This window comes from Stenella coeruleoalba, assembly GCF_951394435.1.
Source record: "Stenella coeruleoalba genome assembly, chromosome: 3".
Classification (NCBI taxonomy): domain Eukaryota; kingdom Metazoa; phylum Chordata; class Mammalia; order Artiodactyla; family Delphinidae; genus Stenella; species Stenella coeruleoalba.
Window position 1 is genome coordinate 4,611,696 of NC_137148.1, and position 144,179 is coordinate 4,755,874.

At 44.7% G+C, this 144,179-nt stretch overlaps 1 protein-coding gene across 8 annotated transcripts; it reads left to right on the forward strand.

Moving 5' to 3' along the window:
* The first annotated feature begins 14,707 nt into the window (after nt 1-14,707).
* Nucleotides 14,708-73,605, forward strand: ICE1 (interactor of little elongation complex ELL subunit 1). Of its 8 annotated transcripts, XM_079916358.1 has the most exons (19): nt 14,708-15,127; nt 28,027-28,085; nt 28,722-28,796; nt 31,842-31,953; nt 33,496-33,572; nt 34,535-34,572; nt 36,777-36,859; nt 37,077-37,116; nt 37,200-37,256; nt 43,785-43,871; nt 45,582-45,991; nt 48,216-52,928; nt 53,593-53,625; nt 54,157-54,325; nt 56,915-57,075; nt 59,886-60,076; nt 61,942-62,048; nt 68,297-68,395; nt 72,465-73,605. In XM_079916358.1, exons 1-19 carry the CDS (start codon nt 15,044-15,046, stop codon nt 72,644-72,646), a joined length of 6,777 nt encoding a protein of 2,258 aa, XP_079772484.1. In that variant the 5' UTR covers nt 14,708-15,043; the 3' UTR covers nt 72,647-73,605. The 8 variants fall into 8 exon arrangements, 5 of the variants coding, with proteins under 5 accessions (XP_079772484.1, XP_079772481.1, XP_079772480.1 ...); XR_013827537.1 differs by lacking the exons at nt 14,708-15,127; nt 28,027-28,085; nt 28,722-28,796; nt 53,593-53,625; nt 72,465-73,605 and adding exons at nt 66,242-67,246; nt 68,149-68,215 and having other exon boundaries at nt 28,815-31,953; nt 68,297-68,327; XM_079916355.1 differs by lacking the exons at nt 14,708-15,127; nt 28,027-28,085; nt 28,722-28,796; nt 53,593-53,625 and adding an exon at nt 28,815-31,082.
* The last annotated feature ends 70,574 nt before the right edge of the window (nt 73,606-144,179 follow it).

The following is a 144,179-nucleotide window of genomic DNA, read 5'->3' on the forward strand; positions in this document are numbered from 1 at the left end:
AATTCCATCAAGACAGATAGATCATCTCACAGTCTCAGTCCTTGAGGGTCTGTTGCCTACAATTACTTTTGTTGCCAAATTCCATATGAGTTAAGAATGAAATTGCAAGAAATAAAAAACACTCCAACCACTTTAAGTATAAAGGGATTTAAAACAAAGTAACCATAGAATCCTTGGACACTGAGTTGGAAAAGTGACCCCAGGCTGTGCCTGCAGGAATGGCCCAGTGCTCTGCAGGCCAAAATGGATCAGGAATGTCTACCTGGGCCAAGTGGGGAAGGCCCATGGTCATGGAGTCAGTGTCAACCTGGTGTCTCCAGGGACCTCTTTTCCTAGCCGTGCAAAGCAGCTCCAGCCATCACTGCTGCAAAGGGCTCTCAACACCGAAGAAACTAGTGACGGCATCCTGGAATACTGCTGCAAAAAAAATCAAAAACAAACCTCACACAGTCACAGCAGCAGAAACATGACCTCCCCCTTGCTTAGTTCTTCCGAAATACTTGTGAGTGCATCTGATTGGCAGAAGCTAGCTCACATCCATCAGTCTAACTGCAAAGACATATGAGCACAGTCATGTTTTCTTTCTAGACCTTAAATCTGAAAAAGACACGCCAGAGAGACGGTAAAGGGATGTGGTTGCCAATCACCTCTCTCCACCACACGAAGTCATGTTTAAACAACGGCATCGTATCTACTTTAATTTTACACAATCCACTTCCTTGCTTTGAATTTGTTTACCGTATGTATACTTTTTCTTTCAAAGATAAAGGTTTGAAAATTCAGTACCACTGGAGAAGTTTGTTGTTTTCTTTTCTACAATCTATATTTTGTCTATAATTTGATTTAATTGCCATGATTTAAGTTTTGGTATCTTGGTTTATAGCTACTTAATCTCAACAACTAATCATTGTTAAGCAGTTTACTAAAGAAGTGCTGAGCAAGCATTTTTGCTCATCCTTTTAAGATAATTGATTGTATAGGGCCAAGCCCTTGATTTTTATATGATATTGATATAAAGCTCTTTATTTATTTATTTTTGTTTATTATTATTATTTGGTTTGGGTTTTTTTTTTTTTTCTTTTATTTGCTACACGGCTTGTAGGATCTAAGTTTCCAAACCAGGGATTAAACCTGGGCCACGGCAGTGAAAGCCTGGGATGCTAACCATTAGGCCATCAGGGAACTCCCATAAAGCTCTTTTTTTTTTTTTTTTTTTTGCGGTACGCGGGCCTCTCACTGTTGTGGCCTCTCCTGTTGCAGAGCACAGGCTCCGGATGCGCAGGCTCAGCGGTCATGGCTCACGGGCCTAGCCGCTCCATGGCATGTGGGATCTTCCCGGACCAGGGCACGAACCCATGTCCCCTGCAGCGGCAGGCGGACTCTCAACCACTGCGCCACCAGGGAAGCCCCCATAAAGCTCTTTAAATAAATATCCAGGTGTAACTCAATTTCCCAATGTTATTTGACCATTAAGTTCTTCCAGGGCTTCCTTCTTTTTCTTGCATGGTTTCAATGACAGGCACTCTTACCTCCTAACTCTCAGTTACTTGATCCAGAAGTGAGCTCCTGGGGGTGAGGTATTATGAGCTTGCATCTCCTCATCCCAGCACAGTGCACAGGGTCTGCCACGGAGGAGGGTGGTGGCCCATAAAATATGTCCAGTGAATGAACAAATGAAAAAAATCTGCTGTCATAATCACCGGCCCAAATCTGGTCTCCTCTTCCTGAGGTCATTGCTACTATTGGTCACCATAGGAATAAAGGGAGCCACTGGAAATGACAGCGGGCAGTGCAGTCACAGAGTCCCCTGGAATCGCCACTTGTGCTAGAGGAATGCCCAGCATCCAGTCTTCTACCTCGAGTAGAAGTGCCTGACTCCGTTTTGGTATCTGGCCCCGCCCGTATGTCATGGGGTGGGAGGCTGCCTGTGCTCTTGGCTGCCCAGCAGGACACGTGATCCAGACCTAAGCTTCTCCCAGCTCAGAGGCTGGTTTGGGTATGAGCAACTGATGTAAGTTAGCCAGAATTTTGTTTGTAGGAGCAGGAACTTCTCTCCTACTGGATGAGAACCCAGAGGACCCATCCTACCATGTGGCTGGGCAGGGAGGGCCTGTCTGATCCCTGAAACAGAGTTAAAAGGTCAGATTTGCTGACCCCTGGATGAGACTAGTTAACATGAATCAAAACACTCTTTTAAAACTCAAATGAGGTTAAATTTCCTATTTCTTACAACTGAATCATTTCTAAGTGATATGGCTACCCAGCTTTAGCAGAATGTTGAATCACTTTGTCTACTTGAAATTCCCATGATTGTTTATAGTTTTGCAAAGAAAAAGGTTATCCTTTCCCCTTTCCTCTTTCCTTCCACATAAACTGGATGTCCTAGTTCTCGAGAACCAAGATGGACTTCACAGCCTGCAACTCCTGCTTCCAGAGTTAAAAATGGGACGTGATCTGTTTTCACAACAGCACTTCTCAGATCCTACTTCTGAATTTTCAAGGAAATTTCAACCTATGTTTAAGCAGATATCTAATTTATTTTCCTCAGAAGCTGTAAGGTTCTTTACTTGATAGAAAAGTTATTTTTTAACAGGAATTCAATATATAATAGTGAATTCAATATGATATATCCAAGAGGCATTTGGGATTCATACTTTCCTATTTTTTTAATGAAGAACATTAAGCTAAGATATATATTTTTCACTTTAGAATATGTTGAATGATTGTCTCCACACCACATATCTGGAACGTATTGTTAAATTTTAGCAGCATTTTTCTTTATGTCAGGGCTGGAGAATGAGGCCAAAAGAAAATTTATGGCCAAAGATGTTTGGTATCATTTTATCTAAAATTCAAACAATCGCTAGACATTTATTCTAAGTGAAAGCCATTTTGTTTTTTTTCCTCCTTGGCAATCCTTTCCTGCCAGGATAATTTACAGAATGTGCTATATTCTCATGATTTTAGAATAAAACCATCCCAACTGGCAGTCTGGACCTCCAATTTCAGAAACAAAGAAGTTTTGAGAATCATGGCTTCTTAAGGCCAGTAAGAAACTCAAAACATTATTTTTCAAAACCTTTTTGTCATTCAGGGGCCCAGATAATTCTATTGTGTGATCTTTCCTTGTGAAATCCATAAACAACTCTTTTTAAGTTATGCGCATCTTTGGAGAAACACATCCTTGATTTCCTGCCCAAAGCTGATGTTTTTACCCAACTCAGGTAAGACATCTGGTCTCCTAGTCTATTTCCATATGACAGCCAGAATGAGAAGTTTTTAATGGAAATCAGATCACGCCATTCCATTTCTTAAAACATTTAATGACTGCCCATTGCACTTAAAATCGAAAGCATTTCTAGCCTGGCTTACAGGACCCTGTAGGATCTGGTCCGTGTCCCCCTCCTCACCTCAGTTAATTAACACCACTGGTCCCTTGCTCACTACACTCTCGAGTCCCTGAGCTGATTTATGATGCTTTAACATGCCAAATTTCCTCCTGACTTGGAGACTTTTTATTGTTATTCCCACTGCCTACAACTTTGTGTTCTTTTTTTAAATTAGAATTTAATTTTTAGAACAGTTTTAGGTTCTCAGCAAAATAGAGTGGTAAGTACATATATAGTCCCTGTCGTTCCCCCCCCCTCCCACAGCCAGCCCCCGTTATCAATAGCCCCTTCCACATGGTACATTTGTTACAACTGATGAAGCTACACTGACACATCATAATCACCCAAAGTCCATAGTTTACGGTAGTGGTCACTCTTGGTGTTGAACATTCTATGGGTTTGGACATCTATCCATCATTAGCATATCACACAGAGTAATATTTTCTTTTTCTTTTTTTAATTTTTATTTATTTATTTATTTATTTTGCGGTACATGGGCCTCTCACTATTGTGGCTTCTCCCATTGCGGAGCACAGGCTCCGGACGCGCAGGCTCAGCGGCCATGGCTCACGGGCCCAGCCGCTCCATCGCATGTGGGATCTTCCCGGACCAGGGCACAAAACCGTGTCCCCTGCATCGACAGGCAGACTCTCAACCACTGCAGCACCAGGGAAGCCCTCTTTTTTTTTTTTTTTTTTAATAATTAATTAATTAATTTGGCTGTGCCAGGTCTTAGTTGCTGCAGGCGGGCTCCTTAGTTGTGGTATGTGAACTCTTAGTTGCAGCATGCATGTGGGATCTAGTTCCCTGAACAGGGATTGAACTCAGGCCCCCTGCACTGGGAGCGTGGAGCCTTAACCACTGCGCCACCAGGGAAGTCCCCAGAGTAATGTTTTCACTGCTGCAAAAATCCTCTGTGCTTCACCTACTCACTTCTCCCTCCCCCCAATCTCTGGCAACCACAATCTTTTTACTGTCGTCACAGTTTTGCCTTTTCCAGAAAGTCATAGAGTTGGCATCATACAGGATGTAGCTTTTTACATTGGCTTCTTCCACTTAGTGATGTGCAGTTAAGGTTCCTCCATGTCTTTCATGGCTTGAGAGCTCATTTCTTTTTAGTGCTAAATAGTGTTCCATTGACTGGATGTACCAGTTTTTTTATCCATTCACTCGCTGAAGATCATCTGAATTGCTTTCAGGTTTTGGCAATTATGAACAAAGCTGTTATAAACATCTGTGTGCAGGTTTTTGTGGAGACGTATGTTTTCAGCTCATTTGGGTGAGTATCAAGGTGCACGACTGTGGAGCTCTTGATTGCTAACCTCACTAAACTATATTTTGTATCCAGATATTCATTTATTAATTCACTCATCGATTCTTTCCACAATGAGATCTGTTGAATAACTGTCACGTGTGAGGTTCGGTCTAGGTACTGGGGACACAGAATGATAAAAAGTGCTTCTCCTCCTTGAAGCACCCATTCTAGCGGAAGGAAGCCATCAACAAACAGACAGATGATGCTGGGTGCTGATGAGAGCTCAGAAGAAGAGGAAGGAGGATGGACAACAAGGCTGCTCTGGACAGACTTGTCAGGCAGGCCCTCTGGTCAGGTGGCCCTGGAGCAGAGACGTGAACGAGGCGGGGGAGGGAGGCCAACAGATGTTGGGGGCGAAGGAAGAGCCTTGCGAAGGCCTTGGGGTCAGAGGCGTCTGCCGCCATGATGCAGCCTGAAGGCCAGGAGCCGGGTCGGGGTGAGTAGGGGAGAGAGAGCGGGCTTGAGAACACAGAGGCAGCGGAACTTCCAAGGACAGCTGTGACTTTGCTCTTTCCTGGTCCAAGAAGAATCTGATAGGACTTCTGTGTGAAAGCATCATTAGGATGAGTGTTCTGGGGACAGACGTGGGGGAGGGTGGTAGGTGTTATGGGAGCCTGGGAGCTTCACATGATTTGACTGCAGTCTGCCCAGCTGCCTGCGAGTTGGACGCGGGCTGACAGAGGAGAGGAGGGAAGGGTCCTCCTCAGCTTTGCGCCTGCAAGCGGGGGCACACATGGCAGTTAACCCAGGTGGAGACAGTCAGGATGTGGGGAGAGAGCACACAGGCGGGTGACATGCTCTTCTAGAGCTCAGGCCAGAGGCCCAGGCTGGACGGAGTCAGACGGTACTTAAAGCCAGGTGGCTGAACGCCGCTGTACAGGTAGTGAACCTGGAGGGAGGAGAGGAGGAGGACAGTAGTGGGGCCATCAGCACTGACACCCTGCGAGGTGAGCCAGTGGGCCCAGTAAGAGAGACTTAGCAGGAGCACACTCAGAGAGAGGGTACCAGGACCCCGCTGAAAACCCAGATGAAGGAGGAAAGGGTGACGGACAACTGCGACAAATGATGCTGAAAGTTGTGCAAGATGAGGACTCCATGCTGAGATGTGCATCCCCCATCTTCAAAAAATCTCTCCCTCACCTCCCTATTTTCCCTTTCAGCCACCAAGAAAATTAAAGATGCAACTACCATGATGTAGAGCAGTGGTTCTCAAACACCATCCCCCCATCCCCTGGGACACTGAGCAAGGTCTAAAGAGAGTTTTGATTTTCACACTGGGGCTGGGGGGTGAGGGGTTACTAGCATCTGGTGTGCAGCCTGGAGGGGTGCTGTTTAATATCCTAATATGCGCAGGAAGGCTCCACAGTTATCCAAAATTATCCAGTCCCAGAGAGCAGCAGCATGAGGATGGGAAACACTGATGAGGAGTGAGAATTCGCAGTGTGGATGTGATGACCGGCACCCCTCAGAGACCCGCCTTCTGAGCAGCCACTACCTTCAACTCCTTCTAGCAGACTCCAGATGGGACTCTCACCTACAGCCAAGCTCACAGGTGCGTGAAAACATTTCCTGGGAGGGGGCTGAGGACACCGATGGGCAGTTTTGTGTCAAACCGTGAATGGGGTTCACCAGACCTCATATTTAATAACCATGAAAAGATGAGGGCGAAGTGCCGTTCAACACAAATGTCATTTTAGGGGGCTTCCCTGGTGGTGCAGTGGTTAAGAATCTGCCTGCCAATGCAGGGGGCACGGGTTCGAGCCCTTGTTCGGGAAGATCCCACAGGCCGCGGAGCAGCTAAGCTCATGCACCACAACTACTGAGCCTGTGCTCTAGAGCCCGCAAGCCACACCTACTGAAGCCCATGAGCCACAACTACTGAAGCCCGTGCGCCTAGAGCCCATGCTCCCCAACAAGAGAAGCCACCACAATGAGAAGCCTGCACACCGCAACAAAGAGTAACCTCCCTCACTGCAACTAGAGAAAGCCTGCGCGCAGCAACAAAGGTCCAACGCAGCCAAAAAAAAGAAAAAAGAAAAGTCAGTTTAGGAGACGTTCCTGTTAAATTAGCAAAGATAGTTCCCTTTAAATGATGACAAGAAGGGATGCTAAGAGCATGGGAATTACGGGTATCAGAGGCATCGTAGAAACAGATCATTTCCAGAGGTGGTCTTCTGAGAGCTCAAGGATACAGGATAAACCAGCAGAGACTGTGGGAACCAAACCTCAGCTCAGGGCACAGACTCTGAAGAGGGTGAGTGGGACGGGAGAGAAGGCAATGCCCAAGGGAAGGGACTAAAAGGAAGCAGAACAGTCACTGTCTCCAAAAAATAGTAGAAAAAAGAAGACTTGCATCCCAGAGAATATCATGGCTAGAGGTGGGCAGAGGGTTTTAAGTACCTGCTGGATCTACCGAGGTGGCAGCAGGACTCCCTGGGTGAGGACTGAGCTAGCAGTGCAGGTGTGCAAGGGCTGGCGAGGGGTTTGGGTGGGAGGACCCAGGCAGGGTGTCCAACAGGCAGGACAGCTTCCCCCCGCCCTCCTGATGCTCCGTCTCCTCAGCAGCTTTGATTCCCATGAAGTGGAAAAAGTAAGCCTGTCTCAAAAGGAGCACCGCCATCCTTGGACAACGCCTGTTAGAGACCCTTCCTTCCAATCTGCCTGAACGGATCTGGGATCAGAAGACATCCATGGGTGGCCTCTGGTGGCACCTCTCCACCCCCTCTCACCTGCGGAATCCAGCCTTGCTGTCACCCTGGGCTGGGACCCACTCTCGGCCTTGAGGCGGTAGCAGCGAAGATTATTCTGATTTGGAAATGCCCTGGTGGGTTTTCTAAGAGCACAGAGCCCTCGGCAGGCCTTCACCCAGACTCCGGCTGAGCTGTGGCTCTGAGAATGAAAGAGGTCCTCAAGCCTCTCCTGGGAGAGAAATCTTTGCTTTATGTGATAACTGGAGGCGGTCCAGTGGGGCTGGGGGAACAGAGCCACAGGCCAGCAGCTGCTGCCTGAGCTGCCAGTCCCTCGACAGGACTCCTCTGAACTGTCTTCTCACTGTGGGCCTGACTTCCGGGATTCTGGGTTCATCTATGCTTTGTGCAATTTTAGCTAGGGTCTTGCTAAGTCACTTGAACCAGAATCTTCCACCCTGGATATCGGATCTCCCAAGATTTCTAACACTGTTCCTCATCCTCCACCGACCCCACAGGAGGCCTGATCACCCGGCCTGCCCTCAGCAAGAATCCTGTTAGCATGGTTTAGCCAGAACTCCTGCCCTCCACCCTCTCATGCCTGATGTTTCCTTTTAGAAATGCTCCTTCCACTGCCCCCCCCCCCATCTTGCTCCATGGCTATAAATTCCCACTCTTCCTGGTGGTATTTGGAGTTGAGCCCAAACTGCTACCTCAAAATCCCATTGCAGTGGTCCCTACAGCTATCATGATGGTGTTATGTAAGGCTTCCTAACTGTTCTTTGTCAAGTGTTGTGAATAGTTTTTTTATTCAACAGTTAGAAAATATTTTGTCTTTAGGAATGCCTCAGAATTTTCCTGGGGTCACACTGCAGTTATCCTAGGGCTCCCTGGAGTCTTATGACAACAAACATAGCAGAGAGGAGTGATATACAGCAGCGGTCCCCAACCTTTTTGGCACCTGTGACTAGTTTCGAGGAAGAGAGTTTTTCCATGGATGGGGCTGGGGTGGGCGGGGGATGATTCAGGCGGTGCCACGAAAGATGAGGAGCAATGGGGAGCGAGCGGGAACTATGGGGAGTGAGGGTGATCGATGCGGAGCGAGGGGGAGCAAGAGGGAGCAAGGGGGAGTGAGGGGGAGAGAAGAGCGAGGGGGAGCGATGGGGAAAGATGGGGAGTGATGCGGAGCAATGGGGAACGAGGGGGAGCAATGGGGAGACATGAGGAGTGACGGGGAGTGATGGGGAGAGGCGGGGAGTGACCGGGAGAGATGGGGAGAGATGTGGAGCGATAGGGAGCGTTGGGAAGAGATGGGGACAGATGGGGAGCAAAGGGGAGTGATGGGGAGTGATGGGGAGCGAGGGGTACCTTGGAGGAGCTACGGGGAGCAACGGGGAGAGATGGGGAGAGATGGGGAGCGGTGGGGAGTGGTAGGGATCCAGTGGGTTGAAGGGGAGAGTTGGGGAGTGATGGGGAGCAAGGGGGAGCGATGGTGAGCAGTGGTGAGCGGTGAGGAGCGAGGGGGGTCGATGGAGAGCAATGGGGAGCGATGTGGAGCTAGGTGGAGTGATGGGGACCGTTGGGGAGCGAGGGGGAGCAATGGGTAGAGATGGGGAGTGATGGGAAGCAATGGGGAGTGATGGGGATTGATGTGGAGCGAGGAGGAGTGACGGGAAGCGACACGGAGTGATGGGGAGAGATGGGGAGAGATGGGGAGAGATGGGGAGTGACGGGGAGCGGTGAGGAGAGATGGGGAGTGATGCGGAGAGATGCAGAGAGATGGGGAGAGGTGGGGAGAGATAGGGAGAGATGGGGAGCGATGGGGAGTGATGGGGAGAGATGGGGAGAGAGGGAGAGCGATGGGGAGAGATGGGGAGAGTTGCAAAGAGATGGGGAGAGATGGGGAGCGATAGGGAGAGATGGGGAGCGATGGGGAGTGACGGGGAGAGATGGGGACAGAGGGAGAGCGAGGGAGAGCGAGGGGGAGCCATGGGATGAGATGGGGAGCAATGGGGAGCAATGGAGAGAGATGGGGAGAGAGGGGGAGAGATGGGGAGCGACAGCGAGCGATTGGGATAGATGGGAGGTGATGGGGAGCGATGGGGACTGAGGGGGAGTGATAGGGAGAGATGGCGAGCATTGGGGAGCGATGGGGAGTGACAGGGAGAGATGCGGAGCAATTGGGAGTGATGGGGAGTGCTTGAGAGCAGTGGGGAGTGAGGAGGACCAATGGGGAGCAATGTGGAGGGATGGGGAGAGATGGGGAGCGAAGGGGAGCTATGGGGGGCGATAGGGAGCGGTGGGGAGCAATGGGGAGAGATGGGGAGTGATGGGGAGAGATGGGGAGCGATGTGGAGAGACAGGGAGAGATGGGGAACGATGGGGAGTGATGGGGAGCGAGGGGAGCGATGGGGAGTGATGGTTAGAGATGAGGAGGTATTGGGAGCGATGGGGAGCAATGGGAAGAGATGGGGAGTGATGGGAGTGATGGGGAGCGATGGGGAGCCAGGGAGAGGGGGAGGGAGAGATGGGGAGAGATGGGGACCAATTGGGAGAGATGGGGAACGAGGGGAAGGGAGGGGTAGTGACGGGAAGCGAGAGGCACTGATTGGGAGAGATGAGGAGTGATGGGAAGCAATGGGGAGAGATGGGGAGTGAGGGGGAGTGAGAGGGAGCGACGGGGAGCGAGGGGGAGCGATGGGGAGACATGGGGAGCTATGTGGAGTGACGGGCAGTGATGGGGAGCGATGGAGAGCCATGAGGAGAAATGGGGATCGACAGGGAGTGATGGGGAGCGGTGGGGAGCGATGGGGAGTGATGGAGAGCGATGGGGAGCGAGGGGGAGGGATGGGGAGTGATGAGTAGTGATGGGGAGAGATGGGGAGTGGTGCGGAGTGATGGGTGGAGATGGGGATTGATCGGGAGCGATCGGAGCGAGGTGGAGAGAGGGGCATAGATGGGGAGTGATGGGGAGTGATAGGGAGGGAGGGGGAGCGACGGGGACCGAGGGGGAGCAAGGGGGAGAGATGGGGAACGATTGGGAGCAATGGGGCGCGATGGGGAGCGAGGGGGAGCGATGGGGAGCGATGGGGAGCGAGGTGGAGTGAGGGGGAGAAATGGAGAACGCTGAGGATCGATCGGGATCATTGAGGAGCGATGGGGTGCGACGGGGAGTGATGGAGAGTGATGGGGAGCGGCAGATGAAGCTTCGCTTGCTCGCCCACTGGTTGCCTCCTGCTGTGCGGCCCAGCTGTCCATGGCCCGGGGGTTGGGGACCCCTGATATACAGCACGGGAGGGTGAGGTCATGTGTAACCAGATTCATCAAGGGCCTAGACAGACAGACAGAGACAGGAGGGGAGACCCAGGATAAGAGTTTGGTGAAGTGAGAAGTCAATCAGTGATACCTTTGGGTTGGCCAGATGCTGGTGTTTCTGAGGACAGGGAGTGGGGCGTTAGATGCGACCATGTGGCAGGCTGAATCTGAAAGTAGTGATGACACAGCCCTGTACCTCTGGTTTGGGAGGGGGTGGTACCACGCAGGGTGAGCAGGGCTGGGAGCAGGTCTGGTTAGAAGGAAGGTGGCTGGCGGGGCCACTTCCTCAGTGTTCTACTTGTTTTGTCAAAGAGTGATCCACACTCCCAAGGGCTCCGTGCTTGTTTGGTGCTTCGCCGTTGCATCTTAAGATTCTCCAGAAGTTTTGAACAAGGGGTCTGGCATTTTCGTCTTACACTTGGCCTCACAAACTGTATAGATGATCCTGGGGCTGTAAGGCGCCAGTTACTGGGGCTGTAGTGTAGAAACTTTTAGGAAGCAAATCCCTGAGACCACAGGAACTGTCTCACGTGACAAGGAGCTACAGCTGCCAGATGTTCACAAAATACCCCACACTCCCCTGGAGAGGGCTCTAGCAACCAGGAAAGCCTTTTAAAATTGTGCTTCAGCGTTAACAATCGTATCAGTTTTGCATTCTATTCCAAATTATGCTTGTTTTCAAACAAAAATGGGTTCTTCTGGTTTCTGAGTGAACTCGATCTTCCAGGAAGAAGTAACATGCTTACCCCACCCCCACCCCCAAACTTAAGAGTTGGGCTGTAAGCAAAGCCACAGGGCCTGCTCCCGATCCCTGGGGGAGGATCAAAACCCCACCATTGCCTAGGGTAGTAAGAAACACCAAGGCAAAGGCACGCTAGAACCAAACACAGTGGACACGACTGGGCAGACGGCAAGGTGGCTCCTACAAAATACCTCCACACGGGATGCCCCAGGAGACGGCATTTCTACTCCCGTAAGAAGGGTCTATATCATACATAAATACGGCTGGAGATTCCATTTGGGCCTAAACCACAGACAGGGAAAGACAGACATCTTGTGGGCTTATGTTAGCATTGCATCACAGATGTGGAAACGAACATAACTCCATCAGATAACATCACTGAGTTGTAGAGTGCTAGAGTGGCAGCTGCTCCGTAAGACATCTCTCAGGGTTTTAAAAGAAAGAAGAAACATAGTTTATTTTTCTTATGCGTAAACGCAACAGATGAGAGTAGCTCTTCATAAAGCAAAATACAAGAACATTCAAACAACAAACAACTTTCCATTTTGAGTTCCTGTGACGAAAGCCTTGACTTCTAGACAATATCTACTAGACATTTCAGTGGAATCATATGTTAATAAATTAAATAATCAATTTAATTAACCTTTTAATTATGTTATACTCTAAAGCTTTAATTGTGAGAAGTTACCAAGTATCTGGGAGTATCTTGATGATGAGGGTGCAGGGCAAGAACTGAGACTTTTATAGTTATTTCTCCTCTAAGACTGGACTCTACAGGCAAGGGGTCCACCAAATCAGAGTCAGAATCTAGACATCCCTCCAGGTCTTAGAACAGTCCGACAGAAAAACACAGCTTTCCTTGGAATTTTGACCAAAAAAAAAGCTAAAACACCAAACAAAACCAATTTTTTTTTTTAATGAGTAGGCTGCGGATATTATTTCTCTATTTTCCAAAGTGGGTAACACCATCAATGAATTGCTAATACCTACCCTCTGTATAGAAGATCCTATGGACTTGGCCCTGTCCTTGTCATTTTACACTTAAATTATAGCTAATCCTCTGTAAGGAAATACCAGCTCAAATAGGTCCCTTGCTAGACTTTAAGGCTAGGCGTTTGGTTCCAAAGCCACTGCTCACCACTTTCTGCAGTGTAGACGTTTGCTTGCTTGTTTCCATCACAATGACAAAACAGGTGTGGCCCATCATGTGGGAAAGAGGAAAAATGTTTTCAGCATTCCTTAGCTAGTGGCCAACATCAGTTACCATCATGAACTACAATGACACTTGTTTCTGTACAGCCCGCCAGGTACACCTTTAGAAAGTTTTTCAAAAACAAAACAAATGACACAGATATGAAGTAGAGACCTGCATATTTATGGCCCCAAAAGCCTAAAATATTTTACCATGTGGCCCTTTATGGAAAGTTTGCCCACCCTACTTTACACAAACCAGACTTTTCTTTTTTTCTTTTCTTTAAATATCTTATGAGAAAGGCAGAAGTTGAAACAAATGCACTTCCACTTAATGCAAGCGCTTATTCTCTTTCACCTTCAGCTAGCTGCAGCAAATTTGACTCACTGACATCCATGGAGCACCTACAGTGTACAGCACTTCGCAGCGTTTGAAAGGAAAAAGCACCTCTAAGACATAAAAAGCACCACAGTACAAGTCAAAATGTGGTGTTATAAAAAAAAAAAAAATTGCTCAGTGCTAAGGGATAAAAAGGGACCTAGATATTACTTGCAGTTGTGGAGGTAAAACGTGGGGCCCGGAACAGGAGGACGACAGACTGTCAAGCTGGGGGAAAGACAAGGGCAGGGGCCCAAAGGCAGGAAGGTAGTAGTGAGGGTTCCCAGTTCCAGCAAGGGGAGGTGCGCTGTGTGCATGGGTGCAGTGCAGAGGGAGATAACGCCGGAGGGTAAGCTGGTGTCTCCTCCACGAAGAGACTCTGGAAGAAACACTCATTTGGGAAACCTTAAATAAAAAGGAAGTTACTCTTAAGACCAGTTGTCTGGGATAGGAAACCAGAAATGGAAAGTCACCAGGACCGCAAGGGCCTCCTTTCCCCTTTCTCTTCCAAGGTACACCTGCTTCCCCGCTGTCCATCTGCTTACTTCTCCTTTCACTTTTAACCCTACTCTTGCTTTCTTCGCATCCCACAGCACCTCTTGAGACAAGTACAGGTGCGTCTTAAGTGCCCACGACAGGTAATCTAGGGATCTGCTGGATACCTTGCCCCTCCACCTCACAGCAAGCGTCAGCCACAGAGCGTGTAAGCAACGGCAGGGGTGCGATATTTGGAGAGGAACCCAGAATGCTTTCTTGGAAGGGGTGTTTCCAGTTGCAATTTCCATCCTGTACATTTAGGAAGGAGCGGGTAAGGTCTGGACGTCTCCTTAACACATACAAAGCTTGTACTGAATGCTAAGAAATTGGACTTTCTAACCAGACGTCGGGAAGCCACGGGAGGCTTCCGAGCAAGGTACCGATGACAGAAAGCTGTGATTATCAAAGAGATTCTGGTGGCGGTGGGTATTGGCATACAGATGGGAAAAACTTCGGTTCAAACAAGAAGATGGGGACCTGAATGTATCCAGGAACTGCGGTCAGGTGAGGATTTCTTTTCTTTTTTCCCTTTCCAAGAGATTTAAAAAATAAGACTTGGTAGTAGCTAGCAATTGGTGGCAGAGTCGCCGAGGATTCGGCCAGGCGCTGTGCTTGGCACCTAGTGGGTGGCGGCGCCCACAGCCGGCTTCAGGGACGCGGCGGGGATGGGTCTGGAATGAGGCCGAGGAGCGCCGGGTCGGACGGCAAGTGGACACAGCAGGCGCTGTCGGGAAGAAAGACGTTCCCGGAGAAAGGACTGGTCAGCGGCGACGACAAACAAGGCGAGGCGCCAAAGCGCACCGGGCGCGGCCGGAGGAACCATTCGGTGTCCGCCCGCCGCGCGGGGCGTTGGGAGCTGTAGTCTTGCCGTCTCCTCCTGGACCCGGCCGGACTCGGACAGCGTCCATTCCTCCACTTAAGAATCGCGCACTGACCCGTCCGGGTGCGGGGTCCTTCAAGACCATGAGGCGCCTGGAATGACGTCATTCTCAGGTCACCTCCCCCTCGTTGAAGGTTTTAGGTGTCTATGTGAAGTGTGCCACACAGCAAGCCGGCAATGAAAGAGTAAACGCTACACTGTGGAAGAAGGGCCCCTCCGATGTCTCTTCTCTCCTCGACATTTCCTTCGCACCCGTCTTCTCAGCCGCATCGGCGCGGCTCCTCTCCCTATTTTGCTCAGGCAGCGCCTCAGGCAGCCCCGCGCCGCGGCGAGGGGCGGAGCGAGCCAGGGCGGGGCGGGGTCCTGGCCGGACTGCGTCGCGCTCGGGGGCCGCGCCGGGTATCGTTTCTTTCTAGTGCCCGAGGCAGCTCTGGTTCGGAGAGTGGTTTGTCAGCTCCACGGGGACCTCTGTGCACGGATGGACCCGCCCGGACCCGGCGGGAAGCGGCCTGGCAGGCGGCGGCCCCGGCGGCGTCAGCAGAGGCAGGACAGGGCCGAGGTCGCGGGTCCCTGAGGCGCGCGGGCTCACCGGGCCCGGCGGCGGCACCATGATGCCGGGCGAGACCCACTCGGCGGCGCCCGGGACGGCGGCGGACCTCTCACGCTGTCAGGGCTGCGCTTCCCTGCAACAGGTACGGCGTCTCCCCCGGGCCGAGGGTGCGGAGGGGCTGGGCCGGCCGTTCAGGGCTCCGGCTGGGTTCGGGCCGCGCGCGTTAAGCTTCTGCGCGCTGCTCCCACTCCCGGGCGGAAGCCCCCCTCCCCCCTGCCGCCCTTTCCTTTAGTTGCTTTGGAAACGGCTTCCTTTGCGTTATTTAGGTTTAGGATCCAGGATTCATTTACTGGGACGCAGTGGTTGGGGAGCGAGTTCTGGAGGGCCCCCTGCTGCCTTTATGCAGTCTCAGGGCTCCCCAGGGCTGACTTGTAGGTAGATGAGGGATGGTCAAAATGACAAGCGAAGCCACCTTTCCCAGGATAAGCTTTTTTTATTGTGTTGGTCCGTCCTTAAAATATTTCTTGCCTGGGGGCAGGTTCTTATGCGGCCTGCGTATTGGCCGAGAGGTCATTCATCGATTAAAGGCATGACGATACTGGAGGTTCCTAACTGTAGCGTGGTCTGTGCGCTACCGTGACAGAAGAGCTGCTAGTGTGTGGCCCCAGGTCTCACGGAGTCGTGGAAATAGTCCCAAGTAGTCGTTTCCACTAGCCTCTCCCAGCTATCTGATATCAGGAGTCTCTCTTCTGGCTATCAGTGTCTTTAATGGTAAAGCGGAACTGTCCACTACGGTATTGACATGAAACTAAATTATCACCTATTAGTATTTTAGGCACCACGGACATAGTGGTGAGCAAAGGAGGTAAGATCTGCTGTCATAAATAAGATACATGTGTGCAAATAGGACTTTAGAAGGTTTTAAGTGTTAGGAAAATAAAGGAGGAGTTGGAGTGGTGGTTTTGTCTCTTGGCTGGGGTGGCAGCAGGCAGGGTGATTTTGAAGTGGTGGCATTCGGACACCTGCATGATGAGAAGAAGCAGACTGGCAGAGGTGTGAGAGGAGTTTTCTAGGTAGAGGGCTTAACGGGCGAGCGATTATTGACGTGAAAAGGAGCAAGGTGTCTTTGAGGAGCAGAACGAAGTCTGGTTGGTGTGAGTGTAGCGCAGAGGGGAGAGCACTGATGAAACCAGAAAGGAATGTAGGCTAGATAAGCTTAGGGTTTTGTTTTGTTTTGTTTTTATTTTAAACTGCATCATCTATGAACTGATCCCAAACATTTAAGGGCTGAGAGCAGGGGAGGGAGAAAAGGAAGTCATGTGCTGGCACTCTGAAACAGAGGGGCAGCTACTAGTAAAATAATTGTCTGAGCTGAGCTGCCACACGTAGGCATTTAGAACGTGCTTTTGTTTTTTTCCCTCAAAACCCAGGAACGTGAGTGAAGTTCTCTTGACTCTTTCACGAGTTATATTTATTCTTTGGGCCGGTTTATTTACTCAACAAATATTTATTGATCACCTGTTGTGTTTTAGGCAGTGCAGTTACACAGTGGGGGGAAAAGCGAATATTCTCCATCTCTTGGAGCTTCCATTCTAGGAGGTGGGGGGAGGAGACAGATTAAACAAGTTATGTGAGAAGGTAATAAATGTGCTGGAGATAAAGTGAGCAGAGAAGGGGGGAGAACAAAAGGGTGAGGAAGGGGCCAGGGGCTAGTGGAATTTAAATAGGGCGTCCGCACAGAGGTTGTATTTGAGCAGAGGTGGTGAGAATAAGTTCTGTTGATGTCTTTGAAGAAAAGCATCCCAGACAATAGAAACGTCAGGTGTGGTGGCCTGACTGCAGGAGCTTGACTGGTGTGCCCGGGGAGAGCAGGGAGGCGCTGTGGGCATGGTGGAGTGCATGTTGGTGTCTTGTCTGCTTGGGGCTGCTCTAATGAAGTCCCATAACGTGCGTGGCTTGTCAGCGACAGGAATTTATTTCTTACAGTTATGGTGGCTGGGAAATCCAAGATCAAGGGACTGGCAGCTTTGGTATCTGGTGAGAGCAAGATGCCTGGTTCATGCCTTCTTGCTGTGTCCTCACATGGCAGAAGCGGGGAGAGAGCTCAGAGCTCTCTGGGGTCTCATTTATAAGTACACTAATTCCATCCATGGAGGCTTTGCCCTTACGACCTGTTCACCAAGCAAAGGACCAATCTCCAAATGGCTAGCATATTGGGGATTGTGTTTTAGCATATGAATTTTGTGGGGGACACAAACGACCTGTAGCAATCAGGGAGTTTAATGAAGTCAGAGAGAAGAGAGCTTGACTGTGGGAGCCCTTAGAGACCATTGTAAGGATTTGGGCTCTTACTCTGAAAGGATAGTGAGTCCTGAGAGGCTTTTGTGCAGCAGAACGACTGGTGTAAATTATCTTGTCCAGTTGTGGATCTGATTTTCCTTCAAAAACTTGGTCTACCCGTAGTAGTCCCCATCTTGGTTCAAAGTAGCAACTGTATCCTTCTGGTAGCTTAGGCCAGAAACTAGATGTCATCCTTGGTTCCTCACTTTTCTCTAATAACCTGCATCCAGTCCATCAACTGATTCTGTTGGCTTCTTTGTCAGCCACCCATTTCTCACCGTCCCCACTGTTTCCACTCTTGTGTGAACTGCTGTAATCTCTGGCCCCGGGGGTTTTTGCAGTAGCCTCCTGTCGCTGCCTTCCTTCCTCCCATGCCACATTCCTGCTACTGGTTCTCAAAACAGCAGTACTGAGTTGTCCTGTGAAGTCCCTAAGTCCTGGGGTCTGCAGGCCTTTCTGTAAGGGGCAGCATCGTAAATATTTAGGTGTTGTGGTCTCGTTCACAGATACTCAGCTCTGCCTGCATAGTGTAAAGATGACCACAGATAACACTGAAGGAATGGGTGTGATTATGTTCCATGGAACCCTGATTTGCAAAAACAGGCCAAGGACCTTATTTGCAGACCTCTCTCCTAGATGCAGTACTCCATTGCATTTGGGTTTTCTGTTGCCTGGAATGCATTTTTAGGGGAAGAGAATGGTTAGTTGTGAGTGGAGTCCATGGAACAAGTCTTTAATATTGCAAAGTAAGGCTGGAAAAGTAGGTTCCTGGCAGATTATGGAGGACCTTGAATGGTAACCACCTTAAAGTTTTGTGCTTAATTCCGTTTGCACCATGAAGAGTGAAGGGTTTTGTATGGTTACTACACAAGAGCAGTGTTTGTAGTAAAAATAACCGGTGGCGGTGTGCATGCTGGATTGAGGAGGTAAATGATTTCACTAATGCATGCTAGTGGTAATAAGAGGGTGGCTTAACTGAAGGGTCTTGGGATTGGGAATAGAGAAGAAGAAGGTTCTGAGTGTGAGAAACTGCAAAGAGTGGACAGATCTCGAGTCAGGAAAACAGAAGGTCCAGAGATTTAAATCCTGAGTGACTCTGAGAACTGTGGTAGAGGTAGGAAAAAGCAGACACCAAGATGGGAGAGACGTTGGAAATGTAGGAGCGAAGCTTTGGAATGACGTCAGCATAGTGGATTTTCAGCTGTTTTCACATTTGTTTGTAGTGTGAGGTGCTTCCAAGGTACTGTGATATACTTCCAGGGAAATAGTGAAGCAGCCATGTCAGATGGGCACTGAGTTCATTGTAAGAATTTTATTTGAAGAGGGAGAGAGAATGGAGAAGTGTGTTCTGTCTCTTAAAAGAAAACAGCGGGCTCATGACTAAGGTGAGCATGGAATGGTGAAGCAAGGAGAAACAGAGTTAAACAGGAAGCATACGGAAATCAGGATGAGAAAGATGGAGGGCTGAGAACAGGCGATGGCGTTTGCCAGGTAGAAGGTCCATGATCGGTCACCGGTAGAAAAGAAGTTTCTGCAGGGTTACATAGTGTCACAGCAAGTTCTGTATTTCAACTAAAATTGTACCAGGGAGAAACGGAAGAGGTTCTGTACATAGAGGAGGCATCCTGCTGTATAGCTCTAACACGCTGAGACTTGTGGATCTTGCGGAACATACATGAGCACATTACAAGCGTCTTGCCTGCAGGAGCCCTGGCATCAGTGCTGTGGCTTCATTCTGAACCTCATCAGTGGCTGTGGCTTCATTCTGAACCTCCGTGGGAGGCTGGCTGTCTCTGTCCCCAGTGGAACAGTGCTGGGGTGCGCTGCAAGTCTTCCTTCCTGTCTCACTCCTCCCTGCCCTCTTTCTCTTTTTTTTTTGGCCGTGCCCACAGCTTGCGGGATCTTAATTCCGTGACCAGGGATTGAACCCGAGCCCTCAGCAGTGACAGTGCAGAGTCTTAACCACCGGACTGCCAGGGAGTTCCTTGCCTTTTTTTTCTTTAGTGGGTGCGGAGATACCCACTAGTTTCTCTTTTTCTAGTCTCTCACGTCACCGTATCTGTTTGCTCATCCTTATTGGTTATAATGGTTTATCACTGATCTGTAACCCAGTGTGCATATGGGTTGCCGAGCTTTGGGAATCCTAAACCAAGGTAGATCCTTACTCTGGTGATATTATGTGCAATTAAACAAGTCTTGAGTGGTTTTAAGTCAAGCTGGCATAAGTCCCTTTAATTCTGGTGAAGGAGAGGCCCTTTTATTTTACTAGTTTCAGTCATTGCAGAGTGAAACAGTTTAACTCTCTTGGGAATCCAGGTGGGAGTTTGAAGCACATAGTTACACTGTTTAGCTCATGTAACTAGAATACAGTCAGAACAAATGGTGTTTGGTTGTCCTTGGAGCAGGTTTGAGCGAATTATTTATATAAACTTTTGTTGAACTCCTATTTGATAATCACCAGTGGTTTGAACTTCATCATTTGGAACTTGAAACATACTTGTCCCTAGACATAATGATTTGTAAGTGGTTATAAAGAATGCTTACAAAATTGTAATTCATTCATTTAGTGAACATTTTTTGAGCGTCACTGTGTCTGTGATGCCGTGGCATGTGTTGGAATACAACCATGAACAGAAGAGGCATGGAGCTTGTGTTGTGGCTAAAGTTACGGATGAGTGAAAAAGCAACCACCATATAACTGTAGTGTAATAAGTACGCATAGTTATTGAAAAATATTTGAGGAAAAGTGGACCTGCATAGGTCAGATACATGTTGGTCAGGGGTCAACTGTACTATTTTAGGGGATGTTCAGGGTAGGTACCCTGGGAGCATCAAGGACGGATGGGTGAAGGCTTTGCAGCAGAAGGGAGTCTAGGCCTGAAGGTGGTTCCTTACTAAATAAGAGGCAAGAGATGGAGGGAGAGTATGGACAGAGGGCGCATCATGTCAAAGACTAGGAGGGGAGAATGGAGTCTGTGATAGAGTAAGCACAAAGCAAAAGGCGAGGAGAGGAAAACGAGGCCAGCGAGGCTGGAGCCTGCCTTCCCGGGCGCCAGAGCCTCTCAGCTCGTCCTGGTGGGTGCGCGCAGGTGAAAAGGGGTGGGCTGTTACCACTGTGCCAGAGGGCATCACCGGGGTCCTGTCTAACCGTTCAGAGACACACTCAGCTCTGACGGAGCTCGACCTAGACTCTCAGTTTTAAGTAAGAGCAGTTAATAAGAAGTTAGCAAACAGGAGGAGGAAGTGTGGCTTATCAGAGAGGATTCAAGCTGACCATTTAGCAGATCGCCCACAGCAGAGCAATCAAGGAGATTAGTGTGGTTTTAAAAAAGAATTTATTTTGAAATAATTGAGAACTCATAGGAAAGTTGCCAGAATAGTGCGAAGAACTCTGGTATTCTCTTCACCCCACTCACAGGTTGTCAAGATGGTTGCATTCACTCCATCATGGTGTGCACACACGCACACTTTCCCTCCCCTGCGCACTCCACAGAGTGTTTCCTCGAGACCTGAGCACTTGTCAGCAGAATGAGCCACAGCTCTCCAGTCAGGATGTAAGCCTCGGTGCAGCACTTCCCTGCAGCCCATAGACCCGTCCGATTGTGCTTATGGTTAGGCCCAGGTGTAGCTTTTCCCTTTCTGGTTCAAGGTCCTATAAGGAAGATGTGTTGTATGTCATTGTCACGTCTCTTCAGCCTTTTTCCTTTAGTCTTTCTCTGTCTTTCACGTTCAGGGAAGTTTGAGTACAGCCTTGTATCCTCTGCGGAACATTTGGCCAGATCTGGAGACATTTTTGGTGGTTACACTGTATTAGCGGTCCCAAGACCACACCAGATTCAGCGATTCCCTAGGGGGACTGCTCCAGGGTGTGGTATATTGTAGTGAAAGGATACAAAGGGCAGGCGAGTGGGGTGACGTGCAGAGGAAACCAAGTGAGTGACTTGACTCATGAATTCCTCTAGCAGTGTGTTGTGACACGTGTGACGTATCGTCTACCAGGGACTCTCATTAGAGACTCAGAGCCCAAAGACTGCTAGGGGCTGGTCACGTGGGCACCCCCTGTCTAGCATGTACCAAAACTCCAGACTCCCAGAAGGAAAGCAGGTTTCAGCATCGGCCACACTGCACAGTTGAGGTACAGGGGGCCACTCCTGTCAGTTTGGGGAATGGTGGGAACCCTCCAGAAATCCAAGTTCCCAGACGCCAGCGAAGGGCCCACGTCTCGAGCAGGCCTTTCTAAGGACAGCAGTCTCAGGCCACCCTGTGAACTCTTGTCTGCACCACCCCTTGGGGATGAGGCAGTGCTCTGGACACATCGTGAGTAGAAGCTAGGGAAGCTGGCAGGCCTGTCCGTGCAAAGGGAAGCCCCACAGCTAAGAATCTCCCATCTCCAAATGTTAGTATAATTTGAGGTCGACTCAGGCAATTTAGTTATTCCATTATCATCTGTGTATTTCCTTGTTCGCTCTGTGTCTATGTATTGTACTTAGTGGTTTAGTAAAACCGCTTTCCTAACTATACTGCCGTCTCCTCTGTCCACTTCTCAGCCCCCAGGCCCACTGCGTGCTCCGTGCCAAGGCCCCCTCTCCTCACCCTGTGCGCTTAGCCACCATGTCGATCCCGCTTCCCCGAGAAGGGGGGGGGAGACGGGAAGCACAGAGTGCACTGCCTCTCTTTTCCTCAGTGCTCCGCGCTCACGGTGACGTTCAGGAGGCTGTGGTATGGCTGACATGCACAGTGTGCTACGGCGGGGGCGGGGGTATGGGGAGCGCGTCTGAGTGGCATGGGGGCGGGGCGAGGGCTGCTCTGGGGGCTGCGTTAGGGAACACGTGAGCGGGTGAGCTTGATAGAGCTTGAGGAGCTTGGCCTGAAGGCAGAGAAAAACAGAAGGTGGGAGTTAGGACAGCAGAAAAGATAAATAAAGCTTTCCAGTAGATGTTATAATAGAAGTTCCAGAGGAGAGGACAAGACTGCAGGGAGAGAAGCTGTAATCAAAGACGCCAGGCCACCTTCCCCTTGCCTGGAGAGGAAGAACAACACCCTGGACCCTGCGTCCTTCCCTAGAGGCTGGACAGCAGTAGGGAGGGCACACGGTGTGTGTACTCGTAAGTGACCGTGAGTCAGAAGGGCCCTACTGCCTTCCACCTAGACACAGCCCACTCAGCATTCACAGTTCTGAGATCCATTAGAGACCTTGATTGCAATCAGCCTAAGTGACCTTTGAATCAGATTGGAGAAAAACCAAAGAATGTTTTATTAGGACACTGCAGTAACAGACCAGATTCAGGCTGCCACTCAGCCAGGCCATAGGAAAACAGTTAGGGACTGGAGTGCTGTAGGAAACTAAGACGTTGTCCTCACTCAGTTTGTGTTTTATTTTCCTGTGTAATGCTATGTTTTTTAAGTCTTTAAAATGAGAATTATACATGAGCATAGTTTAGAGAGACAGCTAGATGTACAGAATTTGTTAGCCCCCAGCCAGCCTGTCCCCGTTCCCTAGAGATACCACTTTTGTTTGCACTCTGTGTTTCATCTGGTTAAATAATAGATGTATATTGCTGCTGCTTGTTTTTCAGTTTCAGGCATATTGTTTGATTTCTGACTTCGGAAGGTGAGGATTGAGCTGTCATTCTGCCCTGTACCCCAGCACCCCTGAGCATTCCCTCCTGCCCCCCGCCCCCCCCCCCCCAAAAAGTCCTCTCAGTGTAGCTGTGAATTTCCCTTAGGTCACTATTCGGAGTTGACATCATTATGACCATTTGTTTTTCAGAGCCAAACTATGGAGTAACTTAGGATGATTTTTCCTTACCTGTGTGTTTTCTTGTTTCCCCGATTAATGCCTATTTCCTTAATTCAGTGTTTTCATCTTGAAAATGCTAATGAGTGTTCACTATGTGTCAGAGACTGTTAAACACTATATATGGCTCGTTCTGCTTAACCCTGATAGCAAGCCAGTTAGGTAACCCCCTACCCCCGAAACACACACCCAAACCAGTTTCAGTCTCCTTATCTATAACATTGGAAATAGTACTGAGGCAGGGGTAAGTTAAGTCAGTTTGCCCAAGGCACCCTTCCAGGAAGTGGTGGAACAGGAATTTGAATCCAGCTGTGTCTTACCTCTAGAGCCTGAGGTTTCTGGAACGTCTCTGGCACAGTTCTTGACATTACAGAATGGCATCTGGAAGCAAGCCTGGGAAGATGAGATTGACTAGCAGAAGGAGGAGGTTATTTAAAAAAGAATCCATTTAGGGCTTCCCTGGTGGCGCAGTGGTTGAGAGTCCGCCTGCACGGACCGGGTTTGTGCCCCGGTCCTGGAAGATCCCACAGGCCGCGGAGCGGCTGGGCCCCGTGAGCCGTGGCCTCTGAGCCTGCGCGTCCGGAGCCTGTGCTCCGCAACGGGAGAGGCCACAACAGTGAGAGGCCCGCGTACCGCAAAAAAAAAAAAAAAAAAAATCCATTTAAATGCGTGATGACGCTACGTGGCGCTTGCAGTTCTCTGCCAGTGAGGTAGAAATATCATCTTAATGCCTTCATTCCACCAGATAATTCTGTCGTTTTGTTCTTAAGGGAAAAAAATCCCCTTCTGGGCCTTTAGAGCTGCTCCAGTCTGGTGTGCAGCTGCCTTTCTGGATTCTCTTTACCTCTGTTCTGCGTCCGCCTCGTCCTTTCTCAGTTTACTCCAGGATTTGGGTGGAGTGTGTCCACATCCTTTGGCACCTCCCTGAGCAAGGGTGTCTGGGAAGTGAGTTTGTGGAGACTCCAGGTTTGAGAATGTCTGTTTTGCCATCATGACTGGCTGATAGCTTGTGCAGAATTTTACCTTGGAATTCATTTTCTCTCAAAATTTTGAAAGCTTGCTTTGTAGGTTTCTAGATGATAGTTGAAGTCTAAAGCCATTCTGATTCCAGGTTCTTTGTACATGACTTGTTTCATTTTGATTTTTTTCTGTCATGATTCTCATAGGATCTTTGTTTTGTCTCTGATGCTCTGAAATTTTGTGCTTATGTTTCATGGTTTGTATCCAGTTTGTATTGATGTGCTGGGCCCTTTCAATTTAGAAACTTCTGGCTTCAGTTCTTGGTTTTTTTCTTCTTGAATATCAGTATTTCTTCAATGATCTCTCCATTTTTCCATTCTTCTCTTACTGGAACTCTTGTTGGGCATGTGAGACTTCTTGCACTGACAATCTGATTTTTATTTTTTCTTCATTCTTTCCTACATCTGTGTTTTGTTTGTTTGTGTTTAAATTTTGGAGGACATTTTTTCAGCTTTATCATCAAATCTTCTGAGTCTTTTATTTTGCTTCCCTGTTTTTAATTTAGTTATAACAGTTTTATTGAAGTGTAATTCACATACCATAAAGTTCATCCTTTTAATATGTATAGTTAGGTGGTTTTTAGCATATTCACAGTTACACAACCTGGTCGCCACTTGTAAAACATGTTTACCCTGCCCCGTGCCCCTGCCAAGAAACCTCTTAAGCATCAGCAGACATCCCCCTTCCCCAGCCTGCAAGTCCCTGGCTATCACTAGGCTACTTTCTGTCTCTCTGGATTTGCTTATTATGGACAATTCATATGAATGGAATCATACGGCGTATCGCCTTTTGTGACTGGCTTCTTTCACTGAGCAGGTTTTCAAGGTTCATCCACATTGTAGCATGTGCCATTCATTCCAGTTCATTGTCAGATATTCACATTGCATGGCTGTACCACATTTATTTATTCATTCATCAGGTGATGGTTCATCCATTTATCAGTTGCATTTCCACTTTTTGGCTAGTGTGAATAAATGCTCCTTTAAATAAGAGTGTACAAATGTGGCATGGGCATGTTTTCAGTTCTCCTGGGCATATACCTAGGAATGGAATTGCTAAATCATCTAATTAACTGTTTAGCATTTTGAGGAGTGTCAAATTATTTCCACAGCAGCTGCACATTTCCTGTTCCACCAGCAATGCTATGAGGGCTCCAGTTGCTCTGAATCCTCACCAGCACTTGTTATTGTCTGTCATTTTGATTTCAGCCATCCTAGTGGGTGTTTGTTTTTAATTTTTAAAAACTTTTTGAAAAACTTCTAAGAATTCTGAGTATTCCTTTTAAAAATAGCTGCTTGTTCTTGTTTTATGAAAATAACATCATTTATCTCAGGTCATGTTAATTAGTACCTTTAAAGGTTTCTCAGTTTTTGTCTACTGCAAGTTGCTTTGGTTCATTTTGTTTTGGTCTCTCTTTCATATTACAGGTTCCTGTCTGATGTTTGGAAATCTTTGATTGATTGTTCATATTAAGAGCGGTAGCTAATAGAGCGGTGGCTGGCAATGCTGAGTGTTGCGGGTTTTTGGACCCTGAGCTTCATTGCAGTAGGTCTGGGTGGGCCACTTCTTGACTGAAGAATATCTCATGTTGCTACTTTAGATCTTGTCTCCAGGCTGGTTAGATTTCCTCAGAGAAACGGCTTCTGGTCTCCTGCCTGGAGGGCAAAAGGATTGGCTGCCACTGTCTGGGAGCTTAATGGGGAGAAGCAGGCGGTCAGTATCAGCGCAGTGTGCTTAGATGTACCTGGTCCCTCTGTTTTTGGTGCATTCCACCTGCCCCAAGTGTTCACAGTGTTCTAGGCAGAGGCTTCTTCAAAAAGCAGACCTCCTCCTGCTGGCTGGGGGTGGGGCAGTTTCCTGGTAGCAGAACAGAGTGGGGATTTGAGGGTTCATGCTTACCAGGAAGCTTGCAACTAGTTATCTTCTTAGTGACCCCCGTCCAACCTTCCTGAGGACCCTAGCCCCTCCGTGCTTGTTGAAGTTTTGTAGTGTAAACTGAGAATTGAGTGGTTTGCCCCCCACCCTCGCCCTGCCCGCCTCTCCTGGGTCTGCTAAATCTGTATTCTCAAGTCAGCTTTCCTGTGTTCCTTTGTCTTTTATCCTCGTCTCATCCTTGTGGGTTTGGCCTTTTGGGAAAAGAAATCCCTTGACTTCAGTTTTAGCTGGTTTTAGGGAGGGAGTAAAAGCAGATGCATTATTTACCCCCTCTGCCTAGAAATCTGCCATGTAGAATTTACTTTTTACATAATGAAAGATTTTTTTTAAATGTGGAAAGCCAAATACACTAAAGTTATTGAATAGTCCATTCATTGCCCTTTGATTTATAATGTTCAGAGTCTCTACTGTACCCAAGAATCAATTCTAGAATAAAGATAGAAATAGGAAGAAAGGGCATAAAAGTACTAGAAAAACATGTGGAAGACTCCTTATGATTTAGCATCTTAGGTGGGGTAGAACCTTCTAAATATATTAGGAAACCAGAATTTAAGAAAAATGACAAATTTAACTAAGTGAATATTTGAAACTACTGTATTCATATATAGTTGTATTTTAATGATCAATTGAGAAACATACACATGTATATATTTGTAACTTTTGGACCAGATGTTACTGTTCCTCATATATTGCAGCTCATAAGAAAAGTGCAACCACACCAATGAGCAAATGGTATAAGGGGCCGTTTTTCTTACTAAAAGAAAAATGATGAGGAGATAAGGAAGATTTCTCAGTATCACGCATAAAGAAATATAAATGAAAAATATGTCTCTGAGATTATCAAAGCTCCCAGCTATCACTAATGCAGGGAACCTATTTGGACTTCATCCTAGGGGAAACTAGAAGTGTCTCCCAGAGAACTGGGCAAGGAAATACATTGCCTGTTGTTAGTAAAGACTGAAAAGGACCTAACTGGCTTTCAGTGGAGAATTGGTGAATTGAGTACATCCAGACGTATTTTAAATATATAGTGATAGTTCTGAAAGAATATATACAAAAAGTAACAGTGATTTTTGACAGGTGTTGTGATTATGAGATAACATATACATTTTACTTTATATATTTTAATGTGTAGATTTTTTTATTTTAGTAAATATGTTACATGTATGACGGCAAAGAAAATGCATGTATTAGCATGAAGGAAAATAGTTCTGTAATTCTGAAAATTAGATTACCTAGATAGAAAAAGATGTTTTGGGGATAATTAATGAAAAATAAGTTCTTATTTCTGAAGTTTATCAGTGAAAAAAGGAGACATTAAAGGAAAAAGTCACTTAAAGAAAAGAAAATCTGTTCAGTTTTAAATTTTAGGAACATTTTGAACAGTGTAACTAATGTTTTTTTTCTGTCAAGTTGATAGCAGTAATTTAGAGCCACATTTGCAGTTTGTCCCTAAAGTGTAACATAGATCCTTATAAAAAGAAGTTTCACTTAATCTTGACCCCATTTTAATATTCCTATGTGCTTTTCCCATGTTATTTTTATTTTTTTGCTGTTTTTAATAATTTACGTGTATTTTTGGATTAAGTCCTTTCGGAAATAATGTGAAGTGTAGACTGATGGTCAGTAGTAATCAGTGAACTAAAGTAATGAATATTTATTGAGTTCTCGCAGTGAAAAAGCACACATAGTCAGAGCATCAGTACAACTGCCTTGCTGTTAGAGTGACGTCATTCAGGTAAAGAAAGAGATTCAGAGAAATGCAGCATGGCTCAAGGTCACATAGAATCTCTGTGGGTTTATACTCAACATAAATAATAGATTTACATATTTCCATGTTTATATAATATAGTGAACAGTATGTTTATATTTTATAATGTTACAGAAAAAATAATAAAGTAGTTTATATTATAAAAGCAAATAGCTAACTGTAGCTTTTTTTCTTTCAGAATTTAAATGAATATGTTGAAGCATTAATTACCCTGAAGCAAAAAATTATTAATACAGAGTGAGTATGTTTTCCTCTGTTTGGCCGAACTTCGTGAACCTGACATACAAGCTGGAGCAGATGGTGGTGGTGTTAGACCCCCTCGGGCTGAGAGTGGAACTGGGGTTGCTCACCCGGTGCCTGTGTGGTGTGGGTTATAATGGAACTCCTCAGGGCCTGCCCCAGGCCCTCGGCAGCCAGAGCGCAGAGTCCTAACCACTGGCCCGCTGGGGAGTTACCAGTGCTCAGACCTTTACAGCAAGGCTCAGCGGTTAGAACATGATTTTTGCTAAACTGGAAATTTTTTTTAAAGCTGTTTTCTATCTTTAAAGCCTTCTTAGCTTTAGGACTGGACATCGGATTTCTTTGTAGTAAATTTCCTGGTGTGATTGTTTTTTTTAATCCTGTGAAAGTTACAAGAATTTGTAGGCAAAGATATTATTTAGATCACAGGAATTTTAACTTAAAAACTCATGTATCATTGCAGTGCTTTTAAGGAATTTAAGGTGATATGTATGTGCATATGTTTAATTAATTAAACATAAATTTGTTGCAGGAAACCTAGGAAGAAAGGTGCCTTGTACATTTGGAGACATGATTTTAACATAGTGTGTTTTCTAGATTGAAAAAGTAACATAACTCTTTTCTTTGTTACAGTAATTTGTTGACAGAATATCAGAAGAAATGTGATGATATCCTTTTACTGGCTTTTTCGTTGGAATTTTTAAGAATGTAAAGGAATGTGAGAAATTTCATAGTTACTCTTTGGAAAGCGGTGCTTACAGGCTCCAAGTAGGAAGTGCCCCTGACAAGCGCAGTTGAGCAGCTGTCTTCTACTCATAACACACATTTAATGGTCAAGGCTGCTGGCCTCCTTGTTATAGAATGTGTTTTGTTTTTGTCATTGATTTTCTTAAGGTTTCGTAAGCTTTTTAAAGAGTAGGTCTTTTTCATTTATACTGAGGACATGACCTGTGCTCTTTAGGTTTAGGAATAATGTGAAGCTGAATATGATGCTATGAGAATATTTTGGGATTTCTATAAGGAGTGCACTGTAGGAATATTCAGAATGCAGGAAAATTAACTTTTGTTAATTAGTTTTGTGACTTGTAGAGAATTAATGAATATATCCCAAATCATAGTGTAAGTTTGTATCCCCAGGACAGCCCTTGGTCTCTGTGTCACCGTTTTGTCCAGTAGCCGTTTAGAGCACCTGCAGGCCTCTGTATTTTCTTGGCAGGGCGGAAGTAGTGTGCACAATCATTCCTCCCACATCTTTTGGTGATACTTACCTGAATTAAGTGTCTCCTGTGACAGTAAACACACATACGTGTGACCCGCAGCCTTAACTTCAGTACTGGAGCAAATAACTGCTATTCAACTCTGGCAGTAACCTGAGGCCTGTTTCAATATTATTTCTGGCATTCCTAAACTTATATGTAATCACCAGTTATTTGTTTGTGTTGGTACCATTGTATCTAATTTGTGTGATTAGAGGAATAAAATCAAGGCACAGCATTTCGATTTATTTTTAGTATCTCAAGTTTTACATTCAAAAAAATAGGTCTTTGAAAATCTCCTCTTGTGCTTTATTGAAATTATCAGTCTGTTTAACTATAAATGTATGTTATTGCAAGAGTAATATCTTTGATTTTGAAAGCTGTACAGAAACAGTTACTATAAACACTTATAATTAGCTAAATAGGGAAATAGGCAGTTAATTCCAGTATTAGGAAAATATGTGTTCATTGTATCCTTTTTGGAGAAAATGGTATGAACTTTTTGAGGTAATTACAAATGTAAGCTAGCAGGGAAATTATTGATTTACTTTTCTAAAATTTATAAAATTTAAAAAATCAATTGTTAAAGTAATTTATTAAAAATTGATAAAACTTTTTGATTATTCTTGAATTTCCCTTCTGCAGTGTGCTAATCTGCTTCAGCCTCAACTATAGGTAAATACAGATTTTTTTTTTAAACACATCTGACTTTTGCTCACAATATGTATTCATTGTACCTCAAGTATGCAGTTGTTTGCTCTACAACCTGAGGTGCCAACGTTGTAGGTTTAATATGGCTTCTTGTGTGACTCTATTCTTTACTCTTTTGTGTAATTCTGACTGTTTTGTTGTTTATTAGTTCCTCTTTGTACAGGGCAGAGAGTATATTTTATTTCATCAGATATTTTTTGAATTTTTCTTTCTTGCAAAGACTGCAGTAATTTAGGGTGAAACTCCTTAATCTTCAGAAGTTTACATTCTAATAGAGGAGGGTACAGATGTGTTGTGACCAACAGACCTTTCTATATTGTGATATGAGAGTAGGATTTGACAGGTGGTGAAACTTAAAGGAATGACTTTTTGCTGTCTTAGAACATTTTACTGGCAGCATGATGGGAAATGAAGTTACCAAATTGCGCAGACTGAAAAAGTGAAAGGTTTTCCAGATTTTATGTTCTCCCTGTATTTCTTTTCTCATTGCTCGTTAAATACATATATATATATATATATATATATATATAATTCATTCAATATTTATATTCATTAAATATATATACACACACATATATACATGGTTTTAGTAAGTATGTAACTCTTATTTGCTGGAGTTGAGCTCTGGACTCTGAGAAAAGAAGGACAGGATGTTTGGGTATTCTGATACATACAGGATTCAAGGTAGTTTTCATTAGTTGCTTATTGCATTGTCTTTATTCTTGGAATTTAATATTAATCGTATAGTTAATCAAGAATCTTTTTTAATTTATAGAAGTACATATTTTGACTTATGGCACATGTTATGATTAATAGGAGTAACTCAGTAAAAAGCTTTATCATATGTTGTAGATGGAACTTTGTTGTTTTTTAAGAATTATGATTTTGCCTGTATGTATGCTGAACACAGATTATTGGAGTTTTAAGGTGAGTTTTATCTTCAGACAAGATGAAATTGTTTTATCATCAGTAGATAAAATTGTCACAGTTTTCTTTAACAAGTTTTACAGCTGCAGTTTGCAAGAAGGTAAGCTAGCTACCTGTTTTCCTAGTCTATTTGGGGTAGACACTTATCGGACTAGATTTTTACACAGATTCAACAAAGTGCCACATAGAATTGACCCATTATGTAGACTGTTTCTTTGATGCTTATAATAAAAGAAGATTCACATTTTCCTTATATTAAATTGTCCAAATGAATTTCTTACCGAGGTCTTAAATTACAGCCCAGTGTTTGATTTTTCAGTAAATTTTACTGATCTTGTGGCCACTGAGATGAAGTTTATTGCTATCAGTTATTGTTGTCTCTGTGAATTGGATAATTTAAAGTGGTTGTTTATCCTGTATATTTTGATCAATTTAAAGTAGTCTTACTTAGAATTTAGTAATGTTTTATACTCTGATTACATTTGTCAATTAGAAGAAGGCAAAATATGGTTATAAAATGACCACACAGTTGCCTATCATTGAATTGAAATCAGTGGTGATGAACTCAGGATTGAAGAGCCAGATCACCTGGCAGATCATCCAAGTGTTCTTGTATTCTCCAGCAGATTGAGAGCCTATTGCGCTTGCTTCTCATATGGTTTTGGCTGTACTTTTATTAGAAATAGACTCATGTCAGAAATAAAAAGTGATACATAAATCATTTTGGTACAAATAGAATGCATTTAAAAAGAGAGATTCTTTGTTTTTAGGTAGAAATAAAATTGAAACCAGTAGATACATTTAATAATTCACTGTAGATACTTTTGCATAATAACGTTAATGCATTGTCCATTTTTAGAGAGAATATTACTCTGCATAACCAAGTGGAACAGATGCTTCAAAAAATTTCTCCTCTGCAGAAGTGTCAGGAAGAACTGGGATCTTTAAAAGCAGAGCTAGAAGAGAAAAAGGTACCTAAAGTAATTTTCCTACAGAAGGTTGTCATCAGTAAATTAAGATCTACTTATTTACTATAATTGGGATAAGGGGACATTTTATGCCTTAACAAAGGACATAAATGATAGTCAAGACTCTTAAGTGTATTGCTATACTTAGAGAACATTGAATTAGTAGATTGATGGCTTGGTTCTTACAGTAATTATTAGTAATTAATGTAATGCTGTATTAGTTGCTTATGCTTTTTGAGAGGTTCAGTAGAGGAACCTTTTTAGCTATGAATTTTTATGACTTTATGTGCCCTGCATTGCTTGCCTTTTCCATTTTTCTTGCTGTAAGTGTAAAGTAACCTGCAAAAGTTCAAACTTAAATTACAGAAATTATGTTTTCCATTTCAAAACCCAGTTGCACTAAGTAAAACTATTTTAGATGCTATAAACTTACTTTTAATATAAATTTTTTTTTATTGGAGCCTTAGAAGAGAACTCATGGCTTTTACAAATTAAAATAAACTCTGAAGCCAGTGAAGTTAGGTGGTTAGCATTAGGCAAGTCGTAGCCAAGCCAGAATGATTGCTGGCTCCTCGGTCTGATAGTATTTGTGCCTCCCAGTCTTCAGATTGTTTCATTTTAGGATGCCATGCACCTCTCTGAGGTTTACATACTCAAACAGTGGTCGATTTTCCTATTTCTATAGGAATTATTATATATTTAACTATGCGGTGAAAATTAAACAGAAACAATCAAGATGTTGAATTTTGTCTACCTCTGACTACAAAGTAATGTCATCAGCTATACCTGAGAGGAAACATGAACATTGGAATCACAGCTGAATAATAAACCTAAATAGTCACTCTTTCACTGTGACGTTCAAAGAATTACTCAGTGTCTGGATCCTCAGACCCCTCATCTGTAAAAAGGGGTCATAAAGCCCGTCTCTCAGAGCTTTGGCGACCGAAGAGCTATACACATTATATTGTACTGTGTTATCAGGCTCAGTATGTTTCTTTCCCATTCCATAGTGTCCATAGGGTATACATATTGATTGGTGTTAACATATTTTCCCCAATTATCATTAAGTATAATGTTTTATTTTATATTTTTGCATAGTAGTAATAATAGCTTATATTTATTACCTCTAAAATTTCTTTAGGTTTTGTTGAATTTTAATTGGCTGCAACAAAAATATTAGCTATTCGATATTATGAAGATTTGGGGTTATTTTAAAATTAGTATATTTTAAGTTTTATAGCTCTGTTTGATTAGACTGTTTTATCATATTACCTCTGTTTAGGATCTGGTTATATCTGTTAAAATGTTCAATGAATTGTACTTTGGTTTCCTGCCTAATCATATGTATTCATTTGGTTAATTTCATACTATTAAGTGATAATAATTTAGCTTCTCAGGGTCAAAATCCTTGTCACTGGTGGTCAGTGACTTTCAAATTGTTGAGATATACATATATGTATATATATATATACACACATATATATATATATACACACACACACACACACACACAGACACACACACACACATTTATTTCCTTTTTAGAGTTCTCTGAAGTTGTATCAGGATACTCATCAGGAATATGCTCGTGTGAAAGAAGAATGCTTGAAAACTGATGCTCAGTAAGTATTTCTGAAATTAACTGTGGAAATAGTGTTTTCAACTTTGAAAATGTTTAATGCTTAAATCAGTAGTGTTTCTCTTTTCTCTGTCTTTGGGTATGTTGACCATAATTAACTGGGTGATCTTGAACTAGTCTCACAACCTTGGTTTCCATATCTGTAAAATGGAAATTATACCTATGTGGAAGGATTAATAGGAGTAAATAAGCCATCTTATGTTAAAGGCCTGCACAAAGAACTCCATAAAAGTTTTTATGTCTATATGCATACATGCTTGTATGTCTGTATTTTGTTTTCATAGAGAAAACATGATTATCGTCTCACTTCTTTGTACCATTCCTTTAATAGATATCATCTGGAATGGGTGTCTGTGTTCCATTAATGAAAGGGGCTCTTCCAAAGAAGTCAGTTGATTGTTTTGAAGTTTAATACTATATTCACATTGTTTACAAAACTCGTGAGCTACACATACAGTAGTTTAATGTAGATGCGATGTCACAGTAATTCAGAGACTTTCTCAGAGGGTTTCCTACCTTCTCTGCCTCAGAAGTCTATCCTAAAACAAGTGCAGTTTTCTGGCCACTGCCTCCTGTAAGATGGTGGTACGGCCCTTGCCTGCCTGTGCTCCTGAAAGCAACCGCACCTAGTCAGGTGCTGGACTGAGGCCAGGATGCCACCTGGACGCATCAGCTTGGCTCAGAGATGAGCCACACAGGCACGATATGCCGCAAAAATGCAGAGTTTTAAAAATCCATCTTACATATATTACACACTAAATAGCATACTGTTCTTTCTGAAGTTTACCTTCAAAACAGTTGCTGGTATTTTTAATGATTGATGTGTTATATTTGTTGTGACTAACATTTTCTTTATTATGTAAATCTCAATAATTTAAAAAATCATGTATATCACAAATTGTGAAGTTAATTTTTTTTAACCATTTTAATTTATACAATTATCAGGAAGAAGAAACTAGAAGCCAAGGTGAAGAAGCTGGAAGGTAATTAGCACTCTTGTCCAGCTAATGGAAGTCATTGTCTTTGTATGAATGATTGGTAACTGTACAAGGCTGTAGTACTTGGTCAAGTAGTTGAGTCCTGTTTTTGATGGTGCATCCCTGGATGAGTGTATTAAGGGTACCGTTAGGAAGAAGGTTGAATACTGTACTTCTCTCAGTTACTGGATAGACATGGAAATGGAATGTGGCATATCCTTGAAGTGTTCACTCAAAATAATAACAGCCCATACTTTTACTGTAAAAAGCAGCGATCAAGAAACGGACTTAAATTTTGAAAGTTGAATCTCATGGGGCCCTCTCATTTTTTACTAACGAAATAAATGGTTAGTAGAAAAGGATACTACTTTTAGTACTGAGAAACTTGATGTATTTGGATGGTTGTGACACACTCATGATGGAGAGATTTCTGTGAGATTCCCTACACTGGGAATTTCCACTGTGTCCCTGCCCACCACCCCCCTGCCCCCGGCACCCCACGTTTGCTCAGGGCCTTCTGTCTACACTGAGCAGGCAGAGGGCCACACGAGAGTCTGCTCAGCCCTCCTGTGGCAGCTAAGAGCCCTTTTAGGAATTGAATCCGAGATTTTTTCTTCTGTTTTCTCCTCCTTATTGGGTGGTTGTGACGTGGAAATAACATCAAGTAGAGACAAGTGTGACCTGCCAGCCCATCCCTGATCCCCTTCTCCTTTCTCTCCAGTGTGGGCTGGGGCTGCCCTCGTAGCTGTGGGGCTCACGGACCTGCTCTTTGCCCTGTCATCACTCCCGTAGTCCTCTGCTTCAGAGAATGGGTTTTTTTTTTTTTTAATTGAAGTATAGTTGATTTACAATGTTGAGTTAATTTCTGCTGTACAGAGTGATTCAGTTATACATATATAAACATTCTTTTTTTTAATATTCTTTTCCATTATGGTTTACTACAGGATATTGAATGGTTTCCCTGTGCTAGACAGTAGCACTTTGTTGGTATCCAGTCTGTATATGATAGTTTGCATCTGTTAACCCCAAACTCCCACTCCATCCCTCCCCCAGCCCCCATTGGCAACCGCAAGTCTGTCGAAGAACAGTTTATTTTCATTTCGAGTGTGAAGTGAGAATTTGAATAGAAGTTGCTGAATATATTTCCAGTCATTAACTTGCCTTAATTGAGCCCAATTTTTCAGACTTAGGTTCTAAATGTTTTGCTAACAAGTTTTCCTCTGATTTGGTTGTTGCACAAACATTGAGTGTGGCAGTAAGTACAACATCACTGTGTTCTTTCTCAGTATTACCTTCTATTGCTACTGTGTGGAGATAATGTCTATTTAAGGAAAAATTTTAAAGGGATCTAAAATGCCTGTGAGACTATATGAAGCTTTTACAGCAAACTTCCTTTGAAGCGAAAGTGTATTTCCCATGTGACAAAAATATTTTTCTAGTAAGTGACAGGGCTAATAATCAGGTAAAGAAATACTCAAGTTTGTTAGAGGAATCAGGAGAGGATTGTTACTGTGGTGTTTATAGGATTTTACTTTTCATAGTAATTGTATATGAACATATTCAGATAAAGTCAATACTGCTCAGGTTCTTAATAGTATATTTGAACCATTCAGAACCAAAAACTCGAGTTAAGAATTTGCTCTAGATCCACAGGAGAGCTATAAAAATACCTTAAAAGTAGATCTATGTAAAGATATAGGGACTTAGAATGAGTTGGCTTGATGCAAGAGAACTCCAGGCAGGAAGGAGTAAAAATATAGTAAACATTGAGAAGATTGTCCCTTCCCCCAAATGAAGAAAATGGTCTTAACTATTGCTTGATAAAATCACAGTTCTAAATCTCTAAAACTTGAATGTTCCTGATTGTTGAAGAACAAGGGGACCACAGCCTCTCCCTCTAAAGATCTTGTACGTTGGCTTGTTGCCTGACTAAAGGGTCGGGGTTGGCTTGTTTCAGGATTGGAAAGGAGTCTTAGAGCCTATATGCCAATTCTTCAGTTTTGTAGATAATAGTTTAAACAAAAGTGTTCCTGCATTTATCCGTGATTCTGATAGACTACTGAAAGAACAGTAACTTTTTACAGAATTTGTTTCAAATTTTAAGAAATGAGGAAAGCTCTCAGTAGTTTATTTTGAGAACTTCATTAATGGTAATTATAAATGTGGTAAATTACTTTTCTCTCTTACTTCACTGCACTCTTTAAATAAAGAGGCTGCTGTCAAGCAAACTCAGGACTTCAAGCAACTAAGGAATGAAAAGAAAATACTTGAAAAGGAATTTAGGAAGACACAGGTAATAGATAACAGCAGTGCCCACACATGTTCAGATCTTCCCTCCGGGACTCCTTGGGTCCTCTGTAAGCCCCGTGGGTCCTCGTCATGAGGAGTCACACGTGAGGCCCCCAGCTGAGGGCAGTCAGCAGTGCCCCTGGGTCGCCCCCTCTTACATCCCGTCTAGAACTAGCACTCCTTTATCCACTGCAAACACTGCTCGTGTTTTGTTTTTACAGGAAAAGCTTGATGAATTTTCTAAACAGAAAAATGAAAAGGGTGAGTATTCAGTTAATGCTTACTTAAGAATTCTATTTTGACACACAGTATTCTTTTCTAACTGTTTTTTCCCCACATTTTAGAGTTGAGACATATTGGAACACAAATTTCAAGTGATTCTTATGGAAGCATCGATAAAAGTAAGTATACTGCAAATTTAGTTTCAATCTCTTTGCATTTCTTTTAGTGGTTTGGGAGGTTGCTTGTTACTCTTACCTATAATTGTGGGAATTCCTGGGCTTGTACATGTTTTTTGTTAGAAGAAGCCATCTCCTATTTCCTGTCTTCATTAGATCTGTGTATGTTACCACCTTGCTGTCTGATAAAATAATATAGTGAATGAAAGAGTCGAAAAGCAGTATTCCTTGGGAAAGAAAACTGGGAGAGCTATACTTTCCACACTTTTCAATAAATGAGTATGTTTTCCTCATTAGATTATAATTTATCAAGTTAATGTATTAGATTTCATAGGTGCCAAATATATAAAAATGGTTAAAGTCAGGCAGGGAAACTGTGGAGTCAAAGCCCTGCGGTGTATTGTTGGAAGACAGAAGGGTTTACGGAAGGCCGGAAGTTACACAGAGGAGTGCAGTGGTGCTCACAGGACAGGGACGTCCCCAGCGTCCCCGGCACGTTGCAGCACTGAGCCTGCTACCTCATGGATGAGGAGGTGTAACATGAGAAGTGGGGATGCTGGAGTTTCATGTCAGTTTTTCTACTTACTGTTTGACCCTTGACCATTGACTTCCCTTCTTTGTGTTTTCATTCCTAGTTGTAAAAAAGAGATTATGAATTTCTTCTCTGCCTATCTTCTACTGTTTTGGTAGAGATACATTTAAAAAGGCAAATAAGTAAATAATGGTATTTTCATGTCACTCATGTTTTCTCCAAATGGAAATTATTAAAACCACTTACACTGTTTTGTGCAAGTATGCAGTGTCTCTTCAGAAGTCTCCTTTACCTTTTTTCCTTCCTTTAATTTTTTTTTTTTAAATCCATAGATCAAGGCTTAAGACTAACAGTTGATACTTTGCAGTTGCCCGGGCCCTGAGTCTGTTTATCACTATCACTGATGCATAATTCCATGTGCTTTTGACCTTTCTTCCTACTCTTCTGAGGTGTGGAAAGTGGGACTTTGAGTAATAGGTGCTGCTGAGAGAAGCCGGACTCGGCAGCACTGGGCTTTCCCAGCTAACAGTCAGCTGTGGACTTTAACCTTCTTTCTTTTAGGATTCTGCTGTTCTCAGGCCTCACTATTTAAAACACATCCCTCACCCCCTTCCATAGTTGTTCTCTAGCCATACATTCTCTAACTTCAAAGAACTAGTTACTTTCTCAAATAATTTTTTTTTTAATCTATCCTCACTGTAAGGGAAGGGATACTGTTTATTTTTTCCAAACAAGTAAATAAATGAAGTCTTTAGGAATCTGCTGATTATTTAGCTGTGGACCTTAATGGGTTTAATACCTAATTCTTAAGTAAATCTTTAACACTTTTCTTTGTTCATACCTGACTTCTGAAAAACCTTACAAATTAGGCAGAAAGAGCACTGGATCGGCTTCACTTTTGAGAAGACTGCCTGGGGGTTTTGTTGGTCTGCCTTCCTTTCAGATTCCAATGAAAATGGCAGAAGATTAAGAAAAAAAGAAAAGGATAGTTAAAACGTGCTAGAAATTAATGAGGAAGGTGTAAAGCAGATGGTGTCAGTTGGTGATGAAACCCCAAATTACAGAGAAAAGCAGCAGCCCTCAAAAAGCAGGTTTTCACCACAGAAGTGTGTGCTTCCCTACATCAGAGGAGCGGGCACGGGAGAAGGGGCAGTGCATTGGCAGTCGCCAGGTGGCCAGCGAAGGGGCGAGAAGCCTGTGGCCTTCTGGCTTTGAGACTGTTCCTGGCAATGGTCCACAGGCTGTGGCCCAAAGTTCAGTTCTCTGAAGTGTTTGTTAGGACATGGGAAGACCCAGAGTGGGTGTGGATGTCAGAAAATTGGGTTACTTATGGCTGCTTTGAAGGACAGCCCCTCCTGTTCCCAGAAAATGAGATATTTGTATATATGCCATGTAAGTCCTCACAACCGTATTCACTCTGCTTCCTCCTTCTGAAGACAGGGTCCTGTGGGTTCATGAGATGAGGACCTGCATTGATTGCCAGAGGAATAGGACTAAAAATGGATGCCGTAGAAATGTACTCTGGCTGTGAGAGACGTCACTGAGAAAAAGCAGTGACAGGGAAGAAAGGCACCGAGCTCAAGAGAAACTAGTCCCTGAAGAAACGGTGTTAAATCATGAACAAGAGGAAAATGATAACAATTGAAATAGAGTCCTTAGAGAACATCTAAGAACCTGTCCGTAGGCTGCTGATGTGAAATCTGAGTTGGGGTTCTCAAATATTAAAAATACGTTGTAGAAATAAACCCACTCGAAAGACTGGATTGTTGAGTGGACAAATAGAAGATTGCTATAATGAACCAAGAGATTTAATTGTGGACATCTGTGAGAATGTGGTGTAAAAAGATAAGGAAATAAAAGGTATTAGGGAAAACCTGACTCTGGAGCATAGAGCCAGGTGTTGTAGTAGTCATCTAGGACTTCTCAGAGGGGAGAACAGAGCTGTAAGGAGAAAATGTGATCAAGAAATTCTATAGAAAGAAACTTCCCAGAGCAGGACACTGATACAATATTTATATTAGAAAAGCCTCCCAGCTGTAGAGCATGATTTTCATGTATGATCTCCATCTCTGATTTGTTCAAAGGAAATACATTTAAAATCAAATGAAGCAGAAAGATTGAATATAGGAGGATGGATAAAGAAATGCTAAGCAGATGCTAACTTGAAAGCAGTAATACAAGACAAAGAAATAATTCACACCTAGAAATGAATTTACATGGATTAAAAGGAAATATTTAGATTGATTAAAGGTACAATTCATCAAGAAGATACTGCTCTTATGACCTTCGAGCATAAAACTATGTCAAGTAAAATGCTTGGATATTCTAGGGGGAATAACCAAATCTGTTTTCATGGGAGGCTTCAGTGTGTTTCTCACAAATACAGAGTAAAAGCAAGAATTTAAATAGGAGATAAATTGGAATCATAATTGCAGGATGGATGATTTACATATAACTCTTAAACCACAAACGTTGAATTCTTTAAAATACTTTTTCAAACATATATAAAAGCTGACTATTTACTAGACAACGAAAAGCTACGATCTAATAGGAGATATGAAGATATTGATATTTCATAGGATATTAATAAAAATCTCTCCTACCTCCGCCCTGAAAAACTGATAACTGAACACACATAATAAATACAAACCCCTCTTGGATAACAGAAAAAATAAAAACTGAAATACTAATCTGTTTTGGAAATAAACAAAAGCAGGGCAGTATTTATTAAAACCTTTGAGATATAGTCAATATAGCATTCAGTGAGTGGTTTGTGGTCTTAAGCGATTGTTAGAAAGCAAGAATTACAGAAAATGAAGCAAGGATTACAGAAAATGAATGACTAAGAAGGTAGGAAAATACAGCAGAAACCTAAGGAAAATAGAAGGAAGGAATTGATGAAGAGGGAAACATAAATTAATGAAATAGGAAACAAGGCATTTGATTTGGGACCATTAAAACTAATAACTGGATCTTTTCAATGCTCATGAAAGTGACAGCTCTTTGGCATATCTGATCAAGAAAGGAAGAAACAAAACCCGACTCGCACCAGGACTGAGAAAGCTTTAAAAATACATTTGGAGAATTATTTTTAATTTACAAATTTATATTCAGATTTTATCATGTTCATAAAATGGACCATTTTGTAGGAAAACATACTCAAATTGACATGGACTAGTTGTTGCAATCCTGAACAGAAAAATAACCCAGAAGAAAATTTTAAAAATAGTTAAATATCCAACACCATGGAAGATCTAGGTGGCTTGCAGGTGAGCAAGCCTGAAGTGAAAAACTGATGTCTTTATTATTGTTTGGTTTTAGAACTTAAAAAATGTAGAATGCTTCCCGTTTCATTCTCTTAGACTAGCATAACCCTGTACCAAGATCAATTAAGAATAACATGCATACATATCTTCAAGACTCAGAAATCTGTTACTTAGGAATAAAGCTACAAAAGTACTAAATAAAATCTTAAGAACTCAAATCTATTAGTAATTTAGAATATGGACAAGTTACGACTTAAGGATTTATCTCAGGAATACCACAACAACTGGTTAAGAGGAAAATGATAGGATCATCTCAATTCAGTACCCATTCCTCATTTAAAAAAGAAAATTGGTGAGGTAATAATAGAAAAAAAACATTTTGAACTTGAGAAAGGTGAAACCCTAAGAGCATAATCATTACTGCCAGAAACAAGGCAAGCCTGCTTTTCGTTCCATCCCTTCTGTGTGTGCTGGAGACCCTAAGCCGTGCAGCCAGGCAGACACGAAGAGTAGGAGCTGTGAGTGCTAATAAGGAAGAGTCAGATTGTCCGCATTTTAAATGATGTGACTATCTATGTGGAAAAAGGAAGACAGAAGTGTAGGAGCTGGGGAAGGTGCAGGTATATACAGTGGACACGCACAATGGGCCATCATTAGCCTATCAAAACGGGTGGAATAAGAACGACCAGATCTCAGGTGGCAGCCGACCTGAGATGTCCAGGGAAAGACCTGAAAGCAGCATGCCTGCCTCGGTGAAGGAAAACTAAACCATCTGAACACATGTGTAAATGCTATGTTCCTGGATTGAAAGACTTAAGGCATAAAGATGTGCATTTTCCCCATGTGTATTTATAAATATACACTCTAAAACCAGATGGTGAAGGTTTATCGGAAAGAATAGCTGTTCGGAATAATAATTTAATTTTTGAAAAGGAAAATTCTGAGCCACATTCATGCCTGTACAGATATTAAAACATACTTATAAAACTGTCGTGTTTAAAGAAGCGTGCTATTCACGTGGAAACTGACAAATCAGTGGAGTAGGAAAGTCCAGAAATACTGTACTCAGAGTTGCCTGGATTTTAATAAAGGAGGCATTTTAAAGGATAAGGGGAAGGTGTGCAGTTCAGCTGAAAGAGGTTTTCACAACTAATGATGCCACAATGAAAATTATTTTCTGCTTTACTGGGAATGGATAGCTCTTTTATGTCAGACTGGAAGTAATGAATGAGTGCTCAGTTGAAATAGGCCTAACTCTGGTTAATAGCCTCCATAAGCATAGAAAAGTAACTTTTTTTCTTTTTTTTAAGGTTCCTTGTTTGCTGCTTTGGGTATACGTAATAAGCAGGGATCCTGGTCAGGTCATTTAAGCAAAGGGGATTACAGTATTTGGAAGCAGGCTTTTGGGTAGGTTAAATCATAATGTAGATAAACTACTTGATCATAGAATTTTGAAACTCAAAAATGGATGTACCTCATACAGTGACAGTGGCTGATTTGTCTCAGGAGAGGTTGGAAATGTCCAACTTTTCAGACTTCTCTGTTGTTGTGCCCCATTTGTCCTGGTCCTCTTACTATGGACTTCATTTTTTAGAGCGATGTAGTTTGCCAACTTAAATAGGGCTGACCTCTTCCAAAATTTGTGACTCCTTGTAGAAATTTTGGTTTAAAAGGTTGGTCTTTTTAGCCTCTCTAGAACTGGATTAGAGATTTCAGTGTTTTCAATAAATGATTCAGTTTAAGAACTTCCAATGAACTATAACAGAACTTAGGGGTGGACTGAAATTACCTAATACTTAATGCTATTTTCAGTTAAATTTTAACTAGTGTGGGTTGTCTTTTTATGCATATTTGACACGAACTGTTCATGTTTATATTTTTATGAATATGTTTTGCTTTGGAACATTTTTGGGAATTTGTGTTCTTAACGTTAAGTTGACTTTAAAACCATAGTATAATATTCTTAATGTTATATGACTTTCATTAGGCCTGTCTTTGTTGTAGTTGCCCTTTGCCTTTCAACTTGGACCAGTGATTCTTAACCATTTTAGGAAATCAAACCCGTTTGAAAAATATTTATGAAAATTCCAAAGTTTTCACTTTCCTTATAGAAGCATATGCTTCTTTCTGTGTGTCTGCTCATGTGTGATTCTCTCTCCCTATTCATGTTTATACACACCCATTTTTGTCTCCTCCCATTTCCCCTTAAGGCCATTAAAATTTTTTCCAAGATCCATGAAGCCCCTAAGTTAATGACAGCATGGTCAACTCGGATGGCTTTTCTGATAGCCTCATGGAACTGAGGGGATACTGTCCTTTGTTCTTTGTAGACTACCTGGAGCCCTAATCTCTTCCATCCGTCATTGTATCTATGCTTCCCCCCCGACCCCAGTCTCTTATCACTCTCTGTAGAAAATACATAGACCAAAAATTTATTTATACTGTGCATTCAAAGCGGTGATAAAGGCCTTTAACAAGTAGATTTGGTTTTTTGAGTCCTACCCCTGTTTGCACCCCACCTTCCAAAAAAAACCTGAGTTTGTATTCAGCCCATCAGTAGACCTTTTTATCAGTAGCTAACTGAATTGTGTGCAATGATTGAATTTGGGGAAGATGTTCTAAGTTGCCTGGTTTTCTAATTCCCTAGTAAATCCCGGTTTTACAGGACTGTGTTTTGGCCTCGTGTAGAATGAGCCAAATGACATGACTTTAATACTTTACTCTCTTTCACAGGAAAAGTAAAACTACTTCTGAAGGAACTCTGGCTCTGTATAAACACAACACACAGACTACCTGGTGAAGGCAGCAGATGTGTCCCAGGTGAGAGAGAAGCTTCCAGAAGTACATTTCATACATGCAGTAGAAATGCTTACTTTGGGCATTATATGCCTTTACTTTTTAATATCTCCTGAATCTCACATTGAAAGAGTGAAATAAAGTAGGATGGGTACTTGAATTCATACAGAACTCCATTCCCTCCAGGGTGACTCCTAGTCTCAGTGAATACATCTGGCTTTTTATTTTGTAATAGCACCTTTCGTCAGGGAGTATTCATGGAAACTGGAAGACACATGGTGGGAGGTGTATATGGCAGGTGTACGCAGAAGACCGAGTTTCCCACTTTTGTTGCCTCCCATCCCAGGACCCCATGTTGCGTTTACCAGTCATTCTTCCTTTAATTGCCCCCAGTCTGACAGTTACTGCTCGCTTTTTGTCTCACATCTCTGACCCTTTTGGAGAATACGAATCTTTTGGTTTGTGGGATGTTTTCTTGTATGAGAGCGAGGCTATGTATTTTTGGCAAGAGTTCCCCAGTAGTGTGCCAGGGGAGAGTGTGTGTGGGTCTGCGTTGTCACTGGGGATGTTAACCTTGATTGCTTGTTTAAGGTGGTGTCGGCCAGGTTCCTGCATGTAAAGTTTCTGTTGCTTCCTTATTCATTGATTATCTTGAGGGAGATGCTTTGACACTGCAGATATTCTGTTTCTCTCCAATGTAGCCCACTGATTTTAGCATCTATTGATGGATCTTGTCTGCTACGATTACCACTCTAATAGTGTTTTTTGTATTTCCCTCATTCCTCCTACGTGTATTAATTGGAATTCTTCAGTAAGGAAGAGCTGTTGCTTTTCACCACTTACTTGTTTATTCACTATTTCTGTCAGTGTAGTCTCACAGATATTTTTTTTTTATTCTGTATGTTATAATACAGTACTTTCATTATCTTATTCAAATTGCTCCAGATTTGGTTATTGGGACCATCTTTAGTTTGGCTCCTGGGTCTTTTAGGCATGTCCCGTCCTGTTTTGAGTACTTCTTTACTTCTGGTACTGCAAACTGTTTAAGGCTCAGCTTGTATTTTCCCCTCCCCAGCCCTGTTATCAAACACTGCTCCAAGGAGCCCTGAGGCCTTCTGCAAAATATATTTTTACAGCTTTCAAATATGACAAATGGTTATTTCTAGTTATTTCCTAGGACACGATGTTTTTACTAACAATTACCATTACTGCAGTATAGCAAAATCCAAATCCAAAGAGAACTAACGTTTTATAGTAGTTTTCTTGTTGCGTCACAATGCGAAGTATTTATGTGACCTAGTCAGGTTCCTTAGTTAGAGAATTATACAAATATGGTCATGGAGTAGTCTAATATAGGTTCATTTCAGACAGGGAAAATAGTGTTTCCTATCACATTGTATACAGAAGCTGTTTCTCCCCAGTCCTGCTGATTTCCCAAGAGAATGAGGGCATCGTCAAGCCCCGTTACCATGGCGGTGGATGGGCGCCTTGGCACGGACACCCTGCTGCTAATGGGACACGGGCATCTCACCATCCACCTGCCTGTCTTCTCGTTCGCTTGTTGTGAGGGAAGCATACTTCTGTGGAATATGTTCAAGTCTTATAGGTTATTCTTTAGGAAGGGATTGGTTGCCTTTTAAAAATGTTTCTACTTGGATTTAATGCAAGCATTTTGAACTGTTAAAATAAGGATTTTCTTTTTAAGTTTTCTTTATATATATTTTTTCCCCACAGAAAAACCTGCCAAAGAAAACCCCAGATACTTAGAGTCCAGGGAGGATGGTGTGCCCCCTCCAGCAGGGGGTAGCCCTCTCAGGACCTCAGCTGTGCAGACGTGCCTGGCAGAGCTGTCCATGGAGATAGAGGGCGACTTCTCTGCGTGTGAAGACACGGGGAGAGAGAGGCTGGGTGGAGCAGCTTGCCGTGACAATGGTGTCTTTAAAGAGGACCGGAATCCTGAGGCTGTAACGCAGAGGAATGAGGATGACCGTGCTGACTTTTCTGATCATGATCATTCTTTTGATGAAGATCTTCAGGCTGCCGTCGACTTCTTCAAGCTGCCCCCTCCTCTTCTGTCCCCGGTGCCCTCACCCCCTCTGCTGTCGTCCCCACACCTGGGTGCATTTCCGTCCTCACTCTCACCTGTAAGTTGACACTTTGTATTTGCATTACTTGGTGGCCATGTTGTCCATCCTGCTAGGGGATCTCAGACCAGCTGTCAGGGAGGAAAGTGAGGATTTAACAAGGCGGGCCAGTGCCCTCGGGTCCACGTGCACATACGGCTTTTTTCATTTTGTACTAGGGGTGCATTTTTATTGTTTTAATCTACAGTGTACTGTAAGTCTCCTGTGTCTTAATTGCTTACTCTTATCTTTAGTGCCTGACACATAACAGATATGGAATGAGTGAATTAAACAAGTGTTTACAGACATGGAGTCTTTCAGAGATGGGAAGTCCATGTATAGAGCATGCAGGTCAGTTAGGTTGCTGAATTCCCCACCTTCATGCAATGAATTCATCATCTTTTTGTGTGTTTGCAGAATGGTTTATTGTAATTTTTTAGGAAGTTAGTCTTGACAAAGCAGATTTGTATGCTTTTTGGCTTAAGGAACAGATAAATGACTCCTTGAGTCACATCCTTCATTCGAGAAACCATAATGCATGTCTGTTACGTTCTGGACCTGGTGCTAGACACTGGAAAGCTGAGGTGACATGGGCTGTGGTCACCCCTGGTGGGGTCTTGTGTGGCGGTTGCCCCCATAACGGCCGTGGTGGAGTCCGCGCTGCTGGAGGGAGCTGGACACGGAGCTCATGTTGGAAGGAGGCCGGGCGGAGGCCGGGCGGGAGCGTCTCCAGCGAGCAGGTGTCCCGGCCGAGCGTGTGGAGGGGTGCGTTGTGTCAGCTGGAGGAACTGTTTACACAGAGGTGTTGGACTCAGGGCGAACCTGACGCTGGGGGCATTCACCCAGACCGGGTCTCCAGGTCCATGTGTGCCCTAAGGACTTTCCATTGTATCCTGAAGGCAAAGGGAAATCCTCGATGGATCCAAAGAAGTGGAGCTAATGGTTGAGTTCCACTTGAAGGTTTTCGTTTAGTCACAGTATGAATGAGGAGGGAGAGGGGAGAGTCGGGAAGGAGGCAGGACTGTAGTCGGGAAGTCATTTAATCAGCAGTTTCCTCAGTTCTTGACACCTGAACAGTAGTAGCATTTGAGTCAACTGGTTTGGAAAAGGTCTCGAGGTTGAGCGAGCAGCACGTCTCGTGAGATCTGCGGTATGGTTGTTAGGTGAGTGGGGGGTTGAGGATGTTGGAAACAACAGAGAAGAAGAACCTCTTTGGGCGGGGAGGTAACGTAGGAATGTTAGGTGCTAGGTGTGCGCGGGATTTCCAGGTGCGGCGTGTGCGAGTTGTACCCCCTTCCGTGGGCTTGGTGCTCAGAGCCAGGCTGGGTGGACGCAGGTGCCGGGGTGCCTCAGCCTGGGGGCCAGCAGAGGCCCGGGGCTGCGTGCTGTCATCCCCCCGGAATGCACGTGTAGGAGAGGGTCGGGTCCCGACAGTCCTGGAGAGCTGTCAGTGCCGACGCGGCCAAACAGAAGAGGAGAAGAGGTCAGGACAGCAGAGGAAGACCAGGGGGTGATGGTGCCCTAGCATCCATCCAAGGGAGGAAAGGGTTTCTCCAGTGGGAGCAAGTTCATGTCAGCGGTGGTGACTCTTCGTCAGTCCCTGGGCCTCGCAGACCAGGGGGCACGGGTGGCTGAACCGGCTCTCCTGGGGGCCGTGTGGTCTCTACCACTCAAGACGGGGAGGGAGGCTTCCAGAGCAGACCGGGAGTCAGGGGCTGTGGAGGAGGCAGAGGTGTCGGGGTGCAGCACAGGCATGAGGTGTGGCAAGAGGGGTCTGCAGGGTGACACCCAGAGCGATGGCCGGGCTGGCGCTGGGGCGAGCTGCCCTGGGCCAGAGCCTGCAGCTCGCCGGGGAAGGCAGGCGGGGCTGGGCAGCTAGAGGCGGAAGCCTTTTGGGCCAGAAAATGGGGACGTCAGAGTTGAGAGGAGGCCTGCTTCGAAGTTAGGAGAACAGACCTAACCCTAGGCTGCATGTGGATTAGAACTGGGAAGCTTCTTCGTTTGGGGAGAAGCAGTGTGAGTGCAGGAAACGCTGGGGAGAGGCGGCTTCTTTAAGGAAAGAAGAAGCAGTGCTGTGCTCATTGAGACCTACCCATCCGTTGATAGAGTCCAGAGAGTGGACTACCCTTTCCTCAGCTTCTTCAGGAAGCACACACTTTTTTTTAATGCATTTAGTTGGTAGTTGCGTTTAGTTGACTGAAGTAGTGTTTTACTAACTAATTAATGTAATTCATTTATATTTAAGGAAATCTACTTTGGAGAGTGTACAGATTCCAGTGATCATGATTCAGCCCAACATAGGAATTCTGAGCCTGTTTCAGAAGATGATACACCAGAATTGCTGGATTGTTTTAGCTCATCTGGAAAAAGTAAAGGAACTGGAACATGGGAGGAAAAGCTCCAGCCACACGAAGCCACCCAAGCTCTAAATACATTGGAAGTCAGTGAGGTGACAGCGGTTGGGTTTGGGACATTTACAGCAAACCTGAGAGAACCTGCAGCCACGTTCCCCTCCGCTCATGAGAAACACTGGACGGTGTCATCTGAGTTCGTGAGCAAGGGAGAAAGAGGCATTTTGGATGAGGCAGGAAGACAGAGAGAGGCTTGGGAGATGGATGGGTCAGTGCAGACAGAGAAGACACGTCCTGAACCCACGGGCAGCGGGCGTGTTGAGCAGCTCTCGAGCGGCCTGGCTGTAGAGGAGGGCACGGCTCTTGGGACGTCAGACTCATGTCATCCTACCCTGGGCCCGTGGCCATCGAATGAGCCCAGTGCACCTGAAGGAAAAACCCTAGTGTCCAGAGTGATAGGATCACCTAAAGTAGAGGTGACCAAGTGGACACTGACTGATGGAGTCACTTCAGCATCAGGTCGTCTGTCCACTTCTGGTCATTTTCAGGGACTGTCTGGAGAATTGGAGAAGGAAAGAGAAGCAATGCGAGGGTTCATTTCGGGAGACCCTTCTGCCCCAGGAGCAGCAGGGGCCGCGCTGGTTGCCGCGGTGCTCGGTCTGGGAGAGGAGTTGTCTTCCCCCGTGGCCTCATCTCTCTGCGGTCACCCCCGGACTCCCTCTGGGTTGGAGGATGACGCTGAAACATCTGTTCCTACTGAAGTAGGCCCTCCCGAACTGCATCGTTTGGAGCAGAAATCACAAGCTGCCATGTTCACCATGCTAGATGTACATTCTGAGCCCCCGGAGTGTCCCATAGGAGAAGGCCATCTGGAGAACAGCTTACATGCTCTGAGCCCAGTGTCGGGGGCATCTGATTCTAATGGTCAGAGGGGCAGCGAGGTGGGGTGTACGACCCTTGTGAAGGGCATGAACGATATCTGCTCACTCCTGCAGTCAGGATTCTCGGGAGCCGCCAGAGGCGGGCCAGGTGAAAGGCAAGGTCCGAGGGTCGAGCTCACGCCGAGTCGGTCAGGTTTCACATCGTCGTCAGGGCCTCAGTCTGGCTTGATCAGGAGTGGCTTTGGCTTTGGTGAAAGCACTTTGTGGCACCACAGTGATCTGTTACAGCGAAGTGGTGAAGAAAGGCTGGGACCTCAACCTGAACGTGAACAAGAGGCGGCGGCGTCCTCAGAAAGCAGAGGATCAGCACCCAAGCCTGAACGTGCTGGAGAGGATAACAGTTCTGCAGGATTCAGGGCGCCTGCATCCTTGTTGCCTAACCAGGTGTCAGTTATCACCAAGCAGGCACGGCCTGAAACCATGCAGGGCGCACGATGGGAACCCTCGAGACTGTCTAGGAGGGAGCCCCCCTTAGTGACAGACGTTGATAATGAGGCTGGTCGGACACCATCTGGAGCAAGATGTGGGGAGAGAGCGCCCACAGCACCGAGAAGCAGGGAGGCGGCTGCTATAGAGAACGCTGCCCTGGGAGTTTCCTCCTCCTGGAGAAAATCAGACTTTGATTCTCCAGGGGGTTCTTTACCAGTAGAAAGTTCCCATTATCCCACAGATAGTACATTATCTTTCTCTTCTGACAACATCCTGGTCCCAAACCAAGACGACGTGACGGAAGCCACAGTGCAGGAAGAGGTGCAGAAGCAGAGCCCGTGTCTTCCTGCCACAAATGTGGACACGTCCAGGCTGGATGTGGATAAACTTCCAGCCACGGAGGTGACGCTGTCAAGAGGTTTTCCTGTTGGAGACACAGTCAGAGCCTCTGGGGAGGCTCTGGCCGTTACAATGGACCCGTCTGTTGTACAGCACGGCCCAAAGGAGCATCCGCAGCTGCCGTCTCACATTCCCGGGGGTGCTTCTCCTGAAGCTCTAGACACCACAGAGACTGCTTTTTCACCAGCGTTTGGCAGCAAAGATGAGGAGAAACGTGTTGTCCCGCAGAGCAGCCTCACTGGTGCCCTGTACTGTTACACGGGCATCCGCGAGGCAGGTGGAGGTGACACTGAGGTAGAAGAGGGTGACGCGCCAAGCTGCAGTGAGGGAGAGAACGATCCCGAAGCCGGGCTGGAGGGCGGCCAGCAGAGTGCTGGTGGGGCCTCCGGACGAGGCGTGGGGGCTGCCAGCGCCGGTGCGGCCGAGACCAGACCTTCCGTCGAGGTGGGGTGCCTGACCTCGGCTCTGCGGGACTGTAGCCTCAGTGCGCTCTCCGAGACAGACGGACTTTCCACGTCCGAGGTCGTGATGTTTCTTGAAAGTTGTCAGTTAAGAGATTATAGTTCAGGGGACTCTGTTTCAGAATGTTCTAACAAGGGAGCCCTAAATAAAGGGATGAACAAGGAATTAAAGCAAAGTGAACCGTCAGGAGAAAAGTACAGAAAGCAACTGTGTGAAGAGGAAACACTAGAAACCTCTGAGGAGTGCGTCGGCTCCTCGGAGGAAGACGACTGTCTTTTAAGGGACATGAGGCGGCGGCTTGCTCAGCACTCCCTGGAGACGCTGCCTGAGGTGCTCACCAGGATCCACCAGGAGCTGCAGCCCGACCGGGAGGACGCTGGTGGGAAGGATGCTGGTGAGTTACAGCTCTTAAATGCACCTGACAGCGTCACAGCGGAGCATGAGAAAGAGCAAGTTCTGCCTCTGGAAACAGCCGGCTCCTCTTCACCCCTGCCGACGGCCGGCTCGGACACTCAGGGCAGTTCTCCCACTAGTGGTGGACCTGGACATGAAAACACACAGAGCAGACCTGCGGGTAACTTGGATGCGATCAGGCCAGTGGATGGTAAGGAAGAGGCCTCGTCAGAACCCCCGGAGCCCTTGCCCCTGTGCGCTGCCCCGGGAGTGGGGCCGGGGGACGTGGCGTTTCAGTGTCAGATCTCTACAGTGACTTCCGAGGTTATAAACGTGCTGATAAATAAGGATCAGAATCTAGTCATTGAGAAAGGGGACAACTGGACCATCATCAATGGGGTAGCTCTCATGCCAGAAGTGGACCAGGTTATCCTGTGTGACGCCCCTGAAGATGCCCCTGTTTCCCCGGATCCAGAAGGGCTGGCAGCTGGTTTCATTCCACTTCCTTCCGTGGAGAAGTCCCCAGAGGCCGGTCGCCCCGGCCCTCCTCCGGAGCCCCAGTGTGGCAGTAGTGTGGCCGGAACCCAGGGCGATATTTCAAGCAGCGGTCAGAGTACTAACTTTGATAAAAGTCGTTTACGGAATAGACCCGTTAAGCCCAGCGTGAGGATTAGCTCTGAGATTTATGATCAGAACTTTGAGACTCAGACGGTTCCTTCTGATCACACGTACTATAATTCGAAACTAGAGCCGCTGAGCAAAAATAAGAATCGATCAAAGATTTCAAACAGAGATCAGACAAACAAACCAGTGAAGATGTTAGCGTCGAGCAGAATGGAGACTACTCAGAATGAAGTTTCTCTGTCATTTTCTGGAGAAAGAGGGAACGGAAAAACTCAGAGAAGTCAGACGCAGACCATCCTAGCCAGCGCCGACACGTCCACTCCTGCGGACTGCTGTGCGGACACGCTAAGTAAGATCCGGCAGGAGGTGGGCCCCCCCCTGCCCCCGTTGCTGGCTCCTCTGATAGCCACGCCTCCGAGGACTTCACAGCCAGCCTCTCCACTGACGTCAAGTTCCAGCCCCTGCTCACCCGTCTCTCCCCACGGCCCGATCTCTCCGCCGTGTGAGATCCCGGTGTCGCCTATGGTGTCCCCCTTGCTGGAGGAGCCGGGGCACTCCTCTCCTCCACATGCATCCCCGTCCGCCGCCCCGGCCAATGACAGGGTCTTGTCATCTCCTTTGCAGTTTTGTGCTGCGACCCCAAAGCACGCCGTCCCCGTGCCCGGCCGCCTGCCCCCGTTCGCCTCTGCCCATCCGGCAGTGGCAGCGCCCCAGGAGAATTCCGTGAAGATCCTGGACACCATGTACCCAGAGCTGTCTGCCAGGGCCCGCACCCTCAGCATCCTCAAAGGGAACATTCAGCTTACGCGAGGCCCGCCGGCCGACTCCAAGAACCTACCGGGGCCCGCCAGCGCCATCAGGGGCTTCAAAGCCATCACTTCAAGCTCAACCGCCTTTGTGAAAGCAGGGGGCAGCTCTGGTGGTGACTGTACGCAGGATAAGTCGAGAGATCCAGAGCCTCCGCAGTGTTCAGGTGGGAAAAGGGCACTGTCAGCGGGCACACCGAGGAGTGCTAAGAGGTTGCGCCTGGACAGCGGGTCCCCGGAGCCAGAGCCCCCCTCAGAGGGTGTCAGCAGGAGCCCCCAAAGGAACCCCTCCCAGGCTGCAGCTGTGAGGACAGAGGAGGAGGGGCGTCGTCTTCTGGCCGTCAGTACAGTCTCACAGTCACCCCTGAGCCCCAAGGAAGCCGTGGAGTCCTATGACAGAGCTGTAGCGGAGGCTCTGAAGAAGATCGCAGAGTCGTCCTTCGACCTGTTACCTGTCATTCGCAGTCATGTGTATGTGGGAAACATCTCCAAAAAGCCTGTGATGAGAGATCAAGAGAAAGAAGTTGTTTATGAATTTAGCACAACAAAAAAGGTACGTGGCTCCTTTGCTCTGGGAGCTTAGGAATCGCATGTCCTCAGACAGAGGCCGTCTCCTGTCAGCGAAAGGGGAGGTGGCCCTGAACAGAAGTTTATTCTCAGAGATGGGCAGTTGCCTGTGTAAACATTAGGACCTGTACTTTATTTCTAGCCAGCATTTTATACATTTGAGAAGTGATAAGATGTCGGAGATTTGATAATTTGTATTCACCAAATACTTGAAAATTTTAAAGGGAAAAAAAAAAAGCCTGTCAGGACTTAAATTGCATATTTCCTATTGATTCTGGCATGCTTAAAAGCTCAGAATGATTTGCTTCAAAGCATCAAATTGCTATGTAATAGAGACTTTCTTTTCTGTGAATGATATTATATACACACTTGAGGATTTTGAGAGTCAGAAAGGTAGTGTGTGGGTTCCTCCCACTTCCCTTGGTGTAGGTCAGAAATCAAACAGGAACAGATGCTTAGTTTCAGGAAGGGGGCTGGGGGAGGATTATGCAGATTTACCTACATGGTTTATTAGGACTTTCCTTGGTTTTTGTTTTCTACATATTTATGTTGATACTGGGTGGATGATTTCCAGTGTCCCATGGGTTATGCTTTATCGGTTATCTGTACATCCTTGGAATCACAATGGTATAAATATTTATTTTTCTTAGGTTGCATTTCAGAAAGCACAAAGAGCAGTACAGGTAACTTTGGAAAGATGTTTATTTTCAAATGACTGAATGTATCAAATTATTTAATGCTCCTTTTCCTGGGTGAGGAAAACATTACCCAGTATTTTAAGATCTAAACAGGATAAATGTGTCGAGTACATTGGAGTTCAGAAGACAAGAATGGGAGTAGAGTATGAGTGGACTTAATACATACACACAGATCATTTCAGTAAAAAACAAAAAGTGATCATTTGTAGGAGTGGTGGTAGTGACAGTAGGCATCCAGGTGTCCTGGGACTCACCCCGTGGCCCCTGCAGCCCCGCTGACCCCCGGACACCGACAGGCATGGGCTCTCTCCTCCCCGAGCCTCACGGCTTTCCCTGCTAAAGCAAGTTACCACGGTGGGTGTTGTCCTCTACTTTCTGAGACAGGGCACGTTTTATCTTTCCAACTTTCCAAAAGGTACTTAATTTTGTAACTTGTAGCTGGTCTTTAGTAGGCTGAAGATAAGTATCAGTGTACATTGCCTTTTCGTTTTTTTTTTTTTTTTTTTTCCAATTCAGCCTTTAGCAGAGTGCTTGCTTCACTCTATTCTCTCAGAACTGAAAATTCAGAAGATGTCTGTGGAGCACAATTACATCCACGCCCTCTGCAGAGTGTATGTGGGTATTTGTCGGCAACTGGGAGACTTGGAAAGAGCTCGCTTGTTTTGCTACAGTCTGCTTAAGGAAGGTATGTTTAGATGGCAACATTCTTGTATTGAAAACGGGTTGTTGCTTTTTTATCTGCTTATATATGCATCTGTATTTTCAGCTAAGGTATTGCTGTGTATCTTTTACAATCATGTTGTCTTGTGCATTTACCAGAAGGCATGAAGAGCCTTAGCTGTAGACCCAGCCATACCTGGTTTTCAGTGGGAGAATTTGTGTGACTTAAGCTTACTTAGGTCAGCATATACATTTCCACTTGTGTAGAAAAGTGTATCTCTCATTAGTGCGTGTCGGTTTTATTCCTTGTGCATCTACTTTAGAGTCAGATATAGTTGACACAAGATAATGGAATCATTTTAGAGTGACAAACCGCTCTGCTCTGTTACTAGCTGGAAAGGGCAGAAACGCTAAGATGGATTCATAAGCCCATGGAAAGAAGAGTTTCAGGGAGAAATGGAAAGGAGGGCTGTCCTTTGATTCTCTTTTCCTTTTACTACTATTTCTTAAGTCTATTAATGGAGCAAATAGGACTCCTTCATATCAGATCATCAGTGGAAACATTTTAATATAGCAAAGTGACACACAAATGGAATTTAATGCTACATCAGAGAGTCTTATCTAGATTGCAAAGATTGATAATCTTTTATTACCATAATGTTTATGGGGCTTATAAATCAGGATAATTGAATCTGTCACTTGTAGAGTTGTGAGTGAGGCTGCTGTGTTTGTTGCCCACTTCATTTATTTTTTCAGTCACTGACTTACTTAACAAATAGTTACGGGGCGCACATAAGTGTTAAGGCTTTGACGGTGACCAAACCCAGGTATAGATGCAGCCTTCCAGTGGGGTGCACACGTCAGGTTTTGTCAGTGAAGGGCAGCAGGAAGCAGGGCAACAGGGACTCTGCAGAGCCCACGTGGGATTTCTGGTTCTTCCTCAAACACACCCAGCCCGCTCTCACCTCTGGGTCTTTGTAACAGGTTCTCTGCGGGGAAGCTTTTCCCTCTGTTTTGCTATGGTTACACTGTTACCTTTTTGTTTGCTGTCTCTTTCCTCTGCTAGGTCGTGTACTCTAAGGACAGGGATTTTGTTTGTCTTGTTCCTACTACATCCTCACCCCAGGAGAATGTCTTGTATGCTCTCGTTAAGTATCTGTTGATTGAATGACTTGTGCTGTGGAAGGTGGGTTTGAGAGAGTCTCAGGGGTCGAGGAAGCTTTCCTCATCGGAGTGCCTTTTGAACTTAGATGTGAAGATAAAAGTGAGGGAGAGAATTCCAGGCAGAGGGAACAGCATGTGGAGTCCTGGGACAGGAGGAAGTATAATCAGATAAGCACAAGGTTTCCAAAGTAACAGATCAAAATAGCGCAGTGAGTTTATGCTTTGAGTTACCCTCTCTCTATACACCCTGCAGTGCAGTGTTAGATAAAATAGAACAGAGACAATGAAAAAGATGTGGCGTCATGCCAAACAAGATCCGAATCTTCGTGTTGACTGATAAAACCAGTTGCGGAACACTTCGACAGTTTCTTGTAAAATTAAACAGTTTGTCATATGACACAGATATGTCACTCTCGGGTACTTACTCAACAGAAATAGAGACATATCCACATATCCATATACACTTCACAGGTATTCAGAGCATCTTAATTCATAATAGCCCATGGTTGGAAACAGAGGTCCATCAGGAGTTGAATGAAAAACCAGTGTGGTATATCAAGCAATTGGAATACTACTCAGACAAACGAGGAAAGGGCTAGTGATGCGTGCAGCAACGTGGATTTTGCTGAGAGGGGGATGCCAGACAGAAAAGGGTGCATGCTTTACAAATCTCTTCATAAATATTTGAGAAAAGGCACATGTGCAAAGTGACAGTAAGCAGATCACGCTTGTCTGTATTTGGGACAAAGTGATTCACTGAAAGGGTCAGACCATGGGAATTTGGGATGATGGAAATGTTCTATCTGTGGGTTGTAGTGGGGGTTACATGGGTGTGTTCATTTGTCAAAATCCTTCAAACTGTCTGCTTACAGAGTGTATTTTATTGTATGTAAGCTGTGCCTCGATTAACTTGATTAGACAAACAGAAAAGACAAGCCATGGCATTGGAGAAGGTATTCATAAGAAAAGGATTATCAGTCATAATTTATAAAAAAAATATCCCTTCATATCAAAAGCCTTAGGTGTTCTTCAAGTGAATTCTGTCTTGTAAATGCATAAAACATGGCCTGAAAGGACACGCACCAGATGGGAGGGTTCTGGGCGCAGGGTCTGGAACCTGTGAGAGGAGGTTTGCCTTCTCTTCTTGTTTTGGAGTTTATTGCTCTTTTCTACAGTGGTGTATACTCATGCACTGTGTTTCAAATTCGATTAAAGAAAATTTGCCAAAGAGAAAGAAAGGTTGGCTGGGGGGGGGGAAGGGGAGGGATGGGCGGGAGAGATGGAGAAGCAGAGTTGAAATAACTGAGGCTGGGGCCTCGTCAGGCTTCCTCCCTTTAGCTTTAGGTGGCCCTGCTGTGCACAAGGGGAAATTATTCAGATATCTTCTTAGTTTGTCATTTATTCACTTAATCAGACGTAAAGGTTTATTATCTTGTTTCCTTTCTCATAGATTTTCCAGAGTCTGAAAAATTGACTTTGTTCATTGCAAACATGTGGCATGATATATTTATCTCTCAATCGGTGATTAATAAGGCAATGCAGTTGGTAGCCAGGCAACGCGCTAAAGGAGAAGTTTTGAACTGTTTGCGAGCTTTCCTCAATTGGGAGAAGGTGAGGTTTCTTTTTATGTAATACTGTACTTGTAGGTCTTATATAAATGTTATTATTTGGTTTTGTATTAGTTCGTGAGCATTTCAGAGATATTCTTCATATTAGATCCTTTAAAATACCATTTTAGTCTAAGCTTATGCATTTTGTTCATTAAGTATGCATGAGACACTTTGGGAGAAGTTGTAGACCTGTGTGCTGTGTTAATTGAACAAAGTTTCTTTTGTGTACTAATTTATGGCGATGAAATCTGTACATGCACATATATATGTGAGGGCTCAGAAGAGTTGCACATCATTTGCTTCTACAGTAGGTACTTAAGTGAAAAAATTGGTATCTCAATTCCTTCCTGTTACGATTTTTTCTGAATCTAATATTCTGTTTTTCTTTCCAGTTGATGGAATTTGTGTTTGTTCTAAGTATTGTGTTCCATGTTTTCTTTCATTATCTTATTTCCCTCCGTGACTGATATGTTAATATAGTATCTAGATTGGTGTTCTTTTTCTTCATAGATTTTCTCTAATGAGAATCGCTGGATGCTGAATTGATAGTGGTAATCTTTAAGAAGAGGTATTGAAGTCAGTGAGGGGTTAACATTCACTTTGTTCTGCCCTTTTTAATGACTGTATTACTGTCCTCTTTTAAAAAAATTCTGGCTTATGCATGTAGTCGACTTTTATATGTCATTTTGCTTTCCTTTTTAGTACTTTTTGATGTGACTCTTCATTAGACTTTTATTTTCTTATAAAAAGAAAAGGAAAGGGCTATTGGTAGATAAAAAGTTAGGGAATTTAAAAAATCAAGTCTCTAATCATCTCTTCATCAATCCACCTAGACAAACCAGAGTGTATTGGTGTGAGGTACCATCAGATTCCAGTCCCTTAGCAGTGAGAAGAGCATCCATACACGCATTTCCACCCTCCGCGGTTACCTGCAGGTCCACTTCTGTCCCTGCTTGTGCACTGGAGCCTTCTCCTTTGGCCTGTTCAGGATGAAGCCAGATATGTTTGGATGATAAAACATGATTAATGAAGAAGGTAGAATTTTAATAAGTGTGTTTAGCCTGTATCATATCAAATAAAAATATAAAGTCAAAGCTATTAAAAAAAAAAAAGAGGAACACTTGGGGGGGATACCATTATAGTCCAAGACTTCCAAATTCTGTCCTACAGAATTCAATAGATGTGAAGCACAAAAATAAGTAAAGAGTTAGTAGAATTCAACAATATAAAAAGTAAACTTGAATGAAGACTGTAGTTTTTCATATGTCTGTGATTTGCAAAAAACAGTCATGCATTTGACCTTAATTTTTAAAAAGTAAAGAGTCTACACTCAATTCTCTGTCAATGACTCAGTAAAATTAGACAGAGAATTAAAAGATTCTATAAAAGTTCCCTGGAGATTGAGATACACAGTCCTGGACAATCTGTGAACAAATAGAAACTCAGAAGTAAAATCAAAGTATTTGGTGTGAAAGGAAAACCCTTCATACCGAAGACCTCTCATTTTTGGAAAACTTACACTCATTGAAATAGTTTAAATGTCTTCATTATTAAACAAGTAATAAGTAAAGTTCCCTGATAATCATCTTAAAAATTAAAAATTTGAGAAGGAATCCAGAAGAAAAATATAGTTTAAGAGGTGTAATAGTAATGAAGTAGAGAAAAAAAAATGCCTTTAAAAAATACTAATAAAACAGGTAACTCAGTTCAGATTAATGTAAAAAGAGAAAAGCAAAAATGTTCAAGATTTCAGAATGAGAGAGGCAGTGTGAGTGGAGATGGAGGATGAAGAATGAGAAGACTGCCGCCTACAGCTTCATAACAGGTTCAGAAACCGAGACTGGTTCCTTAGCAACATAAAAATGGTCAGAATTGGCTTTAGGGGTAAAACACTGGAATAAACCAGTTGTTTTCCATTTTAAAAGGTTGAAGAGGTGATTAAAAATTTCGTATACAAGAAGCGTGGATAGATTTCATCTGAATTTTATCTAATCTTTAAAGAACCAACTAATTCCAGTCTTTTTCAGGTGTAAGTGAAGATTGAAAGCCCCTTGTTCATTTTTAATAACAAAACCCAATAAAAAAAGAAAAAAATGATAAATCCACTGCTGGGTATGTACCCAAGGAAAGTCAAATTTATGTCCACAAAAAGGCTTGTACATGAATGTCCAAAGCAGCATTATTAATTACAGCCTAAAGGTGGAAGTAACCCAGATTTCTGTCAATAGGTGAATGGGCAAACTGTGGTATATCCATACAATGGATTCCTACTCGGCAGTAAAAAGGGGTGTTCAAGCTACGTATACGTGCAAGAACGTGGAAAAAAATATCAAAAAAAGCATGCATAGGTGTAAAAGAAGCCAGACAGAAGAGTCTAGTACAATCTGATTCAATTTTATGAATCTCTGGAAAAAGCAGACTGATATCTAGGGTCAGAAAGATGACAGAATGAATTTTTTGAAGAATTTTTTAAAGATTAAAAATTGTTTTGTAATAAAATTTTAATTCTCTGATTTCAGTTAATGAAAATTTGCATTCCTATCTGGATTGCAGTGTCTTTCCTACCTGACTGGATTCTGCATTCTGCCTGGAGCTTTTTTATCTGGCCTGTTGACCACCATTGTATAATCATTTTAGGACCGTTGTTATGACAAGATAAACATAGTTCTTTATTCAAAATAACTTTCAAAAGGTGTCCTTTAAAATTAAATGATTATTCAACTGATGCTTGTTAGTACTCTTTGAGATCACCCACATGAGATATGTTATATTTGAAACTCTGAATTTTCTTTTTTTTACCTTATTTGCTAGAATGCTCCTGCAGATGTTGGCTTCATGGTTTCTAAGCTGCTTTTGACCATACAGTTATGTCCAAAAACAGAATTTCAGTCCAGTGAAAGATTTGGCGAAGACCTAAGTGATAACACCTGGGAGTACATATGTGCCATTGATCTGCTCTGCTGCCATCAGAAGTGGGTTTGGACACATGACAACATTATAAGGTACAGGGCTATTCTGCTAACTTAAGTTGGGTTATTTGAATTGTCAGGTAGTCTGTTCAGTGATTGCTGAATTGTGGTTTATCATTTTTGCTGTTTAAGGCAGCTGAAACATTTACAAAGCACATTTTGATTTGGGTAAGAGTTAATAAAACTACTCTTAAATGTCAGTGTCACTGCCACATCCCCTCGCTTTATTTTTTTATGGTACCTTTCACTACTTTTCACTGTGTCCTCTTATTACTAAAGGAAAATGAATCTCATGCAGGGGGGACTTTGGTTTCCCTGGCCTCCCCCGGTATGTATGTAGAGAGAGCCGTGCCCACACAAGAGAGGTACTCAGCGAATATGTGTAGATTGAAATGTAATGGTCATTATCTTAATGTACAGATACTATGGAAAAACCCACAGGAACAGAAATATTCAAAATTCTGGGTCAGCAGCTCTTCTCACTGGGATTTCAGGAGAGAACTGAGCCTGTTAATGCTCATGTGTCCATTTTATGTAATGAATTAACTTTTCTCTGTTCATCTATCTATGCAGCATGTTTGGAGAATGGAGAAAGTAGTCAAATAACTGCTCTGCAGTTAATTACAACCCTTAATTTTCTTACAACCCTGACTGAGAAAGGCTGGTTTAAAGGGGTTTATCACATTGAAAAGGATTCACCAAAGGATTAATAGTCTGTATCTTTGAGACATTTGAGGAATATATTCTGTGGAAATCTGTTCTCTTGTTTTTCCTTCTTAACACTCGGGAAAGATTATACATCTGAATGTCAAATAATAGGTAATAGAATTATGGAATGTCTATATAATGAGATACAGCCATGTTAGAATAAATAGCTGTACATGGATTTTTATATACTGACATGAAAGTGTTTTTCAGTCTGTTACTAAGAAAGTGCCAGGACAGTCTGTTCAGTGCTGTCTGGGTAATGATGTGTGAGTGGCTACCCTGGGCCTCATCTTCCTGGCAGCCCAGAGGGCAGGGGCCCTTCTATCCCTAGTGACAGATGAAACAACCAGGGATGGTGCCAGTCACAGGTGCTTTGTCCACGGTCCCCCGCTGGCGGTATTGACAGTGTTGGATATCAGGATCTCTGCCTGGCCGATTCCAGACCCTGATTCCTAAGCACTGCAGTCACTTTGACTGTGTTTGTCACATACATGCAAGCATAGAGGTCTGTGGGAGGAAAAGCCCCAAATTAAAAGAGTGATAGTTATCTGAGAATGTGTTTTTTAACGTACATTTTCCTTTCATTTGTCTGTATTTAACTTTGCTGATATTATAAATACTATGTAAGAAGTTAATACATTTTTGAAAAGAGAGAGCAAAGAGGAATTGCCACTGTTTTCAGTCAGTAGATCTAGTTTCTTTAATCCATGTAAAGTGTGGTTCATTTCCTCTGGTTTAGTTCTTTTTACAAAATATAGGCTGTTTGTCCTTGCTCCACCCCGGGAAACTAGGCTTCTAGAACGCAGGTGCCACCTTCCATCTGGATGGTCCACGTGAGAATCCAGACTCTGCTGCTTCCAGTTCTGTGACTTGGGGACATTGTTCAGCATCTCTACGCTAAAGCCTTGTGAAAAGGGTTAAACAGAATAAAGATGCAAGCATGGGTGTTTGCAGCCTTTTTAAAGCCACTGTAAGCACAGAGATCCTGAATAGTTGGAAAGTATGTGAGCTTTCAGTGTCTGTTCTCATGTTAGCCAAAAATGCTACATCTTTTCAAGTTCCTCCTCTTCACTAACTGTCTCCTATGGACCATTTTTAAGATAATTTCTTCTTAATATTTGAACAATGGTGGGTGAGCATACTTTCATATGCATACATACATGTATATATTTGTTGTTGTTATTTTGTAGTAAGGAGCTGTGGCCTGTAATGGATAAGTGGATAAAATACAGAAAAGGACATGCAAACATTGCATACACTCCTGATATTATCATAGCATCAATACTGAGGCTCATTGGTGAGTTGTCTGTTGTATTAAATTTGTTCTTGTTATTGATGGTATCTTGGTGAGAGAATAAGTGTGTAATAATATATTTTGACTGAAACTTCGCTATAATAACTGACTTTACGGCCACGAGAGTAGGTACTTTTGCACTAAATTAATTTTCATTACTCATACTCTTCCTTTATAAATTAACATTTTATTCACCTTTTTCAGATTTAAGATTTTTCATGTTAGTACATTTTATTTATAATTGAACTCTTGATTCTCAGATATTAATTTTAATATACACACATGCACACACTTGCATATACACACTCCAGGATACATTGCTGGATACATTGCTATAAATTACAGTTAATTTGATTTATAAAATAAGTAGATACCTAATCCCTGCTTGCACCCCAGTATTTTTTTTTTCATACTCACTCAATAAGGATAACTATGTACTTCTATAATTGGAAACTAGTTTTATTTTGTTTCTGTAAATTGTAAGATGAATAAACAGAAATTAAAATCATTGTTTAAAAATCTTTTAAGTGAAATATAGATTCTTTTTAATCTCACATCTAAAGAGGACCTCAGTGGCCATTTAGTTCTGTCCCTCCCTCCCTTTCACCCATAAATCTTTATTTTTTATTTTTACTTATTTTTTCTTCTTTTGCCCCATCTGACAAACTGCTCTCTAGTCCAGGCATCATTATCAGTGATGAGGTCTGTTCATTATCAGAAGGCTCTCTTTACTTTGAAGTGACTCCTCTATCTGCCATGTATTGATTGCTTGGGGGCTGACAAAACAAGGTTCAGCCTATTTCTGTGTCAGGGCCCTTTAGATCCTTGGAGATAGTTATCATGACTTTTAAGTATCTTTGGTGTTTAATTAATTAAAACTCCAAGATAAAACCATTTGAAATAGGTTTGAGAATTTTTAAATCACGTAAGTCAGTCTTATAAATAGACCACAGTAAGAAATATAATATCCCTGACTAATTTTGTTAGCTGTATCTGCATTCCTGCACTGTGCACATTTTACATGCAAACATAGGAACATTGTAGTAAATAAATATATAAACTGGGTCTTGACAAAAACCTGGTTTCAAGGTGGACATCTAACAGTTTTCACTGGAAATAACCTAACATACACTTGGAGTTAAGATACAGAACATGAAAGCATGAAAATGTGGAAGTGGAGATGACTAAACTGCTCAGTGGGGGACTTCCCTGAATGCCTCAGGTCCAGTGCTCTGAGGACCATTGTCTGTCCCAAGTGGGAGCAGCAAGGACACAGAAGGGCCAGTGACCTCATTTTCAGCCGTCAGCTGGTGGCATGTGTGTGTCTGGAAATTCTGGTCTGGGTAGCAGCTTCTCTTATGAATTCAAGAAAGAATGTGTTCATACTTTGAACTAATTCATTCCAAATTGAGAATGCTTTTTGAGAATTTAAGAAATTAGGAAAGGTGTTAGGTTTGTAAATGCTTACATGTTGACCTAGATGAAGAATCTGTGAAATTTGCTGAAGAATATACTTTTGAAGTCACACTTATAAAATATGGTGTGATTTTTGCTGTTATCATTGCAGTGGTTGTTTCTTTGTGTATTTATTGATTGTAACAGGATGGAAAGTGAGAGTGGGAGGATGTGTTTCTGGTGGTTGACCCCATCCTGCTCTGAGAAGCATCTGTGATGGAGGGTCGGCCTCACATGTCATTCTCCTCCTCAGTTAGCTCTTATCAGCTTTGGTTGATTGTCCAGACTGCCTGAAAAGCTTTTTTAAAATTACAAATGCTCAGGCTCCAGACAAACCCGTACAAGTTTATAGAAATACTTTTGAATATGTACCTTAAAAAGTAACTCACTTGTGAATTAAGAAGAATATGGTCATAGTTTGTCTAAAAACAGGGATGTATAATTGTAGGGAGAAAACCTGACTGGTAGTTTTAGTCAAACTCAGACTAATTTATTCTTTAAGTCTTTAAAATATAGCTTTTGGGAAAATAATTTATAACATTTGATAATATATATTATTTAGAGTAATATATGTATATTTACATAATTAGGAGTGGTATAATACAATGATGTGTGTCATAGGAATAATGTATAATTAACATATAGTTAACAATACTGCATAATAAAATTATAATATATAAGTAAATAAATTTAGTTGAGAGGATGGCTAATTAGAAAGGAAGTGTAATGTCAAAAATGAGAGCAGACTCAGGACTGGCAAACCCTGCTGAGGTCCGCGGGTGGACCAGGGCAGGACGAGCTCGTGAGTGAAAAGCCTGGTGTGGGGAGGGCGAGAGGGGCCACTGGGCTGTTCCCGGAGAACCGGGGCTGAGCTTTGCTGGGAGTCTGTTGGTGCTGAAGGCTCCCCCCCCACCACCACCCCCCCGAGCAAAGCAGGGGCTGGGGTCCCGGCGAGCAGGGGTGGGCCGAGGGGGAGGGTGGAAGCAGGGCGGAATCCTGAGAGGCAGCTTTAGGGGTGGGTGTGTGCTTTCCTTCCCGCACACCCATCTGAGTTGGAGTTTGAACCGTTTCTAAGAAGAAACTGCTGGAGAAGCTTCTTGCAGTTTCTGAAGCTGACATTTGCTAAAGATTTTAGCAAATAATTAACTTGGTTGACTGTGATTTCTTAATAATAAATGAAGTCACACAGTAGGCATTCATAAAATAAAGGAATTGTCTGTATTCTTAACTCCAGATTTGTAAATCCTAATTGGATTTTTACCCCATGGGAAATAAAAACAGGCTGTCTGGCAAAATGGTTCAGTGTTATCTAATGTTGGATTGGGGTATGAACACCGCCGTTAGCAAATGAAATGGTTACATGTGATTATTAAATGGGGTTTCTCTAACCTACCTTAACAATAATGGATTAAAGAGCGTTTTGTGGAACATTTGGATCGCTCTGGACCCCTGGGGACGTGGAGGACGGGGAGAGCCTACTCCAGGCGGCTCGTGTCCTGGCGGGGTCGGGTTCTCTTCGGGGGGGCAGGAGGTAGGGGGGCGGTGAGACCCTGTCTGAGGTCCCTGGGTGGGAAGGGAGCAGAGTGGGGATGGAAGTCTGCATGCCACTAGACGCAGCGGAGTATAAAGGTATAGAATACCCCATTTTGCCCCCCAAAGAGCTTTAAATTCTGAAGTGGCCCATCTGGTGTTAGGAGAGCCTAGAAGCTAGGATGACACTGTTTCTCATGTCAGGTTTTTGCACGTCAGGCTGCAATAGCCAGTACTTGGTTGATTTCTGTCCAGTGTCTCACCTTGTCTTTCAGGTTTTCTTTGCAATTGTCTTAACTCATCCTTTCCTTAATATACCTGCATCTGAAATCTTGACTGAAAACCCTGGGTAACTATCTTTCTCTGATCCCTGCCCTGTAGACTGGGTCTCACCTACCCTAAGGCCGGCAAGCTCTCCTCTTCAGGCTTCCGTGAGTGGGGAGTGTGTTGTCTTTGACACTGAGATTGACTCCACATTTCTTACTTGAATTTTAATATGTTGGCTGAACTGCCCTGGACTCGCTCACCTTCCTTCTGTAGAGGGACTTTTCTTCCCGTCTATTTAGCAAATTTGTCCATCATCTTTGTCAAGTCATCATATATGTAAACCTTTTCCCCCAAACCATATACCTCAGACTCATGATTTCCTCTTACTTTATCTCTGATTTGCTCCATTAACTTAAATAAAGCTTTATAAAACACACTTCATTAAGCATTTTTAATTAAAAGAAAGGGAGTCATTATAATGCAGTCGTGTATTACCTGGAAACACATGCATATCCCATGGCCAAATGATCCCATAGCTGTGTTAGGCACGCACACTGTCCCTTTCTCTGCTAATAGTCATGCATTGAATGCTCTCGATAGATTGTCTCAGAGGACAGGTCTGGTGACATGCAGTTATTAGAACTTTGATCTAACTGCAAGGAGATATCTAAGAGTGCTCAGTACCTTGAAATTTCTGATCTCTGAAGTACATTACTTTTCAACCTGTGAAAGACTTCCTAAGGGATTATCCATATGTTTACAGTTTCCTCCTGGATTAGGAATTAACCGGGGAGTCATTGATCAGTAGGAATTTACTGAATGTCTGCTGTCTATCACAGCATTTAGGGTGCGTGTAACTAGCGCTAAGCTAGTTCCTATAGGGGATACAAAGTAATAAAGTCCCTTTAGTGTCCCGTGCCTCAGTTTCTCCATATTCAACACAGAGATGAGGCTGATGGACTGGGTCACATCTAAGCCTGTGGGCTGTTTGTACTATTGAGAGAACATGGACACAGAACAGTGAGCATGCAGGATAATGTTGTCATAAGAGCACAGGAAGAGGACTTGGGTAAGACGGCATCCAAGGTATGTCTCAGAATCCTCCTCCTCTGTAACAGCCGGGGCAAAAGGACATGAGGCCTGGCCATGAGGGAGGTGCAGAGGCTTCCGCTTTGAAGCAAGCTGGTTTCCACAGGACCATTGGAATAAAGGAGGGTCCAGATGGGTGGGGACTAGGCGAGGAGTGTTGTCCTGTTTAGTCCCCTAGTGAGACCCCCAAAGAGGTTTTGTCACTCCAGGTTTTATGTGTCAATTATTGTACTAGAAATTAAAACTAGGAGTTTAAAAAAATGTTACTATTCACTTAAGATTAATAGTAATAAACTAATGTTAATATAAGTGATATTTTTAATGAAAAATAACTATTTCCAAAACAAACAAAAATAAGAGTGAGCAGAATGGAACATTATCTTACTGCAAACCTCTTGACTATCTAGATTCATAGAAGGGCTGGTTTCCCATAGCTGCTCTGCATTCAGTCTCTGGCTGTATGTTGTTTTGGTTGAAGTATTTGGAGAAAGTCCAGTCTCATACAGATGTGTAGTTGATTAAAGGAGTGTTTTAATAGCCCGTTCAAGTAATTGTGGATATTCTTCTTTGACACTGCAGTGCAACTCAACAAGTGATGATTTCTTAAAGGTTAGTTGCAGTGTGAAATCTGAAACCTCATCAGTGAACTTCGCTTCTCTATTGCACCAGAGTCCCTTGGTCCACCTGACTTGTTGAAGGGATCTTTTGCCCATTCATGATTTTGTAACATGTACTGCTCACTTGGAAAATACTGATCTGTACAGATCTTCCAAATGTCAACAATATCAAGAAAACAGACATTAATATCATCACTGATCTCATCAGAGAAATCTGAAGTATTTGAAGCTGTCAAGCTTAGGGTAGGTGATGGAAGTTTTTCCAAAATTCTAATTTTGCTTAAGAGCTCAAATTTTATCATTGACAACAATGATTTCCTTGCAGTGACAGGTTCACTTTTCTCATTTTTGAGAAAATGTCTGTCTCGGTCTAAATAGCCATAGTTTGTCAGTGGTTCTTTGAGTGAAAAGTGGGTGGAGAAAGCACCCAGTTCCCCTCCCAGCTGAAGCAGCTGCACAGGTGCTTTTCCTGGAGAGAGTCGGGGTGCCGAGGTGCCAGAGGTGTGCTTCACGTGCCCTTCCTGTCCCATCTGTGGAAGATCGCAGAGCCGTGTGCTTAGGGGTCTGGATTTCATAAGAATCATTGTTACCGTTTCATGAAGGACATTCTGAATGAGTTAGCTTTTCCGACTGTGAGCTCCTGGCCATGGAGAGTGACCCCCATGTCACTGCCCTGACTGGTGCTGAGGGTCCACTAGTTTGATCGCCACTGCCTTTGCACTGTCAGGCCACATCTCAGCACTGGAAGGAAAGCACATCACTTCTTAGTGTCGTTGGGAAAGCAAAGTTTTGACCTTGAGGACCCCGGGGGTTTAGTAGAGCACACTTGGGAGCGGCTGCTCTACGTGAGGACGGAGGTTGTGTTAGCCAACTACATTGTAACAGCAAACTGTGTCTTATATTTAGTCCGTTAACCCACAGAAGTTAGTCATTTCACACTGAGCCTGCTAAAACCATTCATTCTGCTAAATTCCATTTATTATATGATAACTGGGGAAGCAACACATTGTGTATCTGTGTATCACCTGTATGTGTGAGTAACAGAAGAGGTGACGAATCATTCAGTCAGAAGAGCCCCCCACCCCGGGACGGATGGTGCTGTATTGAGTCCTGATGCTTTACTGTTTAATTTGTTTTCATTTAAGAATAGGTACCCATCTAACTTCAGCTCAGGATCCTGAAGCTTAATGTACATGCTAAACGAAAGAAAACGTAAGTTTTAAATTCTTACGAAAAGTTAACATTTAACCACAGATTGTTTACATTTTGTTTTGTTTTTTTTTTCCCCCCTAGGTCGTTTAGGCCAGTTGGGTTTGAAGGAAGGGTTTCCATCAGCTGTGAAAAACATTAGTGCAGTTATTGGTATGTTTATACAGCATGCCCAGGATGAAGGTAAAACTTTTGTTTATTATCATTATTTTTAAATCATTTGCATTCCTCATATTAAATCTGTTTTGAGTTCTTACTACGTGCCATGCTCTGTGCATCTCTCAGTGCTTGGGGGTGAGGAGTTTGATCACGAAGCCACACTCTGCCTGCGTTCTCAGCACTGGCATTTGAATGTGTGTGGGTTTCCTGTTGTTTCAGTGGTAGCGGCTCGCCCTGTTGGGCAGCGCATCCCTAAGGAAGAGGAAACTCTCTTATTGTCCTGGTGCTGACGTTCTGTCTCAGAAACTGTCGGTACTATCTTCATGCTGTCCTGTGACCTCCGACCAGTGACTCAGCCTCAGCTGCCTGCAGAGGCCTGGCTGGAGTTGTGTCATGAAGACCAAGTGCGGTCACACGTGTGAAGCAGCGACCCCAGTGTGGCCTGGGTATCACTGAGTACTTAGCATCCCCAGAGAACTTGGAAACTGGAGGCTTTTTGTGAGCCAGTCTTCATAGCAGTGGTTTCCTTTTCATTTGTATACCTCAGAGCATGTAATTTTATATTCTTATTCCTTTGTGGGAAGAGATTAAAACTCAAAAGTAACCCTTTGAAGTGATGAGTCTCATTTTTATTTGTATGTTATGCAATCAAGGAGTAATGCATCCTTTTTCAGAAATTAGGTGACCATATGTGTGTGGGTTTATCTCTGGGCTTTCTGTCCTGTTCCATTGATCTGTATTTCTGTTTTTGTGCCAGTACCATATTGTCTTGATTACTGTAGCTTTGGTTGCAGAGTCTGAAGTCGGGGAGCCTGATTCCTCCAGCTCCATTTTTTTCTCAAGATTGCTTTAGCTTTCACGGTCTTCTGTGTTCCCATGCAAATTGTAAATTTTTTTGTTCTAAATGTAAGACCAGACACTATAAAACTGTTAGAGGAAAATATAGGAAAAACACTCTTTGACATAAACATAAACCACAGCAAGATCTTTTTTGACCCACCTCCTGGAGTAATGAAAATAAAAACAAAACCAAATAAATGGGACCTAATGAAACTTAAAAACTTTTTCACAGCAAAGGAAACCATAAACAAGACAAAAAGACAGCCCTCAGAATGGGAGAAAATATTTGCAAATGAAGCAACAGACAAAAGATTAATCTCCAAAATATACAAACAGCTCATGCAGCTCAATATCAAAAACACAAACAACCCAATCAAAAAATGGGCAGAAGACCTAAATAGACATCTCTCCAAGGAGGACATACAGATGACCAAGGGGCACATGAAAGGATGCTCAACATCACTAACTATTTGAGAAATGCAAATCAAAACTACAATGAGGTTATCACCTCACACTGATCAGAGTGGCCATCATCCAAAAATCTACAAACAGTAAATGCTGGAGAGGGTGTGGAGAAAAGGGAGCCCTTTTGCACTCTTTGGTGGGAATGTAAATTGATACAGCCACTATGGAGAACAGTATGGAGGTTCCTTAAAAAACTCAAAATAGAACTACCATACAACCCAGCAATCCCACTATTGGGCATATACCCTGAGAAAACCATAATTCAAAAAGACACATGCAAAAAAAAAAAAAAAAGACACATGCACTCCAGTGTTCACTGCAGCACTATTTACAATAGCCAGGACATGGAAATCGTAAATGTCCAACGACAGACGAATGGATAAAGAAGATGTGGTACATGTATATGTATACAATGGAATATTAGCCATAAAAACGAATGAAAATGGGTCGTTTGTAGAGATGTAGATGGACCTAGAGTCTGTCATACAGAGTGAAGTAAGTCAGAAGGAGAAAAACAAATGTCATATATTAATGCATATATGCGGAATCCAGAAGAATGGTACAGATGAACCTATTTGCAGGGCAGGAATAGAGACGCAGACGTAGAGAACAGACATGTGGACATGGGGGGAAGGAGAGGGTGGGACAAATTGGGAGATTAGGGAAGACATATATACACTACCATGTATAAAATAGCTAGTGGGAACATGCTGTAAAGCATAGGAAGCTCAGCTTGGTGCTCTGTGATGACCTAGATGGGTGTAATGAGGGGGTGGGAGGGAGGTCCAGGAGGGAGGGGATACATGTATACATATAGCTGACTCACTTCATTGTACAGCAGAAACTAACACAACATTGTAAAGCGATTTTACTCCAATTAAAAAAAAAATTAAAACAAAAAAAAGGAGTAATGCAGTTACACAATTTCCATCGGAAACACACGGTGACATCTGAAATTTACATCCGAGAGGATCTTAACGTGTAGGTTGTCTTCTGCTTTCAGGGTGAGGCATGGCAGGTTGAGCTAATGAGAACTTTTGTCTTCTTTGATTTTAGAATAGCTGCTGAGGTAACGGCCCTGAAAATGTACTCTTACCGTCTAGACTGTGTGTTGTCATCAGGGAGTAGCCAGGGAGTGGCTGACGGGTTGTCTCGCCACAGATGCCGGGTGGACATTTCCTGGCAACAGTGTGGCCCTCCTGCTGGGAGGAGCGAGAGGGCCTTGCACTGGGCTTGCTCTGGGTTAGGCCCTGTCCCACAGAGCAGCACGGGGTCCCCAAGGTGACCTTCTGGGGCTGGCCCTCCAGGGCTTGAACGTTGACTTTGTTCTATGCACAGGAAGTTAACGCCCTGCAAGAAGCATACTTTGCTGGAGGCCTGGCACTGGTTAGCTCCACCAGGTCACAGCCAGGCTGCCCGAGTCCAGAGCCTACACAGTGCACATGGTCTTATAATTATTTTTAAATCCCTGTGTAAAACTCTAACTGTTTGACTTTAAGTCTTTACTATGTGCCCTTGTCTATGCTTCTCTAATTACCATGTAGATAAGGGGAACATATTTTTTAAATTTAAAATTTTTTTTTTTTTTTTTTGGCTGCGTTGGGGCTTCATTGCTGTGCGCGGGCTTTCTCTAGTTGTGGCGAGCGGGGGCTACTCTTCCTTGTGGTGCGTGGGCTACTCTTCTTTGTGGTGCGTGGGCTTCTCATTGTGGTGGCTTCTCTTGTTGCGGCGCACGGGCTCTAGGTGCGCGGGCTTCAGTAGCTGTGTCTCGGGGGCTCAGTAGTTGTGACTCGCGAGCTCTAGAGCACAGGCTCAGTAGTTGTGGCTCACGGGCTTAGTAGCTCTGCAGCATGTGGGATCTTCCCAGACCAGGGATCGAACCCTTGTCCCCTGCATCAGCAGGTGTATTGTTAACCACTGCACCACCGGGGAAGCCCAGGGAATGTAATTTTAAAGCTGCTGTAGTACTATCTACATCTACAGCATTAACATTTGAATGTGTGGGTTTTGTGATATTTATTTTTAAATAGTAGTAGTTTTCCCTATTGGGCATTGCATCACTAACAGTGTATAGTTAATAATAAGCTTTAATGAAATAACTCCTAAATTTTTTAACTAAATGATTGAAGTGAATTTAACTAAAATTGAACTAAATTAAATTTGTATTAAATAACTCCTAAATAAACTTATACTGAATGAGAACTCTAATACACCATAATCTCTAACCTAGCTATAGTCTACAATTAAATGCCATGATCAATAGTCATATACTATAATCTAGTGTGTAAGAGTATTGTATATGCTATACTACATACTAAAAATTAGTTTTTCACTTGCTCTCATTTCATCATGTTTTTCATTTCCAAAGTCCACTTATAAACACTTCCGGGAGTATAATGGAGTCATTTATTTGACAAATGCTTTGGGGTCCACATTTTACTAAAACTTAAACATGAGGGTGTGATCCTTCCAGGACCACTTTGGAAAGCTTAGCACTGATCATGAGAGGGCAGGCGCCTCAGGTCCTGTGCCCCTACTCCGGCTCGTCGTCCTCTGGGTACAGGCAGCGCCAGGAACCTGTAGAGAGCTGTGCAGTGTTTTGCTTTGTTTTTGTTTTCCATTTGCAGAAGGGATTTAAATGAATTTTTTCATTGTGTTTTTTTTTTTTTTAATATTTACTTTTCATTGCTGGAAGAAAGTATTTGTTGAATAGTATTTTATTAGATCATTAACATTTTGCATAACGAAGATTTTCTTGTGTGATGACTGATGTGGAAATTCTTTTCAGACATACCATGGGGTATCCAGCTGGCAGCCGTGTACGCTCTGTGTGACTTAAGTCCCAGCAACCCAGCGGAGATCTCCAAGATCCTGGAAGCCTGGCGCACAGAGACCTCTCACCGCGTCCCCTCCGCAGTGCTTAGCTCCCTAGAGGAGGTCAGCGCTCTGTGTACGGAGGATTGTGGCTGACTGCCCCGTGCTGTGCCCGGAGAAGTGCCTTCCCGTTGCTCGAGTGGAGATAGATCAGTCAGCTTCCAGGGTGCAAACCGAGGTTCCAGAGAGAGACGTCAGGGAGATACAAGTGCTGGGGGCGGAGAAGGAAGCAGTGGCTGCTTTCCCTAAACCGCACACATTTCACTTATGGCTGCTGTGATCACATGACATGGATTGTAATTTGTTGTGTCTTGGTCAAACAACAAAAACTTGAACTTAGCCCTTTTTTGCTGCAGAAAGTGTCCTTTTAGTCGCTTTTAAAAATTGAGTGGCATTTTGTAATGAATTTAATGTAAAAACATTGATTTGGTTCCTGAGCCAATTTTGGACTTTGCGCCCAAATGACTGACTAGGAAAAGATGAGGAGGCTAAAACAGTGCTCCTCGAAGACTCTTCCACTGTCTTAGCTGGAGTTGGGCTACAGAGCTCCTCTCAAGGTATAGAGTGTAGCTGACCAGAGTAAATAAACAGGGAGAGCCTTTAGAACTTCCTTTAATGCATTTCTTCAGATCTCTAAAGTTCCTTGCAAATATTTAACTATGTATCAGGAAAAGGAGAGCTGAGGATAGAGGTCACCGCGGGTGTTTGTACCTCGCTGTGTACATACAGACGCAGCCAAGTGCGGGCAGGTCTCTGCATGTGCCGTGTATATATGGACAGCCTATAATGTGTCTCACATTTGATGATATTCCACTTTCGGAATTTTAGTATTTGTACATAGAAAATGGGTTTAATAACTCACCGTGGTCCTGATTTGTCTTATATTCATCATTTCTTAAAACTCTTGTATGTGTTTTTTATAATAAAAAATAAAAGTAAGCCATGCACACAATTGTCCTGATCAGTAAAAAGTGACACTTGGCCTTACTTCTGCTCCAGCCAACGATGAACCAAATAGTCAGTGCCAACCAAAGACAGAGGAGAGTGGCCTGCCAGAGGGACCTCCCTCCTGGACGGAGGCGTGGTGGATTGCCCGGATGTAATCGGGTTTGGGTGCTCTCCCAGGTGCTCTTAGTGAGAGCAGATACCAGATAAGTGCTGGTTGGATGTCTTTGTTTAGCTACAGTTGCTACCCTTTAAAAATCACATTTGACAAGTATTTTGTTACTTCTTCCTCCTGTTTTTTAAGTAATTATAACAAACTGAGATTTGTAAACAACTCTGCCTTGCCCTTTGGATGCTTTTTGTTGGTGTGTTCCCTCTTTCTACCTCTGTCTCTTGGGCCTGTGCTCTGTGCCAGGGCCTTGCTGGGAGGAGCTGGTGAAGAAAGTCACGGCCAGGTTCTCAAAGGCCTGTGAACTGTTGGTAGAACCCTACACAGTCACCCCAATAAATCAGCAGTCCAAATTTGGGGTTTAAGTGTGGTGAGGGAGATGCAGCGATCTGCAGAAGAATAGCAGGGAGACTCCTCTGTTAGTCAAGGAGGGTCCCTCCAAGGAAGTAACGACACGTGAGCTCGGACCCGAGAGAAGGGAGCCCACCTTGAAAGGAGGGGACCGTGGAATGCGTCCCTCCCAGACAGGTGCGCTGGCTCTGAGAGGGGAAGAGCCTGCCGTGTGTGGGCAGGAGGCCGGTATGGCCAGAACATACTGTGTAAGTGGGCGAGCGTCCTTTGTTCAGTGACACAGGTAACTGCCAGTCACTGGGACCTGGGCGGCCCTGGGCGGCCCTGGGCTCGGTCGCGTTCCTGGGGAGATTGGAGCAGGTGTCATGGTTCACGGTGCTGTGCTGTGACGCAGGGCAGGAGAAGGGTGGGGCGGGAAGCAGACGTGTCAGGAGGCTGGGGGTTGACGCTGGTGGCCGTGCAGACCATCGGGGTGGATGGATGCCACACGGGTCATGGAGATGGGATCAATGCTGAGTTCGTGAACTGGGGGTGATGGGGAGATAGGAATCAGGGTTCCCACGGCACCTGGGCTTGGGGACAGGAGCTCCGGGATTGGTGGTAGGAGTCACACGTCCTAGGCGTGTGTCTGGGACGTGAGACATCCAAGTGGAGGTGGCAGGGATCCTTTAGAGGCGGAAGTCGAGTTTGGGCAAGGTGGGGACACAAGCTAGGAAGCTGATTGAGTTTGCAGGTTATTTAAAGCGCATGGTCACCTGGGGAGGAAGATAGCCTCCCTCACTTGGCAGGTCGGGTAATTTGAAGATGCGTGGGGGAGGGGGAAGGGAGAAACGCCAGGCAGGGCAGGAGGTGGTGGCCAAGCACCTCGGCTCGTGCTACCTTGCCCGAGTCAGGGAGGCAGGAAGGCAGGCGGCTGGCCCCTGAGCTGCTTGAGGCTGCGAGGTCGGTGAGCAAGGGGGTGGCCAGTGGTTGGATTCTGCTTCCTGTGGGTGGCAGTGAGACTGGTGAGCGTTTCCCACAAACGATGGGCTCGGGGAGGGTTGCGGAGTGAAAGGGGGTAGGGGAGAGAGAGCAGGTCTGCAGATGCAGTTTGGGGGGTATATTTGCCTAGTGAATAGATTTGTCACAGGATTCAAAACGTTTTTTAACCTCAACAGTTTGAGGTGTTCTTAATTGGTGGAGGGTAGGTGGCACCTGACATTGGCTGCCGGCTGCCGTTCCTTGCCCACGAGGATGCATGGAGCTTACATGTCAGCATCCGGTCCTGAATTTAATACACAGGCCTGAGCTTGCCTGTTGTGCTGCGTCACTCTCAGAAGGTGAAACAATTTTAAGCTGTGGTTAAATTTAGTTTTTGGTCCCCGGGCAGAACATGGTTGTAGAGTTTTATCAAAAACACACACACACGGGCTTCCCTGGTGGCGCAGTGGTTGAGAGTCTGCCTGCCGATGCAGGGGACACGGGTTTGTGCCCCGGTCCGGGATGATCCCACATGCCGCGGAGCAGCTGGGCCCGTGAGCCATGGCCGCTGAGCCTGCGCGTCCGGAGCCCGTGCTCTGCAACGGGAGAGGCCACAACAGTGAGAGGCCTGCGTACCACACACACAAAAAAACAAAACACACACACACACACACACACACACACACACACACACACGCACAAAGGTAGGTAAACATTTGAACCTGTAATTGGGTGGGGCTTTAGGCTGGCGTCAGTCTGTGCACCCAGGAGGCACAGGGGTCCTGGCAACCTGGCTGGGTCCCGCACGCGGCAGGCAGCCTGGCCCGGGCCTGGCCCTCTGTTCCTGCAGCCGCTCACGTGACTCAGGGGCCCGAGGAGCGGGCGGTGCGGAGGGCGTAGAGCAGCGTGGCTAGTGACCTTAACGTTCATCTTGTCCCCATGCACCTCCTAGGGAGGCCCCAGCTTTTCCTTCCGAGCACAAATCAGCCTGGAGGTGACACTTCAGGCTGTAATCCCCCACCCCACCCCCCTGAGAATACTTGGTCACATTGCTTACTTTGTTTTTATAAGAGAGGATGTGACGGCGTAACTCACAAATTTACGGTATTGATGGAGACCTGAAGGGGTTTGTGCCTGGAGTGGAATGAGCAGCGTGGCGCCGTGAGAGGGCGCTGTGGTCCCACCGTGAGCAACAAGATCCAGGACGCAAAGGCCCTCCTGTCTGCAGTCGGCACTCAGGAGGACAGCTCTCCATTCATGCCGTGGGCTTCGAACAGAGTTAGTTTTACTGCCCAGGCCCCTTATCTCCAGAAGTAAGTGGGAGAAGATGTGTGGAAAGGGTGACTTGTAAAGCTGATGGAATTCAAGAGCACAATAATACCCCACCCCCCCAAAATAGAAGCAAATACTTTTCCAGTTTGGTCAGATTCTTTCCTGGATATTTTCTGACGATCCTAAAACAAAACGCTTTGACCAAAAATAAATAAATGAATAAACAAGTGGCAGGTGGGTGATAGTGATAGTGGGTGAGAGGTTCTGTGACACGGGCCTGATTAAGTCACCTGCCCACCTGGAACCTGCTCAGTTCTTTACAAATAGCATTCCTAGAACGATAGTACAGAGAATCATGAATGGGAGTCTAATCAACCTGCCTGACCAGGGCCAACGATGCCACAGAGGTCTCCCTGAAGAGTGTTCTAGGAATTTAGGGGACTTTGGGAAGTAAGACAGAGCCATTAACCTAAACACTTCCCTCTCTTTTTTCCTTAATTTGCCTGCCACTTTCTCAGAGAAATTCAGTGTGCTTGTTGTGATTGTGAAACAAACATGAGGTTCCTTTTCTTGCTTCTACAGAGAATTTTAAGGAAGACCTACTTTTATAGTGTGACATTTCTGTCTTCGTATGCTCGGATGATTTTTATGAATTAAAGAGCCGTCACTGTATTGCAATCAGTTTGCTCAGCACAGCTGAACAGTTCTAACGATGTAGACAAAGAATTGTGAGTGAAGAGTGGTGGTGAGAGATGGTTGATTCAGTTTTATAAAAATGGAAGCAGCTGCTTGCTTTTACGAGGGACTTTGTGAAGGGCTTTAGGATCAGGGCTTCCTGCCTCAGGGGCCTCTGCTGTCCTGCTGGGAAAGGTGATGCTGCCTTGCACCTGTCTGGGGCTGTGCCCTGGGTGACAGGGAGAGGGGATGCCTGGCGGGCTGATCCCCAGACCAGTGGTTCTCAAAGGGCACGGCCTCACCCTGGACCCACTGGGTGCCAACCTGGGTTGTCGGGTGTGTACCAGCCTCTAGGGAGGGGCGTGCTCCCTGCAGCCAGGGAGCCTGCCCTGCCCTGGGTCCCTGCCACCTCTGCTCTCCCAGCTGCACTGCCTTCAGGTCAGATGTCCGCTCTGCAGGCAGCCTCCCCCATTGTCCCCCTCCTGGTCGATTTCAGTGGAGATTTAGGAAGAAGAGAAGGTGAGCATGTTAACCTCCTTCCACCATCTGGAACTGAATCTAGTCCCCACCATTTTTTCTTTTTCATTTTTTATGTCATCTTTAAGAATATTATTTTTTCCTAACAAATAGCCATTGATTGCTGCTCTGAGATAATCTCACCCTAAACTGTGAGTGTTCAACTGACAAAACTCAAAAGAGGAGGAGAATGGGGGCAAAAGAAGTGAACCTCAACCCCACCCCGCCCTTTGCATTCACAGAAGGCCCGCTCTTGATTGCCATGTTTTTATATGTAAATTTGTACTATTAAGTATCCACTTTAATAGCTTAAATTGTAATCCAGTATGTTTATTTTATTTAATGTTTTCATGCTAGTTTTGTATGCATGTAGTAAATTAAACATTAAAACAGTCCACACACTGGAATGTCCGTCCCCCTCTGCGCCATCCCGCAGGCCCTGCTTCCCCAGACAGCTCTGTGACCAGGCTCTGGGCTTCCTTCCAGAGACCCCGGGCCCAGCTCTGGCTGGAGGAGCAGGAACGTCATGGGCCACACCTGCTCTGCCCCCTTTTTTTTTTTTTTTTAATTAATATATTTTTGACTGTGTTGGGTCTTTGTTGCTGCGTGCGGGCTTTCTCTAGTTGTGGGGAGCAGGGGCTACTCTTCGTTGTGGTGCGCGGGCTTCTCATTGCAGTGGCTTCTCTTGTTGAGGAGCATGGGCTCTAGGTGCGCGGGCTTCAGTAGTTGTGGCTCGCAGGCTCAGTAGCTGTGGCTCACGGGCTCTAGAGCTCAGACTCAGTAGTTGTGGCTTGCAGGCTCTAGAGCTCAGGCTCAGTAGCTGTGGCTCATGGGCTTAGTTGCTCCGTGGCATGTGGCATCTCCCCGGGCCAGGGCTCAAACCCGTGTCCCCTGCACTGGCAGGCGGATTCTCAACCACTGCGCCACCAGGGAAGCCCCTGCTCTGCTCCTTCTGATGGCCCCCGAGGTTAAAAACAAACTCAGGCGCTTGCCTTGTCTCCTGAGTGCATTTCCACTCGGGAAGTTGTCCCCAAGGGTGGAAGGCATGGGGAAGGGAGAGCTTCGGGGCTGCTGTCCTCTTGTCCCCCAGCGGGAGGAGAACCCCGCGTGCCCTCCGCCCGGCTCTGCTCTCCATTGCCTTTCCTGAGCCTGCAGCTCCGGGGGAAGGGTTGTCAGGCAGTGCTGTCGGGTCTCCACCCAGCTGTCACCCCAGGCAGCCTGAACACCTCAGCTCCTAACTCCGTGGGTGTTTGTTTCATGAACAAAGTCCAAGCCAGCAGCATCAGTTAGATTCTTAAAACTGTCCTTAATAAAAACGCAGCAAAACCTGAAAGGAGGTAACCATACAGATTTTTAAGTAACGGTCACATTTAAAGTTTTGTGACAGTTCTTGAAGAAAAAAACACCTTGTGATGTTTCAGGGATTGGGGTTTAGGGCAATCAGTGCGTTCATGGTAAGGTACCCTTGTGTCACCAGGGACCCTGAGATGCTGTCTGTCCTTTACTGCTCTGCTCCTGCTGTATTGAAGGCACCTTGGTCACGTGGACTCAGGAGGGCCCTGGGGGTGGGAGGCAACTGACAAGATAAGGCCCTAAACCCGAGTGCCAGGTCCTCTGCCCTGCCCAGGGCACCTTGCCCAATGAGCCTCTCAGCAGCCGGGAACGTGCCCCACGTGCGCTGGGCAAAGCCCCACATAGGCTGCCCGTCAGCCACCAGCGGGTAATCAGGGCTTTTTCATAGAAGACAACAATCACATTTGCAAGTGCTTGGGCAACCCACGCGTGACTCCAGAAACATGCTTCATAGGAAGACTGGGGGTTAGTGTCGGTGTCCTTCTGCAGGAGAAAGGTCTCCTGGCCTGTATCCCTATGTTTTACAACCATTGCTTCACCTTTGGGGAAAAAAATAAGTTCCCAGAGAAAGAGGATAGAGTTTTCACAAAGAGGCATTTAGCTTGCAGGGTTATTTTTTGCTTAAGTGGAGCCCCCTGCCAGCCCACATCCCTGCAGGCAGAGGAAGGTCAAGGGGCCTCTGATCCTGAGCTGCCATCAGTTTGGGACGCTCCCATCAATGATCCAAAGGCTGGCAGGACTTGTCTCAAGTTTCTGCTTTCCCATCACCCTGGGGATATTGAGGAGAACCTGCCAGTGTAGGGCGCTTGCTTCCTCCGGACCCTTGTTAGTGTGGAAGCATCTAGAAAAGCAGACTTGGGTTCTGTTGTGGTGACAGCCATTCTCCGGACTCATGATATCTGCTCTGAAGCCATGTCATCGGCCGAGGAAGAGCCCAAGAAAACCAAACACAGCCCCTATCCCGCCTTAAAGTGCTGAAGAAGTGCTTTATGAAATGTGAGTAGCGCCTCCTGCAGGTCAGTTTATAGCTGCTCTTCCTGCCTGAGACTCGAGGAACCTGAGTTGAACTGGAGAGCCGCCTTCAGGGGAGGAGGAAAAGGGCAACTCAGGGTCTAACCTCTCAGAATGTCTGTAACTGAGGACCAGCCCTTATTTGCATATTGAAAATCTGTCTGTTAAATCAGCAGTGGAGCAGAAAATAGAATTTTAAAAGCATTCACTCTTGACCTTTCCTATTTGTATTTTTAAAGGGACTGAAATTTATCTCCTATCACCTTGGCAATCATCCGGAATAATATTTTTAATGTGTCTTTCTGTTTATAAACCTATTTGTTTAGTGATGGGGAAGTGAGTTTTCTGGATTTTGATGCAGTTTTGCAATGCATAATTTTAATTTCTAAATAGAAATACTGGCATTGGAAAAACTAAAGTAAGGTAAATACAATTTCAGAAAGTGTAAGTTCACGTTCTTTTTTTCTGGCTTTCTTTAGCTGTGCATCCCATTTTTAATGCACCTTAGAAAAAGGAAATGTTACCATGAACAATTTGTTTTAATTCACAGGTTGAGCTTTGCATTTTGTCCTTCCCTGGCATTCCTTTCCACTCAAATTCCACAATCTGACCAAGTGGAGAGAAAGGAGAGGGAGAAAGAAATCTTAAAAGAAGAAAACCCTTGTGCTGGCTCCTCAAGTTGATTTTTATTTTTATTTTTTTCTCTTTAATCTCATGCAAGTGTTTTCAATGGAAAACACATTGATCTTATCAGTTCCCTTGCTCCCCTCCAAGCTGGGGACGGACAGCTGCCTGACCTTCCCGGCAGGGGGCTCTTGGTCGTGAGCACAGGACCCTCCACCCATCCCAAGGACCTCCTCCGCCCAGACGCAGAAACACGGGTTTAGGAGATAAAAGAAACAGAAGGACATCAAGGTAGATTTCACAGGAACCCAAATGTGCTCTTGGTGTCTTGTAAGGAGGAAACTTCCACGGAGGCAAAGGCTGCATCTGCTGGTGGTGGCAATGCTTCTGAGGGACCTGGGAAGGGGCCTCCAGCACAGAAGTTTTGAGAAAGCAATGAGAAATTGCACCCTTCCCTTTTAACCTGACCACAGTGCAACTCACCCGGGATTACTGGCGTGGATTCTCAGATGGAGGCTGAGTCTGGAATGTCTGTATTCTTTTGTGACTTCAGTTGGCTTTTGCACCCCTGGGACTTGTCTTTTGTCTCAGTGTAGCAGAAACAAGCCAGGTATACCGTAAATGATATTTTTATGAGTCACCCAAGAAATTTTGCGGGGCTCAAAACTTTTTTCTATAGAAAATACAGACAATGCCCCTAAAACTGCCCACGCAGATAATGAGAATCTGAGCTCAGGAGACAGTCAGCCTTGGAGACATCTGTTTCAGTCAGTAATTCCAGTAGGATCCTGATGGTTTTTTAGTTGACGCCATTGGAATGATATTATTTTGACAGCTTGCATTTGCCTTCATTGTTTTCTTGTTGTTGTTGTATCTGGGTGGTTTTTTTTGGGGGGGGTGGGGAATGAGAATTTGCTTTAAATGTTCAAGTTCATACATGGGTATCACAATATTCTTTGTTAACGATTGAAGCAATTATGTGCCACTAATTTTATTTGATTAACTTTTTAAAAGTTTTACTTGGTAGTTTGTCAAGACAAACTACTGTTTTTTTAAAACAGAGGAATACTGTATCTCTGACTTCCTGGGGGCCTGCTTGAAAGTCAGGCACTGCCATCTCCATAGGCTCAGGCAGGCATGGTGACCTCAGCATCTGTGGATGTGGGCTTGCAAGGAGCACTAAGTAGAACTGTAGGAACCTGAGGCTGCTTCTAGCATCCTGTGAGGTCTCCAGTGTCCGGGGATGAAGCATGTTTCCTGCATCCCAGATCATGTGTTTCACCATGTTAGACTGAGCAGACGTGACAAAGGTGACAGAAAGGTCAGACTTGGTTTAAGGCCACTTCGTTGTCTCTTTGATCTTGGGTGGCCTTGGCCTGCAGCAGCTTGAAGCAGGATTTCAGTTCCCCAGCCAGAGATTGAAGTTAGGCCGCAGCAGTGAGAGCACTGAATCCTAGCCACTAGGCCACTAGGGACAGTGGCCAGTGACAAGGCCCTGGCCCGTCAGCTGTGTAGAAATGAATTTCCACAAAGAGATGGAAAGTAGTGAAACAAGTGAAGTGTTTATTAGGAGGAAAAGAGTACCTGTGAATAGACTCACACGGGTGGGCTCAGAGAGTCGTGCCCTCGTGGTAGTTTGAATCACATTTATGGGACATTTCTTCTGGGTTTACTGTGGCCAATCATCTTGCTTTGCCTGGTTCTGAGTCCGTATGTGGTTTATCTCAGGGTCCTCCCCTGTGTGCGTGTGCTCCCTTAGCCAAGATGGATTCCAGCACAGAGACCTATGGGAAGGCTGACATCACCTACTATGGGGTGGTGCCCCTTCCCTTTTGACCTTCAAGGAGTCTTTCTGCACATGTGTGGTCAGAAAGGTCCCCTTGACTTCGAGAATGAGGAATATGTGGTCTTTATCTTTTATCTGGGCAGGGCTCAGCTCCTCCTATTATCCTCCTGCTGTTATGTTCATCTTGGAGTATCTGTCCCCAGGGGACAAACTCTAGCGGCTCAGCCTGGGGCCCATGTATCTCCTGTCTCATCTTGGCATCTCCTGGAAGAAGAAAGATGCTGGTGTACCCTGGCTGGTAGAGCAGGACAGTTAGCTGACCGGCAGCAAGATCACTATCAGCCTCCCCTGCTCCCCAGCCCAGGACACAGGCATCGTCCCCACAGAGGTCTCTGCAGTGACTTCACCACGACCATCTCACCCGATCCATGGTGCCAGGGCCCTGGCGGGACAGAGCTGGCAGCAGCAGAGGTAGGATGCAAACCAGGTCTCTGGCTTTAGCCTAGAACCCACCTGGTTTTCAACATCCATGCCACTGGCTCACTGCCCCATTGTGTGTATCCACATGTGAGCTTTCTTCTCTGCAGAAAGGGAAAACAGCACATTTTAAGACTTCACAGTTACTTCTACTTTATCAGATAGATTTTACCCCAGACTATCTCACAACATTTCTGTGTAATTACAGCTTTGATTATGCACTTCCCTTCTAAATTATTAAGCTTGCACAGACTTATTCAACCTTTTACTCACAGAAGTCTGTGAGAGCAATTAACACCAGACAATGTCTAGTCATTATTTAAAAGTATATATTTCTGCCAAACAATTAACTTAAAATTAGAAATAAGTGTTAAGCACTGTTCTTTAAATCATAAGGGCTTGTATGAGATTTAAAACAGTAAAAGTAAGGTTGTAGTAACGATACATTTACTTTTCAACTTAGCAATATCTACATTCATGTCAACATTTACAGTTACCAAAATAAAGACTGATATGAGAATCACTTTCACATGATATTTTTAAAGTCAGAATGGCCCAGTGGCTTGAGGAAGGAGCAGGCTTTCCCTTTTGGAAGGTCTGCATGGTGGATATCCAGATGAGCGTGTAACTACCTTATCCGATAAGGACACACATCTCCCCACACTTATCCAAATCCTGAAGTGTGCTTTCAAAATATGGCTCCTGAGGGCCCCTGGAAACTGCAGACAGACCCATTCGTTGTCAGGAGAGCAGAGTCGAAATAGCAGATAAAGAGGGAATCCTGCAGAGTTGCAGACAAATAGTACAACTAAAAATGTTGAATCAAATATTTAAAATATAATGCCCATTTGAGCCAGCAGAAAATAAGGGAATCTCCTGAAGGTCATAAAGGACAGGGAAGAAATCCATGGGGGTTGGGATCACTGGGGCACCAGCCTGGATGGCACCTGGTGGGAGGAAACCAGTCTCGGACGGTAAATGAGATTGAGGTTTATGGGCCATGAGGAAGGTCAAAGGAGACAACCTGGGGCCAGAAGAATGTGGTCACATCACTGACAATCCCACTCCATAAACGCAGGAAGCTTCGGGTCAAGCCAAGGAAAAATCCACAGGAGAAGGTAGGAATTGAAACCCACCCCCCCCACCATCCTAGCTATGGGAGGAACAGGAAGAACCCCCCCCCACACACACACACACACAATCTTGCATGAGAATTTCTATCCAAAGGCCTGTACTCATGGGAACTTGGGCAGGAATGTGGCCTCAATCCCTCCAAATTAGTTGACAGTGCTTCCAATTCAGTAGTACTAAAGCACCTGGAAAAGGCAAATGTGTATCCTTGTTAGAGAAAAGTTCTTTTTAAACCCCATTTTTGAAGACTCCCCACAGCTAAAGTTCCAAGGAGCATGAATTCATACTCATGCCGACAAAATTATTAAACAGATGAGAAAAAAAAAAAAAAAAAAAACACTCCACGAGTGAGAATTTCCAGAAACCACAAACTCTGTTTGAAGTCAGATTTATGGAGTTTGTATATATTTTATTTATCAGGTTTAGAATACATAAAATTATTGTCTTTAATATGTTTAAAGAAATAAGAGGGCAATATAAAAGTATAGCAAAAGAAAAAGAGATTATGAAAATTTATGAGGCAGCAGATTTGATGAAGAATAAAATAGAACTTCTAAAAACAAAAAGATACAAATACGTACACACATGCATTCCAAGTACAAAGCCAAAGGACAGGATAAAAGCAGATTAGTTACAAATGATGAGATATTGGTATAAGATTGCTCTGAATAAAATTACCCAGAAAACAACTCAGAGAGATGAAATGAGAGAAAACAGAAGGTAAGACATGTGGAAGATGTCTCTTTGGTTAGAAGGTAGAAAATGACAAGAGACTGTTGTTCTCATTAACCCAGACAAGATGTATAAGCCACAGAGTCACCGTCTTTCTAAACCAGTCAGAGAGCTGAGGATGCAGCTACAAAAGGAGAGGAGAACTGAGATAAGTCAGCCAAAGGCATCCTGGATTTTCATCTGCCAAGGTCTGGTCATAAGCAAGAGACCTGAGAGAATCCTCCACTCTCCAAAACACTTCAGGTTTTCCACTGATAATAGCTACAGGTGGGACAGGAAAGCTGAAAGGAATCCCTCCAAGGCATTCCAGGCAGAACAGAGTCTTCACAAGTTCCAAAAGCCTGTGGCTGGACCAGAAAGTAAAGGGAACTCTCCAACAATGTACAAAGCTGTCAGTAGAGTTGTAAATCAGAGAGAGATCCATCATGGTGTGGAAAGCTGGTGGAAAACATGAATAAATTTGGGGAGTCTTGGTAGCGTTCACACCTAGAGCATTGCAGAAGGGAAAATTCTGAGCTGACTCTCAAAATATCTGTAGCTAGTAGTGAACTGAAACAAACTAAACTTGCCCAAAAGCTCAGACCCAGTTTAACTATAGAACAAATTTACTCCGTCACTCCAAACCAGTGACCTGACACAAGAAAAAACTCTTTTCTAAAGGGAAATATTATTTACTTTAGACTTAATTGTTCTAACATCTCATGATGAAGAAAGAAAACAGATAATAGAAGTAGAACTGTAGGTGGCCAAGATGTTGGAATTATTTGACAACATCTTTAAAATAACTAGAAATATGCTAAATGATCTATTAGAAAAAGTGTGCAGTATGGATAAGGAGATGGTGAATTTCAGCAGACACAAAGAAACTACAAAAATGAATCAAGTAGAAATTCTAGAAATGAGAGAGTATCAGAAATAAATATTTGATTGGTTTTAATAACAGAATGACTCAGCAGAGGAAATAATGAGTGAACTTGAGGACAGGTGAATTGAGGTTAAAAAAGCAAACCAAAAATAAGAAAGCAAACAAACAAAAAAAAACAGAATAGATAAGAGTGTCTTAATTTATGGGACAATATCAAATGGTCCAACATATCTGTAATTGGAGCCCAAGAAGGAAAAAAGAGAACAGAAGAAATATTTAATTAGATATTTGCTGAGAATGGTCTAAATTTGATGGAAGACATCAACACACAAATCCAAAAAGCTCAGGAAACACTGATCTGGAAAAATACAAAGGACACACACACACTAACACACACACACACATATCCCACTCATACACAAACAAATGTCAACCTAGAATTCCATCTCTTACCAAAATAGCCTTAAAAATAAAGATAAAGCAATCTCAAACTGTTCCATCCAATAATTTCATTCTTGAAATGGCAAAATTATAAACTGGGGAGACAGAATAGTGGTTACCAAGGGTCACTGATGGAGGCAGAGAGGAGAGAGAAGTTACTAAAAAGAGCAACATGAGAGATCCTAATAGTGACGGAATAGTCTGTATCTTGATTGCATTAGTGCTGATATCTTGGCTATAATATTTTACTGTAGTTTTGTAAGATATTATCATTGGAGGAAACTGAGTAAACGATGTATGAAATCTCTCTCTATTTCTTACCATTGCATGTGAATCTACTATTTTCCCCAAAAGAAAAGATTAATTTAAAAAATTGGAGGCAAAATAAATCCATTTTTAGAGATGAAAGTTAAGAGAATTTCTCCCCATCAGAACTTCTATACAAGAAATACCAAAATAATTTCTTCAGACTAAATAAAAATTATATCAGATTCAACCCCAAATCTGTAGGAAGCAATGAAGAGCACCAAAAATGTACAAATTTGTATAAATTTAAAAGACCTTATCAATGTGAATGTGTATTCTTGGAATTGTACATATGTATCTGTGAATAGTAAATTTCATAATTTAAAAAAGTAGAGAGAGAAAAAAATCAAGGGAGGTAATACCATCTGGAGACTGTCACACATGCTATGCTACACACAGGAGGAGTGAAAAGAAGTGCTCTTTTGACAGCAGGAGTCTGACAGTGATAAATAAATATGGTTGGTAAGTCAGAGGGGTCCCATGCAGAGAAGCTTAAAAATGCAAGAAGAGGAGTTGGCTCTTGTGAGGTCACCTAATGCTCCCAGGTGTATTAAAGCCACTTGTCAAAACTTGTGTTAATAGCCAAATTGGGGAAAGATTTTATTGTTGCTAATATTAACACCTTGTAAATCAGTGTCTGAAATGTACTTGTGTGAGGTCCGACAGAACAAACACAAAACCAAAAAACAACATCAGTCACTAATTCACTCCAAACAAAAACCTATTTGAGACAAATTACAGACCTAAATGTAAAGCCTAAAACAAAACAAAACAAAAAACATAGAAGAATATATTTGTGACCTTGAGGTAAGAAAACATTTCTTGTGAGACAAAAGGTGTGATCATAAAATCAAAAATGATAAATTAGACTTCATCAAATACACAAAAATTCTTCATCATAAAACATTATCAATAAAATAAGAAAGCAAGTCACAGACTGTGAGAATATGTTCATAAAACAAAGTAGTTGTATCCAGAATATATAAAGAACTCCTGAAATTCAATAACAAGGAGACAGCCCAATTTTAAGAGGCAAAGGCACACAGGCACTTCACAAAAGAAGGTATATAAGTGGTCAATAAGCACATGAAAAACTGTTCAACTTCATTAATCACCAAGAAAATGTACATTAAAAACCCAATGAGGTGTTACCACATGCTCCATTAGAATGTGTAAAATGCACAAGGTTGACCACAGCAAATCTGGAACAGCTCTAGGGCAGCCAGACCCTGCACATGTTGGCGGGACTGTGAAACATACAGCCATTTTGGCGAAGTTTCAGTTTCTCGAAGTGTTAAATCTACTTCTATGACCTAGTAATTCCACTCCTGGTGTGTGTGCAAAATAAATGTGTATGTATGTCCATGCAAAACCTCTTATAAGACTTTTATAACCGTCAAACCTGGACGGTTGATCAACAGAATGGATAAGCTCTGCTTGTTCATACAGTTGATTAGTACTCAGTGAAATTTTTTTAAAAAGGAATAGATGACTGATAAGCATGTAACAGGTGTAATTCTCAGAATAATAGGATGACTGGAATAAGCCAAACAGAAAAGCACATACTGTATAATTCAATAGGTATAAATGTCTAGAATAAGCAAGAGACCCATGGTTTCTGGGTGGGAGGGAGGGACTGGGAAGGTGAGGCAGCAGATGTGTGCTGGTGAAAGTGCTCTGTGCCTTCGTAGTATTCATAGAACCTCATGGAATACTCTACTTGATATCTGAGCATGTCAATGTGTGTAAATTATATTCAAAAATTATCTTCCTTGTGTGAATTTGGATCATTTTGCCACCCCCTGTCTGAGAGAGCAGACCTGAAACCTGAAGTTGCCTTCACAAGGAAATTTCTAGAGGGAAAGAAAGAAACCATGCTCCTCCCTCTGTGATCTCCTACCACCACGGATCTCTCCGGTCCATGGACAGCGAGGTAGCTGACCCAGCAGCATGGTTGCTCTCTGGGAAAAGATGACTATTCATCCTGATGGAGTTCCAGAAAGAAGGGAATAGACACCAGCTGGGGTTGTTACTTTAGGTGTCAGCTTGGCTAGGCTGTGCTGTTTCTTTGGTCAAACACCGGTATACCTCTTGCTGTGAAGGTACTTTCTAGATGTGATTAACATCTACAGTTAATTGACTTTAAATAAAGGAGATTACCCTTAATAGTGTGGGTGGGCCTCATCCAATCAGTTGAAGCCCCAAGAGCAAAGACTGAAATTTCCCAAAGAAGGAGCTAGACTGAAGTTTCCCAAAGAAGAAGCTATTCTGCCTCAAGATGGCAACACAGAAACCCTGCCTTACATTCCAGCCTGCAGCCCTGGGGAATTCAGACTTGAGACTGCCGTGGCAAATCTTACCTGAACTCCCAGCCTGATCCATGGTCTTCAGACTTTCTGGCCCCCAGAATCATGTGAGACAATTCCTTAAAATAAATTCCTCTCTCTGTCTCTATATATCTATAGCTAGTAGTATAGATTATATATAGATATATGTAAATATATAGATAATTTATATAGATATCTCTACATATATCTATATATCCAGAGATATGTATAGAGAGACTATAATCACACTTATCTGTCTATCTGTCCATCCATTCATCATATCACGGTCCTCCAGAAACACTGAGCCACATTCCCTGACATATATGTCCTATTCTCTGTGTCTCCGGAGAACCCAGACTAACACACCAGCTGTATTTCCCTCCGCCCCAGCCCAGCATCCTGAGTCAGAGGAAGCAGGTGGCCCAATGTGAAAGGTCATTTATTTGGAAGGAAGCATTCGTGAAGTGATTGATGGGGGTGTCTTCCAGCTGGCATGTTTGTGGACAGGGGCATTCATATTTATGAATCCGGAATCCCTGGAATGGGGTGTTGTACTGCTCACCACATAATTCATCCTGATGTACCTGTTCATTATTTCCCCCATGAAAAATAGTGGTCAGATGCAAAATTGTTAAACCACAATCTTTTCTCCTGGTGTTTTTGTGCTTTTTAATCACAATGTACCTCTTTCTGCTGAGGGCCATTGAATTGTTGAGTACTATAGCATGAACTCAGCAGGTGGGTGAAGGTCAACATCTCATAGTTATCGTGGGAGTAGCTGCTTGAGTGTGACGGGAAACCCAGAATGAAGGGGGTAAGGGGACAGGGGGCTTTGTCCATCCCACCTGGACCACACCCACACAACCACACAGTGCAGGCAGGGGGCAGCCCCGCCCCACCCTGCCCCTCAGGATATATTAAGCCCTTGGCTTCTGTGTCCCCAGAAGGTCCTTTCTGTGGTCACATGTTTGCCTCTGAAAGCCATGGCATCCTCCATCTAGTACGTGGTGCGCAATACAGACCCTAAGATCCCACGATGAATCCCAGCTGCAGCCTGAGATCCTCAGGGTATGAGAGGGTGTGGGGTTGTAATGCGCACACAGTTCAAAAGACAGTTGCATCCAAACTGGGATAGGCCACAGGCTCCAGAGCAGGAGTGTAAGGCGGCGGCTTGCGGAGGAAGCCAGGAGGAGCTGCCCTCACCAGGACCTTCCGTTATTCCACCGTAGACCCTGATGCTTCCCCACACCGACCGCTGACCACCAGACAGAGGTACCCGTGCTCCTGCCCCTCTACCCCCTCCGCCTCTTCTCCTTTCTTCCTTCCTCATCAAAGGCACAGACAGACGGGACCCAGGTGGGGCCTGACACCCCCACCTTAGAGTTGAGGCACAGGGAGCCTTGGGTCCTTTCTCGCTCATCATTAGTGTGTTTACTTCACTGCCTCTACAATCACCTGCTCAGTTTTACTTGTCGCTGTGGTTGACTGTCTGGGGGGTCCAGGGGAAGATTACCGTCACTTACCCATTGTTTCTCCAGTCTCGTCCCCTCCCACTCCTACCCCAACTCATCTGCACTGAGCACGCTGCTGGGTGTGCTCCGTCCCCCTGGCTTTGTTCCCCATATTTCGCATCCAGGGATTCCCTTCCCATCAGTATCTTGGACAAGGACAAATCTTCCCAACACAGCCAAAGCTCGCCCTCTTTGCAGCTTTCCTCTTGCCCTGCCCTGAAGAGGCTGCCTCCTGCCCACCCCCCTCCACTGCCCTCCACCCCCCAGGCCCTGCACTTGGCCCCTCAGCTCTGGCCTGAAGACCCATCACCTGCTTCTCTCCTGTAGCATCAGTTGGATTGTGTGCACCAGCCGTGTGCCTAAGAACTGCCCAGGAACCACGCAGAATATCAATTTCTCCAATAATGGTTCCAAATGATCTGCAAGTAGCCCACCATGGCTGGCTTCCTATGAGCGATAATAATGTCCTCTAAGGTCGAAGGGGAAGAAGTTGGTGGACAGGACACCGTGCATGGCCCTCCTGCTGTGAGTGAACCTTATGGAGAACCAAGGTGAGGGGCTCCAAACTCAAGTACGACTCAATCCCCACAGCCAACTTTTAATTTATCTGTCTTTATGGGATCAGAAAGTTGCTTGTAAAGTCAAAAAGAACCCAATATAATAAAATTGAATAACTTTTTGGTAATATAATACAAATCAAAATGCTGCAAGTAGTTTCAGAAACAACCACCAGCTTCCAAGAATAAATATCAGGATGGGTGCTTACTCATTTTAAGGATCTTGCAGAATAATTTAATGGTGTATATTCTACAGTCCATTCATTTTGTTGTTTCTGAACCTCAATTCCCAATGCGGTCCAAGTGATTATAGGGATGTTGCAGGAATGATTCTCCCCACAGCTAGAAACACACATTTGGGGATTACCACATGTCACAAAACTATCTTGAAATAAAGACAGCCAATGTTCCATAATAATTGTAAAGACAGATGGAGGGAAAGGGAAACTCTTGTCTGTGAACCCCTTCCACATGTTGGCCTGTCCTCCTGGACAGATTACAGATCATGCAGGTGGTGGGTAAGGAGATGCCATCCCTGTGCCAGACCTCTGGGTACAAAGTTCTGTGCAGCCCCTGACCTCACCACAATTTGACCTTGGCCATATCTCTTCGAATCCTTCACTCTCCACATCTGGGAAACAGGTGACAATAGGATGACCCCTATAGGTTGTTTGAGAGATTGTGAATGTGAAAGTCTTAGCACAATATCCAACTACAGTTAATGCACAATACATGTTACCTTCCATATGTTTGATTTCATGTTCATAACAAGCCTATGAGATAGATCTCTTAACCTCTGTCTTAAAAACTGAATAATTGAAACCAACCCTGCATTCCCCAGAAAGCAGAGCCTGGGGAAAGGATTACGTGCTGGTGCTGTACTGGGGCATGAGACACCAGGGCTGCCATTTTCATTTGCTCCATAACAAATGCAGACTGGCGGGCTTAAACAACAGACCTTTATTTCTCACAGTTCTGGAGATCAAGGTGTCTGCAGATTTGGCAAGGGCCATGTCCTTCCTGGTTTGCAGATGGTGGTCTTCTCGCTGTGTCCTAATGTGACAGAGACAGAGACAGAGACAGAGAGAGAGAGAGAGGAAGTAAGTTCTGGTGTCTCCTCTTTTAAGGACACTAATCCCATCACAGGACCCCACCCACATGACCTCATGAAAACCTAATTACCTCCAAAAGACTCCATCTCCAAATACCATCTCACATATGAATTTGGGGGGCGGGGGTCACATTCAGTCCACAGCAGCAGGGAAGCAGTGCCAGGGAGAGCCACAGCCAGGTAGGTGCTCAGCAGGTGAACCTGCTCTGCTGTGCAGGATGGCTCCAGGCAAAGCAGCCCCCAGGCAGAAGGAAAAAGGGGGAGTGTGTGCTCCTGTGTCCTGGGTCATGTTGACCAAATTTTTCCCCAAGTTAACGGGACTGCACTTTCCTGGGACAGCTGCTCGGGAGCCAGGTCCCAAGCCTTTGACATTTTAACAGGTTCAAGAAGTGGTACCAGTACCAGAGACAAGGGCAGGGAGCCGCTCAGCCTCAGGCCAGCGCTGATGGTGCTGGAGCAGGGCTTCCTCTGGGCAGGCAGCTGGGGTCCCCGGGAGGCTCAGGAGATGCCTCGTGGCTCAGGCAAAGCCAGGGCTGAGGGTCCTGGGCAGAGAGAGGCTCTGAGAAGGCATCCTACGGATGCGATGGGTGCACAGGAGCTTGGTCCACAGTGAACGCCTCACCTGAACCAACTTCAGGAGGCTAGGCTCTACCCTCTGTGGGACCAGACCTTCATGCTCAGCCTCACGGCAATATGAGGAACGTGCACTCTGCATGAGCCTTGCCCAGTGGAGACGCCACAGGATCTGAGCAAGGGGAGCCCAGCCCTTCCACCCTGGGGCCTTGCAGGCACCCTTCTGATAAGAGCCACTGGTGTCCTCCCCTTCTCCGGTCTGTCCAGGTCCAGAAGGACTGACTCCAGCCACTCTTGACCCAGGCCTGACCTGCCTCTGTTCCCAGGGAGATACTTTTCACTATTTTGCAACATATGGGAGAAATGGATCCAGAATAGTCTTCAAATAAGTACAAAGGGTGCTTCTCTGGTGGTGCAGTGGTTAAGAATCCACCTACCAACGCAGGGAACATGGGCTCGAGCCCTGGCCCGGGAAGATCCCACATGCCGCGCGGAGCAACTAAGCCCATGCGCCACAACTACTGAGCCAGCATGCTGCAACTACTGAAGCCTGCGCACCCTTGTTCTGCAACAAGAGGAGCCACGACAATGAGAAACCTGCACACTGCAACGAAGAGTAGTCCCCACTCACCGCAACTAGAGAAAGCCTGAGTGCAGCAACAAAGACCCAACGCGGCCAAAAATAAAAAACAAACAAATAAATAAATTTATTAAAAATAAATAAGTACAAAGTATTCACCCAACAAACAGATTGCCCTGTATATATACAAAGGTCTCTACGAGGAGTACAAATATGTTAACCAAAGTTCTATTTCCACACATTTGGGAAAGGTCACAGCATTACCACCCGACGCACAGAAAGCCACAAAGGCCCAGCCGGCGGGGTTTAGAACTGGCCGGCTCATCCTGCTGCCTGTCACTGAGCTGTTGGCCCCTTGTACTTGGTGGGGACTTTCTGAAAGGTCCTCAAGAAAACCCTGAACGTCTCATTTTGACAAACGTCAAGCTTCTCAGCAACTGTCTTGGAGCCTGGCACGTGGACTTTGCCTGTTTGGGAGAGAATTTCATCCCAAACCATGTGGCACGGTTGTATGCCATTTTGTTTTGGGGTCAAATTCCACTGTAAGAAACAGCTCTTCTAATCTGTTTTCTGACTTTGCTGTAGTTTATACCTCACACAACCATTACATCTCCTTGTCCAACAGAACCAGCTAGAATTCTGAAGCTTGAAACCACGCGAGATAGAATAGAGCCTCTACTCTATCTGTACTTTGGACAGTTGAGATAAAGTACCTTTAAGCACTTTATTGAGGTATGATTGACATAGAAACAGCTGTACATATTTAACAGACATGACTTGATAAATCTGGAGATAGACACCCATGGAACCATCATCACCACCTAAGTGTAATAGGTGACATCCATCACCTCCCAAAGTTTCCTCTTTTCTTCCCCTTCTCTTTCTCCTCCTCTTCCTCTTCCTCCTCCTACTTCCTAATATTTTTTTGTGTGTGATAAGAACACTTAACGTAAGATCTACCCTCCTGGCAGATTTCTATGTATGCAATACAGTACCACTAACGGTAGCCGTTATGCTGTACAGTGGATCTCTAGGACTTATTCATCTTATAACTGGAACTTTGTACCCTTTGATCAATGTCTCCCCATTCCCCCCTCCCCTCCAGCCCTCAGCAACCACCTTTCTCCTCTCTGTTTCTATGGCTTTGACTTTATGAGGTTCTCAATATCGATGACGTCATATAGTATTTGTTTTCCTGTGTCTGGCTTATTTCACTTAATATCTTCCAGGTCCATCCGTATCGTCGTGAATGGCATCTCTTTAGTTTGTCTTCTACTATGTGGGATCCATCACTGGACACGATGTTCCAGGTTTGGTTTCTGAGTGTGAAATGGAATAAGATAGAGAGATCCATAAGCGCAGACGTAGCTCATCTTATTGGGATCTTACAGGATGAGAAGAGACGACAACTCCGGTTCTCCCAAAGCTCCCGTGAGGTGGCTACTCTTAGGTCAGGAAACCGAGGCACAGGAAGGCTAAGTAGCCTGCCCAAGGCCACATCACACTAGCACCGTGGGTCATTGTCCAGGACACCAGGCCTTGGGGGCCCAAGCTTGGTCACTTGTCTGGTTGACATGTATGAAGTTCCCCCGATCCCCACCTCTGGCCCTGTGCTAGCACCAGACTTCACAGGCATCGTGTGGGACATGGGTCACTGCTCCAGCCTGGGCAGGGCTTTTAGTTTCCCAGTTCTGTGGATAATGTGGCTACTTACATGCTATTCCTCTGAGCACCGTGTCATAATACTCTGACCTGCAGAACTGTAGATTCCCACCAGTGATGCTGACAGATGCTGTGGGCGGGGCCTGGCCAGGGTCCGTTCTCATTGGTGATGTCAGCGTCATACGGTCACCAAGCATGTCAAATACGACATCTCTCATTGTGAAGGTAACCTGGTTACCAACATCATGCACAGCTGGTCCTTAGTATTTGCGGATTCCATATTTGTGCATTCACCCACTTGCTAACATTTATCTGTAACCCCAAATCAATACTCTTGGTGTTTTTATGGTCATTGGCAGATGTGCCCAGAGCAGTGGGAAATTTGAGTTCCTGACACACACGGTCCCAGCTGAGGGGGAACCAAGGGACTCTGCCTCCTGGTCTCGGCTCTCACCCTGTAAACAAGCGTCCTTTTCACAGTTTATTTAGTGACACAGTTTTCTCATTCTTGTGCTTCTCGTTGATGACTTTACTGTTTAAAATTGCCCTCGAGCATCATGCTGAAATGCTGCCCAGGGTCCTAAGGACAAGAAGGCTGTGATGTGCCTTTTGGGGAAAATACATGTGTTAGATGAGCTTTACTCAATCATGAGCTACAGAGATGCTGGCATGAGTTCAATGTTAATCACTCAACTATACATTAAACAAGTGTCTTCAAACAGAAACACACATAAAACCAGGTTCTGTATTGATCGGTTCACAAAAATGTGTGCCCAGAGACGTGCAGGAGCCTGGCTCCATGTTTCCACAGGAGCCATGACTCAGCACTAACTCAGGGTTCAAGGAGGTTTCATAAAACAAACTATCAATGATATCGTTGCCTAGACCAGGGCTCAGTGAACTAGACCCTTGGGCCAAACTGGGTCCACCTGCTGCTTTTGTTTTGCTGGAACTCAGCCACCAGGCTGTTTGTTTACTATTCTCTGTGGCTGTCAGCAGACTTGAGTCCTGTGATAGAGACCAAACAGCCGTAAAGCCTAAATATCTGGTCCCTTACAGAAAATTTCTCCACCTTGTGTACAAACATGATGTGGCTTCCTGGTGAAAGAGAACCAGGCTCTGCTTCCAACATGCCCCTGACCCCTGACCCCCAATTTCAACTCCTAGCTCTGCTGCTCAGCAGCTTAGCGCAGGCTGCTCAACCTTCCTGACCCGCAGTTTCCCAATTCCACGCTAAAAATCAGATACTTCAGGGTTGTCTCTTAAATTCCTTGATACTATAATCTTGTTGAAAGTGGGAAAAAGCGTGTGTGCTTGTTTTTTTAAAATTTTTATTGGGGTACAGCTGATATACAATGTTGTGTTAGTTTCAGGTGTACAGCAAAGTGGTTCAGTTATACATATACATATGTCCACTCTTTTTTAGGTTCTTTTCCCATATAGGTCATTACAGAGTATTGCATAGAGTTCCCTGTGCTGCACAGTAGGTCCTTATTAGTTATCTATTTTATATATAGTAGTGTGTATATATCAGTCCGAATCTCCCAATTTATCCCTCCCCTCCCTCCTTTCTCCCCGGTAACTGTAAGTTTATTTTCTACATCTGTGACTCTATTTCTGTTTTGTAGGTAAGTTCATTTGTACCCTTTTTTTAGATTCCACATATAAGCGATATCATATATTTGTCTGACTTATCTTTGAAACCCTATTCACAATAGCCAAGACATGGAAGCAACCTAAATGTCCCTCAACAGATGAATGGATAGGAAGAGGTGGTACACATATACAATGGAGTATTACTCAGCCATGAAAAGAACAAAATATTGCCAGTTGCAGCAACATGGATGGACCTAGAGATTGTCATACTGAGTAAAAAGGAATTATTTACTTGAACTTTTTACTTCAGCATTGCGTATAGTCACCAAAATGGTAGATGCTGCTGGTGGCCCCTCACCTGATATATATATATATATTTTTTTTCTTCCCTTCCAACTGTGGTAAGCAGAAAAATTACTCCCCCCAAAAAAGGATGTCCATATCTTAATTCCCGGAACTTGTGGGTACATTACCTTAAATGGCGGAGGGAAATTAGTGTTTTTGATTCCTTCCTGATCTTGAGATGGGAGATGATACTAAATGATCAAGATGGAACCAAAGTAATCTCAGGGTCCTTAACAGTGGAAAAAGGAGGCAGAAGAAGGAGAAACAGACAGATAAAAACTCAGAAGAGACTTGACTGGGTTTTGCTGGCTTTCAAGATAGAAGGAAGCCACAGACCCAGGAATGCAAGCAGCCTCTGTGAGCTGGGAAAGGCAAGGAAACCTTCTCCCCTAGACTTCCAGGAGGATTGCAGCCCTGCCCGCACCTTGTCTGTAGCCCATTAAGACACGGCAGATTTCTGACCTCTAGAACAGAAAGAGAATGAATGGATATTGTTTTGAGCCAACAAGTTTGTGTTAACTTTTTCTACAGTAGCAATAGGAAACTGATACACCCATAGGATTCTCATTTTGGAGCAGCAATGAACCCAATTAAGGAAGTATATTTTCTAGCCTCCTTTGAACATGGGGTGGCCATGTTACTGAACCTGGACTTGGGTCCACTTGCCCACACAGTAAAGCCAGTCTACTGACACTGGCTTGTGGTGAAGGAAAGTGCAGCTTTTACTGTAGGGCATCAGGCAAGGAGAATGGGCAGCTCACGTTCAAAAGACCCAAACTCCCTGATGGCTTTCAGGGAGAGGTTTTTAAAGACAGTGTGAGGGAGGGGGCTGCCAGGTGTGTGGTCAGCTTGTGCACAGTTCTCTGATTTGTTGGTATCAAGGTTGAGTTTTGAGCATCACCAATCTTCTGATTTCAGCCGGTCTGGGGTCTCTGTGCTTGCAGCAGCAGTTTCCATCGGGTGGGTCTGCTCCCTGTAAAAACAACTTAGGAAGATGTGTCAGGCCCTTATCTCTATCTTTCAGGGAACTGGGAGTTCAGTGACTCTGTGATGTGGCTGGTCTATAGTCTAAATTGTTACCTGTCTCCTGGCCCAAAAGCTAGTCTGTGTTTCTACACCTTCACATTTCCTGATCATTAACTCTTGAGCCAGCCTTTTGAGACTCAGGGGAGACCTGAGAGACTAAAGCCTTTTACTACAAAGGACAGGTACACAGGGGCTTCTGTGTGATTTTAATTCCCCCTTCACTTTGATACTCCTCAATCTTGAGGGGAACAAGTTTGGGACAAGAAAGGGAACAAAATTTTTGCTAGAGAGGTTAATCTTAAACTCGGCAGAGGAACTCGGTTTTAGGGGAACTTGGTTTCAGCCGTGTGATTTTATTCTGACAAATGAGTTGCCCTTGGGTGGGCTTTCTGGGAAAGCTTTAAAAGGCAGAAGGCTCAGCTGGCACTTACCACTTTCCCTTTCCCTTTCTGCTCATTATTCTTGCTGCCTAGAATTTAGATGTGATGGCTGGAACTGCAACAGCCATCTTGTAACCACAAGGAAAGCCAAGAAAATAGCAGACACTGTGTTCCTGATATCACTGAGCCACTGAACCAAGGCCAGCAACAACCTGCCTCTGGAATTCTCATTAGGTGAGAAAACAAAACTGCCAGTTTTTAAAAATGACTAAATTCAACATAGGAGCTAGTTGGTTACGACCCATGAAAGAGGATGGGGTAGGTCTCCTTGTACTGAGGTCCTATGAGAGTGGAGTTAAACGTGTGTGGTCATTCCCTCCAGCATCAAAGTGATCATGGGCGCCAGAGGCTCACTGTACTTGGAACTGACCAGGACTGTGGCTGTCTGGGTCAGCTGGTTCCCTTTCTGGTTCTCCCTGCTCCTGGTCAGGGTAATTCACCATCGTGTCATAATCAAGAAGGATCTTCTCATAACCCTTTCATCTTACAGAGGAGGAAATGGGCTCTTACACAAGGGCAGTGCAGACACTGGCCTATAATATGGCCCCCGGGGCAGGGCTCTGCCACCTGTAGGAATATGACCATCAAGAAATCGGGCCTCGGGCCACTGAATCAACCTCTGTGCACAAATTGCCCATCGGCAAAACCAGGACAATGAGGATTGTTAGATCCTTCTAAGTGAATCCACATACACACAGGGCTGAACAACAGTGGCTGGAGCACAGTGGTAAGCATTAAACAGTAAGATAGTTATTACCTGTGGAGGACGATGCCAGTATTTTACCAAATCCCCTCAGATCCCTCCCTGCCTTTGCGTCCACCTTCCCACTGGAGCTGTAGCTCTTCCTTGAGGCACTGACCTTGACCCATCCTCCACGTGCACAGACAGGAAATGCCCAGAGTTTAGGTCCTGCCACCCCACCCGAGTGGCTGGTGACCCAGTCCCAGGTGTGGGAGTGTGACCGCAGCATCCTTGTTCCGGGCTGGAACTGCACTGAGGCATAACTCACACCCCGCGGCCCCTCCAGGGTCAGGCTGGGGCTGTATCCCGCTTGACTTTTCCTCCTGGTCCAGCCTCGACTTCATGCCATTTCCTGCCTGCACCTCCTCCTCATCACACACACTCTATTCCTTGTCTCAGGTCTGCTTCTCGGGAACCTGACCATGAACATCACCAAAGGCTGCCAGCTCCCAGACGAGGACCCTCTGATTGGACCTGCTCTGCCGGCCCTTCCCTGCCCAATCGCATTTCTGGTCCTCACCTGTGAAGATCTGCGGAGCTGCAGAGAATGGGACCCACTGCTGGTCCCTCGTGGGGCTGGCCTGGGGTCCCTGCTCCACAAGCACCCCTGCAGGTTCTGTCCCAACTGTGTGAAGAGCCACTGTATTGCTTTCTTTTCTCTTCAAAGGCCCAGAAAATAAATCCTTGTTTCCCAAATGGTGTGGAAGACCACATGGAAAGTAAGCAGGTTAGAAGTCACCAGTAATCTCTTCAAAGAGCATCTGGACATGAGAAAGAGTCCTTTCTGTTCAGTTTGTAATGTCAATGTAAACAAGAGGGGAGTTGAAGTTTGTCCTCGGGCCCCCCTGAGACCCTACAGAACCTTTTTTTCTTCACTGGCCTGTGTTAGGTTCGCTTCAAGAAATGCAGGTGGTGGAATTCATGGGGTGGCCCTGATAATTGTACTGGAGCCGTACGTGAGGGCGGTGGGCACCTGGTGAGCCCTTGGGCACAGCACAGAATCCCTCGCCGAGGTGGGAGGTGAGGTAGGCACGGGTTGGAGGTCTGAAGGTCCAGGTGTGGTGGGGTCTGAGGGCCCAGGTGGGGTGGGGTCTGAGGGCCCAGGTGTGGTGAGTTCTGAGGGCCCAGGTGGGGTGGGGTCTGAGGGCCCAGGTGTGGTGAGTTCTGAGCGCCCAGGTGGGGTGGGGTCTGAGGGCCCAGGTGGGGTGGGGTCTGAGGGCCCAGGTGGGGTGGGGTCTGAGGGCCCAGGTGCAGTAGGGGAACATTGGTTTGAAATTGCACCAAACGGCAGTTGTATTTCTCCCCTCAGCATTGAGCTCCCCACATGTGGGCAAGCAGTTGGATTTACTTAGGACCCGTTTTTGAAAACAATGGAGATACTAACAGCTTTTTGTCAGAGTTGTTGTGCTAATGACCTGGGATAATACAAGGAAACCACTTTGCACATCATAGGCCAGTTACCAATGTAAGTGGCCACACCTGACACGTAAATATCGCTGATACTATAAGCTAGTGTTTAGTTTGCCTATTTCCCAGCTAAGCAGAAAATAAAATACGAATTTGCTTGTATATGTGAAATGTATATGCCAAGCACTTGAGTGTGGTCTGGGGAAAGAGGTGTTTCTTTCTGCAAGTCCAGTAGCCTGCAGTGTCCTGAATTACAAAGGTCCTTGATGCCAGCCCAGAACAGAGCTTCAACAAAAATGATTATTTTATCTGTCATTCTCTTCTTGTTTAGAAGACTTAATTGTGGTTTATCTCATATTGCTCTTGGAAAACTGGGGAGCTGACAATATCAGTTGCAATTGTGGGAAGCATTTTTAAGCAGATATTTATTTACATAATGTGCTGCTTCCAAAAACAAGCTCACCCAGACCAGATGTTTTTATCGTAAGCCCTTGGTATCTGTGGAAAAAAAAATGAAACAGCACAGTGAGCTGACCATTAAACAGTGGGATTTCAAGGAGCACACTCTTTGGTCCACGGCATGTGGGATCTTCCCGGACTGGGGCACGAACCTGTGTCCCCTACATCAGCAGGCAGACTCTCAACCACTGCGCCACCAGGGAAGCCCAAGGAGCACAGTCTTGAAAAGGATGTTTTGAATATTCTTATACATTTCTTAGTTCAAGGAACTACATTTACCTGAGAGAAGATGAATTGTTGGTTGTTTCGGAAAATAACAGTAAGGGTATTTGAATCTGTTTGGCCAAATTCACTCCCATTCCAAATATTTTTTTGTAATTTTTTTTTCCCCTAATGCTATTTATCTAAAGCTTGTGCTCTATCCTCCTGCTACTCTCTGAGGAAACTCTGGGAATGATAAACAAGGTATTCATTCTATCATAGTGACACCAGTGATCAAGATTATTTTTTTTCTCATTCTCTTAATGACTCTGGGTCTGGGTCTCTCCGATACCTTGGTCTGATTCTCGGACACAGCTGTCCGGAAAACCCCATGGAGAACAACCCCTCATGAGCTTTTTTTTTTTTTTTTAATAAAATTATTTATTTTATTTCTTTATATTTGGCTGCTTGGGTTCTTTGTTGCTGTGTGCAGCTTTCTCTAGTTGCAGCGAGTGGGGGCTACTCACTGCGGTGGCTTCTTTTGTTGCAGAGCACAGGCTCTAGGTGCACAGGCTTCAGTAGTTGCAGCACACGGGCTCAGTAGTTGTGGTTCACGGGCTCTAGAGCACAGGCTCAGTGGTTGTGGCGCACACGTTTCATTGCTCCGCGGCATGTGGGATCTTCCCGGACCAGGGCTCGACCCCGTGTTCCCTGCATTGGCAGGAGGATTCGTAACCACTGCGCCACTGGGGAAGTCCCCCCCCCCGCCACGCCGCCACCCCCGCCATGAGCTTTGATGGAGCCACAGAGCCCTACTCAATACAGTGACCCATGCAGCTGCCTGGAATTAATCTCTCTTTTTGGTTCTCTCTCTCTTTATGTATCTGGCCTTGCCATGATCTGAGGGTCTCTTCTGCTACCTTCTTCCATCTCTTTTTTGTTCTGTCTTTCTCTCTCTCTCCCACTTAGACTTGACAATCATTCCTTTTGCTTTCTCTCTCTTCTTCTAAATCATATTCCGTCTGTTTTTGTATCTCATGCTTTAACGTGCTTATGATTCTAGCTGCCCGTGTCATTCCACCTCTACATGCATTTGTGAGATAAACAAAACTGTGAATTTTATGCTTCAAATTAGTACTTTTCTGAATTACAAAACTTAATTTAGCCGGAGAGGGCACAGAGGCACAGGTACGCTCATAGATTATTGGTGTCACTCTAAATTGTTATAACTCTGAAAATAAATTTGCCAATATGCCTCCAGAGCCTAAAGTCATTAACCCTCTTTAACCTGGTAATTGAACTTCTGAAAATGTACCCTTTAAAACTAATCTGAAACTCAAGCATAAAATCACATACAAAGATATTTATGATGGCATCATCCTTAATTACCCCAAGTGGAAAAGAATGGAAACATCCCGTGATAGTAAAATAGTTTTAAAAATGGAAGTAAATACAACAAAATATTATTGTACAATGAGAAGAATGTTAGTGTAAAGCTGGGTGAGTGTTAAGATGGAAAAGTTGCATAAGGCCTGGCAGAGAATTTGAGGTCAGGATAGAAATAGATTAAGAGGTGGGACTCAGGACAAGTTTGAGTGACATGGGCATAGGTAATTGTGGGCGTTCTGGTTGAGTTCTGCGTAAAAAATGACCCCAAGCTTCGTGGGGTAAGACAGCAATCATTTTATTATGTTCACAAATCCTGTCGGTCAGGAAATTCTATAGAGCACAGGAGGGAGGTCCGAGGTCTCATTTGGAAAGACTTGAATGACTGGGCAGACCAGAGGCTGGGGACTGGAACCATCTGGATGCTTCCTCACTCAGACATCTGTTGCCTGGGCTGGGATGGCTTGAAGGCCAGGCTCACCTGGGACTGTTGAGTGGGGCACCCACACGTGGCCTCTCCCCACCAGCTTGGGCTTCTCACTGCATGGGGCTGGGTTCAGGAGACCACGTGGAGGCAGCACAGCTTTTATGACCTTGCTTCAGAAGACACAGGGTCACTTCCACCATTCTGCTTGACTGAAGCAATCACAAGCCTGCTCTCACTTAAGGGAAGGGGACACAGACTCAGCCCCTTAACTGGAGGAGTGTCAAAGAAGTTGTGATCTTTCTTCTTTTGCCTACAAGGACCTAAGCACCAAGGCATAAGTGGTTGGAGGAGATGTCACTGCTAAGAGTGTCCATGGTCAGAGACTTTAGAAATTGATAATGCAACTAAAGACCTTCCCTCTGCCTACAGCAGACCTGTTCAGCCTCCAGAGAAGCCAAAACACTTGATGCAGAGGGGCTTTCGGATCTTGTTTCCAGGAGAGCTAAGTAATAAGAGGGGTAGTAGTCCATGCTGGATAGTATAAAAACATTTCTATTTAAAGGTGGCAGGAATTACAACAAATTCTTGATTTCTGTGTTCACTTGTAGAAACTCTATTTTCTCTTTTATTAACCTTTGAAAATTTGTAAGCCGAAATTAAAATCCATGCCACGAGTCCTGAGATAAATTGGTTTATCATCAGATGCTCATTATACACAATTCTAGAAAGTTTCCAGGAAATAGATGTGAGTACATTATAGACTGGGTTTGTTCATACCCACCTGAGGAGTCCAGGAAAAAGAACACATAGGATCAGGGTCAATCTATAAGGTTGAAAGAAATACTCCTCTCTTTCTCTCCCTCTCTCTTTTTTGCTTTCTTAAATTTGACAGTAAATTTTATATAGTTATAAAAATGTAATTCATTCAATAATCATGCTGAATGGTTATATCCAAATCTCCTGACTCAATGATCTCCCATTCTGTTTTCTTGTGTCTCTCCAACGGCAAGTACTCTCATATCCTGTCTTGGATTATAGTTACTTATACATTAATCTAACCCACACTAGATTATATTCTAGTATGTTTTATGCATTTAGCACGTGGCCCAAATATATATTTTTAATTTAGTTAAATGGCTGTTTTCCTGCCTTATTTTTAGGTATGCACAAAAATTAGCAGTGAAAGTTTTCAACCCCTTTTGTATTTCCTTATACGTTTGGGGCATCAACTACAGTTGACCTTTGAACAACGAAGAGGTTAGGGGCATTGACCCCCAGTGCAATAGAAAATTCATGTGTAACTGTGCAGTTGGCCCTTTGCATATGCAGTTCTGCACCTGCAGGTTCAACCAACCATGGATTGTTTAGTACTATAGAATGTGTTTACTGAAAAAAAATCCGTGTATAAATTCACATACGTGTTGTTCTATACTTATTTATTCCATTTGCAATATAAAAAGTCTAAATTCATGATCATTCATAACTTTTATCTTTTAATTATGTTTTTAAAAATTTTTAACATGAATGGACAGAATAGTTTACTGTTCTTTAGGGAGTATTTATTGTGTTCTCTGAGAGCAACGCTATGAATATTACTGCATCGTCCAAGTTTTTGCCTGATGCCCTGGTCACCGGGTGCTGACTGTCTTCCTAGCAGCTATGGGAAAATTGAATAGGAACAGAAGCTCAGTAGGAAGCTGTGGATTATGTGGTCAAATCTTGTTACATTCTAAAATGCTGTTTTCTTACCTGAAAAATGGGATTTATGATACCTGTCTTACCTACATCATGAGGTTGTTTAAGAACAAGTGAATAAATAATGAACGTATAGGATAATTGTCATTGTACACACACTTCAATGAGACAAGTGGCAAATACACAACACCGGCACTGCTGTTCTCCCCACCCCAAGCCTCAGGTTGGTACCACTCATTGTAGTAGGACCCTTTGTCATTGACCTGGATTCAGCATCAGGATCTTTCTCAACACAGTGCTGACAGATTAAATTTGGCACCTGAGATAAATTTGTGTTAGGGAGTGTGGTTTCTGAGTGAGCAGAAATACTCACTGGGCACAGGGCTTGCAGCTTTTCCATGTCTGTGAGCACACCTCTGCTCATTCCTACAGAGGTGGCTCCCCACCCCACTTCTTCACCTCTTTGCCCTCCCTCGCAGGCTGCTTGATGGGGTCCTAAGAGTGACCAGGCGTGGGGCTGTGTACTGGTCAACCCTGAGCACCTCCTCCATTCAAACGCATCACTGACCCTCACTCTCCAGGCTGGATCTCAAGAGGAAATATATAATAAATCTCCCATTTCTTTCCACTGAAGACTGAGTCGCTTGATTACATTTCCCTGCTCTGTCATCTGGCTTTCTTAAAGTTTTTTTTGTTTGTTTGTTTGTTTTTTTTCTGAGAACACATTATTAAGTTTAAGGTTAGGTTGTACATGTTCCAAATACCTTATTCTGCCCCAACCACTACTTGAAACTTATAAGTAAATAACCTGGGATGCTTTAATGAGAGGTGGACAATATCTAAGAACACAATATGATGAATCCTGAGAGAGATTTCCCAGTTTCATAAAAATTAACTCTTTAGGCCCTTCCTGAAACCAAAGGAGGCAGGAAAAGAAAAAAAGAAAAAAGAAAACTTTGTTGAGGAGATGACTTTAAAGAATGTAATGCATGCCCTGCACCATTTGACTTCATATCTGTGGGTACTGCCCAGTGAAAGGTGTCTTTCTAGGCATCTGCCCTGCTGATGGGCTACGGAGGATATAAAAGAACCCATGTGAAATGCTTTAAACAGTTAAGAAGAGACTTGCATTTCTAGTATTGGAAGATGAGATAATGCAGACCAAATTTTCCACCAAGAGTAACAGGAAAAACTGAACACACTGTATGAGAAAATGCCCATCTGTTTATAGACATTGCAGAGCTCCTGAGATAGCAAGAATTTGAGGTCCAGGATGCCGGATGGAAGGAGAGGCACTGAAGAAACCCTGAGGGAGGTGTCACTTTCCCCTCAAGGCCTGTGTACTGGCTAAAAGTCTGAGTATCTGCAGAGCTTTCAGCAAAAATTGGATCTCAGAGCCCAACACAAAGGAGAAGGCCTTCAGCTGGGAATCCTGCAGGGTCACACTTAAGAATAAGGGTGAAACAGAAATAGATGAAGTCTCACAAAGAATGAAGCCTAGAGCCCCCTCGCCCCCCGACTGCCTGTCTCAAGGGAGAATAAGCCTTCCCTGAAGAATGATAGCACAAACCAGTGCCTCACAGGAGCTCTAATTTCTCATGCCTAAAGTTCTAAATGCAGATTAAAACAACAGGGGTGAAAACAAATAAGGACAGACCAAAGACAAATAGAAAAAACTAGGAACCAAACCACAGAAGATGCAGATATTGGAATGATCAGACACAGACTTTAAAATAACTGTGATTAATATGTTCAATAATTAAAAGCCAAGTTAGGAATTTCACCAAAGAACTAAGGAACAGTTGAAAGAAAACATCTAGATTGAATCATAGAAAGAATAAATGATGAAAAACATGGCAAAGAAAGAAGAGACTGAGTGACATTTCTAGAATTGGTGAGAAAACAAGAATGAACCAGGGGCAATCCTGAAAGGGATAATGGCTGAGAATTTTCCAAACACAATGGAAGATGTCAATTCACAGATATAAGAAACTCATTGGTAATTATCACTTTGTGATATTCATCAAACCATGCATGTCTGAATTCTGATTTTCCTGTGTTTAGGACATACCTTAATTAAATTTAAAACACTTGGAAAAACAAAGAACTGATGCTGAATAATAAAAACAGTGCAATTCAAAGTGGCATTAACGGCATGATGGCACAGAAAACTCAGAGAAGACATAGGTATGTATAATGTTAAATTCTGTATTAAGTACTGAGTGAATACGGTGGTGGAAAGATCAATGTTTTTCAGGTTAGCTAGACCTGGATTTCAATCCCAAATCATCGCCTCACTAGCTCAGTGATCTTGGGCAAGTTACTCAATTTCTTTTCTTAAAGAAGGAGTTACACTTCACAGGGTGGTGTCACTAACACAGTAGCTGCCTTGCTCCTTTATTTCTGCATCTTATGCGCTTGGTGACACTGTAGTCCCCCTTCACCTGGGCAGAAGATTGAGTTTGGACAAAAACACAATTGCCCAAACGCTTCTACCCTTAAACCCATGAGCACTGACCTCTAGTGGCTCTGAAAGCTGCCTGGCCTTCATACTATGCTCCCTGATCACCACTTATACCTTCTCCTGTCTCTTGAATACACACCACCTCTTCCTCCATCCTCGACATGAACTGATGTCTTTGTTTCTTTAGTTTCATGGAGAAAACAGGGATGATCAGAAAAGAACTGCTCCAAGCTCCAGCTGTCTCTTCAACTGCCTTCTGCCAGCTGTGCCCATGTCTCTGTCACCCTCCTGTGTTCGGCATGAACGTATGCCCTAAATCCAATCTCGTCTCAGCCCCTTTCTCCTTCATGATCAATGTCTCCCCAGCTGGGTCCTTCCACCAGCAAGTGAATGTGCTATTCTTTCCAACAGTTAAGAAACGACCTTCCTTTTAGTCCACTGGTCCCTCCAGGAGCTGCCCCAGTGTTTTCTCTTCAAATGACTCAATCAGGCTTTTGTCCCCACCTCTCCAGTGGTCTCTGGTCAAGGTCACAGGTGACGACCCCAGGGCTACATGCAGGGGTTAATTCTGGGCATCCCTCTTACCTGGCCCTCATGCTGCAGGTGCTCCCAGCTGACCACAGCCTCCTTCCGCAAGGCTGCCTTCACTCAGCTTCTGGAACACACAGCTGGCTCTCCTCCTGAATCCAGGAAGTGGACTTTGCAGAACTTACTTTTTCTTCTGATCTCTAAGACTTGGTATGCCTCAGGTTCTATCCTCGACTTCTTCCCTCTCTAGCTAAACTTGTGTCCATTGGTGGTAAATATACATTCACTCTTGGTTCCCAATTTATATCTCCAGCCACGACCAATATCCTGAACTGCAGACTTTCATATCTAACTAACTATGCAGTGTCTTGTGAGTCTTTTGCCCTCCCAGGAAAGACAAGGAGCCCACAGATGAGGGGAGGAGACAGACAGAAGGGCAAATATTTAGAGCTGACTGTGCAGGGTGTGCTGGGTTCTGGAGGCCCAGAGGCAGCTGCCCTGCCAGCCTGGTTTGGGGTGGGGTGGAGGGGAGAGAGGCCTTCCTGCAGATTGGCCTTGAACTTGGTCTTGACTGGTGACAATTAACAAGGAAAGAAAGCAGAAAAGAATGCTAGTGTCCTACCCCCAGCGCAAAGGGAAGAAAAAAAGAAAAGCAAATGTCCCAAATGAAACATGCCACTCTGGGCCATGGTCTCCAAGCTGTCCTGCTTTGCTGACATAAATTTTGGGTGTCGAGCAAGACAGGGGAGAGGGCCAGCAGGAAGGGCCCAGGTTTGGGAGAACTGTACAAACCAGGTTCAGAGGCTCGGGCTTCCTGCCGTGTCTGTTGAGTCAGTGGAGGCCGAGCAGGAAGGCAGTGAGTAGATCTCTGTCTGGAGAGATCCCTCTGGTGGAGACGCAGAGATAAATGATGGACCAGAAAGAGAGGAGGCCAGGGACCCAGAACCTGTGAAAGAGAGAGCGAGGTCCAGAACTAGGTACAGGATCGGCCCTAATGCATTGCCTGATGAGGAGAGAGAGGCAGGGACAGAGAGGCACACTGGAGGACTCCATGTGGTGACAGGAAGAGGTCACCAGGATGCAGCTGCATGCCAAGGAATGCCAGGCACGGGTCAGCAACCCCAGAAGCTAGGGGGAGGAATCGCATTCTTCCCTGGAGCCTCTGGGGACCTGCTGACTCTTTGGTTTCAGACTTCTGGCCTCCAGAGCTGTGAGAGAAGAGAATTCTGTTCATTAAGCCACCGAGTTTGTGACAGTTACTGCAGCCCTAGGGAACTGGCACACCACGACGCTCTGAAGAGGCAAAGGAGACACGTACAAGATAGAAGGGGCGGGGCGCAGAACAGGGAAGACTTACGTACAGTGGGAGGAGCCTTGGTGCAGCTCAGGCAGAGCAGGAAGGGCCAGGAGAGGGAGGGGATGCAGCGAAGGGGAGGGATGGCCGGGGCAGCCTGAAACGCCAGGCAGAAATTCCACATTCTCAGCTAAAAACCTTTGACTATCTATTGAAAGACATCCCAGGCCTTTGAAATGCAGGTTAGATGATAAAAGAGAGTTTTCTCTAAGCCTGATCAAGACTAAAATGAATACATCCCACTCAAAGGATGAACAGAACTCACGGAAGGAAACGGTGTCTGTCAGTTAGTGGGGTAAACTGAGGCCAGCACTGTTTAATCTACTTCAGGAATTTCTGCCCTTCACAATTTCAGAGGACACTTGAGTGTGATGCCAATTCCGACCCCTGAACTCCAGCACACAGCCTTGGGACCCCAAGTCTGTACTATTGTTTCTTTTGATTGTTCCTCCCTTGTCCCAGAATCCCCTCCCTTCTGTAATTAGCAATTGTTTGGACCTGCCCTTTGGAACTCAAGGAAGGTCATGGAGGCTGGATGAAGCTTATTTCCTGTAATCAAGAAATGGGAGGACACAGAAAGACTTTTGTGCCCAGGAGCCCCACAGGGTCCTGCTTGGTTTAAAATGCTCAGCATTTATGGATTCCTGGCAAGGTTCTGGGTCTGTGGGCTCCATTCTCCAGACTAAGGGACCTGGTCTTCGATTCCCGGGACTGCTGCAACAAAGCACCACAAACTGGATGGTTTAGAACAACAGAGATTTATTCGCTCACAGCTGTGGGAGCCGGAAGTCTGAGATCAAGGTGTCAGCAGGGCCTCCCTCCCTCCCTCTGAAGACTCCAGGGAAGGACACTTCTTTGCCTCTTCCTCTTGTGGCGGTTGCCATGGGTCCATGGCAGTCCTTGGCTTGCAGACACATCACTCCAGTCTCTGGCCCTGTCGTCACATGGCCTTCGTCCGGGTGTGTCTCTATTTTCTTTTTATTGGGACAACAGTCATTGGGTTAGAACCCAGCCTAATCCACAGTGACTTCATTAACTAATTACATCTGCAGAGGCCCTTTTTTTCATATAAAGTCACATTAAGAGATTCAAGGTAGACTCGAGTCTTGGGGAGACACTTTCCTAGCCAGTCCAGACCTTGTCAATACTTTTCTTCTCAATCTCAGGTCCCAAGCTCTAATGCCCCTCAGCTGTGTTCATCTCACTTGACTGACTCATTATTTTTATAATGAAGACTTCCTTACGCTATTAATGGGTTTTATGGTACGAGTCATTTGAGAATAGTAGAACAACTAAAGAGAGGGCAAAGTTATGTCTGCCCTCATACAAACCAGTTTTTTAAAAAATAAAGAGTAACTTGGAAAGATGATTTTTTTCCCTCATCTAGTTGGCTGAAAAAATCATATTAGAAATCCAGAGGTAATGTATCTTTTCTACACATTGTCTTCTATAGTCATGAGACCCAAATAATTTAAGAAGTCAAATGTTTTTCCTTAGCAACATCACCATATAAGTCATCTCTCTCCACTGCTTGGTATGAAAAATCATGCTGCTCCTGTCTGCTCTAGCCTGGGAAGGAGTTATTCCCTGGATATTTGCCTTCTCAGCTTTCTCCCTGGGCAAGCATAGAGGTTGCTGTGTTTCTGATTGTTTTTTAAGCATCATTATCCAGTTGTTTCAACTCTCCATTGTTGCTGTGTGGAAGATAGTGCCAGGTGGCATGCAACTTCTCCTTTAATCGTGAGTGTGAAGTCTTTTCAGACATTAAGTAAATCTACACTTACAGCCTCCTCAGACACATTGGGCTCTGCTATTCTATGCAACATTTTGTGTCCTTACATTTTATTCATTGTCTTGACTTCTCATGTTTATGTTATAAAATCAAATTTGCCTCTTAGCAGCCTAAGACTCGGTGCTCTTGAACTCAGTACTACTCCAGCATCGCCACCTTCCAGGGGCTTATGTTGTGTGATAGTTTCTGAGTCACAGTGGACTTACGCTTTTTATTTTTTTTTCCTGATTCAGAAAGACCGACCTATTGAAGTGTTTTATTGTGAAATTAAGAACATATAGATTGCTTTTCAAGAGAGTTATTTTTTCAAAGGAATGTAAGTTTAAGGTACACACATCTGCCATCTGTAAAAGGCCTTGAGGTTACATCTTTTCAATAAAGAGATTGTCTTTTTTTTGCTTTGATTAAAAACAGCAGCATTCCCTGCTGCCAAATAAGTCACCTGGGTTTCATCTCACTATAAATAAGTGGAACAGGCAAGCATCACAATGAGCTTCACTCAAAACAGCAAGGCAAAAGCGTCTCAAAAATGCTCCCTGAGGCCACGAGTCATTGCACTTTCAAGATCACAGGCAGCCAGTTTCTTAATATCTTTATTTTCAGCCATCTGGTCACACCATCTCCTGGGACTGGAGTCCTCCTGCTCTGTGTCCACTGAACTCAAAGACATGCATCCTGGCTTGTCTGTGGTGTATCTGGCTCACGCAGTGCTCAGTTGGATGTTGACATGTATCCCTGCCACTTTCATGTGGTCAGGGGGAGAGAACACACCATTTTACCAGTGCCTTTGTGATGGGCACAGTTAGGTGCATTTAGATCCACAGGTCTGGAGTGGAGCATTCAGGAGTGTGGGAGGTGGGATAAAAAGAAGACAGAAGCAGTCTACTAGCTCCAGAATGATGTTGATGATGGTGATGGTGTTGATGGTGATGACAGCAGTGACAATGATAGTGATGATGATGGTGGGATTGATGATGATGGTGTTGGTGGTGGTGATGACAATAATGGGGATGATGATGGTGGTGATGATGATGACAATAATGATGATGGTGGTGATGATGGTGTTGATGGTGATGAGGACAATGATAATAGTGGTGATACCTATCATTTATAGAGGACACTCTATTTCAATCACCTACCTCTAATTTAATCTAACTTAAGCCTAAAGCCCTGGGATGTAGTTCCTATTATTAGTCTGATTTGGTCAACTTGGAAACTCTCCTTAATGGAGTCTTACTTCTCTTGTTTGGGGTAATTCTTTTGGAAAAGCTATGCTATGGATTCTCAGAAGGGTCTTCCCATGAACCTATCCTCACATGTGTGATATTGAAGTCAGGGTGTCATCCATCACATGACCCTGTGAGGTGTAGAGGTTGAGATTGAAGACAAAAATGTTTAGAGGTGGGTGCGAGCAGATGAAAAGGGCTTAATATACCAGCCTTTGCCAGGAATATCATAGTATTTTATGCCATCCAAGATTAGATGGGCTCTCTCAGAGTTAATGGTGAGGATGTGGACTGTTGTAGGAGTCATTGCTGATGATGATTTTAATGTTACCTGAACTGGACAGAGCTTCTCCTGACAGACCACAGAGAGACCACAAGCTCAAGGTACTGACTCTCCAGAAGATACCAGCAGAACCAGCTTTACATACTTGTTCTGAGAAGCCTGGAGCTACAAGATGTACTGGGATTCCTTATGCTTTCTCTCTGAAGACCCCTCAATCACTCAAGATCTCAGAAATGCCTAGTCTGAGGCAACTTCCCAGGGAGAGTTTGACCCACCTGATTCTTTACCAGATCTTTGTTTTCTGTGGTTCATTCGCTCCCAACCCCAGTGGGAGTTATGACTATACAATCATCTACATTTTATTTAAAATCTATATGAAAAAGGCCATGGAATTGTAATGTTTCATGCTTACTTTACAGAATAATAAGATAATCTATATTTTATCTTCTAGATCTTCTTTGCTAAAATGGCACAAAAATGACCTAGTTTAATGGCTGCATTGAGTCTAAACTGTAGGTGTTTTGATTTCAAATTCCATGTACTTTTGTCTCACATATATCCATATCATAGTTCAAGATGACCTTTCTGTGGCAGAGGTCAAGAGAAAGAGTCCAACTTTATGAGGGACCTGGGATCCTCTTACCAGGCTCTGGTCTCTGGGCCAAAAGACACACCTGCTCTGCAATCTACAAGGTTCTGAAGCCGAATCTGACCTCTGTACCTCGACACTGAATTAAATCTCAGAGACAGAGTTTTGGGTTAAGCAGAAAAGAATAGCTTTGTTGATTTGCCAGGCAAAGGGGGGCACAGTGGGCTAATGCTCCCAAGACTGTGTGTCCTGACCTGGAGGGGGTAGTGAGGAGTTTTATAGTCATGGTTCAAACAGAGCGTGATCAGTTCATGGACATTTTTCTGATTGGTTGGTGGTGAGGCAATTGGGAGTTAGTATCATCAACCTTCTGGTTCCAACCGGTTTGGGGTCTCCATGCTTGTGGGCAGCAGACAGTTAACTTCTCCCACCTGGTAAGGGTTCAGTACTTGCAGAACAGCTCAAAGATATTGTTGTGTGTATCCCTTGAGGGGGAACCAGGACCCTGCCCCAAGGCTACATTATTGTTTCTTTTGACTGTTCCTCCCTTGTCTCTGCATCCCCTCCTTTCTCTGATTAGCAACTGTTTGTTTGTTTGTTTGTTTGTTTATAACATCTTTATTGGGGTATAATTGCTTTACAATGGTGTGTTAGTTTCTGCTTTATAACAAAGTGAATCAGTTATACATATACATATGTTCCCATATCTCTTCCCTCTTGCGTCTCCCTCCCTCCCACCCTCCCTATTCCACCCCTCCAGGTGGTCACAAAGCACTGAGCTGATCTCCCTGTGCTATGCGCTGCTTCCCACTAGCTATCTACCTTACATTTGGTAGTGTATATATGTCCATGCCTCAGGGAAGGTCAAGGAGGCTAAAGGAAGACCATTTCCTATAATCGAGAAATGGCGGGACACAGAAAGACTTTTGTGACCAAGAGCCCCATAAGGTCCTGTGCCGTATCAGTCCTTAGGGGATGACTTAATAAAGGACTTGTTTTTTCAGAGTGGATCTGCCCTCTACTCCCAAAGAATAGCTATATTCTTTTTTTTTGTTGTTAAATGTTCAAAGTTCCATTTATTTATTTATTCCATAAACTTTTGTGTCTTTTAGAGTACCAAATACTGGTACTGTAAACAGAAACTATTTTGAATTACATATCAAAATCTGGTCAAAAGGGTAAGTTAGAGGCTCCCAAGGAACTTATTTCCAACGTCAGCTAACAAATTTTAAAGTTCTTGTGCTTTCAAGTTTGACATTTGAAAGCACACATTTCCTCTTTTTAAATAAAATATAGCACATGTCCATAAAAGGTACAAATCATAAACGTACAACCAACAAATTGTTACCAGTTGAATACCCCTGTGTACTAATGTCTAGGTCAAGACATAGGACATCACCAGGCACACAAAAGTGCCATTCATGCTGCCTCCCAGTCACAACTAACCACCATGTGACTTTAACATCTTAGATCAGTTTTGCCTGGCTTTGAGTTTATCTGCGTGGGATCATACACAATAGTATAATTATTTTGTTATTTTTTGTTTTTCATTCAACTTGTATTTGTGAGATTCAGCCATGTTGTCGTATGTGGCTGTAGTTTGTTCATTTTTGTTGCTTTGTGATGTTTCATCAGTATTAGTATTCTAACATTTATTTATACATTCGCTATTGATGGATATTAGAGTTGCTTCCAGTTTGGGACTATTATGAACAAGGCTGCCACAAGTATTCTCATACATGTCTTTGGGTACAAGCCAAAGAGTACCATGGTTGAGACGTAGGGCAGGCATTTGTTCAAAAGATGCCAAACATTTCCAAGCAACATGGTTGTTTGTTACTGTCAATCCATGACACATCTAGTTTGGAGGGTGTATCATGGTGTTCCATTGTAGTCTTAATATGTATTTCTGTAAATGACTAATAATATTAGATGCATTTTCATGTGTTTATGAACCATTTAGATATGTTCTTTTGTGAAATTGCCTGTTTAAATCTCTTGCCTTTTTTTTTTTTTTTTCCATAGGATTGTCTGTCTTTTTCTTGTTATTCTCTAGGGGTGCTGGACGCAAGGTCTTCAGCAGTTAGATAAGACGTAAATAACATAACTAATATAATACACTAATAAGCTCATACAATAATATTACTTCCTTAGTCATGTCTCTTTGATGAATACACTTAAGTTTAACATATGTCATTTTATCACTCTTTTCATTTTTATCTTCTCCTACTTCTCAGTCAGGAAGATATTCTTTGATGTTATTTTCCAGAATCTTTATTGTTTTGTATTTCACAGGTGTATCTATAACAACCTGGAATTAATTTTATTGTATTGTGAGAAGTAGGGGTTAAAATTCACCTTTTCCATATGGCTGATCCAATGGGCTCATTTATTGAAAAGCCCATCGTGTTTCCCTTGCTCTCAGTGCCACTTTGTTATCCAACAAGTGACTCTATTATCTATCAATGCAAAACGGTTTTCCAAAGATGTTATTCCATTTTTTAAACATTTTGTTTAACCTTCTGTCACTACCCGTGTGTCTTAATTATAACTTTATAGTAAGTCTTGACTTCTGGAAGAGAAAATTTTCTTTCTTGTTTTTCTTAAGATTGCCTTTCTTATTTTCCTTTTTACAAATATTTATTTATTTATTTGGCTGTGTTTGGTTTTAGCTGTGGCATGCGGGATCTTTCATTGCAGCACTCATTAGTTGCCCCTTGGCATGTGGGATTTTAGTTCCCCGACCAGGGATCCAACCCGCATTCCCTGCATTGGAAGCTGGATTCTTAACCACTGGACCACCAGGAAAGTCCCAAGATTGCCCTTTTTATTGGACTGCTTAAGTTTTTATTAATCAATTACATTCCCCACCCATATTAGCTTCATAGGAGAGTACTCTTTTTAAACCGGTGATTACCCTTGGGAATGCCACAGGCAGCCTTGATTTACAAAGTCTAATAGAAATCAATCCTTTTACTTATTTCCATCCAATCCAGGAAATTTAGGATGCCTTCACTCTACTAGCGTCCTCCTACCACATGTGTTACTGTTGCCCTTGATTTAAATTCTACATTATTATTATTTTGTACAGATGATTCTGCCTAGATTTATTCACATGTTTAAGTTTGCACTCTTGTTTCTTCTTTCAGTTTTCATCTGGAGTCTTTTGTCTTCTACTTGAAGAACTGCCCTTAGCATTTCCATTAGTGTGGTTCTCATGTTGAAAATTCTCTCCTTTTTGGTCTCAAGATGTTTTCATTTCACTTTCATTTTTGAGACACATTTTTCTAGGATTAACGTGAATTTAAATTCTTGTTTTTGTTATTTGAAGATATGATTTTATTTTCTCCAGGATTCCATCACTTCTAGCAAACAGTCAGCTTTAACTCTTATGATAACACTTTGAAAGTAATGTGTCTTTTTTCTCTGCCTGCCTTCTCTTTTGTTTTTAATATTTTTTTCTATGTTGGGTCTAGGTGTAGTGTTTTTGCATTTATCCTGTTTGGGATTTGTAAAGCTTACTGAATATATTGCTTTGTGTATTTCATTGGTTTTGGAAAATTACCATTATTACCATGGTAAAGTTACCATATTGACATTATTTCTTCTGCCTCTTTATATTTTTCTTGTGTTTCTGGGACTTCAATTATAGGTAGTTTAGACTATTTCACCACATCCCTGTATCTCTTATGTTCTTTCTATTTTTTTTATTACATTGTCTGGACAATTCTTGCTGACTTACCTTTCAGTTTACTAATTTCATCTTCAGCTTTTTATAATTTGTGTTAAATACATTAACATGGTGTCATTGTAGCTTTTCAGCTCTAGAATGCCCAGTTGGGTTTTAAAAACAGTTTCCAGTTCTCTATAAAATTCTGTACCAAAATATTTTCCAGCTCCTTACAAAAATTCTCTGTCTACCCTTTATTTCCTTAAACATATTAAGACACTTTAAAGCCTGTGTCTGAATCCTTTATGAGTCGACTGTTTCTCTTTGTTTTAAATAATGTTTTCTTGACTCCCTATAAATGGTAATTTTTCACTGGGTGCAGGCGTTGTATTTGAAAAGTCATAGTGATAATTTGAGGTGCTGAATGACCTCTCTTCCTACACTGGGAGTTTGTCTACTTCTGGAAGGTAACTAGACCAGGGGAGTTAGAAAGCTGAGATTACCTTGTCTCTCTCAGGGATGAGCATAGTTCAGAGCTTGACTGCAGTTTGTTTCCAAGGTTCCATCTACTTCTGGTTCACCCTTATTCCTAGGTTTACCTCCTTTGACATCCCGACTCAATGCTGAGGTATTTAGCAGAGCTGCCCTCCATGCCGGGGATGTCCTGAATTCTAGATCCTGTCCCTACCCTGGGCATCTGTCAAAGGCTCTGCCCATCTCTACAAGTTCTGCAGCTCATTTCAGCTTGAAGAAAAGCATCTAGGGTAATATGGTCCCAAATGCCATGCTCACTTTTTGATTTTTCTCTCAAACCTTGGTTCTGTAAAATTTTTATTGCTGTATTAGTTTTCTGGCATCTTTAAATACATTTCAACAATATTTTCTCAGATCTTCTGGTTGTTTTCTTTGGGAAGGATTCATCTGGTATCAGTGGAGCTGGAACTCATCTGTATAGCAATATCTTCACCATATATTAGAGAAATCTGTTTCACAGGAATTTTGCACATAACGTGTGAGAAAGTAATTAAATCTACCCACCAAGCTGAGGTCCTTTCTCACCAATCTCCTTCTACACCACTGTGGTCATGTTCAGAACGACAGCTTTTACTCAGTGCTGCAATCCCTTTGCTCTAAAATGTTCATGGCACTTGGATGTCCTGCCAACTTAATTGTGTTTTCTGTTAATGGTCTGTGAAGTTAGCATGGAGATGGTCACCCCCTTAAACATTGTGTGGGACCACCTGGCTGCTCCTCCTATGTCCCTAGCTGCCCTAGAAACTCTGCAGAGTCTTGGGCCCCATTGCACACCCCCTTCTTCCTTGAAGCTCAGATATGACTGTTACAACCACTTGATACCACTGCTGTAGTGGGTAAGCAGCATAGATAATATATAAACACAGGCAAGTAGCTGTGTTCCAATAAAACTTTATTTACAAAAACAGGGGGTGGGGACTTCAGTTAGTCCAGTGGTTAGGGTTCTCTGCCTCCACTGCGGGGATGCAGGCTCAATCCCTGGTCGGGAAACTAGGATCCTGCATGCCACGTGGTGAGGCCATAAGTAAGTAAGTAAGTAAATAAATAGGTTAGTACTACAAGCACCCCCCCCCCAAATATTTAAAAATCAAATCAGGGCTTCCCTGGTGGCACAGTGGTTGAGAGTCCACCTGCCAATGTAGGGGACACGGGTTCGTGTCCCGGTCCGAGAAGATCCCACATGCCACGGAGTGGCTGGACCCGTGAGCCATGGCCGCTGGGCCTGAGCGTCCGGAGCCTGTGCTCCACAACAGGAGAGGCCACAACAGTGAGAGGCCCGCGTACCGCAAAAAGAAACAAAACAAACAAACAAAAACATCAAATCAAAAACAGGAGGTGGGTTGGATTTGGTTCATGGACCATGGTTTGCTGAGCCCTGATCTATCACCTTATCCTTGAGGATGGTCAGCATTAGCTGGTATGCCTTCATCTCCTGACTGTATGAACACACATGAATGCAGGGTAAACTCCAGCACATGGATAGATAGGTAGTATCCAGCCAACAGGGTGCTTAGATTTGAGAACATGAGGCTTTCATTCACTTGAGCCTTCCTTTGAACAAACAGCTTTTTCCTTTAGTAGATGCATCGTTCAGCCTTGCATATTTGACTCCTAGAACATGAAGTAACCTCAGTACAGTTCTACGTGTTTTTATTGGCAAGATGATTTGTCTTTCAGATGCTCAGCATAAATTCTCCAGGCTCAGTTCTCACTCAGTATTGCAGGAGGCTGGGGGCTAAGTGCTGTCTCGTTCGGCAACCACTGCAGCTGTCACCAGGAGAAGGAGATGCCTGACTTTGAGTTACAGAAAGTACAGCAAAACAAGACAGGCCGCCCAGGGAACATGAGTGACGGGGACGGAAGGGACGTTGGGATGACCACACAGACAAGAAAATATACTGGATCCTGGTCAGCTCCTCTTAAGAATGTATACTTCAAGGTTCAGTGCCAGGCCATCAGACTATGAAATACAGGCTTTAGGCACCCCCATTAGGTGGCTTTTAAACAACTACAGTCAAAGTATTTACTCTGGTTCTACTGCTGTTGGTCTCTGGAATCAATAAAAAAAGAGATTCATAGAAGAAAGATGTTATTTTACTTTTTGGGTGTGAGAAAACCAGCAAGCATCTAAATTCACATTTTCCCCAATTCTGATATACCTAACCTGAGTCTCCTGTTGGGCCCTTTCAGCAAGAAAAGATTGGTCACTCCTGGTAGTGAGCTCAGGTGCTTGCATTGTTCTCAGTGACAAAAAGAGGCTCAGAATGGAAGTGTGGGCACCGCTGTGTGGAACAGAGGAGCCGTCTTTGAAGGCAATCAACATGCATCAGAGGAAGAATGCACACAACTTTCGCTCTGGCTGGGAACCACATTTCCAGCTGTCTTCATGGTCTGATTTTGTCGGACTTTGTTCTCTACAGCTGGGGTTCTCTGATGTGAGGGGCAGACTTGTGTCTATAGCAGAACTGACAGTGATACATCCTTCCCATTCACAAGCCACTCATTTGAGAGGTTTGCAAGCACATTGTAGATCAGGGGGAATGTCTGTCTACCCTTCACAGGCTCCAATTTGAAGGAGGGATCTGTCTGTTGTTAGGAGATCTTTGGGAGATTTCTGTTGAAGGGTAACATCAGAAACAAAACTGTAAATTGTGTTGGGTACTGCAAGGACTTGGTGATGCACACAGCTCTGGACCGGACTCAAGGCTTGTGTCTGTCAGGGTCTCAGCAGAAGATAGAATTGGTCTCAGATGGTTCAAGAGCACTTAAGGAAAGGCCTGGTCTCAGAAGTGCAGCCTTGTTTGAAGGAAACAGCAAAGGAATGTTACTGTTCCTCTCCCAGATCCAGAGGGCCAAGGTGGCAGAGTGTCTCTCTTTGAGTAAATTCTACTTAGGGTTCTCGGAGCCCTCTTCCCAACTGCACCCTGTCCTTTGGACTTTTGTGTCCACCTTCACATCACCCAATTTTAGTAACAATCCTGCTAGGTTGGTTTATCCAGAATCCCTTACCCTCTGTGTCTGAACATGGTGTCTATCTGATTAGGGTCCTCACCCTCTCCATCCCCAAGGTGATGGGGGATCCCCCAGCCTGCCTTCCTCAGGAATACTGTTAGCTCAGTTTAGCCAGAATCCCTCCTTGGCTGTAACTTCCTACTTTTCCTCACTATATTCAGAGTTGAGCCCAAGCTCTCTCCCTGCTACTGCAAAACCCTGCTGCATAGTTTCTACAGCTATTGCCATAGTCCCTCTGAGTGAATCTGCCTCGCCATCTCTAACAAGTGTCATGAAGATTTTTTTTCTTTAATAAAAGGGAGGAAAGGGATTTATCCGAGCTGAGCGGGAGCTGTGAGGAAGGGACCGCAGTCACCGCTGGAAAATGGGGTCTAGAACAGGAAGTGGAGGAGAGAGAGCCTGTCCTCCCTCCTTCCCTCCAATCCCCTGCTGGTGCCTCCTGCTGGCCACACCCAGAAGGAAGCCAGCACACAAGTGAGCCCTGTCCAAACAGCCCATAGGGCCTTGTGATGGGGGAGCAAAGGGAGAACAACCAGCATAGGCGTGGCCATTAGATTCCATCGGGCTGGAGGTTTTTGTGTGCTTCCTCTCTGCAACCCACGAATCTGTTCTCTTTGCAAAGTCCCTGGAAGGGGGTGGGCTGTATGTGTCAATTCCTGCATAGAAAGAAATATCTGCAGCCTTGAAAGCAGCAAAGCTTGCAGGATGCCTGTGGCCGTGCTCACTGCAGGACAAGATTGTTGGAAATCCGTTGCTCCCGCTCTGCCAGCTCAGAATTACTGGACCTGGGCGGTGGAGGAGAGTGGAGGATTGGGGCCCTCAGGCTGCCTCTCCTTCCTCTCTGCTGTCCAGGGTTTTGCACAGTAACTGACACATGGTGAGTGTATTAGAGCTTTCTGAATGTGTAATGGAATGAATGAATTCCATTCAATGCATAAATTGTATTAGATGAAGAAATCAAGGCACAAAGTTGGAAAGTGCTTCTGTTTACATTAATTAATGGGAGAGTTGGGGTGTGTGTCCGGGACCTCTGATGCCAGAAATTGTCTCTCCTAACCCCTGTCTCCATGGAGTCAAAGAATCATTGGGGTTTCAGAAACCCCTTGATGGGCGGTTGGATTGGTGGGCAGTTTTACTCACAGACAGAGGACAATGAAGAAGAAAGCCAGGAGTTAGCTGTGTATTCTGGATTAATCCAGGTTTGTCATTCCCTGTGACATTTGTACTTGTCACCACATGGCACAGGGACCCGCACAGGGCCCAGAAGGTGTGTGTGCCCGTAGTGGAAATTGACATTTGCTTTTTAGAAAGAAATCAGACAGGATGTGGGCTGAATATGTCTGAGCACGTGTTGCACTCACACATGTGTTTATAGTCAGGAGCTGAATTACATTCCTTCCCAATTCATATGTTGTGGTTCTAACCTCCAGAACTCAGAATGTGCCCTTATGTGCAAATAGGGACCTTGCAGATGTATTTAGTTAAGAGAAGGTCACCCTGGAGCAGGTGTGCCCTAATCCATTAGGATTGGCGTCCTTATTTGAACACAGACATGCACACAAGGAGAAGGCCATGTGAAGATGAAGGCGGAGATCAGGGTGATGCTTCTAGAAACCAGGGAAGAGCAACGATTGCCAGCAAACACCCAGAAGCCAGGGGAGAGGTCGGGGGCAGATCCTTCTTCACAGCCTCAGCCCCGCTGACACCTTGGTCTTGGACTTCTAGCCTCCAGACTGTGGGAGAACATGTTTCTGTTGTTTAAGCCGCCCAGTGTGTGGTGCTCTGTATGACAGACCTCGCTGACTGCTACGAGCACGCTGTGTATTTTATATATTCAACTTTGTGTTTACATGTATACAGATATGTGCACGCATGCGTACCACACACACAGGCACACATATCGAGTGAGTCTTCCCATGTGTAAATGTCCCACAATGTCCCCCCGCACCCCAAGTCCTTGCAGGCCTCCTGTCTCCCTCTCTGAAGACCGAGGAGCAGCCTGGGATCCGTAAGCAACCTTGGCCTCCACATCACCCCCTCCCTCTCTCTTCCCGTGTGTGCCCGGCATGCGTCCTCCCATCAGATCCGAGTGAGATGAGAGCCCTGGTGGGGCGTGACTGTGCCCCCACAGCCCCGCTAGGGCCTGCTTGTGGGCACTGACATGGTCCCATCCTCAACCTGGGAGAACTCCTTTGACCCCAGCTCTACCAGGAAAGAATTGAATGTTCGCACTCTTCACAATACCAGGATATGGAAGCAACTTAAATGTCCAGAGGAATGGATAAAGAAGATGTGGTGTATATATATACAATGGAATACTACTCAGCCATGAAAAAGAATGAAATAATGCTACTTGCAGCAACATGGATAGACCTAGATATTATCATACTAAGTGAAGTAAGCCAGACAGAGAAAGACAAGTATCATATGATATCATTTATATGTGGAACCTAAAAAAAAATGCTACAAACGGACTTACATACAAAACAGAAATAGACCCACAGACGTAGAAAACAAACTTATGGTTACCAAAGGGGAAAGAGGGAGGGATAAATTAGGAGAATGGGCTTAACAGATATGTACTACTATATATAAAATAGACAACCAACAAGGACCTACTGTATGACACAGGTAAATCTACTCAATATTCTGTAATAACCTACATGGAAAAAGAATCTGAAAAAGTATGGGTATACGTATATGTATAACTGAATCACTTTGCTGTACACCTGAAACAAAACATTGTTAATCAACTATACCCCAATATAAAATAACAATTAAAAAAAAAAGCTAATAGATCAGGTTCCTAAGGAGGAAATAACAAGACATGGGGAGGGATTTCCCATGGACAAGTGGGTGTGAACAGACAGTGGAGGGTGTGTGTAAGGTGAGTGCCCACCGTTGTGTTCTCTCAAGCACAGAGGCCCAGGCATTTAATAAAACAAAGGCCTTTGGCTTTGTTTATGTGATAGTGTGATCAACGAACAGTGCAGAGGAGTGGGTGGCCCTCCATATCCCCTCCATGTGTGTCCAGACAAGCATGGGGTGCATACCTTGGGTGCCTAGAAAGAAATTTACAGTTTCCAGAACTTTATATATTAGTCGGTTTGGTTTTCTTTTCAGTTTCATTAAAGCCTCCTGCTGTTGTTTGAACATTGAAAACAAAACCCACTTTAATATCTAAAACAGTCTTAAAAGGGAAATTGTTTTCTTCTGCATGGTTAGAAAGCTTCAAATTGGTCATGGTGATTTTTAAACACTGCTCTAAATCATGGAAGAAAATACCCAAGTCAGCTGTTAAAAACAAGACAACAGGCCCCGAATGGAGTTGCTTATGCTAAGCCCCCAACCAAGACAATTTAATTACAGTACTGTCTCTCCCTGAAGACGTATCTTAAACCAGTCAATCGGAATCTCTTGATCAGAGCCAGTTAGGGCTCTGCCTGATGGACCCTGCCATCCCCTCAAGGAAAGTAACCTGGCAATAACCAGACTGTTTTTTTTTTGCCTAGAATAACTTCCTTGTCCCCATTCCTTCTGCCTATAAAGGTGTTTCGTTTTGTACAGCTCCTCTGAACTCCTTTCTTTCTTCTGGATTGGAGGCTGCCTGATTCAAATCCTTTTTTGCTCAAACTCTCACATTTTTTTAGATGCTTCAGTTTATCTTTTAACACTGCCAAACGCCAAGAATATATCTGCATGCAATTAAGGGATAGAAATGAACAGGAGCAACTGGGTCCAAAGTCTGACTGTCTGGACACGCCTGCCCTCCTTTGCAGAGAACACCTTGGGTGGGATGTTTCCATCTCTGCTGTGACTCTGACCCTATGAATTTGATCATGGGATTGACACGCAGCTGGAACATTCTGGAAGCCTCAAGTCTGCCTTCCTGATGGCATTGGAAAAGAAAGGAGGTGTTGGAGTGCTTGCGCAAAGGTCAAGGGCCAACCACAGGAGGATGGGGCTGAGGTCAGGGTGGAGCCTGTGCACAGGTGGAACCAATGAAGCCGATGGTCAGAGCTCCACCACCCCTCATCGGAAATCCTTCCTAGCCCACCCCTACCTTCTTTTGTTTAAAACCACCTACTTTAGAATGGTTGTGTCTTTTCCTTCTTGTCCTCAGTCTGTGCAAGGCCTCAGGGCTCCCCAGCTTGACCCCAGCCTTTGTAGGAAGCACACTGTGGTTTGGGTAACTCAGCTGCTGGTCACTCGTCCCAGATCTTGTTCACTTTGCTAAGTGTCATGCAGACTTAACAGATGACATCTCATGACACTCTGTCTCCTCCCTGAGACCATCTAAAGACAAGGTTTTGTCTCTAGGGTTGGGGACCCATAGATGCCAGTGGTGGAGATATGCTTTGGGAGGAAGAGCTCAGAGTCCTGATGGGCAGGCAGCCTGTGCCAAAGGCTGGCATTGACCTTGATGACGCTCAGTCTCTCTGAGTCACAATGAAATGAAGCTGCATAGAACAATTAAGCATGGGAACGGCAGAACAATACACCTGACTAATGAGCAGGGAACGACTTATGTTCAATGTCGTGTATTCATTTACCCTGTCCTAGAATCGTGCAGCCCAGCGCCAAGGGGAATGAGCTATTTAATTTACCATCCACAAACACCTGGCACATTGATAATTTTTGCTGTTTGTTTGGCTTTATTTTTCGTAAGTCAATAGATCCTGCATGTTTTTTCATACCTAACTTCCTTTCCATTCAATGGAACTCATTGCATCAGATTTCCACAGAGAAGTTCCCCAAAACGTTTTTTTTTGAAATTGTGATAAAATTCATATAATATGATATTCACAATTTAAGCAACTTGAAAGTATACATTTTAGTGGCTTTTAGTACATTCACAGTGTTGTGCAATCATCACCTCTATCCAGTTCCAGAACATTTGCATCACCTCAGTGGAGACCCTGTACCCCTGGCAATCACTAACAGATTTCTATCTCAATATATTTGCTTATTCTGGACATCTTGTATAAGTGGAATTATATAACATGTGGCCTTTTGTGTCTGGTTTCTTTAACTTAGGATAATATTTTCTAAACTCATCCATGTTGTAGCACATTTTAGGACTTCATTCCTTTTATGGCCAAATTATATGGATTTACTGAGTTTGTTTATCCATCCATCAGTTATTTGATGAATACTTGGGTTGTTTCCACCTTTTGGCTATTGCGATAGGCAGTTTTTTTTTTTTTTTTTTTTTGCGGTACGCGAGCCCAGGCTCCGGACACGCAGCCTCAGCGGTCATGGCCCATGGGCCCAGCCGCTCCGCGGCATGTGGGATCCTCCCGGACCGAGGCACGAACCCGTGTCCGCTACATCGGCAGGCGGACTCCCAACCACTGCGCCACCAGGGAAGTCCTAGGCAGGTTTTTTAAAGGCTTTTTTTTCTTTGTTGCTTTTGCCACAAATTTTAAAAATTACACAACTCATTCTTATTCTAGATTCATACTAGACTCCTTTTCTCTGTAGCCTCTTATCTAGAATTAAAGAGTGACCTTCATTTTCCCTTTTGACAGTCAGGACAGGGTAAGGCATCCAGAAGGTAAGTGACTTCTATAAAGTCATGCACGACTTTGGGACTTTGGAATGTAAGATGTAGATAGGAATGTCAGCCTTTGGAACGCATGCTGAAAAATTGACACACGTGACTCTGATGAAGTTAACTCTCTGCAGCGTGTCCCTCGCCCCCCCACACCCCTGCATTCACACACTCTGGAACCACCCATGCTTCACATCTCTGTGCAATTACCCCCTTGAACATGAAGACAGTGCTTCATCAGTAGATGAGACAGCAAGAGGGCATCACCTACACATACCCATGTTTACACACATGAGTATTGGAATCCTGTATCTGTGAGAAAGAAGACAGACCCCAGGATTTGAGTGTGAACCAGCTGCTGTTTCAGAGGTGGCAGGGGATGGCTCTGATGTATTCATATCTTTCAGTTAGTCATGGTTTCTCAGCCTCTGCTCTATTGACTTTGTGGCCCAGATTATTGTGCTAGGAGCCATGCAGTGTAAGACGGTGAGCTGCATCCCTGGCCTCTGTCCATTAGATGCAAATAGCTCCACTCTGCCTTTTCCATCATGATAATCAAGTGTCTCCAGACATTGCTAAATGTCCGCAGGGAGGCAGAATCACTGTGCTTGAGGACCACTGGGTCCGAGAAAATAAATAGACTCGTTATTCCCAAGACCTCTAAGCCTTTTTCGTGGTGGAAAGGAGGGGACAGGTAAAGCACCAGGAAATTACAGGTAGAGAAGGGTTTTCTGGACAGAGAAAGCCATACAGGTGAGACGTGTGTTTGTTTAGGTTCTGAGGGCTGTCTTATCAGGGGACACTTTTTTTTTTTTTCCTTGCGGCACTCAGGCCTGTCACTGTTGTGGCCTCTCCCGTTGTGGAGCACAGGCTCCGGGTACGCAGGCTCAGTGGCCATGGTTCACGGGCCCAGCCGCTCCGCGGCATGTGGGATCTTCCCGGACCAAGGCACGAACCCGTGTCCCCTGCATCGGCAGGCGGACTCTCAACCACTGCGCCACCAGGGAAGCCCAGGGGACACTTTTTAACCAAGTGGCTGATTACAGATTCAGGGATCATTACACCCAAATTGCCTGCCTGTCACTGCTCATTAAAAGAGCTTCCATTTGAAATCTGTTTCTGTTTTTTGCCCTCTTTGAAGAGATAGTGAATGAGGTCAGAAGGATTAATGGCTACTAAAAGCTACCCTCTTCTGATGTTTCTCCAAGGAAAATGAATCATCATGGTTTGTGAATGCAAACCCCTATAATAAAAATACTAGATGTAGCTGGTCATGGCCAATCAGATAGTTCTATATGGAAGTCCTTGGATTAACTTTCACGTCCTTGGCTCAAAATGTTCTTGGAGAATAAATGTCAAATAGGTAAATAAGACACACCAGCAAACTCTTTTAACACAAAATATTAAAAAGTTTCATCAAAGTCCTGGATGTGTGAGTCACCTCTGCCTTGGTTTCCCTCTGGTGGTGTTCTCCATGATGAAACAGCACTGTTCTCCCCTGTAAAGCTATGTGTTCCATGTGTTCCGTTAGAAGTTTCCCCAACACTGGTCGTGTTCGCAGGGTTCCTCCTGAACTTTGGCTTCTGTGTCTTCAACCAGCTTACCGTAAACTGTTTCCCTCCACCGGCTGTCATTTTCCTAACATCCACAGAGCCGTGTCATTAACTTACAGAATGAAGACTGTTCCTGTCCCAACTTGTCTTTTTTCCCTCTGTTCAGAGATTCTTCCCAATTTGTTTCCTTCCATGTTTAAACATTGCCTCTGTCCCAAGCCGTTCTACCTATTCCCTTTTGCCCTGCTTCCAGTTTGGGTGATTTCTTGTACTTTTGTCTTTTTAGCTGATGAGCCAACAGGAGTCAGAGACCTGCCACTAATGAGCTCTGTGACCTTGTTCAGACCACAGGGTGGGTCTCTCCTCATTGCTTCACCTGACAAGGAGGGCTGATGCTACCTGCCCCTGAGGCATTGATGCAGGAGTGTGAGACGAGTTTTAAAGTGCTTTGTGAGGTGAAAGTACAAATGGAAAGTTGTGTCCCTATTTCTCTGTACCTACCTTGTTTCCTGAGCTCATCACAGACCACTTCTCCTATTACTCTGTCCAGCACATTTTCATGATTTTACTTGCTTCTAGCATCTTTTAAATTTCTGCTTATTTCCAGTTTCTCAGCTGTTTTGTGTGATATTCTTTAAAGTGCATGGAAATAAATGTATACTCCAGAACCTCTGCACTCTGAAATGTCCCTGGTACTGAATGACACCCCTGGTACCCTGGTACTGGTGGCTTGAACAAATGCCCCTCAAGTGAAAGTACCCATGGGACTCAAATGGATGGTTCTTCTTCTGGATGGAAAGTTTCCCTTCAGATATAACTACTGAGCGTATCCCCGCCTGGACATCCAGCAGGATAATCTTGACAAGAAGGTATACTAAGATATCCAGCTCTGCCGTCATCTTCTTCTCTCTCATTCTCGTGTATTCCTTTGTAGGAAATAGATATGAGGAGAGAGAGACAAGGACAAGGAGAAAAGGAGAGATTCAATCCTGTGTGACTAGGAGAGGGCAACATCTAGCCCTGACAGGCCAACTGGATTCTTCTCATGTGTCCACTCAGAATGGTGGCTCTGGCTTCCTGGAGTGCTGTGGAGAAGGACTGGTTCACTCAGAAGGTGCTCGCTTATTGATTGGTGATGTCTGTGCAGGTGTTGGGCTGGGGAGTGGTGGCAGCCTTGCTAGTGTAGGATAGGTGAGTCAGGATAAGGTAATTGTTACTAGGCAAGAGGTTTCTGAATCACTGATCCCATTAGACCATCCCTCACAAAGAAGACCATCTCCTGAGAAGATTAAGTAGGATGATGGTTAGAGTCGGTGCTGTGGGTGAGCAGGTGGGGGATCCCGCAGCCCTTTGGGGGGACCATGAGCCCCTTTTCTGATGCTTCTATGCTTTTGTCTGCCTCTCCTTTCCACTCTGGCCATTCCTGCATCACTGCATTCCCCCCGACCCACGTCCTGCGGGACGCCTGTGCACAGCATCTAGGGTCAGGCCGTGTCCTTTACAAACAGTGGGCCATAAGAAGGGATGTGATTCTGTGTTGTCCTCTATCGCTCTTAGTACTACTCGATATTGATCAGAATATGGAAAACAATCCTCAGCAAAGTCTTCAGCGTAAGAGTCATCACTCCAAATACAAAGACCAAGACTTAAATTCCCAAACTCGTGTGATCATGTGATTCCATGTGATGATTAAAGACTGAATCAGGGCTTCCCTGGTGGCGCAGTGGTTGAGAGTCCGCCTGTCGATGCAGGGGACATGGGTTCGTGCCCTGGTCTGGGAAGATCCCACATGACGCGGAGCGGCTGGACCCGTGAGCCATGGCCGCTGAGCCTGCTCGTCCGGAGCCTGTGCTCTGCAACAGGAGAAGCCACAACGGTGAGAGGCCTGCGTACTACAAAAAAAAAAAAAAAAAAAAAAAAGACTGAATCAGAATCTTTCATGTGAGGGCCTTGGATTCTGAATTTAAAAACTTTCCTAGGAGATTTTCATGATCAGACAAGTCTAGGAAAATTTTGCTTAAATGAATAGTGTAACTAGTGAGCTGTTTTAGAACCTTAGAAGTTGTTGCTGCCAGAGGAATCCTGCAGTGGGTATGGAGGCTATTGAAACATCTTCATCTTCTGTCTCATCTTTCCTTCCTTCCTGGGACCCCTTGGACTAAAGATTTGGGCTCTAGCCATGCCTCTTGTGGACTCTGCCGCACCCCAAATAAGTGGAGAAGCTGGAAGAACTCAAAACATCATTTGCTGTGATCTCTTCCTTGCTGAAGGAACGGCATCGGAAAGGGTGTCCTCTGGGTGTCATTTCCTTGACACAGACATGGGCAAACGTGCCCACTTGAGACCTCCACCCTGATAAGCTTGCTGATTCCTCTTCAGCTTACTGGGCCTAGCCCTCCGCAAGTCCTCTTTCCTGGGCAGAGAGAGACAGAGGTCTGAGAAATCGGGTTGGCAGCACTTTTTGTGACTCCACATGTAGGATGGACAGATGATATGGGACACTCAGAAAGGAAGGCTGCAGCTCAGGTGTGGATAAGGCATTTTAAAGCCATTTGTACCAGGGTCCCTGGAATTTGTAGAGTTGAACCCAGTATCATTAAAAAAAAAAAAAGTAAAAGAAAAAAAAGCTGGCGACAGGATGACAAGTGGAGATGATGGGGCCACTTATTATATCCTAGCATCATGGCAGTTGACCACGACAGGAGGAAATGTAGTGCGATTCATTAAGAGGTGAAATTTCTTCACACACTGAGGATGCTGCCAAGACTTATTTGGTTTCACTGTCTCAAGGGTCAGAACTCCGCCAGCAGCCAGGTGTCACTTTCTGGTCATCTGTGTTTTTATTGGAATGTATGTGTTGGTTTGGTCTTAGTTCAGTGAAAGTGAGGTTGGTCTGCCTGTCCATGAGTCCCTGGAGACATCCGGCCCGAGGATGTGCTCCAGGACCCAGGGCTGAGGGAAGGAGTGAGTTCCTGTAAAGGGGTCCCACTTGAAGACACACGTGGCCTCAGCCCACCCACCAAACTTGGCCACTGCTGACTCGTCTGTGGAATGGGGACCTCCCCAAAGATAAGGGCACGGAGGAGACCCTCCACACCTGATTTCTCCCTGTCCATCCTCTGTCTTTGGAGGTGAGTCACTAAGTGCAGCCCACACTCAAGAAGGGCAGTTAGGGAGGGGCTAAGCCCCGCTCACGGAGGGGGAGTATTTACAGATATAATATTGGGAACCAACTTTGGCTTTGTTGATTTTCTCCGTGATATACAAACCTTTTAAAAATTAACCTTTTTTTTTGGTGGTCAAGAATTCTTTCTACTCAGAGCAAAGAAAAATCACCAATTAAGAACATACTTTTAAAATTTTCCTGAACTCGGAGGCACTCAATACGAAGGACCCGTTCCTCTTTCCGGAAACTTTATTCTCCCTTGTGTCGTTGACCCTGGCAGCGCTTCTCTGCGGAGATCTGCACCTCTGTGACCCCGTCTCCAGCATGCAGCCCCTGACCCCGACGTGGTTTCCTTCTTAAGCTGTAGAGACGCGCCCTGAACTCCATCCTGGCCAGTCCACCTCAGATGCCCCTCTTTTGTCGAGAAGCCCACATGCTTAATACCCAGCTTACGATCTTTTCCCCAAATAAATCCCCACCCTGAACTTCCCTGGCTTTATACATGGAGTGTTTATTCAAACTTAAGACATTTTTCTTTCTTTTTTCTCTTTTTTTTGGCCTCCTATGTTATTCCATCACCAAGCTGTATGGATTTATGTGTTTTGTTTTGTTTTTAATTTCTAATACCTCACTATGAAGTAATGCATAGGACATGGTCTTTGGAGTCAGACCCAAGCACAAATCCTGGTGTGTCACCTGTGCTTTTCCTGGCAAATTACTTGAGCTTTATACTCATCTGCGTCCTCGTCTCTGTGTGGGAGTCCAGCCCACACTTGTGGAGTTACCATGAGGCGGTGATAAATGCTACGTGTGAAGGGTGTGCTGCCGTGGTCCCAGCCCCTGTGCGAACCGGCCCCCTTGTGTTCCTCACATCTCAGCACCCGCCTCCTGGTCCACACCTTGTAAAGGTGATGCAGACAAGGGCATCTTACATAGGAAATACAGCTCCCATCAGGCAGTGCCCTGGCTCCATGGCCTCGGAGAGTCCAGAACCTTCAGGGGTCTCCAGAGTCCTCCCCACCTGCCTCCATGAATGCTTCCGGTCATATCCCACGTTTATCCATAACAGACTGGATCAGAAGTTCTCTGACTTCAATCACTTTCTGCCTGTTCCGTGCACTCAGCCTTTTATTACCCAGATCTGCCTCTGGAAGGCCTTCTCACCTTCCATCCATGCACACGGCCAAACCCCACACCCCTAAAACCCACCCCAAGTCTTTCCCCTGCCAGAGGCCTCGTGGCCCCTACTGCCAACCAGCGCTGCTGCTGCTCCTGCCGTCTCACCACCTCTCCATGAGCTCCCAGGGGCCCTGCAGGGCAGGAAGCATGAATGAAGGATTGTAAATGTAAAGGGAGATGGAGGTGGAGCTGGGCTGCTGCTTTCTGTCAGGATTCTGGCTCTGTGGGAGCATCAAACTCTCCTCTAAAAGGACCTTTCTCTTTCCTAACCCTCGAAGTTGGGCTCTGAGAGAAAAAAAAATCACCCCCTTGCACCATACAAAACACCGGGGTCCCCTCAGGCATCTGAACAGGAGTTCCGGAGGGATTGTCCTTCTGACAGAACTACAGGAAAACATCCATTCCGTGTGGAACCTGGGGCTCTGGCTGCTTTACAAACCACACAGGACATGGTGGGGGACTTACTGGACGTGGGCAGGACAGACCAGCACTCAGGGCCCTGGGCACTGCTAAGGAGCGCCCTTTGCCCAGGCCGGATGTCAGTGAAGATTCTAACTCCCCCGGGCAGCTGTGCCTTTCCAGGGACCTGGATGGAAGGCTGGTCTGAATACAGGATTCTCAGATGCTCCAGGATGGGGAGAACGGCTCTAGGCCCGCAGTCTGGTTCCGAGCCCACCTCGGTCCTCACAGCCCCTGGGGCCTTGCTCATGCCCGGGGCCACCTAGACCAGGGTCTGTGCTCCGTCCGTCCATCCCTTTCTGCATCCCCTGCCGGGGCTTCACACTGGACGCTGAGCTGGACTGGGGACACAGAGCTAGGAGAATGCCTGGGGAGAAAGGGACGTGGGGTCGTCTGGGAGAGGATCTCTGGGCTCTGGGCTCTGCAGGATGTTCTAGAAGGATGTGCACAGGCTTCCGGCGGGTCCACCCCTTGGCCCCATGGCCTCCTCATTCTGCTAAAAGTAGGTGGCCATAGGAGGCCCTCGTGGAGCCCCCTGAGTACAGGGCCTGGAGAACTTATCCTTCTGCTGCTAAAGCCAGCCAGCCCGATCTGGAGACAACACAGGGAGAAACATCAGGAAAACGGGAGGACCCCAGGAACCCCCACCATGTGGGAGAGGAAAGAACCCCTTTCTACTGAGAAACGTCCCTGCTTCCCCCAACAAAGACACACTGGTCAGTGTCTCAGCTAAAGACAAGGAACTGCAGTGCAGCGTCCATGCCCAGGACCTGTGCTGCGGAGGTGTGTGCGAGGATGCTGACCGGGGCTGCATGGGCAGCTGCTGCTCCAGCCCTTCCCTGTGGCCATGGTGTCCTGCCTGCCCACTCCCGCCACCCTGCCTGGTGCTTCGAGGGGAACCTACAGCTTAGACTGGGCCGCATGCCAGATCCTGGACTCTCTGACACCGGGTCAGGGGGCTGGAATCACTAGGAGCCACCAAGGATGGAGCTGAGTGTCCCTCCAGGGCAGGGTGGACGCCCACTGCTCTGCCCTGGGCACACTCGGGAGGCCAGGGAGGTGGTGGCAATGCAGCCAGTGGTGAGACACCTACTTTCTTGTCTTGTGTGTGGGTTGTGATGCTTGAGCTGCCTCTGAGCCATGTCTGTCCGGGTCCGTGTGGTTCAAAAGAGCAATCTCGCTGCTGTGACAAGGGGGGACGGGTGGCTAAGAGCCTGGATGGAGTCAGGGTCCAGGGCCAAATCCTAGCCCTGAGACCTAGGAAAGTTCCTGGGAAACCCTCAGAGCCCCCGTAAATGCAGATGCTCAGAACAGCACCTGTGGCATGAGGCAGGCTTGCAGACTCCGTATGCTGACACTCAGAAAGCCCAAGATCCTGGACCGGGATGTGGGAACGGTTTTGTCACTGGTGGGGTCACAGGTGGGGTCAGTGGGTGACAAAGCCCTCTGGGAGCTGAGGCTCCTCGTCTGGCCCCAGAGAATATTCATGTTTCTTACATCCCAAGGTCACGAGGAAGATTGAAGTTCACACACGTGATACACAGGGTTATTCGACTTGCTTTTGACCAGCTTGTAGGAGAAAAATTCAACCCACGCAGTCTGTCCAGGACACAGAAATACACACTCAGCTCCTGGACAGGAGCTGCACCAAGTCCTTCTGTGTCTTGGATGAGACCTGTTTTGCCTGTGTCCATCAGCAACCCTGACTTTTGTCAGGTGGATGAAACGGCTGCATGGACTGCTTTTTACAGCAGAGTTCTAATATCAAAGATGACTTGATCCCACGATTTTTCTCATCGCTCTGTCAAGCCCTCCCTTGCCCACCTCCATTTTCATCCTCTTCTTGAATATCACCTCCACCTGGATTTTCCCTGGAGCATCTGCTTGGGACCCCCAGCCATTATAAAGTCCCCAGAGTCACGTATCCTTTTTCCCTCCCGATGGGCATCAGCCATGTAGCATCACACCAACTGAGGTTTGTCTGGGGTGGAACAGGGGGCTCAGGAACAAGCCAAGCTAACCCGTTTGAACCCACAGCCTTGCTTCTTAAGAACACTTACTCCTCGATATTAACTAATTACAGAACAATACAGGGAAAAGTATGGAGCAAAGAGGTGACCTCTAAGCAAAAAGATGGCTCTGTGTAAGGTTAGGGGGTGTTTGGATCCCTGAAACTGACATGCACCTCAACCTTTGACAGCCTTTTTCTGAGAAAATTTTGGAAATGCTGGTCAGAATCCCAGAACGTGCCCAGCGCTCCCTGACGCGAGCACATAAACTGACAGCAGCAGACACTGACTGCTCCTGAAATGGATTTGTTCTCAGCCTCCTCGTTTCTTGGCCAAATGTGCTTTGGTCCAGTTTAGCTAAGTAGGGAAAAATTGCTTCCCTGGCTGGAATTCTGAAAGGTGATTCATTTTGGTGGAAGTGCTTATAATTAAAAACAGTCACAACAAAAATGAGGAGTTAGAACATATGAGTCCGGGACCGTCGCCGAGCCCAGGAGGCCCCGCTGTAATGACAACAGATGTGAGAGCAAATTAAATTTACAGCTCGCCTGTGCCCCTTTCCAGGGGCGAGCTCTCAAAATCGGTTGGTTTATGCAAGTGATTAAAAAGTGTGGAATGCCTTTCTTGGAAACGATTATGCATATTTAAGAGTCATTAGGATGTCAGGAATACATAGGTGTGAATATCAGGATGCAGTGATGCTTGCTTCAGGTGAGTGTGCTGCAGACAGACTCCCCTGATGTAGAAGGAACAGGGACGCGGAGAGGGTTGGTGATGTGCAGATGGTGCCGTGTCAAGGTTAACTCAATGCGGGGAAGTCAGAGCAGCGTCACAGTGGCACTGAGTGATTAAGGGAACTCATTTCTGTGCTTCACAGCCCACACTGTCCTCCAGCTGAGGTGGGGAGACATCATGGGTGGTGTAGCACTGTCTGGGCTAACACAGCAGAAAGAGGGGATGTCTGTACCCTGGAGAAGGGTTAAAAGGTTTCCATCCCTTTCTCCAAGCTCAAGGCACCGCAGCTCAATGGCCCCCTGGGGGCTCCATGCCAGTACCTTGTGGTATCAACACAATCGCCCTGAGGTTGCAGATGTGAACTATGGACATTTCCTATGCATTCAAAAATAACCCTCTTTTGAAATACTTTCATTGGTTTAGTGCAATGGGAGGTGGGGCCTGGGAAGTTTCCACTCTGGTGAGTTCCAGGGTAGAAATATTTCCCGAAAGGATGTCTGAGCAGTGAGATTTGGAAACAGGAAAGTGAAGGCCAAAGGCAGAAGCATGCTTTCCTCTTGGCTGTGAGCCGTGGTGGGCCGGGTGGCGGGAGGGTTGGCTGCACAGGGCCGTCTGGGGACAGCTCCCTGCTGGGACAGTCTACATCAGCTCCTTCTCTCCCTCACACTCTTGCTCTCCATCTCAAGATGCTTCAACCCGACTCTCAACATGGAATTTATGGAGGATACAGTCCTGAGGGTCTCCTCTTGCCAGTGAACTGGTTCTGGAATGAAGACAAGACAGCTTTGGAGTTGGGTGCTGCACCGTCGTGGAGAAAGAGGGGAATGGCCTGAAGGCTTGGCCTGGGGTCCAGCGGCAACTCTGCTTGGTGGTCTGATGGGATGAGGAGGTGTTGCTGTTGCTCTCACCCCTGACGGCAGACACTCCCAACCTGCTCCTTGTGGCTGCGAGGTTCCATGGTGGGGACAGGTGGCCAGACGGCCGTGCTCACCTCTGGCCTTTGCAGACGCAATGCCCCACCTCACGCTTTGGAGGCTCCAAGGGGCAGGTGCACTGAGATCCTAGCTGCTGCCTCACCTGGGCGCTTGAGCTTCCCAAAGGGGATGGAGCTGCCAGGTCTTCACTAAGCAGAGCTGAGATGAGGCTTGAGCTCTGCCAGACAGAAGGCAGTCTCAGGCACTCGTTGGCACTGCAGCTGCAGGAAGGGTGAGCATCAGTACTGATGATGCCAGCGACCAAGGGACCCACCCCCACCAGCTCTGTGTCCATACTGACCTGCATCCTGGACCAGCATGTTCCCTCGTCCTGGGTTTCAATCCTCAATCTCCATGGGGGGAGGTGGGACAAGGATGCGAGGCACGGTTCTCATCCCCAGATTCCTGTTGTCTTCTGTCTCTGAGCTCTCACTGCACTTTCTGGCTAAACCTGCAGGGTGGCAGCTTGTTCTGCAGGGACTCTTCAGGACACATTCACAAGTCAGCCCCATGCTCTAGTGACACAGCAAACACACGGAAGGACTGCTTCCTGTCTCTTCGTGGAAGCCAGCACCGGGTGCAAGAGGATAGGAGAAGCCCGGTTTAGGCATTTAAGGATCTCAGGAAGGTCTGGAGCAGCTGTAACAAAGCACCAGAGAAAGAGCAGCTTAAACAACACAACTCTATTGTCTCACAGTTCTGGAGGCTGAAAGTCCGCAACCAAGGTGTCCTCAGGGCTGGTTCCTTCTGAGGCTGTACGGGAGAACATGATCCAGGCTTCTCCCGTGAATTCTAGTGGTTTATTGGCAACCTTTGGAGTTTCTTGGCTTGTAGAAACATCATCCTGATCTCTGCCTTCATGTTCACATGGTGCTCTCCTTGTGTGCACGTCTCCATGTCCAAAATTCCCCTTTTTATAAGGACATCAGTTATATTGGATTAGGACCCCACCGTACTCTACTGCAACCTCATCTAAATTTAACTAACCCATCTACAAGGACCCTATTCCCATGTGAGGCTCTGGGCGTGAAGACATCAGTGAATTTTGTAGGGATATGACTCAACCCATAACAGGCCAAGGGCAGATTTTAGGGCTCGGAGTTTCCTACTCTCAAGTGCACCAGTTGGAATGGCCTCGGTAGAGAGAGAAATGACATCACTTTTAATTCCCATAAGAGTAGAAGTGAGGTCCAAGGTAGATGAGCTTCCTGGAAGTGAAATAACTTCAGTTTTTAAGGAGCTGATTGGAGGATTCTGGGACCTTACACTGTTCTCCAAATAGAGTAGCAAATTACTCTGGAAATACTTAAGTATGTCAGCAACTTCCTCATTCAGATCAAAGAGAAGGCCAGCCTTGAGAATTGGAGTTCCCTTGCAGAATTCCTTGAGAAATGCAGTTTTATCTTTTCAGCCTGTACACAGTCCAGCCCCACAGGACAGAGGCCCTGGGTGTGCAGATGGTGTTGGACCAAGAAGGAAGGAACAAGGGCTTGTAACGGTTCTGTCAAAGGCAAATGTTAAGAACTGATTGAGGAAATGAGATTTTCAGTCACTTTGGGTAATATGTTAATTTTTAATAATTTGATAAGTGCTTTCCTCATAGAAAGTGGAAAATGTCAAAATACTGGACTCTCGAACTTCACTTTTCATGAGCTTTAGTTGTATTTTTACTGTAAGTCATACAGATTCTAGGATGGAAAGAAAGTTGTGAGGCCTTGCAGGGAGTGGGACAGAGGGTTATTTCATAAGGAAGTTTGCTGGCCGTGAACTGGAGCTCAAGATTCTCCTGGAAGCATCCTGCACCTATGCTGTGAAACAGCCATTGGTTCCTTGTCTCCTTTCTCTCCTCTGTCCGACACCAGGTAGTCAGAGAGCCTCACTCATTTTAGTTAACATTGCACATTGAATCTGTAGCTTACTTGGTTTTCTTTCCTTAAATCTCTACAGAAGATATCGTATATATGCTTCTAAATCAGATTCTATAGACATACATGAGCACCCACTATGCAGTAGGCAGCCTTCTGGAGTGTGAGGATGTGGGCATGAATGTGATGGATTTAGGTTTACTGGGGAGAGTATAGCAGCGTGGTTTGCAAGCAGGTCAGTAGGACATAGGGGAGAAAAGAATAATGCCTGTGGGTAAGGAGGGAGCTTGGCAGAGTCAGGAAGAGTGGATGATGGCTGAGTTGGGTTTTGGAAGTGAGTAAAAGGAGGGAGAGCATCCTGGGGGCTCGCCAGGGTGGCCTGGACCAGAGAAGAGGGTGTGAGTGCTCTGACATTTATCCAGTGAGTGCAGGTTAACTCAACCCCCAAGAATGCTCCTGGTTGAGCAAGATATTAACAGATCAGGCTCCAACACACCCATCTGGGGTGAGAAGCAGGGCTTGAGGAATCATCCTGTTTAGCTTTGATCACGTACCCTTGATAGAGGGGTATGTCAACTAATCACCTTTCTGTTTCTCTTTGGAAATGTTGCTCCATCTTACAAGCTCTGAACATTGTTATTCATTTCCATTCAAGCCACACATGGAACCTTTTATCCAAGCATCATGAGACACTAGACAGCCACTGAGCATCCCCACCTGTGGGATGGGGTCTGTACTTTCTGCTGGTGGCAAAGGTGACAATGTCCGTGCCTTTTTCTAAGAGCTCCCTCAACTGGGTGCCTTGGGAGAAGAGGTGAACACACATTCCCTTTGGGCACTTTGTGGCAATTACCTGATGGAAGTTTGAGTTCATCTTCTAGCAAGAGAGTGGGGGGCCCAGGGCTTCAAGCAGCTTCCTCTCCCCTGTGCAGAAGCCACCCTCATGAGGGTGACTTTTCAGGCATCTTGCAGAGAAGATTAACTGCCAAGGTAACAGAGGCACTGCATTTAGTCATTTTCCTAATTAATGCATTTATTGCTGCTTTTTGGACTGAACCTAATGAGCAGGAAGGAAGTGAGTGTCATATGGATCCCCGGCATTTTCACCTAAAGGTTAATTAACCTGGATATTACCTGGGGGATGACGCCCGGCCTGCGCTGGCAAGGGCCGTCGCGAAGATGGTGCTAAGCACATGCCAAGCCTGCATGCAGAGCAAGGTCACAGGAAGTGAGAGCGTTGGATGATGGGCTGCTGCCTTTGAAAGAATGTTAATGTGGGTATTGATTTAATTCAGTGCTGAGCACATTATACTTGGAAGCTTCTAGTAAATGAGACATGAAAAAAAAATAGAGTTGCTGAGCAGAACTATAAATTGAAAAGGTGCTTCTATGCTGGAACTTGAAAGAAAATAGACTTCGTGTTAGTTTACATATTGATCCGGATTCACATGCGTCATCAGCAACTGCCCTGGGGCAAGTAGCTCTTCAAATAAAGACACTGACAGACCTTGTTGGTGAGCCCTTCCCACAAGCTGGTGGAGCTTCCTACGGTGCATTTGCAGGTGGCGCTGCTGATGGTCCAGGTTCAGATTTCAGGGGGTGCCACACCCCAGCCCCATAAAAGCCCCTCACGCTGTTTAACTGCAGCAGCGCTGAAGTTCCTGTGGTCCACCTGAGAAGCTCAAGAGGAGAAGGAGTCTTGAGTCTCTGGGAAGGGGCTCCCACTGGACTAAGAATGAGTTTATTGTGGTTCATAATAGGGTTAGGAAGAGCAGAAATAGGAGCATCTCCCCCCTGACCCAACCAACAGAATTAAAGAACAGAATGGGGCACATGCACAGCCAAAGTCTTTAAAATAAGCAACTGCACTTATAAAAGCGTTATCGTAGAAAAATAATCACAGATATGCATGAGTATTTGGCTATAAAGATACTCATTATAGGAATTATAGTAAAAAAATGGGGACAGCTATAGTTTTAGGATTTTTGTAAGAAAAACTGCCAAATGTATAGGTTTTCCACACCAAGCAATTCTCCAGTTCTCTGTGGGTAGCAACCTACAATTTAGTTTGATTCTGACACTAACTACTGAGCGTTAGCACAGGTGAAGGGCCAGACCCACAAGGCCGCGCCCACTTCACATACAAATTGCAGGTCCCTGTTTGTCACCTGTATTCTGACCAACTGGCTATAAATCAGGGTTCCCCAACCCCTTCCTCAGGTTTGGTAATTTGCTATAAAGGCTCACAGAACTCAGGGAAAGACTTTACTTATATTTATCAGTTTATTATAAAGGGTAGAATTGAAGGTATAATGAACTGCCAGATGAGGAGGTACCCTGGGCGAGGTCCAGGTCCCAAGTGTCTGAGCACAGGAGCTTCTGTTTCCGTGGAGTTGGGGTGCATCACCCTCCCTGCATGTGGACGCATTCACCAACCCACAAGCTCTCTGCACCTCATCCGTTAAGTGATTTTTCAATGGAGGTTTCATCAGATAGGCACGATTGATTACTAACTCAATCTCCAGCCCCTCTGTCCTTCCTGGAGGGTGAGGAGGTGGGCGGTCAGGCTTCTAATCAAAGCTTGGTCTTTCTGGTGACCAGTCCACATCCTGGAGCTATACAGGGGCTCATGCAGAGTCACCGCATTAGAACAAAAAATGCTCCTACCACTCATGAAATGACAAAGGTTTTAGGAACACTGTGCCAGGAATTGGAGGTAAAGACCAAACACATACCCCTGTTATGTCACAGTTTCACAACAGCCTAGTGCATACTATCTGTATCACACTGGGCCAGTGGCCACCCTGTACCTCAGTTTCCCCACATGCAACTGGATAGTGCTGCTTTGAACTTTAAGTGAAATGATGCATGTGAAGTGCTGAGAACAATGCCTGCCCTGCAGGAAGTCTATTATTATTGCTGTTGATATGATTGGTTAGACAGAGGGTGACACAGTGACCGAGGACTGAGTTGTTAAAGTGATGCTGATCCTTTGCTGAATAAAAATAGCCTCACATTTTTAAGTGAAAAGAGTAATTTGATAAATTTGATACGAAAGTAAAACATGATTCTATTTTCAGACAAAGACATGTCTGTGCATATATACATACTATAAAATATAGTTATATAAATTTATTTATACATATATGAATATATACTACATATATATAAAGAGAACCACTGCTAACATTTTATTGTTTCAACTTCATATATATATTGCATACTTTATATAATATATATATTATATATATAAAGACTAAATCAGAACACTGTTAGCAGTGGTTCTTTTTAGATATGGGAAGTAAAAGTGATTTTAAATTTAGTCTGCATGTTTGCCACAGTTTCCAAATTTTCTATGGTGAAAATACATATTAATTTTCAATTAGAAAATGTTCTTAATGTAATATCTGTTTAATTTAACTCAACATCAGATTCTGGAGCTTAGGACTGAAGCTAAAATCAATTTATTGTTAGAGAATACTGCTCACATATTTATACATAAACATACAGCCTAAATTTTGTCTTCATTTGTGTCTAGTGATGTCACCAGGTTGAAGACAGGAGAGTGAGAGAGTTGACCTCTCGGAGAACTGGGGCAGGAGTTGGTCTGCATGCTGCTAACCTGCTCAATACTGAACACGTGTGTCCACATCCCACCGTGGGGACTGCTGGCTCTCACGACTGAGTGGAAGTCCTACAGTCCCAGTGGTGCAGTGTGGTGCTTCTGGAGGTCAAAGGGATGTGGTCTGGGTGAGAAGGAGCGTGATGCTGCCTGATCCATGTAATGGTTATTTTTGGTCCTTTGACAGTAGCTTCTTAGTGGTTGAGAGAAGTCAAACGACATAGAAAGGCATGAATGAAGGAAAGTAAGGCACTTAGCATCACTTTTCAAGTTATGCATAAAGCACTGTTTCATAAAGCACTAATAAAGTACCCTGTTAATATTTTTTTCTTAAAATTCAGTTTGCAGTGTTCAATGTGCTCAAGGCTATTTCTTTATTTAAAAACAAAAACAACATCTGAATGAGATCTAAAGTTTAGAAATACCAACGTTTTTTCTCTAAGCTGATCACAGAGGACAGACTTGATTTAGCGGGATGGATGGCAGGGAGGTACAGCGAGTAGAACGAGATACAGGAAATAGAAGTGTAAACAGAAATTTAGCAAAATTAGCCTCCCTGTTGGTTTAATCCTCATTAGATACAGCTCTTAAATAAAGATAATAAAGTAAGAATAGATTTTCTCTGCTCTTCACTTATGCTAAATAATCACATCCTTAATTTAGGGTCACGTGAACAAGACATAAAGTGAATCAGTGAGAAAAAAATCAGTGAGTGTGTAGGCATCATTTTATAAAATCTTCTCTGCAAAAAACCTATCACCTTTGAGATCTTCCAAAGGATCTCATTTCTTAAAGGAAAGAATTGACAGATGTAGAACCCCAAAGCATTCATTCTTGGGGCATTGCTCTGGCCAAAGCAGGTTCTTGGTACAGAAATAGCTAATGCATCATGCTTTTATTTTTCTAGCCTCTCAAAATTAAGAGAGGTTGTCCATTAGTTTAAATATTTGAACTTATTTACTTCTCTCACATATTTCTTATGACTATACTCTTTATCCAAGTAACAAATATTTCACAATTCTCTTTGGGCTCAGTCTGGCTTAATAGTGATGGTAGCCATAGGCCTCTCCTCAGCGTTCATTGGCTGCCACCTCTGTGTGTCCTTTGAGAAGTCAATCTCCTGTCTCATCCTTGGTTTCTGTACCATGAGCTCTTTGGGTTTTCCTTCCCCATCTCTACTGGTCCTTCTCAGGCTTGCTCCCTTCCTCTGTTCCCTATGATGGGGTCTTCTCCAGGACTCTATGCCTGAGCCTTTGGTCACCTCTCTGACATCTCACTTCATCCAATGCAGACAGCTCCCACCTGTGTGGATGGGTCTCAGTTCTTGGTTTCTGGCCCCAGTCTTTCTCCCCAAATCCAGGCCTGCACTCATGTTACCTAGTCAATACCTCCTCCTGGTTCTCACTAATATCTTCAACCTCACCAACCAAAATGTAACCTATCCATTCTTCTCATCTCTGCTCTTCCTTATTTATTACCTGTTTATGTCAATGCAAACATCCTCTGATCCTCCAGTGTTACTAGTTACATTAGTAACTATGATGCTTTTACTGAATGCCTACTATGACGCAGGCTTGGGCCAAGTCCTTGGGTTATCTGCTTCTCAAGCTTGTGCTTGCTAAAACGTTATACAGCTTCTTATTTATGCTTGAATAGGAGAGAATTCTTTCTATCAAATTTCTTTAAATCACTTTGTGATTTAAAGTCTCCACTTTTCACTATTGATGATTAAATTCTAAATACTTGGCTTCAGGTGTTAGCTACTTTGGCCCTTTCTCTCCCATCTCACTTTCTGCTTAATCTATGCTCTGGTCAAATTAAATAGTCTGTTACTCTGCACCTGCCATGTGGGATCCCATCTCTGAGATCCAACTCACTTTTTTTGTTCTTTTTGCCTTTCCACCTGCATGTCTAAATACTTCTTGTTAATCAACGTACCTAAAAAGGCATTTCCAGAAACTGCTGTCTGATATTTGCAAATGAGTCTCATGTCTCCTGTATGCCATGTTCTTGGAAGCATCAAGACCTCTCTTGTATCACTTGCCAACATCTCCTGGGTGTCAAGGAGATTCTCTTGTCTACTTAGACTTAAGTTACTCAAGAGTAGAGTCTGTGCCTAACTCATGTTTGCATTACTGAGGGAGAGCTGTCCTCACTCAAGGATTTCTTCAATGAGTAGCACTGAGAAATCATTAGGTTAATACTGTACTTAGGTCATCAGGCTTACCAGTTAAGTGTCTCAAGCCTCCCAAGATCAGACACTGAATTATACAGAAATATAAAAGTATCATGGACAGTTTAAATAAACATGTTCTATTTGGGGAAGGTACTTTTCATTAAGGTGTGTGGTGTATGTTTGGGCTGTGAACTAACAAGGTCCACTGATGTGTTTTAATCATGCTTTTCTGTGTTTAAAATAAGAGAACAATTGGAAAACAATTGGAACTAGTGTTTTCTCTCTGAGAACCAGCCCTTTACCACCTGTGTTAGGATTCTGAAGCTGGTCTCCATCTCTAACTTTCACATGTCTGACAATGCTCAATGTTGATCACAACCAGGACCTGGGACTGTCCCTTGGCTGGTACCTGATTTAACAAAGAAAATATGAAACTGCTGTTCTCACTATTGTCTGTTACCTAATAGCTCCTTTAATGATAAGAAGTGGGGGACTTGATGGGACTAAATTAGCATTTAAAAGAAGAAAATCTTGACATTGTGATTTAATGAGCTTAATGAAGCTATTACTCTGAGCATTGTTGTAAAAATGATGTGAAATGGAGTAGAAGTTTGCAGCAAATCTGAATATATTAAACTCATTAAATGCTTGTTTAGCCACATACATGGAGCTATATGTTTAGCCATAAGGACAAAACTATTGATGACACAGATGACAAGGTTAAGACCACAGCTGTGGAGTTCAGTGCATGAGACTGCTGCAGCTTCCTTATTTTGCTGTGTCTCAATTCTCTCATATGCAAAAAAGGAACATTAGTGTCAACCTTGGCAGGTAGTCGTGATAATTCAACAAAATAGTAAATGGACAGTATGTAGCTCTGTGCCTGGCACATGGTAGGCACTGAAGGAATAAATGTAGGAATAATGAAAAGAAAATAATATAATGGTTGGGAGGGTCATAGGTAATATCATGTGAATATCAGGCTAAGGGGTTATACATTATCTGACAGACAATGAACAGTCATTTGTGGTTGTTCAGCAGGGGGTGACTTGTTCAAAACATGGTTGTATGATGACTAATTTTGTACTAGTATAAAAAAGTGAACTGGAGGGGAAAGAGGATGAAGACTGGACATAATTGCAAAAGTCGAAGCATGAGTAATGAATGTGGCAGTGCAAAATCAAAACAAAATGCAGACAGAAGAGAATTTAACAGAAGAGATCCCA

Coding starts and splice junctions, on each gene's coding strand:
- ICE1 (XM_079916358.1), top strand. CDS start 15,044: ATGATGCCGGGCGAGACCCACTCGGCGGCGCCCGGGACGGCGGCGGAC. Junction 37,117..37,199: donor TAAACAGAAAAATGAAAAGG/GTGAGTATTCAG, acceptor CCCACATTTTAG/AGTTGAGACATATTGGAACA. Junction 45,992..48,215: donor TTCCGTCCTCACTCTCACCT/GTAAGTTGACAC, acceptor TTTATATTTAAG/GAAATCTACTTTGGAGAGTG.